The following is a 144,179-nucleotide window of genomic DNA, read 5'->3' on the forward strand; positions in this document are numbered from 1 at the left end:
TCCCTTGACCGAACCCACCACACATCTCCATCTCCTCCTTTCTTTCTTCTTTTACTCGAGGACGAGCAAACATTTTAAGTTTGGTCTGGAAAAAGCCCCGCTTTTTAATTTTCCATAACCATATGGCACCTTCCATGAGAATAGAGAAGATCAAAGAGCTATGAGGAAGGAGCAACAAAGGCAAGGAAGAGACATAGAGGAGCTCAAGAGCACCATTGGTTCTTCAAGAGGAAGAAGATGCCACCCTTACTAAGGTGGACCCGTTCCTTAATCTCCTTGTCTAATTATTTTTTCTGTTTTCGCTCTCTGTGCTTTATGTTTATTTATGTTTGTGTCTTTCTTACATAATCATTAGTGTCTAGTGTCTATGCCTTAAAGATATGAATGTCCTATGAATCCATCACCGTTCTTAAATGAAAAATGTTTTTAATCACAAAAGAACAAGAAGTACATGATTTTGAATTCATCCTTGAAATTAGTTTAATTATTTTGATGTGGTGACAATACTTTTTGTTTTCTGAATGAATGCTTGAATAGTGGATATGTCTTTTGAATTTGTTGTTTATGAATGTTAAAATTGTTGGCTCTTGAAAGAATGAGGAAAAAGGAGAAATGTTATTTGATAATCTGAAAAATCATAAAAATGATTCTTGAAGCAAGAAAAAGCAGTAAAGAACAAAGCTTGCAGAAAAAAATGTGAAAAAAAGAAAAAAAATATAAAGAAAAAGAAAAAGCAAGCAGAAAAAGCCAATAGCCCTTAAAACCAAAAGACAATGGTAATAAAAAGGATCCAAGGCTTTGAGCATCAGTGGATAGGAGGGCCCAAAAAAAATAAAATCCTGGCCTAAGTGGCTAAACCAAGCTGTCCCTAACCATGTGCTTGTGGCGTGAAGGTGTCAAGCCAAAAGCTTGAGACTGAGCAGTTAAAGTCGAGGTCCAAAGCAAAAAAAAGAGTGTGCTTAAGAACCCTGGACACCTCTAATTGGGGACTTTAGCAAAGCTGAGTCACAATCTGAGAAGGTTCACCCAGTTATGTGTCTGGGGCATTTATGTATCCGGTGGTAATACTGGAAAACAAAGTGCTTAGGGCTACGGCCAAGACTCATAAAGTAGCTGTGTTCAAGAATCAACATACTGAACTAGGAGAATCAATAACACTATCTGAATTCTGAGTTCCTATAGATGCCAATCATTTTGAACTTCAATGGATAAAGTGAGATGCCAAAACTATTCAAGAGGCAAAAAGCTACTAGTCCCGCTCATCTGATTGGAGCTAAGTTTCATTGATATTTTGAAATTTATAGTATATTCTCTTCTTTTTATCCTATTTGATTTTTAGTGGCTTGGGGACAAGCAACAATTTAAGTTTGGTGTTGTGATGAGCTTTTTGGCATTGTTTTTACATAGTTTTTAGTATGATTTAGTTAGTTTTTAGTAGATTTTTATTAGTTTTTAATTAAAAATCACATTTCTAGACTTTACTATGAGTTTGTTTGTTTTTCTGTGATTTCAGGTACTTTTTGGCTGAAATTGAGGGACTTGAGCAAAAATCTGAAACAAAGGCTGAAGAAGGACTGCAGATGCTGTTGGATTCTGACCTCCTTTACAACCTGGCGTTTAACTCCAAAAACAGTCTAGGCACGTGTAAAGCTCAAGTCTCAGCCCCATCACACACCAAGTGGGCCCCGGAAGTGGATTTCTGCACTATCTATCATAGTTTACTCATTTTCTGTAAACCTAGGTTACTAGTTTAGTATTTAAATAACTTTTAGAGATTTATTTTGCACCTCATGACATTTTCACGTTATACATTGTATCTCTACGGCATGAGTCTCTAAACTCCATGATTGGGGTTGAGGAGCTCTGCTGTGTTTCGATGAATTAATGCAATTACTTCTGTTTTCTATTCAATCACGCTTGTTGCTGTTCTAAGATACTCGCTTGTGCTTAACCGTGATGAATGTGATGATCCATGACACTCATCATCATTCTCAACCTATGAACGCGTGCCTGACAACCACTTCCATTCTACCTTAGATTGAGTGTGTATCTCTTAGCCTCTTGGTTCATGATCAGAGTCTTCGTGGTATAGGCTAAGATTATTGGCGGCCAATCCTGAGATCCAGAAAGTCTAAACCTTGTCTGTGGTATTTCGAGTAGGATCTGGGATGGGATGACTGTGACGAGCTTCAAACTCACGAGATCTGGGCGTAGTGACAGACGCAAAAGGATTAATGGATCCTATTCTAACATGAGTGAGAACCGACAGATGATTAGCCGTGCGGTGACAGCGCATTTGGACCATTTTCACTGAGAGGATGGATGGTAGCCATTGACAATGGTGATCCACCAACATACAGCTTGCCATGGAAGGAGACCTGCGTGCGTGAAGAAGAAGACAGTAGGAAAGCAGAGATTCAGAAGACAGAGCATCTCCAAAACCTCAATCTGTTCTCTATTACTGCATAACAAGTATTATTTATTTTATGCTATTTACTCTTCATAAATATAATCACTCTTATCATTGATTTCCTGACTAAGAATTACAAAACAGCCATAGCTTGCTTCAAGCCGACAATCTCCGTGGGATCGACCCTTACTCACGTAAGGTATTACTTGGACAACCCAGTGCACTTGCTGGTTAGTGGTACGAGTTGTGAAAAGTGTGATTTACAATTCGTGCACCAGAAACCATGGCGAGAAATACACTGATCCAAAGACCAACAAGGCCTACCGGTTCGATATCGATCAATATGCCCACCACCACCGTTTTCTTGACAAAAGAAAACTCACATCGCATCCATTTGTAAGTTGTGATTTCTAAAAATTCTTTGGTAATTCTCTCGTTTGCTATCATTTCGACTAAAATATTATATGATTTTCTCAAACTTCAGCTGTTTGTACCGATTTACAATGGAGGACACTGGTGGTTGTGGATTGCCGATGTCTAGAAAAAGGCATTCTATGTTCTTGACCCTGTGAACAAGATGAAAAAAAGAAATACCTGACTTGAGAATTAAACTGAACAAATTTGTTGTAAGTTATTTAAATCATACATATTTTGTTGTAAATGATTCAAACATGAGTAGAATTCGGTTCATTAGAGTTGGTGATTTACATTAAGTTCATCCTTAAGTGTTCAGTTGAGTTCTTTTGCATGTAGAAATGTTTTCCTTGTTGATTGAATGTTTATCTTGTTTTATTCAAATCATGATTGTTGGTCGGTTCAGTGGAGTTGCTGATTTTGATTTACCTCATTTTTATGTGTTCACTTGAGTTCTTTTGTATGCACAAAATGTTTCTCTTACTGATTGAATGTTTATCACGTTTTATTCAAAATATGAACAAAGTTCGATTCATTGAAGTTGCTAATTTTTATTCACGTTTTGTATCCCTTTCAGGGATTAATAGTCTCCCAGATGAGGGTTTACACTGGGGCGGAACCCTTAATGGAGGACGGAAAGGGAGAAGAAGCAGAGTATATCATGCTGAATGGTCAACGTACAAGGTAAAAATCTTTCTCGTCTATAGTGTTATTTTTAATGTGTTTTATTTTGTATACTATTAATCGTATTTTATTTAATTCTTACTTAACTATGATTGTACAATATATGTCATGAAATGGCTTGAAACAATTGATCCTCAAAAGATCAAAAGCAGGAAGAGGTATCAATATAAAGCTTGGACACAAGTAAGTAGCTTCTAAATTAATGAAATTCTTTCATTTCTTATTTTAGTAGGGTTCATTTCTTATGTAACTAATTCTTTTCAATTGAATTGTAGGAAGAAATCGATGCCATCAGGTGCGAATACGGTCCAAACATTCTGTTGCACAAAATGAACAAAATCAAAGACCAAGTGATTCAGGCATCAGAAGCAATAAGACTCCTGAAGCCATCTGCTGCCCTCTCCAGCCCTTTTTGTAAATTCACATATGGGGATTTTGATAGTAAATAGGATATACTTTGTTGGACTGGATGTAATTAACAATATTTTGTTTAACTTGTTTAAAAAAGCAAACACTGCTTCTTTGAATGTATATATGTGAATATTAATGTAAATGTTGATGTATATATCTAATGTTAATATTAATGTATATATCTGATTCAAGATGGATTAATCCTTGTTCTGTCAGTCTGAGATGTTAATCTATATACCTGTTGGAACTGTCTGGCTGCTGTTTTGTTCCAGGTTCACAGTGAATGGAATCAGGGTATTTATCAAAACATTAAGAATCCCAAAAATACAATGAACTGAAACTAATACACTGTATGAACCAAAAAAGTGCATATATTGATAGCAGAGAGCTAATTTTTAAAAAATGTTTCTATTAGTATTTAGTTCCAGAAAACACCTGAACTCTTTGACATAACAGAATAAAGTGACAATTCAATAAACAAAAAAGTGACTATTCAATAAAGAATTTCAGAAAGCTAATAATATCAAACACAAAAAAGTGACTATTAAATAAATACCAACACCAGTCAGATATTAATCCTCCTAAAACTTCAGTGAACCGAAATTTGCTCATACATGAATGGAAATTTATGTTAATAAAAACTGAAACTCCTATAATCCTCTTTGGGATAATTCATATCCGGTGCATTGTAAAAGCTAGAGCTTGACTGAATCGTTGATCCGCGATCTAAAAGGTTCAACTGCAAAAGACATAATAAATTGTATATTAGCAAAAATGCAGAAATGAATTTTTCCATAACCGAAAGCAAAACAATTTTACCTCGCTTGGAGCTGTCTTTTTCTTTTTCTTTGTGGCGTTTGAGATCTTTTTTTCCAGGTTTGATCCAAGTCTGTTCTTCGGCCGGCCTCTTGTTCTGACACATGGAGGGCTTTGAAGGTCGTTCATGTCGCTCAACGTCGCTTCTTCGTGGGATAACAAACTTTTTCCTTTGCTTCTCGCTTGATATTCTTGCATCTCGGCCATGACATTGTCAAACGCACGGTGCAGAATTCCGGTCAGCTCCTCGGACTCTGAGGCAAATTCGCAAATATTGTGGGATCGAAACACCAAATCGTTGAATCTCTTGCTTCTCGACTCCAATAGAGGCTCGTCTTGGCCGTTCTTGATGTGTGTGTGCTTTCTCTTTATGTTCTTGCTCCAGCGCTCCAGTATGTATTTTGGTGCCACATTATCTACTCACTCGAAGCTTAGGACGCTCAGGGAATGGTGGCACAGTATGCCCCTTAACTCAAACAGCAGGCACTGGCACTTTACCTCTCGTGATATTGCGTCGTAGGTGACGAAAAACTTGTTGAATATGGAGTTGGAAACCTACTCCATTACTTCGTATATTGTGAAACCTAGGGTGGAATTCTTTGATCTTGTGATGTAATTCACCTTTCCTCTAAATTGTCCTTGAACTTTCCTAAACTTCTCGTGGGTATACACGTGCTGAAACTGTGCCTCCATTGATGATTTTATTGCGCATGATATCACAGTGTGAAAATCTGCAGCGTCGAATTCTCTCTCTCTTTGCTTTCTGCTTGCTAGGCTTGTCGTATTGCTTCACGAATTGACTCAGGGAGCTGTTGCGTGTGATGAACTTGTTGAAAAATGCATACATGCTCTTGCTCCTTTGTGTGCTTCTCATCCCGGCCCAGAAATGGTGATCCAGGTAAACTAGAATCCATATATGGCGATCTCGTACAGCTCTGCAGAATGAACCGAACCAATGAGCTGTGTTAAACTGAAATATGTGCATGTTTTGACCCAAAAGGTAACGGCATAAAAATAATTCAAATTAAAACCTCGGTTACCTGAGAGCCACTTGTTGTCTCCGAGGCCGTACTTTGTGAGGAATCGTTCCAGTTTCTGTCGAATGCGTCTTTTGTGAACGAGTTCCAAATGACGTGGCTCATCTCTTGTTTGATTTCTTCGTGTTGCTTGTAGCCGTTTAGTTTGTTTGGGATCTTCTTCATGATGTGCCAGATGCACCAATGGTGAATTATTGTTGGCATGCATATCTCGATGGCCCTTTGCATCGATGCGCATTGGTCGGTAAGAATGCCTTTTGGTGCCTTCCCTCCTATGTAATGGAGCCAACACTCGAATAGCCATTTGAATGACTGGATATCCTTGTTTTTCGTCAGGGCGCATCCGAGAAGTGTCGACTAACCATGGTGATTCACGCCCATAAAAGAACCAAAAACTAGATTGTACCTGCATAAGACACTCTCACAAAGTGATGAACTGAAATTTGTCGACTTGGTGAACGTAAAGACTTAATTTGGGTGAACCGATTACCTGTTTGTGTTGTACGCGGTGTCGAATGAAACCACGTCTCCGAAATACTCGCATGCCGCCCTGCTTCTTGCATCATCCCAGAATGCATGTTTGATGTTGTGATCGCCTTTGAGGTTGAGCTCGAAAAAGAAATTTTGGTTCTTCTCTTTCATTCTTAATAGGTACTTCCTGAATTCTTTGGCATCATCTTGTTTGGAGACATTCCGTACTTCCCGTGTGATATAATTCCTCACGTCTTTTTCTATAAAACTTAGTTCCCTGTGACTGCTGGATGCTACTACGAATGATTGGTAAGTTTTGCTCGGTTTGATTCCGGCTTCCTCGTTGGTTTCGATGGTACGACTCACGAACATGCTTAGCTCCCTGTGTTGTTTGAGCATCTCTGTCCGGTCTGGACAGCAGAGGTGTGAGTGATTCAGAACGACTTTGGAAACTATCCAGAGACTGACGTCCTTCAATATATGTATGCATATCCTGGCTGGATAGTTTATGCCAGCTGGGGGATTTGTCTTCAGAGTAGGAGATATCTTGGATTTCCACCTCCCCTCTCTGCTGCATATGATTACTTGATTCTTAATCATGTCTCCTTCCGAGTCGTGTTCCTTATTTTGGTAGAAAAATTGGCAAGTTTGGAATAATTTTTGTAGAACTTTTTGGCTTCTTCAAGTGTCTTGAAAATCATCCTGACCTTTAAGACAAATTGTTCATCCACAACACACCTGGTTTGCAGAGTGAGCCGAACATGTTATTATGGTGAAACAATTGTATAGAACTAAATGAATGGAATATTATCCATTATATAAATTCAAATATAAATAGCTTTCTGCATAATAAACTGAACATGTCATTATGGTGAAACAATTGTATAGTGCTAAATGAATGGAACATTATCCATTATATAAAATCAAATTCAAATAGTTTTCTGCATAATGAACCAAACACGTACTCATGGTGAAACAATTTTATAGTACTGAATAAATGCAACATTATCCATTATATAAAATCAAATTCAAACAACTTTTTGTAGAATGAACCGAACACGTATAAATGGTGAAACAATTATATAGTACTGAATGAACGAAACATGATCCATTATATAAAATCAAGTTCAAACAGCTTTCTGCATAATGAACCGAACACGTATTCATGGTGAAACAATTGTATAATATTGAATGAATGAAACATAATCCAATATATAAAATCAAATTCGAAAGAACTGTGTCTACAATTTAGAGATTTTCAATTCAATTCAGAATACATGCATCCATTCAATTCAATTCAATTCAATTCAAATTAGCAATTACATTCCATTCAATTCGATTCAAAATTGACTAATTCGAACCTCGTCCGCTTGATTTGTTTTAGAAGAATAATCCAAATTACTTTCATTCAACTGATTTGAAGTTGAATCATTCATTGTTTCGATTCAGAAGTGCAGATTGAAGAAGAAAATGAAGAAGAATAGAAAGAAGATAAATGCAACGTAAGCAGATTGAAAGAAGAAAACGAAGAAGATGAACGCGACCAGAGGAGAACAATGAAGCTTATTACGTTGAAGGCAATGCAGATCGATAAGGAAAAACGCGAGCGGAGAAAAACTAGGAGAGTAGAAGGTTTAGGTTGCAGTAAAGAAGATTTACGTTATATGTAGCACGTGTATCACAAACGAGTGAGGGGGTGGGGGAGGCGCGTCTGTTAAAAGTTGCTTGGATAACTTGGATGCATTTTTTACATGGATGTAGAGCATTATTGTCTTTTACATGGATACAAAACATTATTATAAATATAAATATAATTTGAAAATTGATCTAACAGTTTGCTCAAATATTTTAAAGTTCTAGAGTCACTACTAGAAAACTAGTTATTACAGATGGATATTTCCAACAAATTTTATCCCACGGAAATACAGATAGAATTTGTGAGGGATTTTTGTTGGAAACCAAAAAAATGAATTAGCATAAATTACAGACGGAAAAGAGAATCCATCGATAATTCTGTCGAAAAAATTAATTTTTTTCCGTGGGAAATAGTTACCGACGAAAAATTCGTCTGTAATTAAATAAACAAAAATGCTGTGTTTTATTAAATTATTACAGACAAAAAATTTATCTGTATTTTAAAATATTCCATCGGAAATACTGAGTTAAACCTAACTCTACCCCTACCCTCTGGAGCTTCACACTCCAAACGAGCTTCACAGTTATCTTCCTCATCATCTAGCTCCATTCTCCTCAGCACCTTCATCGACCGCATTCTTCATCCGAATCATCACTGCCACAATTACCATCATCAACACCTTTGGGACTTCTATCACTCTCGTCGTCGTCAATCATCGCTGTTTCCCGTGCTATCCCTTCTCTTCCCCTCTTTTACGAAGACAAACCCTAATCCTTCTTTAGCGACTTTTTCTTCTCTTCAAACCCAACACCGATGGTGAGTATTTGAATTTTCTATGATATTTTCTTCCAGTTTTTTATTCAATGAAATTCCATTATTACAATGTAATTTTCATGTCGTGTTAGTTTAATTGCTGCTTGATTTTATTTTTGACTTGGGATTAAGCTAGCATTTGCCTTTGTTTTTGTGATTTATTTGGTTGCTGTGATGAATTTTTAATTTAATCAAAGCATTTGGAATGATGCACGTAAGCTGTTTGATGAAAAGTCTCGGAAACAAAATGGGTTATTCCAAGTTCTTTTGGAATTGCTCCCATAAGATATAATGTTCTTTGGGGGATTATTTTTATCTGTGAATGCTAGAATGCAAGCTCACTTTGAGAATATTCAGACGATTTCAGATGTAATGGCACTGCCTCATGCTATGCACAAGCAGAAGAGTTGGATCTTTCTCAGCTTCTTGAGAGACTCTTACAAGGGAAGGGTCAACCAAACACTTTAACATAATCAGAGAAACTAAATTTATGGGAGAGACTCAATAAAGTGTTTTGGAAAACTAATTATTCACAATTTCTTTTTCTCTAGGTTTTACAAGAATGGCGTTGTTAGTATGGGTCACAACAATGCTTAGTTTATATACAAAGGTTCAAGTAAATATTCTAGGAAGGCATCTATATATTAATACTGCCCGAAGATTTGAAAGCTCTAGCACAACGATGAGAACAACCTTTTTTTCCATCATTTTCCCTTTTTTTTAGAGTTTATTTGTTTATAACTCTTATTATGTTGAGTATAATTGGGATGCTTTGGATATATAAGGAGTTTAAAGGAAACCAGATATCACTCTTCATAGGTCCTCTCCTGAATGGAGTGCAGGTGACAGCACAAAATCCTGAGAAAAGTGGAACATTTGTGACTAATAGAGAGCAAGTATGTCATATAAAGGTTATAGTCTATAGTTGAGGCTTTAGAATTTTTCTTGCATTTTGCTTGGTTTCACAGATGCTGTGAAACAGTTAGCTGCTGTTATTTGTTGGTTGTCTTTTTGGTGCTATGGATTTTCTATTTTATCTTGAGATTATGTTTAGGTGATGAACTTAACTCCAGGGAGAGGTGAGAAAGTATTTAAAAAATTGGAATAGTATCTCTAGTTAAAATTTAGGTGTATGCTACTCTGTTGATTGAATCAGTGCACAGGTCAATTCAACTAATTGACTTATTGTTCTTTCTTGCAATTGAACTAATATGTCATGTCAGAGTTGTTTGCGTCAATTGACCTATTTTGTTAGTTACAGATTAGAATGGAACCAAATAAAAATGGCACATTATAAGGGTTTAGGTGGAAGGTCCAAATCAGTGGTGTGTTGCAACATGGGTTAAAGAAATTTATCTGCAATACTGTTGAATTTCCCAGCCGACTTTGCTAAATCACATGTAATTTATTTAGAACTTGTAATTTTTAATTTTTTATCTTAATAGAGTCATTAAATATAAGAAAATCTCTGGTCCTCTGGTCATCAAATTAAGAATCAATATGAAGAGAGATTTGCATTATCCATGCACCTAGAATTTTTTTTATAAGGTTTGAAGCAATTAAACATCATCTGTATCCAAAGGATAACTCCACCTATGTTACACTTGCGGTACATAGCCAGTCCCAAGCCCGGATAAAGGAGGAGGGTTGTGTTAGATCTTCGACAACCAACATAAAAATATAGTCGAATCCCCATGACATGAATCAAAGACATTATTGCGCTAAAGCTAGGTCATTGCCCGGAATCAACACGCTGTATGGCTCGAGTATGGTGTCAAATGAGAAAGAACCGCTGCATCGGTGTCCGGATGTAGTGTTAAATGAGCAAGAGTTCTTGTGTTTTCGTGAACGGATGAGGGTAAATAAGCTAGTTCACAAAGTAAAAGGTAAAGGTCGGAGTGATAGAAGGTTGAGATTTGGGACATGGAATATAGGCACTCTAACAGGAAAGTCCATGGAGGTGGTGAACACTATGACAAGGAGGAAGATTAACATTATGTGCCTACAAGAAACAAATGGGTTGATGCGAAGGCTAGGGAGTTAGATACTTCCGGTTTCAAACTTTGGTATACAGGAAAGGTGAAGAATAGGAATGAGGTTAGAATAATTGTGGATAAGCAGTGGAAGAAGGACGTGGTGGATGTTAAGAGGGTGGGAGATCGGATCATCTCTATCAAACTTGTGGTGGAGGGAGGTGCTTTCCATGTGATTAGCGCCTATGCACCGCAAGTGGGTTCGGACGAACAACACAAGATAAGGTCTTGGGAGGATCTAGAGAGTTTGGTTCAAGACATACCTTTAGGAGACAAGATTTTCTTAGGAGGAGATTTAAATGGCCATGTTGGGAGAGAAGTGACTGGATATGGGAGTATTCACGGAGGTCATGGGTTCGGGGTGATCAATGCCGAGGGTAAAACTATTTTGGACTTTTTCTCAACCTTTGATCTTCTCATCGCAAATACATGTTTTAAAAAGAGAGACGAACATCTTATAACCTATAAGAGTGGCATGACAAGCTCTCAAATTGACTTCTTCTTATTGAGGAGAGTCGACCGAAAATTTTGCATTAATTGTAAAATTATCCTGGGAGAGAGTTTGACAACACAACATAGGGTGCTCGTCATGGATTTTCGCGTTGAGCAAAAGTTGAGGAAAAGTCATCATACGAAGAACCCAAGGACGAAGTGGTGGCGGATGAAAGGTGAGGAACAAAGAAGCTTTCTAAGACGAGTAGGAGAAGAGGCAAAGTGGGATGGGAATGGAAGCGCGAAAGATATGTGGATGGAGATGGCAGAAGTTATTAGAAGAACAGCAAAAGAAAGCTTTGGTGAATCTAAAGGAATAGGACCACGAGACAAGGAGTCCTGGTGGTGGAATGCGAGTGTACAAGATAAGATAAAGATAAAAAGGGAGTGCTTTAAAGAGTGGTCTCTATGCTGCAACGCAGATAACTGGGAAAAATATAAGGCGGCTAAGAAAGAGACAAAAACGGCTGTAAGTGAAGCAAGAAGAAGAGAATATGAAGGTCTCTACCAGTCTTTGGGCACGAAAGAAGGAGAAAAAGGTATATATAGAATCGCAAAGAGCCATGAAAGAAGAATGAGAGATTTGGATCAGGTTAAGTGCATAAAGGATAAGGATGGAGAAGTGTTGGCTCAAGAGGAGAAGATTAATGAAAGGTGGAAGAGCTACTTCTACGAGTTATTTAATGAGGGACAGAAGACTCTTCCAAGCCTTGGTCGGTTATGCACAAGGAAAGAATTTCAAAACTTTGACTACTATCGGAGGATCTGAGACTTCGAGATAAAAAAGGCTCTAAAGCAGATGAAAAATGGCAGGGTAGTAGGACCTGATAATATTCCGATTGAGGTTTGGAAGGGTCTTGGAGAAAAAGGCATCAACTGGTTAACCAAGCTTTTTAATGAGATTTTAAGGTCAAAGAAGATGCCTGATGAGTGGAGAAAGAGCACCTTGGTACCTATCTACAAGAATAAGGGGGATATACAAAGTTGTGGAAACTATAGAGGGATCAAGCTTATGAGTCATACCATGAAGTTATGGGAAAGGGTGATAGAACGGAGGTTAAGAAAAGAGACACAAGTAACAGAAAACCAATTTGAATTTATGCCAGGCAGATCTACCACTGAAGCGATATACCTTTTAAGAAGGATGATGGAGAGGTATCGTAGTAATAAAAAGGATCTACATATGGTGTTTATTGATTTGGAAAAAGCGTATGATAAAGTTCCAAGGGAGGTCTTATGGAAGGTTTTAGAAAAGAGGAGAGTAAGGATCGCATATATTCGTGCAATTAAAGACATGTATGATGGGGCCACAACTAGTGTGAAGACTCAAGGTGGTGTGACAGAAGAATTTCCTATTGGTATAGGATTACACTAAGGATCATCCTTAAGTCCATATCTTTTCACTTTAGTCTTGGAAGTACTTACAGAGCACATCCAAGAGCCTGTGCCATGGTGCATACTTTTTGCCGATGATATCATCTTTATGGGAGAGTCAAGGGAAGACCTAAATAAGAAGTTGGAGTTATGGAGAGAAGCTCTAGAAATGTATGGTCTGCACATAAGCCGTAGCAAGACGGAATATATGGAATGTAAGTTCAGTCTGAGAAGGGAAAACCCTAATAGAAGGGAAAACCCTAAAAGTTAAAAGTTTTAAGTATCTTGGGTGTATCATACAGGATAATGGAGAGATTGAACAGGATGTAAATCATAGGATCCAAGCAGGTTGGTCAAAATGGCGGAGTGCATCTAGTTTTATATGCGACAAAAAAGTGCCTTTAAAATTTAAAGGTAAATTATATCGCACACTATAAGACCGGCTATGCTTTATGGTACGGAGTGTTGGGCGGCTAAAGGGGAGCACGAACATAAGCTGAGTGTGGTAGAGATGAAGATGTTGAGATGGATGAGTGGTCATACGCGATTGGATAAAATAAGGAACGAAGATATAAGGGAGAGAGTTGGAGTAGCACCCATTGTGGAAAAGATGGTTGAATCGCGTCTCAGGTGGTTTGGACATGTGAGAAGAAGACCGATAGAACATCCAGTCAGGAGGGTGGATGAGATGGAAGATGGACAAAGGGCAAAAGGCAGAGGAAGACCTAAGAAGACCATCCATGAAGTGGTCAAACGAGATCTACATGTAAACGGTCTCTCTGTAGACATAATATATGACAGAGCATAATAACATCGTTTGATTCATGTAACCGACCCCACTTAGTGGGATAAGATTTTGTTGTTGTTGTTGTATCCAAAGGACAAAGCTTATCACGTTTGCTTTTCTTTTTTCTTTTATTTTATTATTTAATTATATATATGTTCAATAAACTTATAATTTTTTGTGTTAATAGTCATCAAATATGACTTGTATATAATATTTTTCCATAAGTATTATCCATATTTAAAAGTTGTCTTTTCTCTTTTTACTTTGCAGAGAGAATAATTTAATTTACATATACACAACTATTTGACAAAAACATATTCACAAAGTTATTAATAGTGCCACGAAGTTATCATTTAAAAGAGTTAATTATAATTTTTTTTTGTAGTGTCTTTTTAGAATACTGTATTTTTTTTAGTTGCACTGATTCATTCATATCAAGGTATTTAATGTCCAAAAATTGGAATACAAACCTGAAAACATACGCTGGGTGAGTCACTTCTTCTATATATCATAGTTTCTTATATGTCAAGACTGCTAGTATTTCTTTGCATATAAATTAGTTGTGTTCCCAACATAACATAGAGATTTGGGGTTAATATTCGTAAATTGTGATTGGGAAAAAGAAAAAATTAAGCTAGCTAGTCAATTATGGGTATGTCTAAAATGAGCTCAATATTTATGTGCTTATTGAATGTGTCATATTTATATAGACCATTAGATTTGTTTAGATTAAAATCAAAGGCTAATATAAAAGAAGAGCATTGATGGGCTCTAATAAATACAGAATATCATAGTACATAAATAAATATTTTAAATGACAATACTTTAATACACAATACTTTAAATGACAACATAATTTTTTATTCTTAAATAATTAAATATAAAATATATAAATACAAAATATTTAAATATTTTTATTTATTAAAATTAATTATTATGCAAAATTTTTTATAATATTAAAAAATTATATTAAAATAATATTTTAAACTGTAACATAAAAATATAAAATTATTAAAATTTTATTTTATATTACTTGATAAATAATTCAATTATTATATTCAAAATTTATTAACTAACTACTTTTATTAAAGTATATAATATAATTTTTCATAAAAATATTTTTAAAATATAATTTATTTAAAATATTATATATAATACATGATATATATACGTTGATTATACAATCTTATATATACGTAAATTATATTTTTAATGACATAATAATACACGTAAATGTATATATATAAAAAAATTTACTCTTATCAGTATATAGGAATTAAATTCGTACCTAATGAATAAATTATTATAGAAAAAAAATAAATTTGATAAAATAATTCTATAAGAATTTTTTTTATTTCATTTTTTTTCAGCACACTACCCAAATCAAACTCTCACAGTGAAGTGAAGTATGCTAAAAACTAAACAGGACTTAAGGATCAATTAAACTGGCATTATTCGATATAGAAATATCTGAAATGTGTTAAATAAAATTAATAGTCTAATAAGTAATAACTAACTAATTACTATTAACCTATATATAATAAAATATAATTTATTTAAAATATTATATATAATACATTATATATATATATATATATATATATATATACACACACACGTAGATTATACAATTCTATATATAAGTAAATTATATTTTAAAAATATTTTTATGGAAAATTATATTATATACTTTAATAAAAGTAGTTAGTTAATAAATTTTGAATATAATAATCGAATTATTTATCAAGTAATATAAAATAAAATTTTAATAATTTTATATTTTTATGTTACAGTTTAAAATATTATTTTAATATAATTTTTTAATATTATAAAAAAATTTTACATAATAATTAATTTTAATAAATAAAAATATTTAGATATTTTGTATTTATATATTTTATATTTAATTATTTAAGAATAAAAGATTATGTTGCTATTTAAAGTATTGTGTATTAAAGTATTGTTATTTAAAGCATTTATTTATGTATTATGATATTCTGTATTTATTAGAGCTCATCAATACTCTTCTTTTATATTAGGCTTTGATTTTAATCTAAACAAATCTAATGGTCTATATAAATATGGCACATTCAATAAACACATAAGTGTTGAGCTCATTTTAGACATACCCGTCATGTGGGTAAGGCGGTGGTTGATTGAAATTTATTAAGTTGAAATTGCCAACAAATAATTAAACCCCGGATAGTTGAACTAAATTAAACCTCATGCATACAGTAGTTAGTAGTTTCATGTGGGAAATTATTAAAATATTGGCAACTATGTACTAAGCTAGTTTAACCGAACCATATGAGTTGTAAACTTGTAATTTTAAATTTAATTGTAGCAGTTTGAGTTTGTACCTTTGCAGCAAAATTTAAAGTCCTGTTTCGTTTTCGATTCTCTTCTTCTAATGAGTTCTTATCAGCATCGAACATGTGTTTCCATATTTACGGCAATTATATTCCTATTTCCATTGGATCTTAGTGCATACTGCATATATATATATATATATATATATATAGCTTGACCCTTTCGGTATATAAAACAAAGAAGCATGTCATGGTACGGTTCTGATTTCTGAATCGAAAAAATATGGAACAAAAATATGAACTTTTTCAATATTAAAATTTAAGAAAGCATGGTATCAATTTTTAAATCACTTCACGGATAGTTTTGAAAATACAGTATTACTTTACTGATTATCACTTCATCTGCATTATTATTTTCCTCTCATAATCTGTTTTCCACTGACACCGTCCAAATTTAGATGCAAGCCCTGGGCTCTTGCTAGAAGTATTTTTTATAAAAATAATACTCTAACTCTTTCTCTCTCATTATACAGTAGTTGATTGTTAGAAGATTAATTTGTGTGTTCGTTTAGAAATTTTTGGTGTAATTCCTTTAACTTTTTGTTTGGAGTTCAGGTTAGTGCAATTCTTGTGTTGTAAATTTCATTGATTTCTAAAATATTGTATGATAAATGAAATATTGTTTGTATTGTGTTATTGCTTGTATTGCATTAAAAATATAGAAAATTATATGGTACAGATCTAAATCTGTACAGATTTAAAGATTTGTTTACTTAAACCACATTTTTTAAAGCCACACTTTTCACTTAAAACCGTAGCTCTTCACAAAGAAAAACGTCACCTAATAGAAAAAAGTAAATTAGAAGATTTAAGAGAAGAAATAATTAAGTTATCAAAATTAATAGATCAAAAATTAATGATTTTAACTAATGTTAACTGTAATGACACCGAATTCTTAAAATCAATACAAAATGATTTTTCTCAAAATCTTTATTTTACTATAAGTTTTATTGAAGGACTTCAAAAACCTGAAAAAACTTATTTTTCACACGGAATTTCTAAGAAATGTTACCATGGAAATGATTCCCCGCATCTTTATCATACTTTTAACCCACAATTAAATTCTATAGTAGATATGCTTGAAGAAATATTAGTATCTATAAAATTTCAAAGAAATAAGGAAAAAGAAAATCCCAAAGAAGAAAAATTTCAAAATATAATCAACACATCCTAGATTATTCAAGTGACGAAGAACCAGCAATTCCAATACAAGTAAAAAATGAAGCTGGATCATCTAGGGATAATCAATCTCAATTTAAATGGGAAACAGGTTTTGATAATTATGCTTTTAAAAAAGGATTTATAAATAAAGACTCAAAATATACAAAAACACCATCAAAATACGTTCCTAAAATCCAGGAAATGGAAGGAGAAAGAATGCTCGATTTAGACTGTAAAAAGAATGAAAAAGAAATTTTCGAAAACTGGTTGAATTCCTTCTTATTAGAAGCCTTTACTAATCCAAAACTTAATGAATTATCTGGAAGAGATATTTGGAATTACATAGGGTTTCATACTAAAGGAGCTATAAGAGATTATATGACATCAATAGAAAACCAAATAATAGAAGAATTAGCAACAAAAACAACAGCTTATGATAAGATATTATATATAATGATGATTCTATATAAAGAATTTTTTGGAAAAAATATTATAGATCATAAACAAGAAGTCTATAATAAAGAATATCAAGAAGCAAAAAATCATTTAGCTAACATTCAGATATATGATCTATGTAATGTGGAGTCTTATATATGTGAATATAGAATACATTATTACAAATTAAAAGAAGAAGATAAAAATCATTATCTTAGTATGTATATAACAAAACTTCCATATCCTGCTAATGAATTTATTATGGGAAGATTTATAAGAGAAATAAATAGAGGAACAATTGAAAATAATTTTGGTGGAGCAACCTCTGCAATAAGAGAGGAAATAAAAGAACGTTGTATGCAAGAAGCAACTCAAAAAAGATTTGCAAATATAATTAGAATTTGCTGTCAGGATAATGAAGAGATACCTCAAAAATATGGTCTTAATAAAAATTTTCAAAGAAAAAGAAAATATCAATTTAGAAAAAGAAAATACTATCCAAACTGGAGAAAAAAGAGGTATTTTAGAAAAAGAAATAACAATAAAAACAAAAGACAAAAAAGTGATTATTGCCCGAATAAAAAAGAAAATTGTAAGTGTTGGTATTGCCAAGAAGAAGGACACTATGCAAATGAATGTCCGAAAAAGAAGGATAAAAAGGATCTTACTAAACAAATAGAAATTGCTAAGTCCTGTTTCATGGAACCATTAGAAGAATCTGATGATAACTTAGACTATATTTTTGAATATGTCTCGGAAACAGACTCAGAGACTGAGTAATAATGCTACATTTATTACTATAAAAATAACAGAAAAGTTTATAAATGCTTTCATAGATTCTGGAGCAACGCAATACTTTGCTAGTTCAAACATAAAACTTGATTGGAAAAAATTAAAGAAACCATTAAGAGTTAGAATAGCTGACAAATCAATACATAAAATTAACCAAAAAGCAGAGATGGTTGAAATTTTTATTCAAAATTATAGGTTCATTGTTCCATCTATATATATGTTAGACTCTGGAATGGATTTTATCATAGGAAATAATTTTTTAAAGCTATATCATCCATTCATTCAAGAATTAACATATATAGTTTTAAAAGCACCACACGATTCTTCAATAAATCAAAAATCAAAACGTATAAAAATACCAACTACCACTATAGATAAGATCTTAAAATTTAAAATATTTTCTATATTAGAGACATGTTATTTAAATTTATACTTTCAGATAAATATCCCAAAAAATAGTCTTGAAATAAAGATAGAAGAACTTTTGGATGAAATTTGTGCTGAAAATCCTTTAGATGTTAAAAATACAAATAACGAATTAGTAAGTATTAAATTAAAAGATCTTACAAAAGAGATAAATGTTCCAAATAAAATTCCTTATTCCGCAAGAGATAGAGAAGAGTTTTCATTAGAATGTAGAGATCTTTTGGAAAAAGGAATTATAAGATTAAGTAAAAGTCCTCATGCGGCTCCAGCCTTTTATGTCGAAAACAATAATGAAATTAAAAGGGGAAAATGAAGAATGGTTATTAACTATAAGAAGATGAATGAAGCAACTATTGGTGATGCTCATAAACTTCCAAGAAAAGATTCTATTTTAGAAAAAATCAAAGGAGCAACTTGGTTTTCATCTCTTGATGCAAAATCAGGATATTGGCAGCTTCGTTTAGACGAAGAAACAAAGAAATTAACTGCTTTTACTTGCCCAACAAAAGAATCAACAAGTGTGTTACTCTATGAATGGAATGTATTACCATTCGGATTAAAACAAGCCCCAGGTATTTACCAAAGATTTATGAAAGAAAATCTAAAAGAGTTAAATGAATTTGTTTTAGTGTATATTGATGATATACTAATTTTTACAAAACAGGATAGAGAAGATCATCTTCAAAAATTATTAATAGTTTTAAAAAGATGTAAAGAAAAAGGATTAGTTCTTAGAAAAAAGAAAGCAAGAATAGCAAAACAAGAAATAGAATTTCTTGGATTAATTCTATCTACTCAAGGAAAACTAAAACTTCAACCAAATGTCCTAGAAAAGGTAAATTTATTTCCTAATAAAATAGAAGATAGAAAACAATTACAAAGATTTTTAGGATGTATAAATTATATTTCTGATCAAGGATTTTTAAAGAATATAACAGAATACACTAAAAGCTTATTTCCAAAAATAAGTACTAAAAAAGAATGGAAATGGGATGAAAAAGATAGTATGCAAATTCAAAGGATTAAAGAATTATGTGAAAAACTTCCAGAACTTTATATTCCAGAAGAAAATGACTACTTAATAGTAGAAACAGATGCTTCAGACATAACCTGGTCAGGATGTCTAAAAGCTAAGAAAGCTATAAAAAGTTTGGAACAAGGAAAAGAATCACTAGATTCTAAAGATTCCCTAAAGGAATTACTTTGCAGGTATATTTCAGGAACTTTTACTCCAACAGAACAGAGATATACCACTCATGAAAAGGAAACTCTAGCAGCAATTAAATCTCTTAAGAAATGGAAAATTGATTTACTACCAAGAGAATTTACATTAAGGACAGATTCAAGCTACCTAACAGGTTTCATACGATATAATTTAAAAGTTAATTATAATCATGGACGATTGGTAAGATGGCAATTATTTTTGTTACAATATCCAATAAAAATTGAATATATTAAGGGTGACAAAAATGTTATTGCAGATACATTAACAAGAGAATGGAGTTTGTCTACAACGCATTAGATCAAGAAATTCAAAAATATGAGCAAGAGCTCGAAAAATGCAAGCATTGTCAGCAAATAAGGACACAGATCCAATCCCTCAAGAAGGCCATCGAAGCAATGAAATTAACACAACAAGCAGAAACATCAGAGTTCAGCCAGCTAAGCATGGTGGACAAATCAGGTGAAGAAAAAATTTCAAAAAATAAAACAATTGCTGAAATCATTAAAAAATCCACCCAAGATAAAAAATATTATGTAATTTATAATGGCCCCATGAAAGGAGTATATGATGCCTGGGAAAAAGCAGCACCATTCACACACCAGTCAAAGATAATTCATAAAGGAGGGTTCCTAACACTGGAAGAGGCAAAGAAATCCTTCAAGGAATATGAAGCTCTCCATCCAGAGCAAACCCTAAAAAGAGCAGATAAAGCTCCAATTCAAACCCAGAGAACAGGGATAATAAGAAACATTCCTACAAGGGCTGAAATCAAGGAAAAGAAAAGGGTCTGTAGATCTAATCTCAAAGAAACCCTTAACATAGTCGTGAATTGGACTGAAGAAAAAAGGGCAATTTTGGGATATTATCCTGTTGCCAAAGAACAGCTAACAAAGCTGGTTATATTTCCAGATGCTTCCCCATCTGACACCTATCAGTTTTTCCAGTATGGATTAATTGATACAATCTTAATTTTTAATGATCTAAAAATTATTAATGAGTTTCCTGCAGGATTCGTTGATGCAGTAAAGAGATTTAAAAATATGATTGACAATGTAAATCCAAGGGATATATCCCTAAAATTTACAAACAGTCAACCTATTTTTAATGAAGAAGAAGAATGCTTGGTTCCAGCACACCAAGTAATATTCATGTCCGTCTTCCCAGGAAATTTTCAACCAATTGATCAAATTCAAGATTTAACAATTTACAGTCATGAAGAAAGGCTAGCCAGCACATTAGCAAGGGTCTTTGAAAGAACTCAAAAAATAACGAAGGAATCTCACACAAGGATTAATTATAAAAGTAGAAATAATCTGCTTGTGTCCAGTAAAAAAAATGAAATTGAAGAAAGAGAGATGAGACTCTTGGTAGAATTTGAATCAGCATTCTACAACTTATCTGGACTTTTAGAAAAGCTCCCTGAAGGGATAAAGAGGAATCTCTGCTATTTGATAAAAGACAGAGAAGACCACAAGTGCCAACTATGTGCCTCAGAGTTATCTGAAGAAAGCAATAATGAAACGGAATCAACTCACATGATGAAGGAAGAAGACAAAACATCTGACGATCACATGATAAAAGAAGAGGACAGCACATCTGAAGCATCTCTCAACATTATTGCATAGTGACGTAAGCACTTAGGTCATAGAGCACCAACAATGTAGCTGGTGAAAGAGAACAAACAATGACGTAAGAAATGACGTCATAAGAAGGGTAAGGATGGGAATTGTCCATCAAACCCAACTATTATAAATAGGCTGCTTAGGCAAATGTAAAGCATCAGACAATAGGAAGCAGGAGGCTAAGAGTACTCATATGCTAGGAGAGCAAGGAGGAAGCTGCCGAGGCGATTCTATAGTCTGAGGAAGAATCCCCTTAGGGAAAAATAGTTCTAAACTCCCCTCTGGAGTTAGTATCTACAATCTCCCCTCTGGAGATAAAAACCCCTTATGTAAAATATACTGAATAAAGGAAGTTTTTCTCCAGAAAGGTACATCTTCATTCTAGTCTTTCAATTATGAATTATTTAGAAAGTTTAGAATTAACAGAAGAATCTGATTATTATAGATTAACTGCTTTATTAGATAATGAAAAGCAGGCTATTCTAAAAACAGAATTAAATCTCAAATCAAATGAAAATTTTAATAAACAAAATCTTTTAAAAGAAGTTTTTAACAGAAAAAATATAATATACTATGGAAAAATTCAACTTGAAGCTCCTATAAAAATAAAATCTGCCAATAGAGAACTTGAAATAGCTTTGATAAATAATGAAGAATTGAGTAAACAGATTGAGAAAATTAAGGATCAACAAAAAAGATCTAAAATTGGATGGATTCATATTAGTACTATACAAGTCTTAATTAAATCTACATATATGAAAGGAATTAATTCACCAATAAGTTTAGCAATCTGTGACAAAAGAATTACTGATGACCCAATAGATCAAATAATTGGAATTGTTCATGGAAATTTGGCAAACGTAAATGTTAAATTTAATGCCCATCTTGGATATGCTATACCTTTATCAACTGAAAATCTTGGAAGATCTGTAAGTTTGGCTTATAAATTTCATAGAAAGAATCTAATGGAACAAGATGATGAACCATTTTCAATTACATATGCAATAAATTATGCTTTAACAAATAGCCATCATAGTATAATATTTAAAAACAGAGAAAGAATTTATGTCGATGAATTATTTCAAAAAATTGTAAAAACAGAAATACCAAAATATAAAGCTATTGAAAACTCAGTTCTATTACTAAAAGAACCATCAGGAAAATTGGTTTCATCAAATTTTCAAATAAGAGAATCTAAAATTAATAGTCACTTAAGTTTATCTAAGTTAAAGATTAAAGAAGAAGATTCTGAAATAAAAGAATTAACAAAAAAGGTCGAAAAATTAAATGAAACCCTAAATACTAAATTATGACAATAAATAAAGAAGAGATATATGTAACTTATCAAGATAAGAAACAAGAGCTCTTTGAAAGAGAAAATCGTTTGAATTATTTACAGTTCTCTGAAATAAATCAAAGAGCATTTAAAGCTCTAAAAATAATCTATGACAAGTTAAAAAGAGAAGTTGAAGAATTAGAAAAATTAATAGAATCTCTAGAAAAAAGTGATGAAGCAATGATAGAATTTGCAGAAATTCTAAAATAAATAATGAAGCATACAAAGATCGAAAGACCAGAAAATAAAATAAAAGAAAAAGAGCGAAAAAATTAAAAAGTAAAATAAAGGAGTATAAAAAGGAATTAAATAATCTTCAGATCGAAATTGATGACCTTATAATAAAAAGGATAGAAATAAGAATAAATATAAACAAGTTGGAATTAAACTTAAAAAATTTATAAATGCCTGAAAAACTATATTATGACTTAAAAGAATTAAAGCTGTTAAAAGAAAAAATGGAGAATGAGGTTGAAAAATTAAAAAGATATTTAGAAACAACGGAAAGTGTAGAAATAAAAGAAGTTTTTGAAGATTTGAAAAAATATATTAAAGAAAAAGACAAACAGATAAAAGATTTTATAAATAATAATCCATGCAAAAAAGAATATTATAAATTAAAACAAGATTAAAAAAAAAACTATAAAAATGAAATCAGAATTATAAATACTAGAAATAATAGAAATTTTCAACATCTTCAAATCTATACACATTATAAACACAAAAGAATTAAAAATTGGTATCAGAGCCAAGTTAACGATTAAGGGTAACACTTTCTCTTTAAGCAACACTTTTAGTGATACACTTTTAAACCAAATAAAAACAAAAATCTGTAAATCTGTACCAATATGCATCTGTACACTAGATGGACCCTAAAAATATTGATATGGTTAAATATTAGGAGAATGCTAGGGTGAGGAACATCATTTTTTCTACACATGAGGAACTTAGTTGGCATTATCTATTAAGTGCCATCTGTCCAACCGAAGGAGAGCAGCTTTTAGCCGTTTACAGACCACAATACAAAATCTGAAAGCATTTAATGTGGTGTCAGTACAATACACGTTAATTAGAAAATGTGATTAAGTCTTTTTTAACTCTCTAATACTTTAAATTATTATTTAAGTTGTGGGCCTTTTTTTAACCGGTTTATGTTTAGACTTTGGAGGAATAATTAATTGCACTCACTTTTTTTTCTATGATATAAGATTGATATTAGGCACAAACATAAAGTCCTATTAATTAGAATTTTTTTTCAGAAATAAAATAAAAAAAATTCATATTTTTTTAAATACCATTTTTAAATTTTAATTCTCTAAAAACAGTTTTCTTTTTTAGAGTAAGTTTGCCCCACCCGGTGAACTCTATAAAAATTATAGAGTTCGCCTTATCCTCGTATACTCCCTTTAACTTTTTTGAATTCCGCGTTTTTAATCAATTTTAATCCATTATCATCATCTCCAAATAGTATATAGATCTACAAATAAGATATAGGAGTATACAAAAATACACAGACAAGCATGACTTTTTCAAGGATTTTTTAATTATAAATTAAAAAAATAAGCCATATTTAACAATGGCAACCATTATCATCGTCTCTAGAAATACACCGGTACACCGAATAAGCCATATTTAACAAGAATTTTTTTAATTATAAGTCGTATTTTATTTTGAAAAAATTTATTTAAATTTTAAAAAAAATTCAAAATAAAATACGACTTATAATTAAAAAAATTCTTGTTAAATATGGCTTATTCCGGTGTACCTGTGTATTTCTGGAGATGATGATAATGGTTGTCATTGTTAAATATGGCTTTTTTTTTAACTTATAATTAGAAAAATCTTTGAAAAAGTCATGCTTGTTGTCTGTGTATTTTTGTGTACTTCTATATACACTATTTGTAGATCTATATACTATTTGGAGATGATGCTAATAGATTAAAATGAATTAAAAACGTGGGATTCAAAAAAGTTAAAGAAAATTCATCGGGAGTAAAGCGATCTCTATAATTTTTAGAGTTTGCCGAGGTTGCGGTAAACTTGCTCTAAAAAAAATCGTATTTAGGGAATTAAAATTCAAAAATGGTGTTATATTCAATGTGAAATGATTTAAGGTCTAAAGATTTTTTTTTCAAGAGTTAAAATTTGATCTGATGCTATAGATAAGTTTGGTATAAAAAATGTTAAAATATTTTATTATTAGTAAAACTTAGTGTGTTCTGCATAATAAATACACAATTGATAAAAGACAATTTTTTTATTAACAAATAATCTCTATATATTTATTGTCATCTATTGTATTCTAAGAAAAAAATAAATTTTATATATTAAAAATGACATATAATAACAATAGTGAGTGTTAATAATGTAAGCAAAAATAAATAATTAATATAAAATTAGTCAAATTATCAAATATTTAAATTTTTTTATTAAAGATTATAAATTTACGCTGAAAAGATTTTAAAAATATATATTTAATGAGAAAAAATTAATCTTTTATAAAATTTTCAAATGATATATAAATATACTTGTTATGTACAAATTCAATTTTATTATTATTGTCAAATGATCAACTGAACTATATATCTTATATCTTTTGACATAAGTTAGTTTACTTCCCAAAAGATATATAGTTCAGTTGATCATTTGACAATAGCAATAAAATTGAATTTGTACATAATAAACATATTTATATATAATTTAAAATTTTATAGAAGATTAATTTTTCTCATTAAATATATATTTTTAAAATCTTTTCAGCTTAAATTTATAATCTTTAAGAAAAAATCTAAATATTTGATAATTTAACTAATTTTACATTGATTATTTATTTTTACTTACATTATTAATACTCATTATTGTTATTATTATATGTCATTTTTAATATATAAAAATTATCTTTTTGTCGAAATACAATAGATGACAATAAATATATTGAGATTTATTAGTAAAAAAAAAGGTCTTTCATTAACTCTATATTTATTATGCAGAACACACTAAGTGTTACCAATAATAAAATATTTTAACAATTTTTATACTAAACTTATCTTTAGCATCAGATCAAATTTTAACTCTCAAAAAAAAATCTTTAGACTTTAAATCATTTCACATTGAATATAATCACATTTAATATTAATAAGCCAATACAAAATTATTTATTTTAATATTCAAAATAAAAAACAAGTAAAAATTACAAATCATTTAGATAAAAAAAAATAACAAAAGGTGAATATATGTAAAAAAGACAAATTATCAAATATTATCTCAAATGGACATATTAATTAATAAGACTTTTTGTTTGTGCCTAATATCAATCATATATCATAAAAAAAATTAGTGCAATTAATTATTCTTCCGAAGTCCAAACATAAGCCGATCAAAAAAGAGACCCACAACTTAGATAATAATTCAAAGTATTAGAGACTTAAAAAAGGTTTAATTATATTTTTTAATTAACTACAATTTAAAATGTATTGACACCACATTAAATGCTTTCAGATTTTATATTGTGGTATGTAAATGGCTAAAAGTTGCTCTCCTACTTAATAGATAATGCCAACTAAGTTCCTCATATGTAGAAAAAAATGATGTTCCTCACCGTAGCATTCTTCTAAATATTAATAGGTGTTGTATGATAGATAAAATGTTGCCTGTGTTGGATGAAATCCACACACTTAAAAGTGACAAGTCTAAATGGGTGGACAAATGTTCTCAAGACACTCATGTAAGATATAGCATAAATGTTAAATACTTGATTTGGGAATGGAGCTACCACTAATTGACGAAGACATGATCTGGGAGGAAGTGTGTGGTGGGCAAAAGAAGAATCGAGTTTACGGAAAAAGGGACATTCTTTTCTAGCTCTATCAAGTCTGGAACCACTTCTGCCAATTCTGTATCTGGAAGAGTATCTAGAAATCAAAATTCAATTCCTGATTTGCGAGAACAGATTCATAATCTCAATGAAGAGTTTTTTCAGCGTGTTACTCAACAAACAGATGAGCGTATTACTAAGTTGTTAGATACACGCTTGGCTCCTTTGGAAAAGACTCAAAAGAAGTTAGAAAAGTTAGAACGGACAATTGGAAAGGCCAAGAAGGAAAAGCTGAAACAAAAGAGATGGAATAAGGCTTATGTTAGCTATTACAAAAAAGTTATAGCGTAAAGTAGTTCCAGTGCTATTCCACTACCACCGCCATCGCCGCCACCGCCACCCTTAATCTCTTCGTATGAGAACTATGATGATGATGAGGATGAAGATGACACTGAAGACTATAGTTGATAGTTTTAGTATGGTTGAACAATATACTGAGAATTATAGTTAATGTATCAATACACTTTGTTTATGTTTTGAATTATATTGACTTGCTTGTTTATAGTACTTTTAGTTTGATAATTCAATTAATTTATTTATCTTTTGAAATATTATAAATATTTGAATACAAATTAGATAAAAATTTGTATTTATTAAATTTATATTTATTTTGTATGAAAATAGGTTTATTTTGTAATGAAAAAAAAATTTAAAAAAATATTTTATTTGAATGACGGATTTACAGACGAATTTTCTATCTGTATTCAGAGTTTGGAATGGTTTTCCAAGGTTTCAATTACTGACGGAAAATCTGTCGAAAAATCTGTTGCCAATTATCGACGAAAAATTCGTCGGAAAATCTGTCTCTAATTACTGATAGAAAATCTGTCAGAAAATTTGTCTCTAATTACCGACAGAAAATTCGTCGGAAAATCTGTCTCTAATTACTGATGAAAAATTCGTCAGAAAATCTGTCTCTAGTTACAGACGAAAAATCCGTCGGAAAGGTTGACGCTCCAGTGAATTGGAGGAAAAATTTACAGAGGAAAAATTTGTCGGTAACTAGTAAAAATCTATCTGTAATTTATCGACGAAAAAATTCGTCGGTAAATAATTTTTTACGAGACTTTTACAGAAGAACAAAATCCATTGGTAATTTTATTGGTGACCAAAAATCCGTCTGTAATATAGACCAAATCTATCTATAATTTTATCTGTATTAAACAATTTTTTTATTGTGAATTTTTTCTCTAAGTCATAAGTGCAAATTAGAAAGATATACAAGACATAAGAAGGGCATTAATCATGAGAACACCTCATAATGTGTTTCTAAACTCTCAAGTCTCAACCCACCTCAGAATTTGTGAAGCCTTTATTCCAATAATTCATAAGCAAGTCACACATCATTAATTAAAGACATTAGAAAGGCATTCAAACTAATGGGTACTTTTTGTCTTCGAAAAGAGAACGTGTTGATCAAACCAAACTATGGTTCTGAAAATCGGACCGGACCGACCGATTCAACCGGAAAAACTGAAAACCGAAAACCGGTTACCTAGTCAGTCTGGGTAATGTTAAAAACCGTCTGACAAAAAACCGGTAAAAAACCGGTCGAACCGGCGATTAACCGGTGAACCGGAAGAACCGTCCGGTTTTTTGGCGGTTCAGTGGTTTGCAACTTCAGACGCCAAACGACGTCGTTTTGGCATTTTAAAAAAAAAAAAAGGAGAAAGGCGTTCGCGAAAGTCTCCTAAGCCACTAACCCTAATCTGAGTTATCCCCCCCTCCCTTTCCTTCCCCTTTCTTCCCCTTTCCCCTAACCTAATTGAGCATTCGGCGGTAGCCTCCGTTCACCCACCAACCATCGACAGCAACAGCGACCACCACCGGCCGAGCCCGCCTCCTTCTGAATTCGGTAAGACTCTGTTCTTTCACCTATGCTTCTTGATTTTGATTTTTCGAGGTTCTGATCTTGTTCTGTGAGCTCGCCACTGTCACCTCCAACAAACGCCTGATCGAAGCTTCACCGTCGCAGACGAGGGATCTTCTGGTCGTCGTCGGCCGTCTAGTCATCGTCGGGCATCTGGTCGTCGGCTTGTCATCCTTGTCATCGGCATCGTCTGGTCGTCGTCAGGCATCTGGTCGTCGTCATCTGGCTGTGCTCTTCCGCGGTGAGTATTCTAAGTCTCTAACATAACATCTTTTTTTTTCAATGAATTTTGTTTATTTGGTTTGGGTTGCTGACTTGTTGACTTACTGAATTTTGTTTCTCTGTATGAACTGGGTTGTTGACTTGCTGATGTTATTGAGTTCATGGATTTTTTGGTTTTTATTTTCAATTGATTTTTTTATTCAGTGAGAAATTTAGGGCAGATTTTAGTTTAGAGCTTCAGATGGCAGATGCAGAGTTTTTCAGTTTTTCTTTTGAGTTCTTGTTCTGCTTTTCAATTTTTTTTGTTAATTATATGGATTAAAGGTTCTGTAATTTTGAATAAATTTGATGTAAATTCAATTTTGAAATTTTGAACTTTGCTATATAAGTTCAATTCTGTTGTATTGAATTCTGCTATATTGAGTTTGGTGAATTAACTGATGAATTGATGAATTTAATTATGTTGAATACTGTATGAATTGTATGAATTGATGTATTTGTCTGCACCAGCCCTTTTAGTTCTTCTTCCAAGAGCATGGGTTAGCCGGATAATCGTTCTTATTTCATAGGAGGAGTTCTTTTAACTTTCACAAGAGCGTATTCTAGGGACCTTGCTTTCACCTCTGTGTAACGCTTGAGCAGTCGAGTTTCTTCCCTTTGTTCTCCAGGTTCTCTCTTTCTCTGCTAAGTTTCTTGATGAGGCTGTGGGCATCTTCAAAGCTATAAATTATGGAATTAGCCCTCTCTTTCCCTTTGTTAATTGTTGATTTAATTGTCTAATTGTTTGGATTATGACTTCTGAATTTATTTTCTGAACTTTTGATGTCGAATGTAATTGATAATTTTCTGTTTTGAACTTTTGGTGCTGCATGTATTGTTTGCTTTTTGATGTGATTAGAAATTCTGTAAATCTATTTAACTATCAATATTTAGTCATTGGCTGTAACTGAATTTAATTTGTGTAAATTTGTGTTTGTAACTTGTAGTTATTACTAATTAGAAATTTTTATTTTTGAAGATAGAACAACTAGATAGTGATCAAGCATTACATACATTAATTTTTATTTAATGTTTAATTAAACCGGTTGAACTCCGGTTTAACCTCGGTCGGACTATTGAACCAGTGAACCAGTTGCCTTACCGATTCATTGACCGGTCCGGTTCTCGCAACCTTGAACCAAACCATTTGAAAAAGAAGTTTTTTTTTCTCCTCTACTATAACTACGGTATGAAGTTACCAAATCTGCACAAAGCTTTGTACATAGCAAACAAAATGTGTATATTATGCTCTTTTAAGAATCAAGCAAACAATAAAAAAAAGGTATTTTTGACGTTCATATGACCCTCTCTCACTATATATATATATATAAAATAAAGGAAATCCTAGAAGAACCCGAAGGACAAAATGTTGCTCAAAATTTTCTAAATGTTAATCATTCTCTAGTTTTTAGAATTATTTCTTTCACTTAGTACTTTCTTAAAGAATAGTCTTAATTATCTTATTTTTTAACTAAATAAATAAGTTACCTAATACTACTATTTAATAAATTAAATTTTACAGATCACATATGTTGGTCCTGTACTCTAATCAATCTACAATATTAATCTATCATACAAATGTACAAATTACATACATACATTTATATATCGAAGAAACTCCATTGTATGCATAGCATCCAAGTCCAACGAGTGGATGAAAGTAGGCTCCTCAAACGGATGCTGGTTTGCTAGTACATTTGCCATATCCGCCACATCTGTCTCCATAGTATCGTTAACTTGATTTTCGTCTACACCCGAATCAACGACCTCATAGTTACTTTCAAACTCCTCCTCGCTTTTACTATTATAATCTTCCAATTCAATATCCCAGTCCGCTTTAGATTTCTTGAACTCAATATACAGCTCCATGAATGATACTCGGTACCGAGTTTCAATATACACTGAAAATATTTCTTGCATGCTCACTTCATCGGTTACATATTTGGTTTGAAATTGAACGAACCCGCCAAACACAGATATAGAATATCTGTACAAAATACATGACACTCTCCTAGATATTTGAGGATCCATTTTCTCACAATCACACCCTTTAGTTCTTTAAATGACAATGTGAATGAAATAACAATATTTAATAGATTCTCACATACAAATTTCACTCATTCAGATGTTTCTAACAAAATCTGTCTATGATAATATATTTTAACATAACTCTATTACGCATGATAATATACTCACATTGAACAATCTCAACCTTGGTATTATTTTTTTTGAAACAATGGAGAGGAAGACAGAGGAAACGAGTTTCAGAAGTTGAAAATTTAGAGATGAAGAAGAAGAAATGGAGACTTTGGCTAAGTTGGTGTATATAACCAAACAAATCGGACGGTTCGACTGCCTTTTTACCGTTTGAATTTCTTAAAGAACTAAAATCAGACCGTCCGATTAGTGTTCTACGGAAATTAAAAAAAATTCATATGCATGAAATTGGTGGGTCCGATTTTTACATGCAAAAATGTTGATCGTTGCCTGCTGCTCACAAATCGGACCGTCCGATTTGTGTTGCACTCTCTCCCCTCAAAGAAATTGGACCGTCCGATTTCTTCACCGTTAGTTAAAAACAAGCGCCGTTACAATCGTGTATTACCCCCTAACCTCCATAACCGAGCGTAACACACACATCACTTTCATATAAAAAAATTAGCCCTATTTATACATTTGATCTAAAATTTTATAAAAATATTCAGATAACTATTTAAAAAGTATATATAAAAGGTCAGATCAAAATTTAATTTTTAAATTTTTTATAAATATTCTTAGTCATTGACAAAAAATCGTAAGAAAAAATTTAATTAGCATAAAATCACCAAACTTAAAGAATAAAATGTCTCTTTTTTTAATATATTTGAAACACAAATCAAAATTTAATTTTGAAATCACTTTTTGATAATATATATTTAATGTTAGTTATTTTTATTACATTTTAAAATATTTTAAAGATATTTTTATTGTGGAGAAAAGTAGGGATATTTTTATTTGCATATTCAAAAAGTTTAATTATTCCACTAATCTTTATAGTTTTATCAAATTTTTAATTAGGTTTTTATATATTTTTTCTTTTGAATTGAGTGCTTATACTATATCAAATTTTATAATTATGTCTTTATTGTGACAAAATTATTAAAATTAACAAAATATTATGTTAAATAAAATGAAATATTCAATTAAATGTTTGGTATATTCGTTTTGTTTAACAAAATATATAATATTTTTGTTATAATAAAAATTTGGGATAAGTACTGTTTTGGTCTCTAACGTTTACGGTCAAAATCAAATTCGTCCATAACTTTATTTTGAATTTAAAATTATCCTCAATGTTTTATTTGGTATTAAAATCGTCATTTTCACATTTTTAGACGAAATACCCTTATATTTTTTTCTTTCTCTAACCCCCACCATTCACCGCAACTATTGCCACCACCCTTATTCCCATCAACTACCAACTACTTTGCATCCCGCATCTACCCATTTCAATTCATCAACAACAACACAACATAACATAACATTCAAATTCAAAAAATTCATCATCAATAACATAACATTTGAATTCAAAAATAGTATCAACATCCCTCATTGTAATTCAATTCTTCAAACTCATCAACAACATCATAGCGATTTATATTTTTTTTTTTAAAGTGAAAAAGAAAAAATTAAAACAAAGAGACAAGAGAGATGTGATAACTCCATCAACAACAACACAACACAACATAACATTCAGATTCAAAAAATTCATCATCAATAACATACATTTAAATTCTAGAATAGTACGAACAACATCATTCACTGTAATCCAATTCTTCAAATTCAACAACATCATAATGGTTCATATTTTTTTTTGAAAGAAAGAAAAAAAATAAAACAGAAGAGAGATACAGTGAACTTAGTGAGAGAAGAGAAAAAGAAGAAGGGAGAGTTGGTCATGACAGCGAGGGAATCTGCCGCTACTGCCATTGATTGGGTCACCAGAAAAAGAGTTTAAGAAGAGAGTGAGAATGCGGGGAAGAGAGGGTGAGAGAGAAGAAGTGAGGAGAGAGCTCAAAACCGTGGCCACCACCACCGAAACTACTATTGCTGCTCTTGGAAATTGCCGCATGAAAAGGGAGGAAAAGAAAATCTGGAACCACCACCATTGTTAGTTGCTTCTACTCCCTCTCTTTGTTTGTTGCGACAAAGTTAACATAGCCATAACCAAGGAAACTGCCGGTAGAGGAGTCCTTGTAAACGCGAATAGAGGCCAGACTCTTAACTTCGAGAGCTATCCATCAGAAATGTCGAGGTGAAGGTCAACAACGTAAAGCGAAGCGGCCATCATAGAAGAAACTCCATTGATCAGAGAAGAAGAAAGTGTGTGAACGAGAATGAGAAGAAGAGTATGACAGTGGAGATGAAGAAGAAAGGATTGGGTCAGAGAGGCGAGTAAGTAGGGTCAGTGAGAAGGGTAAAATGGTCAAAAGGACGATTTCAATACCAACTAAAATGTTCAGGACGATTTTAAATTCAAAATAAAGTTAAGGACGAATTTGATTTTGACCGTAAATGTTAGGGACCAAAACAGTAGTTATCACCTAAAAATTTAATTACAAATCTTATATAATATAAAGACTCAATTAAAAAAATATATAAAACCTAATTAAAAATTCTAACTACCAACAAAGTAATTAGACTTGAATGGGGCAATTTTGGTCATTTATTTATTTATTTTAGTATTATCTTCCACGTCGGTTAGTCCAAAAACCATCAATATTAAGGGTTAAGTATGATTTTGGTCTCTAAGGTAGGGGCTGAAAAATTTTTTCGTCCTCGACCTTTTTTTTGCTACAAAATGGTCCTGAAGGTTTAACTTAGTTTTAAAATTGTCTTTCGGACAAAAATACCCTTCCCCTTCTTTCCCAAAATTAATCAGAAAGCAGAGGCAGAAGTAGAGGCAGAAGGAGAAACAGAAACAGAAGCAGAAAGCAGAAGTAGAATCATCAACAACAACAACAATGAATAATGGAATCACAGCAGCAACAAAAGCAGAAGCAAAAACAAAAGCAAAATAACAACGAAACAACAACAATGGATAATGGAATCACAGCAACAACAAAAACAGAAGCAGAAGCAGAAGCAAAAATAGAAGCAAAAGCAGAAGTAGAAGACAGAAGCAGAAGCAACAACAATGAAATACCAATGGATTTGCTGGCGTCCAGCGAGGAGCATCGACGATCGTCCAACCTCGCGGATCTGTAAGCGTCGACGTGAACTCACTCCAGTGGCAGCGATGGGACATGGTTCGATGGCGACCGACGACGGCAGTTCGCAATTAGGACGACGGCAGGGCGTGGCTGGACGTGGTCTTCTTCAGCGCCTCCTTCCTCTCTTCTCTTCCTCTCCGCTTCTCTTTCTCTCTCCCTCTGCTTTATCTTCTCTTGCCGTTAGTTGAGTGAGATCTGGAACCCTCCCCTCTGCCGTTGGTGTGACCGAACGACGAGGAGCGGCAGCGACGGGGAGGAGCAGTGGTGCTTCCCCTCCCCTTCCCCACCTTCTTCCTTGAACCCCCCACGAAGTGTGAATCTCTTTACCCCTTTAACTTGTCTCCTTTTTTTTCTTTTTATTTTTTATTTTTTTAATTAGGATATTTTCGGAATAAAAATAAAAAATTTGGTAAAAAGGACAATTTTAAAACTAAGTTAAATTTTTGGAACTATTTTGTAGCAAAAAAAAAAAGTCGAAAACGAAAAAAATTTTCTAACCCTGCCTTAAAGACCAAAATCGTACTTAACTCCAATATTAATTAAGGTAGAAAATTAATTAAAAACAAAAGTCAACTGCAGAAACAAGACACCGCTTACAACTTGATGCTTCTTTATTCAGTCTTCAATCCGTGAAACTGCGAACTGAAAGGGACTTCAACTTCAACGCCAGTGGTTGGGCAATTTCTTTCCCCCATTTTCTATTTTTTATTTTATTTTTTAATAGACAGGTCTGAATCCAATATTAAAACATTGAGGGTAGAGTTGACTTAAAAACAGCAGTTGAAGACAAGAAAGGTTGAATTTGAATTATATATATATATATATATTGAAAAAAAAAACGAAAATGTGACAAAAGAATGAGAGTGATTTGGCTCTCTAAATCTAGCACTGTGATAAGTAGAATTTGGCAAAAAGCCTGTTTCCCTTGAATCAATACAATATCTTATGCCACCAAGTCAAAATACTGCGAAGGCTTGCGGATTTGAATGTATATATAAGTTGAATTGTAAGAGGAGTTTCAAGTTTCAACTGGTTTATGGTGAGATGAAGAAGGGTGTTCTATTTTCCACCACCTTCTTATTTTGTTGCTTGTTGCTGCTTTTGGATTGTGCAGTTTCACTTCCTCTATGCGTTGATTCCAGTAAGTCTAGTTATCTTTCCATTTTTTTCTTTCTTTTCTTTTTTGGTCCATTTTTTAGTTTTATAGATTCCATAGCCTTACTTCCCTGTTTGTATTATTTATTATTGATTTCTTGTTGCTCCTGTAGGGGCACCCTTTACCCTGAATAAAACCCTTGGATTTTGTCCTTACAATGGAAGCACATGTTGCAACTCCACACAAGATGCACAAATACAAAAGCAGTTTCAAGCCATGAAAGTCTCTGATCCCGCCTGTGCCTCAGTTTTGAAATCAATACTTTGTGCGGTAAGTGATATTTGTTTTTTGTTTTGTTTTTATTTATTTATTTATTACCTGAAAGCATATTTTCAAAGTTACCTTGGTTCTCTCGTTTACCTGTTTACTGTGTACTGAATTTCCCTTTCACCGTGCAACCATTAGAAGTAGGAATTGTATACTGAAATAAACCATTTAACTTCTTCATGTTTGAGTTGTGGCATCAGTGAGCAACTAGTGAGTAATGATTTCAGGTTTATCTTTTCTTCACGACATTAACATCTGGTCCATATATTGAGATTTGAGCTTCAAGAGCTTTCTCAATTTGTCATAGATGATTTTCCCTGAAGTCTAGACTAATTCTTTTGTCAAATTTTCATGCCTGTAAAGTCATGGCTGTAATTTTGCTTGTAGCAATCCATGGTGAAATATTGAATGGGTAGAGGAATTTTATTGGTTCTTAACTCAGAAGAAAGGAGTGGAAGTTGAGTACATTTTCCCAAAGAAGTCAGAACTGATCTGCACATTGCTGATATAAATATTTGCATATTTCAAATGTTCTGTTTATGTATGTTGTTTTCTAAATTATTACCAAGAATGTTAGATGTGCAACCATTAAAAGTTGTCTACACTAGACAACATTGAATTGGTAACTCGTGCAAATTCATTCTAACTTCAGTTTAATTGGTCACTAACACCTGAAACAATTTGTAACTTCTAAAAACATGTTGAATCATTAGTCACGTTTACTTCAAATTTAATAATTACAAGCTTCAAAATATCTCTACTTTATTAAGGAATGAGATAGTTAGCAACTTATATAGTTAGTTAGCTTAGTTGGTAACTTGCATAGTGAGTAACTTCCAGTTTCTAGTTTTAGAGAATCTGTTAATGCTGTTATTCAACAGATTCTTGGAGAAGCTTTCTTTAGCATCTTGTAGTGATTTCTTGATTTAGCTCTCTCCCTTTTAGACTTGTTATGTATTATGTATATAAGCTGCCGTATTGCCAAATTACAGTGTAATGTCATTTCTCAATTTTCCATTCAATACTACACAAAAACCTTTCTCTCTTATTCTGTTTTGCTGCATAATCAAGTTCTAGTTAAAGAACTTTTCATACTTAGACACTGTTAGACAAGACTCAACACACATTAGTATTATTAATTACATGATGTACTGTTCTGGCCAACAAAAAAAAAACAAGAAAATAAAATAAAATAAAATAAAATATACTGACAAAATGTCACAGCAAAAGTGTCACATGCTTCAACAAATTTTCTTGTCATGTAAAGTGACCAACTGCATTGAGATCTCAACATGTTGACATCTCTACTAGTGGACCATACTTAACACTTTTCAGACAATTCAAAAATTCATACCTCCATTCATTTCTTTGCATACTTTCTTTGTTGTAGAGGTGCGACCCATTTTCAGCAGAGCTATATACAGTTCAATCCTCTCCGAGATCAGTGCCAGTGCTTTGCAACTCCACCGTACCAGCAAATTCGTCACAGTCAAAGGCAGCAGCAGTGGAGGATTTCTGCTCTCAAGTATGGGATACATGCCAAACTGTGTACATAACAAATTCACCTTTTGCCCCTTCATTGCAAGGACAAGCAGGAGGACCACAAATTAAGGCCAATGCAACAAAATTGACTAACTTGTGGCAGTCCAAAACTGACTTTTGTAGCGCTTTTGGTGGAACATCGACTAATACTTCAGTGTGTTTTGAAGGCGAACCTGTTGCACTAAACAAAACCGCAACACCTATCAACCCTCCTCTTGGCTTGTGCCTTGAGAAAATTGGCAATGGATCTTACCTTAGCATGGCAGCTCATCCTGATGGCTCTAACCGAGCATTCTTCTCTAATCAGATGGGCAAGGTTTGGCTGGCAACACTTCCAGACAAGGAATCGGGTGGAACGTTAAAGCTTGACGAATCAAGTCCCTTTGTTGATCTAACTGACCAAGTTTATTTTAATACTCTATTTGGAATGATGGGAATGGCGTTTCATCCGAATTTCGCGCAAAATGGTCGATTCTTTGCTTCATTTAACTGTGATAAGTCCAAGTGGTCGGGATGCAATGGAAGATGTGCATGTAATTCAGATGTTAATTGTGATCCATCAAAAATAGGTACTGATCATGGTTCCCCACCATGCCAGTATCAAACTGTTATCGCAGAATACACCACTAATGGTACCGGATCTCAGCCTTCCTCGGTAAATGCTGATCCTCACATACAAAAAAAAAGTAGTTTCTACTTTCTAGAAGAGTATATTAAATGAGTTGAACTGAATTCTAATTTTTTTTGCAGGCTGAAAGTGCAAAACCAACAGAAGTGAGGAGAATATTTACCATGGGCCTCCCTTATACATCTCATCATGGAGGTCAGATACTCTTTGGTCCAGAAGATGGATATCTATACTTCATGATGGGTGATGGAGGAGGCTCAGGTGATCCAAACAATTTTTCCCAAAACAAGAAATCTTTACTCGGAAAGATTATGAGGATTGACGTAGACAATATCCCAAGTAGGTATTACTAAGCATAGTTCCCCTGGTTCTCTCATTTACCTACGTATGCATACTGAGTTCTCTGTAAAGGAATACTTCTAATTTAATCACAAAAACATACTGAAATAAACTGCATACCCATTCCTTGATTCATATGTCAGCTTAGAATTACTACCTCCGGTTCACAATGACTGTTGTTTGACTTATTTTTCCATACATTCATAAATTAACTAGATACTATGTAGACACCAAAATACTATGTAGACACTAAAAAAATATGTACAAAAAGAGGTAAAATTATTATGAACCACAGTTAGTACTTGTGTAGGGAATACATTGCTCCTCAACCGTATGCTATGATTTTATTCAGTTTCTTACTTTCAAAAAGGTGTACTCACATGCTTTTGGAAATGACATTTATTCTTGAATTTTTCAGGTGCAGCTGAAATTAGCAAACTTGGGCTATGGGGTAACTATTCCATTCCAAAGGATAATCCATTTAGTGAAGACAAAGATCTGCAGCCTGAAATATGGGCCTTAGGACTAAGAAATCCATGGCGATGCAGTTTTGATTCAGAAAGACCTTCCTACTTTGTGTGTGCAGATGTTGGACAGGTTTGTGGATGCTTTTACCGACACATTTTTGAACTATAATTACATCACTGTTGACTCACTTCAAAGTTCAAGCTCTACATGTTATTCCTACAAAGTGGGAAATCGATCATCTCATCTAGACGTTATCTGTGTTGATTTTTACCATCAATCAAGGTTAAGCTAAATACTGAATCATTAAAGAAAATAATCTAATCAATAGTAAAAACCAACATGTAAAATTTCACATGTGAGGATACATTTCCTACAAAGTGTAATGCTAAATTTGTGAGTTAGTACTTAGTAGAACATTCTCAATTATTAACAACTGATTTTTATGCAGGATCTATACGAGGAGGTAGATCTCATCACAAAGGGCGGAAACTATGGATGGAGTGTTTACGAGGGCCCTTATCTCTTCAACCCCACTCAATCAGCGGAAGGCAATACCTCTGTAAAATCTATTAATCCAATTTTCCCAATACTTGGATACAACCATTCAGTTGTCAACAAGAATGAAGGATCAGCATCAATAACTGGGGGATATATCTATCGTTCTACCACTGATCCTTGCACATATGGAAGGTAATAAGTTTTCTTCAGTAAGCACATAAAGCATGTCTAACTGAGGAATGCATCAAATTATTTTTGTGGTTTAATTACTCTGGAACTTGCTATAGTTTTGAAAATTTGTGATTAAGTCCCTTTGCTGTTCACTAATTTCAATGAGATCCCTGTATCGGGAAGAAATGAAGTTGAGCATTTTTAATTAAATTACTATATAGGGGTGGCAATATGTATCTTACCCGCGGGTATCCAAACCGATCCCACCCGATCGGGTAGGGTTACCAACCCAATCCACAGCGGTAGGATAGAGTGCGGGTAGGGTTCTCGTGCAGGTCGAGTAGGGTGTGGGTTGAGCCTCAACCCTACCCGACCAACCCGCACTCTATATATGTTTATGTTATATACTTATATAAAAATATGTTGTAAGTGGATGTTGAATCAAAGACCTCTCACTAAATGCAAAAGATCCTTAACCACTAAAAGAAAATCATTAATTGATAATTTAATATTTTTTTTTACATAAAAATCAGTTCTATTTTAAATTATCATCAAGTTATATATATTATTTTTTGTAACTCGCGGGTAGGGTCGGGTACTCGCGGGTTAAGAGCGGGTAGGGTTAGGGTTGGGAAATTCTCAACCCGTGGATAGGATAGGGTTTAATTTATATAAAAATTTCAACCCGCGGGTAGGGTTAGGGTTGGATCCAAACCCTACCCTACTCTACCCATTGCCATCCCTATTACTATATGACACAAACGTTTTTCAATCCACTTTTTATTTTGTGTTGGGCTTAAAATGGTAATTTCAAACAATGTGGACACTTGATGTGGTTTTTTTTTTCATGTGGAGAGCACAAATCTGATTTGTGACCTTTAATTTTTTCTTTTAACATGCAAATATGAGGGTTAGATATGTTTTTTCTTATTTTAATTTTTTTTAAATATACAAATCTGACCATCAAATTTGTATTTTAGCATTAAAAAATTTTTTACGGTGATAAAAAAATATTTTAACACAAATCGGAGACCCTCCGATTTGTGAATTTAGGAAATCTGACCCTCAAATCTTTCTACAAATTTCATTATTCTTCAAATATGAGGGTCTTAATTGTTATTTAAAAATAAAAATAAAAATCCATATCAAAGAAAAACACACCAATTAACCATTAACATAAATTATACACAATCTTGTTCTATATCTAAAAAAAATTAGCCTTCATAATTTAATATAGGGCTACTTAGTTGAAAATCTTTAAATAGTATAAGTACTTGATTATATATTTTTATACTATAGGACTTGGATTGAAATTTTTTTTTGTACAATATAAAAAATTAATTAATTATAAACTTTTAAGTTATAAAAACAAATTATGTGAAAACTATAGATTTCTAAAGTAATTTAACCTAATTTTAACAACAAAATTTTCCTTTCTCTTTTCAGTGTAGCATCCTCATTCCTCATGCCTTGATTTGGATATATAAATTCTTGGATTAGAACAAATAACACCTATAGCACCTATATATGCAATATGCTTAAATTGATCTCCAAAAATATGATAATTATTCATATTTATATAAAATTAATTCTTAACAATTCGCTCCTTTATTGCATAAGATAACTATCAATCTACTGCAGAACGATTGTTGTCTACGTATACAATATACAATAAAAGACTAATTGATGTTATAAATATTATGCAACCAAATAGATGTACAAAACTACAAATAGTTGGTTGGTAATAATGTCCGAATACGAATTAGAAACCAAATTTAAGTACTTTGTTTCCTTATACATTATATTATAACCAGGTATTTGATTAAAATAAATGAATATTATAGCTGCTATGTTTCCTTATACATTATATCATTGAAATTGATTTCAGGTATTTGTATGGAGATTTGTATGCTGGAGCAATATGGGCAGCCACAGAAGACCCAGAAAACAGTGGAAATTTCAGCACTAACAAAACCCCTTTCAAGTGTGCACATGATTCTGCTCTCAAATGTGACTCGGCACCTGGGAGCTCCCTTCCAGCATTAGGTTATATCTTTTCATTTGGTGAAGACAACAACAAAGATGTCTATATCCTTGCCAGCGCTGGCGTTTACCGAGTTGTGCGGCCGAGTCGCTGCAGCTATGCTTGCTCTCTGGAAAAGACAACTGCAACTAATCCTACAAGCCAACCTCCTGGTCCTTCTCCATCTCTTGCTATCCGTTGGAGTAACGTGTCTGGATATCTTATGCTGCTGCAATTTTCATCCATCTTGATGATCTTATTGACTTTATTGTAGTATGTTATGATCTTTCGTATTTATTAATTTCATTTCTAACTTTTGTTTCCCTATATGCATAATTTACAACAGCTAATAAGTGAACTCAGAATCTAAAATCCGATTTTTTATTTCAGACATTTAAGTGCATTTGCGATGTGTTAGAATCATAGTTATAAGAATTGAACGACGATCGATTTGACAAAGTTGTTGGATTACTACTAGGTCAATAGTTCAATTGGTAGGGCACTAATCGAACCATTTGACCCGTAATAATTAAATAAAAATATATAAAATAATAATAAAATAAAAATTTAAATAATAAGAATAAATAATACTTTTATAATTTCATATAATACAATATTATAAAATTATAATACAATAATATTATTGAATGATAATCAAATTATAATTTAAACAACAAATTTGTACTAGAAGTCTCTGGTACGTGTTGTGTGATGGATCGAGGAGTTGCGAGTTGAGGTGGTCGCTAGATTATCTGACTGGAGCAATGGGGATGGTACCTGCAAAGACACCTCGATGCTAAGTAAGAATGGATATGAGAGGTGTAAGGTGTGTGGAATGAGTAACGTACTTGAGGGGGCCTCTGGCTCTCCTTTATATAGCTAGTGGTAGTTATCTCATCTTATTTTGTCTGGTTAAGATAATGGAGGTATTCGAATTTGAATGTTGGTTAGAGATTGGAGGACCGTTTTAGGCTGCTAATAGAAGGCTTGAACCCGAGTAGTCGGTTCGGAGGCCGTTCATTGTGGGACCCGGGAACCGGGTTTGTAACAGCTACCCCCGGAGCGAGAGAGCGAGTGTGCTCGATGTCGTCGCTGAAAGGACTTTTTTGTTGTTGTGACTTGATGAGGGGCTCGTGGTCCGGTTTCCCCTGTCGAGGTCAGAAGCCCTGGGAGTTTCATGGTCGTGCCGTATGGGTACGGTGTGGGGGATTGCTTGAACCTTGGTCGGTTCGGGCATCTTTATCATGTGCCTGTTGCTCTTTCCGAAGGGAGGTCTATTATTTGTATTTTTCAAGGTGTCATAATGGTATTTAATGTGAGGGGACATTTTGGTCTTTTTCTTAATTTTTTCCTTTTGTCTTTTCATTTTTCGAAAGCGCTTGGCAACCATTTCTGATTTTCTATTTCCCTTGCATTTAGTTTTTCTTCTTCTTCCTCTCTGCGCTATTCTTGTTGCTTCGAATTTTCCTAAATCGTTTGTGCGTTCTGTGCGTCTGTCCTGTGCTATGGATTACTCCTTGATCTTCGCTTCAGTCTTTATTAGGTTGGTGTTTCTCTCCTCTTTTTATGTTTTGATTGTTTTGCTCATCTCTTTCGTTTAGTTTGTATCCTGTATTTTCTTCATGATGGAGCTGTGTTTTGAGTAGGAGTAGTGGGTTATTAGAAGGGGTGAGCACCACTGTTCTGGGTGTATTTTTGGTTTGTGCTAGATAGATTTGGTGTTTGCATGATTTTCTTCCGCCTGGTTCCGGTGGGTTGATGGTGGTGCCCCTCTCCCTTTTTTAGGTATGGTCCGGCAGAGGAGTGAAAGTGTTGGAGCCCCCGTGGTTCCGACTGGTGGCGTTCTCTCGACGTACTATTGCGTGACCTCTGATGTTTGGAGAACGCCGTCTTGGGTGACGGAGGCAGATCTCCAGCGGCTTCGTGATCAGCGTCAGTATGAGCTAGAACTCCCTGAATCTGATGAGAGGGTTTGCTACCTAAATCCCGTCTCGCCCTGAGTACCCGACTGGATGTGGGTATACGAGTTGATATTTACCCGGCTGGGGGTACGCCTCCCTTTTTCGGAGTTCGTTTAGGCATTGATGAATCGTTGCTCCGTGGCGCCGTCTCAATTGCATCCTAATAGCTGGGCAGCCATTCGGGCTTTCAAATTAGTTTGCGAGTACCTGGAGCTCCCGGTTCCAGTTGATATATTTTTATTCTATTTTTTGTGCAACAACCGGAAATCGACCTTACGTTTCTAGAACCTCAGAATCTCTAACAAATATCATAGAATACTGAATTTCAAAGATTTTCGAAATGAAAATGCTTACAATAACTAAGGAGTAACAACCGGACCAAGTAGCGGTAGCCTCGATGGTGGTTCCGGCGGCTACAGAGCTGCTCCCAGCAGCCAGAATCATAGCGACACAATCTTCTCCTGCTCCGACAGTGATTCCCGCATCAACACCACAAGCTCGACAAACAGGGAGTACCAGAGCTCAGCCACTGTGAAATAGAGCAGCTCAACGGCGACTCCAACGGCACCGTGCAACTCACGGGCGACTACAGTAGCGGCACAGTCGCCCCCTTCCTCTCTTGCGTTCTAGTTTACTTGACGGTGACACGACAGTGCGGCTTCGACGGCGATGCTCTTTGCAGCTCCACGAACGGCTGACAGGAGGCGCCGCAGTGCAGGCAAAGCTGGAGGACGCTGATGATCGTGGCACGAGCTCCTTGCGTACGACAGTTCGATGATCACGTCGGCAGCGAGGCAGCAGATCTTCCATCTCTCTTTTCTTTGCTCTCCGTGCTCTTTCTCTCTCCTTCTTCATGGGTGTGTGTGTTTGTGTTTTTGGAAGAAAGGGGAGGGGTGTGGCGGCTGAAGGGAAGGAAAATTAGGGTGAGAGTTGTGTGTGTGGAGTTTTATGGTTAGGGTTTGTGAATTAAAAAGGGGTGGGGTAGTTTTAGTTATTCTTAATAAAATTAAGGGTAATGGAGTAATTGAAAACTAATTTTAATCCAATAATAAAATCTATAAAAAAATACTATTTAATTATCAATTTACAGTTTATTTTTAAATAAATACTCTACTTCAATAATTAGAGATAATCAAATTAATTTTTTTAATTATAAAATAAAGTTAAAAATCTAATTATTCAAATTAAAGCATATAAAATTTTAATTATTCTTCAATTACTAAAGTTTTAAATCAATAACAAAAAATATCCAATGAATATAAAAATCTTTGAAAATAATATCTTGAATGAATAAAATAAATCATAAATTATTTATTATTTAATTTCAAAAAAATCTAAGGTCTTATTACACCCATGTTCACACGCCTGGCGTATAATTAGGAAAGCTCCCCGGGGAGCATGCATGCAAGGACGTCCGGCGTCCTTAATTGACGCCGAGCATTTTCAAATCAAATACACCTCATTCAAAATTACGTTGATTAGGATTTTATCTTATCCTTTTTCTTTTCATGCACGTATGCTTTTGTCAATAATTTATACTCATTATTCTGTTAATCTTTAAGTTTAATGTAAATCTCGAAGTTTAGTGTAAACCCCTAAGTTTGGTGTTGATAACACCATAGATCATAAAGAACCTGCACACGAAGCAGTGGTGATAAACTTGGGTAAGATCAAAATAAGATGAATCCTCTTTAATGGTGGTTAGTTATTTCTTTCTCGTTTGTTCATTGTTTTTTCTTCTACTTTTTCTTTATCTTTGTTTTGTATTTTGTTTCCTTTTTGTTTTCTTGTTCGCATGCACTGCATATTCTATCTTTTTTTTTTTACCTTAAACTTAAAATTTGAATGCTTGTTCTTCTAATAACTATTTTTATAGAAGATATCTTGATGAAAGGATTGAATTAAATAATTTAAAAACAAACAGTAGAGGTGTTTAAGTATATGCGGTTACATTTGAAGAAATATGAAATACTTAAATCTTGAGAAAATAGAAAAAGGAATCTTCAAGAACAGAAATTTAAAAAAGTATTATGAGGATTCGACTATCAATCTTTTGAAGCAATTGACAAAATAAAAATAAAAAATAAAAAATGATGGAAAGATCAAAAGAAATCAAAAGTTCCAAGGCTTTGAGTACCAATGATTAGGGCCCAGTTATGTGCTTGTAATGTTTCTGTTTGAAGGATAAACTTGGGCTAGTAAATTCGAGAGGTACTTTATCACCTAATAACTTGGGCCAACTAGACCGGGATTATCGATTGAAAGCATGTTTAAAGAGTTACCTTAAGACAAAATATTAAGAAGTCCAAAGAAGCTCTGGGTCGATGCTTGGGTCAAAATCCTAGTTATATGCTTGTGTTGTGACTGTGTTAAGGAGAGGCTTGGATAATTAGATCTGAGGGATGCTTTATCACCGGATAACTTGGGCCAACTGGCCCGGGATTATCGATTAAAAGTCCGTTAAGAGCTGCCTTGTCACAAAGCACTAAAAGTCAAAAGCCCATAAAATATATTTCTCCTAATCTAAATAAGAAGTAAACTGCCTTCAAGTCATTCAAATTTAAAAGAATTCTCATAATACGATTTAAAATTCAGTTTTGAAAATGTCTAAATTCTAAGTATGTATGATTCATGAAAGATAAGAGAGCTAAACATAGCCACAAGGATTATCATAAATCTCACTTTTTGTTTTCAATCTTAAAGCTTTTCAAATATTTTTCATTAACCTAAACTCCGTTTATCCTTTTTTTTTACTTAAGGACAAGTAAAGTTTTAAGTTGGTGTTGTGATGACACATCATCTTAAGTGATTTTTAAAGTCTTTTTTCATTTATTTTCTTTGGTTTTAATCAAATTACTTATGTTTTCTAATGAAATTTAATAAATAATCAAATATATGAAGTTGTGTTAGTGTTTTTATGATTTCAGAATTTTTTCACTAAAAAATAATCAAAAATCAAAGGAAAAATTCAAAAACAACAAAAACATGGCCTAAGAAAACAAAAGCGTGCCCTAAAGGAATTGAAGCTCCCATGCTTGACGGATGGAATCCACGCCTGGCGGACCATCCAAGGAGTGAAGCACGCTCGGCAGCCATCTCCTGTGCCCGGCGGATGAACTCCAAGCCCAGCTGCCTCCCTTAACTCCTCATCTCCGCCGAGCATCCCTCCATGCAATAATGCACACGCCTGGTGTGTGTATGTCTCTAGAAGTGTGTCTTATGGACCTTGTGCACAATTTTCTCTAATACAAGCCCATATTAAATATAATTACAACTCTCAAGAAGCACAATTAAGGCCCAAGTTTAATTATCCACATCATTAGAGGCCTTAATCACATTCAAAATGTTGAAGACTCTAGAAGATTAGTTATTAATTCTTTCTAGAAACATAAGGGATTCAGTTGTTAGATTTGATTTGAATTATTGTTTTGAATATTTGAATTTACAAGTCAGTAATTAGTTAGCTTATCTTTTTATCCAAAAGATAAGATTAGTTTAGTTTGAATTTGTATTCTAGAATTAGAATATAAATAAGTGAACCTAGTTCACAGGGAGGGGGATCTTCAGATCCAAAACCAGACATTCAGGTCCTCCGTAATCTCTTTTTATTGTTTGCTTTCCTTTTCGATGGGTAACTAATTTTTTGTCAAAGGGTTATGAGCTCTGTTTATGTTTTCTATGGGTTATTAATCTACGTTTATTTTATTTTAAAGTTTTGCATTGATCTATTTCATGATTGAGTTATCCATTCTTCATTCGGATTAGTGGTATCGAAAGGTATGCTAATCTCTTTTGAATTCTTTTATTATAATTGGAAAATTTGATATTTGAGTTAAAACTTGAAAACTCTTTCACATGACTCTTTGAATTCGGCTATGAATAGTGGTTAAATTAGTGTGTAACACGTGCATGATTTTCAATCACTCTAATTTTGAATAAGTGACATATAATTCGGATTAGAACAACTTTTGAAAATTGTGTTTTTCTTCTAAAGATTTTATTAGACAGGACTAACTTGAATATGTGACATGTAATTGGACCTAAGGACTACTTTTAAATCTTATTTGAAAACTAAATCAGTTTTTATGCTTAATCTCTTGATTAATTAACTGACGACTAATTAATGCTTGAGAAATTGAGGAACCAAGGAATTGAAAATCGGTTACTAAAGATTTGTCGGGAAAGATCTTTGCAAACTTCAAGATAAGTAAACAAGGTTTGATTTCTCTAAAAGTATAAACATCTTTGAAACCCTTGACTCTAACCATCACTGCCTTCTCGCAAATCAACATTCAAGCTTTCTATCTGTAAGGATTCAAGCATTCAAGAACTCAAGGTTTTCAAGCTCTCAGCAAGACACAATCTTGCCCCCTTAAAATCAGGTTTTATTAATTTAATTAGGAATTTAATTTGACAATTGCTTGCTCAATCCTTTAATCCTCGTGGAAACGATATCCACTCACCATGGTATTACCTGGGCGATCCGATGCACTTTCTGATATCCGTGAACTTCAATTTTTGCTTATCAACTGTGCCTCTCTTATTTTTGTGTCTCACAAGCCAAACAAAGAACATGTACCACCGTGTTCATGTCTTTGGCGGCTAACAGAGACAAAAAACAAATAGAGTCTAAACAACGCTATCTTACTGTGCAGACAACTATTTGGACTCCACAAAGATGTTAAAATCAATTTAGTTTCTTAATAGACCTAATTTAACTTTTTAATGAACCAAATTTTATAGATGTAGACGGCTCAATTTAGTCGATTGAGGAATTATTGAATTAAGAAATTAACTAAATTAAATTGATGATGACAAACATTATTTTTAGTGGGCTAATCACTAAATTAGTTTTGATTATTTCTGATTAAGTGATGCAGGCCATAATTAGCAAACATAGCAGCAGCCCAATATGGAACAAAATGAATCTACTAGTGGGCCGTCTAAACAAAGGAAGCCCAAAGAAATCAAAGCAAGAAATTCAGCTGGGTCAATTGGATCAAATCCAACCTAAGCCCAATGTAATTCTCTCAAGCTAATCTCTCCAAGTGCTTGCCTCCAAAGCAACGTTCCTTTTTCAATTTGGACAGAACTCAGAGAAGAGAGAGAGTGCTTCATTCCTAAGTCAATCATTGAAGAAGAAAGAAAGAGAAGAGCTAAGCAAAGAGGTTAAGGTCTAATCACCCAAATCAAACCATATCAAGCTAAGACAGAGGCTAAAGGTGATTCATTTCCTTTTACATGCATCTTACTTTCTTCCCTCATTCTCTAAATCTCTGCTACTTCATTTTGAGATATATGGAAAAAGTGATTTCTGAGGTACACTGCTGTGAATCAAAGGCCAAGATCATTTCTTGGGGACCAAGTAGTATCTCAAGGGTTCATATGTGAGATTGCCATTGAAAACTTTTCTTCTTTGCTGTTCTGAGTCTTTCAGTCAAGAAAAATGGATCTGTTCCAAAATTCCAATTTGGGATTAACAGAAGAAAGTGGATGGCTAAGTTAGTGAAGCACAAAGCTCGAGGGTTGACCTGGAAGAGAGCATCTCAGCAACATGCAAGGAGATACAAAAAGAAAAAAATTTTATTTCTATTGAAGCAAGGAGAGAGAACCAAGGTTTAAATTTCATGTTTTGAGAAGTCTTCTCTGAGAAAGTTCATCAACTTGGATACTGCTTTCTATCAAAGGAGCATTCCACCAGAATGAGGAACGAAATCAGAGTTAAGCAAATCTGGTTCATCGCATAGTAATAGAGGCTGTTGAAGCAATCAATCTCCTTCATGTTTTACAAATTGTAGTTTTCATTTTTAATGTATATCTTTCTGTAATTTCTTGAGAGTGAAAAGGCATAAAGAGGGAGATCAAGTAAAAGCCAAAGAGTGATAAAAAGGTTGAGTGACACACTTGAGAGAAAAGCCTAGAGTGATTTTAGATTTCTTTAGGTTGGTTTTGTGTCTTGTATGTTGTACCAGTGAGGTACCCGTTTCTTAGTTGGATAAGCACTAAGAGTGAAGAGTTAGGTATTAGCATAACCAAGTTAAGTTAGGTTAGAACTTGAAAGGGAAAGGATATTGTGTCAATCCTGTGGAATTGGTATATGTAATACTTTAACTATAGTGAAAATTTCACCACTGTTGTGGTGGAGACTGGATGTAGGTTGCATTGCACAAGGCAACTGAAACAGGATACATGATGGTGTCAGCTTCTCACTTCCCTTCTCTGTTCTGTTTTCTTATATTCATGAGATAAAATGAAATTGTCTCATAAATTTTTCGCTGCTGAGTTCAAACAGATTTAGATTGAAAGTTTGTAATTAAAGGGTTATTTGATTAAAGTAAAAGAAGGCCATAGATTCACTCCCCATTCTCTAAGCCTTCTACAACCTTCAATTGGTATCAAGAGCCTTGGTCTCAAGAATCAAGCTTCACCGCTAGAAGCAATGGTCCAATGGCGAACAACTTGGGCACAACCACAGTTGCCTACACTCTAACTGAAGGCCAGTCAAACAATAGGCCTCCATTCTTCAACGGAAAGAACTATGTCTACTGGAAAGAGAGGATGAGGATCTTCATCCAATCCATTGACTATAACATATGGAAGATCATTGTAAGCGGCCCCAAGATTCCAACAAAAACAAGTGCTGATAGAGTGGTGACTCCAAAAGAAGAAACTGAATGGAATGACGACGACAAGAAGAAAATAGAACTGAATGCCAAGGCCATCAACCTTCTTCACTGTGCTATCAGCTTACTAAAAAATGTCTAGATGCAAGACAGTCAAAGAAATCTGGGAGAAACTCCAGGTTACACACGAAGGCACTAAACAGGTCAAAGAAACGAGGATTGATATACTACGAAAAAGAATACGAGATGTTCAACATGAAGGATGGAGAAAGTATTGATGAAGTGTTTGAGAGATTCTTAATCATAATCAACAACCTCGATGCTATGGGTACAACCTACTCAGAACAAACCTTAGTGAGAAAACTACTTAGAAGCCTCACAAAGGAATGGGAAACAACAGCCACCGTCCTAGCCGAGAGTAACAACCTAAGTCCCATAACCTATAATGAGATGAGAGAAAAACTCCTTGCCTATGAAGCCACACACACAAGCCCGGACTCAGAGAAAAAGGGAATAGCCCTTAAGTCAAAAATAGAATCAAAAGAGAGTGAGTCTAGTGATGGTTTTTTAGATGATGAACTTGTATTTTTTGCTAGGAGACTTAGAAGGCTAATGTGGAACAAAGGCAAGTCCAAGGGTTCAAGCTCAAAAGAATACAAGAAGGACTTGAGTAAGGTGAGTTGTCATCATTGCAAGGAGGCTGGACATTTTAAGTTCAACTGTCCGAAGCTCAAGAAGGAAGAAAAAGGAAAGAAAGAAAAGAAAAGAGTGATCATGGCATCTTGGGAAGATCTTGAGAATGAGTCGGATGAAGAAGAAGACTCAGAATGCGAAGCACAAATCTGCTTCATGGCTGGTGTTGATCAACTTGATGAGGTAAATTACTATGACTTGTCCATAGATGATTTACATGTTATAATTGATGATCTCACACAAAATTCTTCAAAACTGCTGGAAAAATACACTAAATGTAAATCTGAAAAAGAAATGTTGAAAGCTAAAAATGAGTTTTTGAAAGAAAAGGTGAAGGAAATTGAATGTGCTTTAGATATTATTAAAGAAAACAGATTTTTAAAATCTAAACTTGAAAAACTAAAAGGAAAGCACATTGTGGATCCTTCTCAAGAGCTTATTCCTGAAAATGAAAGACTAAATGAAATGATTAAAAGATTAATGCTGACTTAGCAAAATTTGCTTTCTAGCAACTTGGACAAATTACTTGCAAGTCAAAGACCATTGTTTGAAAAATCTAGTTAAGGATATGTGACAAATGATGATGCTGTTTTTTGATAGATCTCCTACAATATTTCTGGCCTCTTCATCGAAAACTAAGTCCAACATGGACAAATCTGTTTTAGGACATGTTCCCATATATGAAGAAAATTTTGGAAGTTCCTTTTCAAATGAAAATACTTTGTCTTCAAGAACCGAAACTGTTTCTAACAAGTCGAGTCTTGGCTATGTTCCAACCAATGAGATTACATTCAAAAAACCAACATTTAACAATAGAACCTCATCTTCAAAAAGCCAAAACACATTCAAAAATTTTTGTTGGAATGCTTTTGCAAAAAGAAAAAATCATAACAAAAATCATTTTATCAAAAGAAATGCACCTCTTCCAAAAACCAGAAAATTTCAGTCCTTTAATCATTTCCAGCATCATAACTCATCTCCATTTTAGCAACATGCATCAGAAAATTATTATTTTAATTATAAGAAATTTGGTCACTCATACTCACAATGCTTCATTGAAAAAAGAATAGTAGGAAACCAAATTTACAATGTTGTCTGTGATTTCAATGCACTTGGGCAATCAAGGTAGATTAACTTCAAAGGATCCAAATTAATTTGGATACCTAAGGTTACTTGAAGTTTTAACGCGGATTTGTCTAGCATCCAAGAACAAAAGGGAGATGTAGTACTTGGACAGTGGATGCTCAAGGCACATGATTAGAAGGTCAACTTTTTTCATCAAACTAAACAAGTATGATGGAGGCTTTGTGACCTTTGGAGATGATGGAAAAGGTAAAATTGTGGCTGTTGGAAAAGTAGGTAACAATCAATCTACTTTCATTGATGATGTCTTCTTAGTAAATGGCTTAAGGCATAATTTTTTTTAGTATAATTCAATTGTGTGACTTAGGTTATTTGGTGATTTTTAAAAGATTGGAATGCTGTGTTGTAAATGAAAAGACCAATGAAGTATTGTTTATTGCTAAGCGTTGTGATAATGTGTATGGACTTACCCTTGATGAACTAAAGGATCAAAATGTAGCTTGTTTTCATTCTAAAGAGTCTGAAAAGTGGCTATGGCATAAGAGATTAGGCCATGCAAGTATGTTTCAAATAAACAAACTTGTCAAGAAGGGATTAGTAAGAGGTCTTCCTTTGATAAGGTTTGACAAAGGCAGCGCTTAATTAGGTGGTAAACATTATGGTTTAGTAATTGTGGATGACTACTCTAGATTTGGATGGGTTTTATTTCTTGCACACAAAAATGAAGCCTTTTTGGCCTTTGAAATTTTTAGCAAGAAAGTTCAAAATGAAAAGGATTTAAAGATTTCTTCTATAAGAAGTGATCATGGAACTGAATTTGAAAACCATTAATTTGAATCCTTTTGTGAGAAATTTGGAATATCACACAACTTCTCTTGTCCAAGAATACTACAACAAAATGGTGTTGTGAAAAGAAAAAACAGGAGTATTCAAGAAATGACAAGAGCTATACTTTGTGAGAGTAATGTTCCAAAATTCCTTTGGGCTGAGGCGGTTAACACTGCTTGCCACATTTTAAATAGAACTATCATAAGGAAACTTTTGAAGAAAACACCTTATGAACTTTGGAAAGGTCACCCACCAAATTTAAATTACTTACATATCTTTGGATGCAAATGCTTTGTTCTTAATAATAAAGATAATTTGGAAAAATTTGATCCAAAGGCATATGAGTGTTTATTTGTAGGATACTCCACAAATAGTAAAGCATATAGAGTTTATCATTAAGATTCTAGAATAATTGAGGAGTCTATACATGTTACATTTTGTGATACTAACTTGGTTCAAAGTGTTTTGGAAGACTGTGATATAGGAAATCAGGTTCAAAAGGATGTTGAAAAGGCACAAAATCATGAAAATGAGAATTCTGAGCAAGTTGAATCAGAAACTGCAGCTGCTAAAAATTCTGCAAGAGATAATTCTGTTTTGTCTCATGAATCTGGAGAACATCCTGAAACTACCAGTTCCTTGAATCCCTTATTGACTGAATCTGCCTCCAAGTCCACTAGACCTCGTGAATAGAGATTCTTAAAGAATTATCCCAAGGAATTTGTCATCGGGTACGTTTCACATGGTGTCAAAACTCGTTCTTCTACTAGGAAGGCAAATGAAGAAACTAACATTGCTTTTCTGTCTCAAAGGGAGCCTCAAAACGTCAAGGAAGCTCTTGACGACCCCTCTTGGGTAAAGGCAATGAAGGATGAGCTTCATGAGTTTGAGAAGAACCAATTTTGGACATTGGTTCCAAAGCCAAGTGGAAAGAAAGTAATAGGCACCAAATGGATATTTCAGAACAAGCTTGGTGAAGATGGAAGCATTGCTAGAAATAAAGCAAGATTGGTGGTACAAGGATATGACCAAGAAGAGGGAATAGATTTTGATGAATCCTTTGCCCCTGTTGCCCGAATAGAAGCCATAAGATTTCTTCTAGCTTATGCTGCTTTTTGTGGTTTTAAATTATATCAAATGGATGTGAAATGTGCATTCTTGAATGATGTGATAGATAGAGAAGTGTATGTGGCTCAGCCACCTGGTTTTGAAAATAAAGAATTTTCTAACCATATTTTCAAACTATCAAAAGCTCTCTATGGTTTAAGACAAGCTCCTAGAGCTTGGTATGAGAGACTTAGCTCTTTTCTGTTGAAAAATGATTTTCAAAGAGGCACCACAGACACTACTCTGTTTATCAAGAATTCTAATGTTTCTTTCATTCTAGTCCAAATTTATGTTGATGACATTATTTTTAGATCAGCCAATGAATCCCTTTGTACTGAATTTGGAAAACTCATGACAAGTGAATTTGACATGAGTATAATGGGTGAACTTAATTTTTTTCTTGGACTTCAAATTAAGCAAACTAAACTTGGTATTTTTATTCATCAAGAGAAGTATGCCAAGGAACTAGTTAAAAATTTGGTATGAAATATACCAAACCCATGGGAACTCCAATGCACCCTAATTCAAAATTAGAAAAAGGAGAAACTAAGAAAGATGTAGATGAGACTAGATATAGAGGAATGATTGGCTCTCTTATGTACTTAACTTCCTCTAGACCTAATATTGTGCAAAGTGTTGGAATGTGTTCAAGATTCCAATCAAAACCAAAAGAGTCACATCTTTCAGCAGTTAAAAGGATCATTAGATATGTTCATGACACATCCAATTTTGGTTTATGGTATCCTAAGACTGATAATTTTTCTGCAGTTGGTTATTGTGATACAGATTTTGCTTGTGATAGAGTTGATAGAAGGAGCACATCAGGCACATGTTATTTCATTGGAAAGTCTATAAATGTCTGGTCAAGTAAGAAGCAGTCCACAGTGGCTTTATCTACTGTAGAGGCTGAGTATATAGCTGCTTCTTCTTGTTATTCTCAGCTTATGTGGTTAAAAACACAGCTTGCTGATTATAAATTAAATGTTGAAGATATTCTCTTGTGTGTGACAATATGAGGGCCATTAATATTTCAAAGAATCTAGTTTTGCACTCTAGAACTAAACATATTGAAGTGAGATTTCACTTGATAAGAGAACATGTTCAAAAAGGGGATATTGGCATTCAATTTGTTAAATCAGAAGAGTAATGAGCTGATATTTTTACTAAATCACTCGCTGAAGACAGATTCTGCATGCTTAAGACTAGTCTAGGGATTTTATGTCATGATTCATTGTTTGAAAATTATTGATGTGTTTGTTGAAGTTTTTGTCTCATAGGTTGGGATGAGACAATTCTGGGCATATGAAGAACCATCTCTCTGAACTTCGCTCTCTGGGCCTTATTGCATATGCTGAATCATCTGGGCCGACCTTAAAAATTCAGATTCTCAGTGGTCCTATGTGTTTCCTTAAACCCAACCACCTATGGGCCCTAAATGAGTGTTACATTATCCATGTGTTTTTATTTTATTTTATTCCTTTTGTCCTTTAGTAAAAAAATTTCAAATTTAAATTACTTTCTATTTTAATTTTTAATAAAATCAAATCACTTTTTCTTTCTTATATCAATTCCTTTCAAGGTCAAATCATAGATGATGTAATTTCATGTTTTAAAAAAAATCCTTTTTCATGGTGCGGTTACTGGTGCGGAATTTGTAACCCACTAACTTATCGGCAAGTGCACCGGGTCGTACCAAGTAATACCTTACGTGAGTAAGGGTCGATCCCACGAGGATTGATGGATTAAGCAACAATAGTATTTGATAGGCTTAGTTAGAGAAACAGAAAATAGTGTTTAGAAGTTCAAAAGCATTAAACAATAAAGAAGAGTTTGAAGACAGGCAGGTGAATAGGTGAGGAATAAAATATTGAGAAAGCAGTTAAGGTTTCAGAGTTATCTATTTTTCCGGATTAATTTTTCTTACTAACTATTTTAATCATGTAGGATTTAATTTATGGCAAACTATCTGTGACTAGACCCTAATTCCTTAGACCTTTCTAGTCTCCTCTAAAATTCATTAACTGCCAATTCCTTGGTCAATTAATTCCAATTAGAAGCTACATGATCAAATTCCAGTTTATATGCCACAAAAACTCTAATTACCCAAAAATAAAAGGATTATATGTCACGTATCCCGTTAAATCCAAATAATTAAAATTTAGGAGAATATGTTTTCAAGCTGTTGTTCAAGTAAAGAGCTTTTCCAAGTTATATAAGAACTCAAATAGAAAGAGGGTCATACTTCCGTTCCACCCAAATTCATAAGATAAAGAGCGAAAACAATTCTTAAATTATAAATCCATGCATAAATTAAAATAGAAAAAGCAATAAAATTAATCCATAGAATAGACAGAGCTCATAACCTTTACAATGGAGAATTAGTTGCTCATGGTTCAGAGTAGAAAATAAGGATTCTAATAAAATGCATTTTGGTAGTCTGGGATCTAATAATGTTGAGGTGGTATCCCCCTATTTATATCTAATCCTAATTAATTTAAAATCTATCTTTTAAACTAACATAATATCTTTTCCTATTTTTTAAAATTTGAATTTAAATTAGAATTAATTATAACAATCAGCAAATCTTCAATTGATGGATGGGGACCACTTGGCTTCACTATGATCCACGCCTAACTTGGGCTTGGCAGCATGAATTGGAGTTTAGTTGAGTGAAGCTGCGCCTAACTTGGGCTTTAGTGCGCCTAACTTGGGCTTTAATGCGCCTAACTTGAAGTGGGCAGGACCAATCTCGCGTATTGTTGTTGTGTCTTGCGCCTAACTTGAGAAATCTCAAGTTATGCGCAGCCTTGGCAGCGAGTTTGGAGAAGAAGTATGGACTATTATATATCATTGGAAAGCTCTGGAAGTTAGCTTTCCAACGTCAATGGAATCATGTCCATTGAACCTTTGTAACTCGAGTTATTCAGGTTTGAGTACAGAGAGGTCAGGGTTGACAGCATCATTCGCCTTCATCTCTTCTTTTGCAGAAACTCTATCAAATCCAGCTGAATGCTACCTAAAATAAACAGAATTGCACAAGATTCAAAGTAGCATCCATATTGGCTAAAAGATAATTAATTCTTTATTAAACTCAATAATTTAGATGCAAATTCACTAGGAAAAGATAGGAAAGATGCTCACGCATCACAACACCAAACTTGAACTGTTGCTTGTCCTCAAGCAACCAGAACTAATATAAGCTTAGGATGTGAATTTGCATGAGAATGAGAGTTCGATTAAGCTCATGTCTCTTCTTATAGTGGGGTTTACAACTGCAATCCTGAATTGTTTTGGCATCTCACTTTATCCTTTGAAGTTCAGAATGATTGGCATCCATAGGAACTCAGAATTCAGATAGTGTTATTGATTCTCCTAGTTCAGTATGTTGATTCTTGAACACAGCTACTTTATGAGTCTTGGCCGTGACCCTAAGCATTTTATTTTCCAGTATTACCACTGGATACATAAATGCCACAGACACATAGCTGGGTGAATTTTTTCAGATTGTGACTCAGCTTTGCTAGAGTCCCCAGTTAGAGGTGCCCAGAGCTCTTAAGCACACTCTTTTTGCTTTGGACCACGACTTTAACCGTTCAGTCTCAAGCTTTTCACTTGATACCTTCACGCCACAAGCATATGGTTAGGGACAGCTTGATTTTAGCCGCTTAGGCCAGGATTTTATTCCTTTGGGTCCTCCTATCCATTAATGCTCAAAGCCTTGGATCCTTTTTACTCTTTGCCTTTTAGTTTGAAGGGTTATTGGCTTTTTCTGCTTGCTTTTCTTTTTTTTTTCTTTATCTTATATAAATTTTTTTCGCAAGCTTTGTGTTTTTCACTACTTTTTCTTGCTTCAAGAATCAATTTTATGATTTTTCAGATTATCAATAACATTTCTCTTTTTTCATCATTCTTTCAAGAGCCAACAATTTTAACATTCATAAACTTCACTATCAAAAATATGCACTGTTCAAGTCATGCATTTAGAATCACAAAAAGTACCACCACATCTAAGTAAATAAGACTATTCTTCAATATAAACTCACTTTCTCATGCAATACATCACTTCTGTATTTTTTTTATTTGAATTTCAAGCTCAGTGAGTAATACATTAGACATATTTTCAGAATTAAAGCACTTAACAGAAAATTAAACTAGAACCTATGAATCTACTAATAAAAGATCATGCAATAAACAAAACAAAGTAGCAGGAAACCAGAACATAACATAATAAAAGCGGGAAAGAAAAAATGAAAGGAACTCAACCACCTTAGTTATCCGAGCGGTCGTTTTATTCTTCAGGTTGTGCTCCTTTGTGAAGATGATTCACCTCCCTTAATAAAAATAAACAGAAAACTCTTAAGCGAAGCGTCAACACCAAACTTAAAGGTTTGCTTGTCCTCAAGCAAAGAATAACTGAAAATAAAAACAAATAGTAAGAGGAATCTTCGGTTCCTGTTCTAAAATAGCTGCATGATCAGAAAAATAATAAAAACTCAATAAAAATCAAATAAGTAAGAAAGCTACTACTACGAAGAATAACTAAGGATACGAAATTATCGGGTTGCCTCCCGACAAGCGCTTCTTTAACGTCACTAGCTTGACGGTCAGCTCCTCTAAGGAGGAGGATCATAGGGGTTCAGCTCTTCACCCCTTACTTTGAATTTCTTTCCTGTGTCTCCATAAATTAGCTCAATATGCTCCAGAGAGAGAATTCTGTTTACTGTATAAATCCACACTGGATGCTTAGTTAACACCACCTTCATTCCTGGGGAGAAACCTTCAGTGGGGATCTTTTTGTTTCTCCATCCCCTGGGTATTTTCTTCTTTTTGGAAACCTCCTCCTTGGTGGATGATGCATTTCCAACACCAAACTTAGGTTTGATGTCAGGAGAAATTTTACTGATTGTTACCAAAAGAGGTTTGAGTTACAGACTCTGCTGTGCATCATCAGGGGGTTCTTGAAGGATTGGATCAATAAGCTCAGCCTGCATGCACCTCTCTTCTTCATCTGTTGAATGTATATCTTTAAAGACATGAAAGACCAGTTGCTCATTATGCACTCTAAGCACTAATTCACCCACTTCTATATCAATCAAAGCTCTTCCAGTGGCTAGGAATGGTCTTCCTAGAATTATAGAGGCATTCTCATCCTCCCCTGTATCAAGAATTATAAAATCTGCTAGGAGGAAGAACTTACCCACTTTGACCAAGATATTCTCCACTAATCCGTATGTAGGCTTCATAGATTTATCTGCCATCTGTAATGCTATCTTTGTGGGTTGTGCCTCTTGGATCTGCAGCTTCTTCATCACATACAAGGGCATTAAATTGATGCTTGCTCCCAGATCACATAACGCTTTCTCAAAGGTTGTGCTCCCAAAGGTGCATGAAATTTGAAAGCTCCCTGGATCTGGCATCTTCTTTGGTAAGTTATTCTGAATGATGGCACTGCATTCTTTAGTCAGGACCACTGTCTCATCTCCTTTTAAAGGCTTCTTCTTTGACAACAGCTCCTTCATGAACTTGGCATAGAGAGGCATTTGTTCCAAAACCTCAGCAAAAAGAATATTGATTTGTAACTTTCTGAAGATTTCCAAGAACTTTGAAAACTGCTTGTCCTTGGTCTCCTTCTGAAGTCTCTGAGGATATGGCATTTTAGGCTTGTACTCGGGAGCCTTTGGCAAAGTAGGATAAGTGTCAAGAGAGTCTGGGAATGGGTTGTCTGCACGCTTTTGAGGGGTGTGCTCCACTTCTCCCTTCTTCTCCTCTAGAGCTTCCTTTTCAACTAGCTCTTCATTGGCCTTGGTCTCAGAGCTAGATACTTTACCACTTCTCAATTGAATAACCTTGCAATCTTCTCCTGGGTTCACCATTGTATCCTCTTGAAATGTACTTGCAGACCTCTCAAGTATTTGCTTGCTCAGTTGGCCCACTAGCACCTCTAAGTTTCTAATGGAGGCTCTGGTTTCCTACATAACTTGTACTTCTGTACTTGCCACTTGTCCACTTATCAAGGTGATAGCCTTACATTCATCTCTTGGATTTGGAATTGTGTTATCAGGAAGGCTATTAGTGGTCCTCTGATCAATTTCAGTGACTTTTGTGGCTAATTTACCCATTTGAATCTCCAGGTTCTTGATGGATGCTCTGGTTTCCTGTCTAAAACCTGTCAATATTGCTTCCAAATCATTGTTCTGCTGGAAACCACCCTGAGAACTATTGTTGAAGTTCTGAGGTCTCTGAGGTTGGTCCCTCCATCCAAAATTTGGTGATTTCTCCATCTCTGGTTGTATGTCTTAGAATATGGATCATTGTTGGGATTCCTAGGATCACTCCCCATGTAATTCACCTGTTCAGAAGAAGGTTGAGCATAATCATAATTATCATTTTGCACAAAATTACCTGTCATGTCATAGGAGATTTCTTGTGGTGAATTTTGTGTGTTGATAGTTGAGACTTGCATGCCACCCATCTGTTGAGTAAGTAGATTTATTTGCTGAGACATAAACTTGTTCTAAGCAAGAAGAGCATTAACAACTTTCACTTCCAACACGCCTCTCTTCTGAGAGGTTTCAGAGTTCACAGGGTTCCTGTTAGATGAGTATAGATATTGGTTGCTTGCAACCAATTCAATCAGCTCAATAGTCTCCTCTGGTATCTTTTTCTTATGCAGTGAACCGCCTGCAGAAGTGTTTAGGCTCATCTTGGACATCTCACCCAAACCTTCATAAAAGATATCTAGTTGGGTCCATTTGGAGAACATGTCCGGAGGGCATTGCCTAGTCAGTAGCTTGTATCTCTCCCAAGCTTCATAAAGAGTTTCACCCTCCTTCTGTCTGAAAGTCTGAACCTCCAACCTGAGCTTAGTCAGCTTCTTTGGTGGGAAAAATTTAGTGAGAAATTCTGTAACAACCTTTTCCTAAGTATTCAGACTCTCCTTTGGTTGGGAATCTAACCAAAGCTTTGCTTTATCTTTCAGAGCAAATGGGAAGAGCATGAGTTTGTACACCTCTGGGTTCACTCTATTTGTCTTCACAATATCACAAATCTACAGAAAATCAGATATAAACTGATTTGGATCTTCATGAGGAAGTCCATGATATTGGCAGTTTTGTTGCACCAGGGTGATCAATTGTGGCTTCAACTCAAAGTTGTTTGCAGCTATAGGAGGTACCACAATGCTTTTTCCATAAAGATCCGCAGTAGAGACAGAATAAGAGCCAAGCACTCTCCTTTGTTGCTCATCCCTATTCGGATTTGCCACATTGACATTAGCATTATTGTTAGGATCCATAGTGGACTCTGTAGCCTTGTAAAGTCTTGCTTGTTGCAAACGCCGCCTGAAAGTTCTTTCAGGTTCAGGATCAAAGTCTAAGAGATATTCTTTGTCTCTGTTCCTGCGCATACACAAACAGAAAACAAGAAAAGATGGGACTCTCTACGTCAGAGTGTAGAGAAGTCCCTGTGAGGGAACCTGTGTAAAGAAATAAAATAAAAATACAAATAAATAAAAAAAATTGAAAATTGCAATTAAAATTAAGACAAAAATTTTGAAATTATTAAGCCAAAATAATAAAAATAAAAATAAAATTAATTAGAAAACACCAAACTTAATTTCAGAAATTAAAAAAATATTGGTGCTATTTATTTATTTATTTAAATTTTTATTTTTATTTTTTTTAATAATAAAAGTAAAATAAAATAAAAAAAAGGATACGGTATAAAGGGAAGGGGGGAAGTAAATGAAAAGGAAAAAGAAAAAAAATAACGTAAAGGAAAAAAAAGAAAAAATTAACGTAAAGGAAAAAAGAAAAAATAACGTAAAAAAAAAGAAATGCAAAATAAAAATTATATATATATATATATATATATATATATATATATAATCTAAGCAATCAAACAACGAATAATTGTTAATTACTATCAATTTCCGGTAACGGCGCCAAAAACTTGGTGTGAAATTTGTAACCCACTAACTTACCGGTAAGTGCACCGGGTCGTACCAAGTAATACCTTACGTGAGTAAGGGTTGATCCCACGAGAATTGATGGATTAAGCAACAATAGTGTTTGATAGGCTTAGTTAGACAAAAAGAAAATAGTGTTTGGAAGTTCAAAAGCATTAAACAATAAAGAAGAGTTTGAAGACAAGCAGGTGAATAGGTGAGGAATAAAATATTGAGAAAGCAGTTAAGGTTTTAGAGTTATCTATTTTTACGGATTAATTTTTCTTACTAACTATTTTAATCATGTAGGATTTAATTTATGGCAAACTATATGTGACTAGACCCTAATTCCTTAGACCTTTCTAGTCTCCTCTAAAATTCATTAACTGCCAATTCCTTGGTCAATTAATTCCAATTAGAAGCTACATGATCAAATTCCAGTTTATATGCCACAAAAACTCTAATTACCCAAAAATAAAAGGATTATCTGTCACGTATCCCGTTAAATCCAGATAATTAAAATTTAGGAGAATATGTTTTCAAGCTGTTGTTCAAGTAAAGAGCTTTTCCAAGTTATACAAGAACTCAAATAGAAAGAGGGTCATACTTCCGTTCCACCCAAATTCATAAGATAAAGAGCGAAAACAATTCTTAAATTATAAATCCATGCATAAATTAAAATAGAAAAAGCAATAAAATTAATCCATAGAAATAGACAGAGCTCCTAACCTTAACAATGGAGGATTAGTTGCTCATGGTTCAGAGTAGAAAATAAGGATTCTAATAAAATGTATTTTGGTAGTCTGGAATCTAATAATGTTGAGGTGGTATCCCCCTATTTATATCTAATCCTAATTAATTTAAAATATATCTTTAAAATTAACATAATATCTTTTCCTATTTGTTAAAATTTGAATTTAAATTAGAATTAATTATAGCAATCAGCAAATCTTCAATTGATGGATGGAGACCACTTGGCTTCACTATGATCCACGCCTAACTTGGGCTTGGCAGCATGAATTGGAGTTTAGTTGAGTGAAGCTGCGCCTAACTTGGGCTTTAGTGCGCCTAACTTGAAGTGGGCAGGACCAATCTCGCGTATTGTTGTTGTGTCTTGCGCCTAACTTGAGAAATCTCAAGTTATGCGCAGCCTTAGCAGCGAGTTCGGAGAAGAAGTATGAACTATTATATATCGTTGGAAAGCTCTGAAAGTTAGCTTTCCAACGCCACTGAAATTACGTCCATTGGACCTTTGTAGCTCGAGTTATTAAGGTTTGAGTACAGAGAGGTTAGGGTTGACAGCATCATTCGCCTTCATCTCTTCTTCTGCAGAAACTCCATCAAATCCAGCTGAATGCTACCTAAAATAAACAGAATTACACAAGATTCAAAGTAGCATCCATATTGGCTAAAAGATAATTAATTCTTTATTAAACTCAACAATTTAGATACAAATTCACTAAAAAAAGATAGGAAAGATGCTCACGCATCAGTTACCAACACTCCATCTTCTCCCTTCATAACTCCTTCCTTCAACCCTTCGGTTTTTCCCCGTTACCTTTACTTCGTCTCTTTGTTCCAAAATAAAAAACCAACCAAATGAGGAAGAAAATTGTTCTTCAAAATCCTCCTTGTGAAAAGGTTCTCAAGCTTCTAGCAAAATCAAAACCCTCCACTCGTTCACAAGACCGAACCTTTACACCTTCTCCTTCTCTTCCTACATCTCCTCCTCGCACAGATTCCATGGCTCGCACCAAGAATCCCTCAAGGATTCCATCTTCCTCCAAGCCAACCTCAACTCCTAGCGCTCCTCACAGCGCTCCATTGAATCCAAGCACCTTGAAAGGGAAACGCCCTGCTGTAGTTGAACCAGCCACTGAGCCAACTCAACCTAAGACAAGGTCTGTTTCCAATCGTCCTTAGAGAGGTAAATTACGTATCCCTCTTAAATCTGTTAGGAAATTAGACATTGATCTCTTTGCATACAAATCACACTTTATGACCTCCCACTCAAACTATAACCCTCATAGGTTTAGGTCTGCCATGAATAATAATTTTTTTGACGGAGTCATTCAGTACCGTACCCTATGTCCCATTTTTCTTACTGATTTACCCTCTCTGAAAAGTAAAGGTTTTTCTTTTGTTGAAAATTTGGAATTTCTGGACTGGCATCATCTTTTTAAAATTAAAAAGCCTGTTTACCCACTATTAGTCAGGGAGTTTTATGCAAATATGACATACCATGAGGGAAGTATTCATTCTTATGTCAAGGGCCGAGACATTGTGCTAAATAATGAAACTATCAGTGATTCCTTAAAATACACTAATGTTAGAGCATGTGCCTATGCTTCGGGTAAGTGAGATGAAGGAGTTGATATCTATTTCAATGATGCTCTGGCTTATATATGTGAACACGTTTCTCTGATTGATGGCATCACACCCTCACAAGGCCCTGGGTTATAATCGTGCTCAGCTGCACCATATAGTAAATCATATTATCCTTCCTCAGAGTGGTTCATACCAAAGGGTATCGTACACTAACACCCTTGTTTTATATGCTATTCTCACAAAAATAGAAATCTCTTTTGCTTATTTAATGGTAAGATATATGTTTGATTCTGTTAGAACTGAGAAAGATAAAGTCCTTCCTTATGCCATGTTCTTAACTTGTATTTTTTAGCATTTTGGTGTTGACTTGTCAAATGAGGATTATGAAAATAGACACTCATATCTAAAAGGAGGTGGTTCAGTGAAACAACAAAAAAAAAGACCCACTCGTTCTGAAAGGGTAGTGCTTGATGATGATGATGATGAATCTGTTCCTGAGGATTATCCTCCTCCTTCTACAGAGGGTACCTCAGTCTCAACTGGACAAAAATATGCTTTATTTGGGATTGTTAAGGACATGATACAAGAATTTATCTCCCAGTCAAACCATATGATTGCTATGAGCAAAGAACATAGGAAGCTAAGAAGCAAGCATGAGAACTTCTTCAGGAAATCAAGAGATAGAGTGGCTGTTTTCATGAAGTTCATTGATAACCTCCAACAGGATGAAGATGCTGCCACTGATGCTGAAGAAGAAGCTGATTCTGAGGAGGATGGTTCGGATGCCTGAAATTGTTTCATGATTGCTGCTGCCTTGTGTTCACTTTTGTCTCATGAAAACTGTTGTCATTTATTTTTGAACTACTCTACGTTTTATTCTGGATGATTGTAATACTTTTAACTACTGTTGTACTTAGTTAATTACCTACTTGTTTTGGACTTTGCACTAACACTTTGTTGCAGGTTTTAGTTCACTTTTGTTCCACCCTTGATGACAAAAAGGGGAGTAGTTGCATGTGAATATTTGCTGCTATGACATTTTTTCTGAATTGAACTTGAAAGCTTGATGCTGCTATGATCAGGCTGTGATAATTATATTTGACCTCACCTCACAAGATTTATTGCTTGGTCATGTCTTTGTTAGTCTTGATGCTCTGTTTTGTTCAATTTTGAGCAATTTTTTTGAAATGGATATTTGTTAAAATTAATGATGTTATCTGTCAAAGTTTGGGTTGGATTTTTGTTGATGGTTGTGTAAAATCCCTTAGTCAAGTTAAATTGTGTGTTGTACTTTATTGTGTTCTCTATAAGAATAATAAACAGGAAGGAAGAGAAGAGCACTAATCTAGGGGGAGCAACCCTTTTAAAGGAAAGGGGGAACAACACAAAATCAAAGGGAAGTTCCTTAACTATATTCAAATTCAATTCTTTTTTATTAATATTTTAATTATGTTTGTCATCAAGAGAGATATTGTTGAGTTAAGAAATCAAAGCAAGAAATTCAGCTAGGTCAATTGGATCAAAGCCAACCTAAGTCCAATGTAATTCTCTCAAGCTAATTTCTCCAAGTGTTTGCCACCAAAGCAACATTCCTTTTTCAATTCAAACAGAACTCAGAGAAGAGAGAGAGTGCTTCGTTCCTAAGTCAATCATCGAAGAAGAAAGAAAGAGAAGAATTAAGCAAAAAGATTGAGGTCTAATCACCCAAATCAAACCATATCAAGCTAAGATAGAGGCTAAAGGTGATTCATATTCTTTTACATGCATCTTAATTTCTTCTCTCCTTTTCTAACTCTCTGCTACTTCATTTTGAGATATATGGAAAAAGTGATTTCTGAGACACACTACTGTGAATCAAAGGCCAAGATCATTTCTTGGGGACCAAGTAGTATCTCAAGGGTTCAGATGTGGGATTACCATTGAAAACTTTTCTTCTTTGATGTTCTGAGTCTTTCGGTCAAGAAAAAGGGATCTGTTCCAAAATTCCAATTTGGGATTAATAGAAGAAAGTGAACGGCTAAGTTGGTGAAGTACAAAACTCGAGGTTTGACTTAGAAGAGAGCATCTCAACAACATGCAAGGAGATACAAAAAGAAAAAAAATTTGTTTCTGTTGAAGCAAGGAGAGTGAACTAAGGTTTGAAGTTCATGTTCTGAGAAGTCTTCTCTGAGAGATTTCATCAACTTGGACAGTGCTTTCTATCAAAGGAGCATTCCGCCAGAATGAGGAACGAAATCAGAGTTAAGCAAATCTGGTTCATCGCATAGCAATAGAGGCTATTGAAGCAATCAATCTGCTTCATGTTTTACAGATTGTAGTTTTCATTTTTAATGTATATCTTTCTGTAATTTCTTGAGAGTGAAAAGGCATAAAGAGAGAGATCAAGTAAAAGCCAAAGAGTGATAAAAAGGCTGAGTGATACACTTGAGAGAAAAGCCTAGAGTAATTTCAGATTTCTTTAGCTTGGTTTTGTGTCTTGTATCTTGTACCAGTGAGGTACCCCTTTCTTAGTTGGGTAAGCACTAAGAGTGAAGAGTTAGGTATTAGCATAACCAAGTCAAGTTAGGTTAGAACTTGAGAGGGAAAAGATTGTGTCAATCCTGTGGAATTGGTGTATGTAATACTTTAACTATAGTGAAAATTTCACCACTGTTGTGGTGGAGATTGGATGTAGGTTGCATTACACAAGGCAACCAAACCAGGATACATGATGGTGTCAGCTTCTCTCTTCCCTTCTCTATTCTATTTTCTGATATTCATGAGACAAAATGAAATTGTCTCATAAATTTTTCGCTGCTGAGTTCAAACAAATTCAAATTGAAAGTTTGTAATTAAAGGGTTATTTCATTAAAGTAAAAGAAGGCCATAGATTCAACCCCCCATTCTCTAAGCCTTCTACAACCTTCAAGAACCCAATTGAGTTTTTGCACCTTTAGTGTAATATTTGTTAGTTAAACCATGCATTAGTTAGGCTGCCATTAGTGGTATGTAAGATCCAATCCGACTCAAAACCAGACCAGACCCGAAGCATATTTTATTGAGACCGAATTTATTATTTTTACTCAATATCATTTTTGTGTCGAGTTTGAATTATGCTTTGAGTCGACACAACCCGTCTTAAAGTCATATTATATAACTAAAATACATATTTTATAATAAAATTATTAATAAATCTTATGCTTTATACTTCAATAAATATTTTTATATTATATAATACCATTTACCTATAAATTGATTTATTTTTTTTATATAAATACGTATAATATTTATTAAATTTAACTTTTAAAAATCAAATTTTATTAATTTGTTGTATAAAATATATAAAATTATATATGCTAATTATATGTTGGGTCGATCAGGTTTTACCCAATTTATTTAGGTTAATTTAAAGTTGAGTTTGAGTTTTTAAAATAAATCTATGAAATATCAGAATCAAATTTGGACATAAATAAATTTAGTTTGTGTTGGCTTATGCACAAGGCACACCCCAAAGTATTACAATTAGAGATGGCAATGGGTATTCATGGGATAGGTATCTCTTTTTTGCTTTTATCCCTGTTTATCAAAATGTCTTTCGTACTCGTTTTATTCTCGTGATGGGTCCTCGTTTAATTGTATTTATGGAGATGATGAATGTCTATAGGTATCCATAGGTGTTTTTTTTTTTTTTAAATTTAACACGCTTAAAAATTTATCAATATTTAATATAAGGTAACACAATCTAAAATTTCAAACACAATTTAACATAATCAAACCCAAACATTAAATATTCAACATGACAACTTATAATTTTTGTATATAAAAATGAGAATATTTTAGTAAATTTCTCTTGTAGATTTCTATGGATACGAGTACCTCTACATTCCGTTTTCATGGAGAATTTACAGGTCCATATCTAATTTCATTGTGGATAATTTCTTCGAGTGCTTTCTTCTACATATATTTTTGCCATATCTAATTATAATGACAATTAACTACACATATAAGTATTTTGTTCTAGAAAAGAATACTTGATTTATCACGTGAAATTGATGGACCAAAGTAAACAGGTTAAAAACTCAATGATCAAACTAATTATGGTTTAGAGGTAAATGAACTACTTGACTTGAGCTTTGTAGGACATAATTTTACTTGATTCAATAACCATAATGGAAATTAGAATGTGCAAGAAAGACTCGATAGAGCTATTAGTAACATAGACTGGAGGGAGGCTTTCCTAAGAGCGGTGGTCCAGCATCTTCAAAGATATAGATTGGACCACTCTCCAATACTTGTAAATATACTGGGAGAATCATAATAGAAGATAAAGAGAACACATATTTTTGGATTTGAGCAAGTATGGCTGGAAAATGAAGAGTGTGAAGAGGTAGTAAGGAGAACATGGATACCGGAAACACCTAATCTACAAGAAAAATTAGGAAACTGTAGCAAATCTTTAGAGGAGTGGGGAAAAAAAAACTTCGGACAGATCCCAAAGGCTATTAGAGAAAAGCAAAGAAAGCTACAAGAAGTGTAAGTTGGAGATCAAACACAAGCAACAATGACACAATCAAAGAAAATCCAAGAAGAATTGGATGTGCTCCTAAAGCAAGAAGAAATCTGGTGGTCGCAAAGGTCAAGAGAAAATTGGCTAAAGGCAGGGGATAGGAATACAAGTTTCTTTCATAAAAAAGCATCTCAAAGGAAGAGAAGAAATATAGTGCAAAAATTATCGGATGATGCAGGAGTAATCTATGAAGAAGAAGATAAAATTGAAGAGGTGATGGCAACCTATTTTAAGAGGTTGTTTGCTACTGAAAATACAGAGAAAATTGAAGAAACAGTTGAGGTTGTTAGGGGAAGGATAACACAAGAGAGATTAGATATAATTCAAAGCAATTTTATCAAAGAAAAAGTCAAGATAGCCTTGAGCCAAATGCACCCAACAAAGACACCAGGGCCTTATGGATTACCGGCTCTTTTCTACCAAAAGATGTGGAACACAATGGGAGAAGATGTGACAAAGTGAACACTCAACGTTCTTAATAATGGAGGAGATCTCTTAGAGGTGAACAAAACTTTTATCTGCCTCATCCTTAAAATCAAACACCCGAGCCACACAGAATTATAGGCCAATCTCTCTATGCAATGTTATTTTCAAACTCATGACAAAGACAATTGCAAATAGGCTAAAGCTGATCCTGCCAGACATTATAGGAGAATTCTAAAGTGCCTTTACACCAGGAAAACTTATAATAGATACGATCTAGCAGCATTTGAGAAATTTTATTTCATAAAGAAAAAGAAGGAGGGCAATAAGGGATATATAGGAGTGAAGTTAGATATGGAGAAGGCCTATTACCAGATTGAGTGGGCTTTTCTCATTGAAGTGCTCAAATTTCTGGGCTTCCCACAAAAATGGATTGATTTAATTTGGGTATGCATAAGCACAGTATCCTTTTTTATTTTGATAAATAGCTGTCCAACTAAAGAGTTTAATCCTGGGAGAGGAATCAGGCAGGGAGACCCGTTATCCCCTTATCTCTTTATCTTGTGCGCTGAAGTGTTCTTCGATCTTCTGAGGAGAGCACAAGAAAGGAAAGTTATACAGGGGATCAAGGTTGTAAGACAGGCACTAGAAATTACCCATCTCTTTTTTGCGGATGATAGTATTCTTTTTTTGAGAACAACAGATCAGAGTATTCAAGTACTGATAGAGATTCTTAAACACTACGAATTAGCTTCGAGACAGAGAATTAACTTGGACAAGTCGGATTTTGTTTAACCGAAATGTACCTCCTACCAGATAGATGTTTATCTAAGATTGGTTGAATGTAAAGGCAGTAAAAAGTCACTCAAAATACTTGGAAATACCAACTATGGTCGGTAGATCCAAGAAGCATATTTTTGAGTTTGTTCAAGAGAAAACCTGGAAGAAGCTAAAAGGATGAAAATAGAAAACTCTATCTAAAGTGGAAAAAAAAATCTCATCAAGTCTGTTGTTCAATCTATCCTTCTTACATCATGGGATGCTTCCAATTACCTAAGAGCCTTTGCAACTAATTGAAGAGAATGATTGGCAATTTCTATTGGGGCAGTAAGGAGGGAGAAAGGAAAATACATTGGATAGGATAGAACAAGCTTAGCAATATAAAAGAGGATGGAGGATTGGGCTTTAGAAGTTTTAAAGCATTTAACCAGACCATGCTAGTCAAGCAAGGTTGGAGATTAATGAAGAGACCTGATTCACTGACAGCAAGAATACTAAAAGCCAAATACTTTGCAAGAAAAAGTTTTCTTCATGCAAACAAAGGACACAATCCCAGTTATACTTGGAGGAGCATCTGGGGCACAAAATGGGTGCTGGAATTAGGTGGACTTTAGAGGATAGGGACAGGGAGGAGCACCAGAATTTGGGAAGACACGTGGCTTCCTAATCAAAACGGGTACAAAATCTAGAGTCCCAAAGCAAGTTTTGATCAGGAAGCCACAGTGGACAACCTTATCAACCAGAAAAATAAAACTTGGAACCAAGAAATAATCAAAAATAATTTCCTACCATTTGAAGTAGATCAAATCCTAGCACTACCATTACATTTTCAAGAACAATAAGATATTTTTTATTGAAAATTTAACAGAACTGGGGTATATGAAGTAAATAAAGCTTATCACTTGATAAGGAAGCATAGTCGGGAACAAGGGAAAGGTAGCGTACCAACCCTCGAAGAGAAGCAGCAATGGAAGCAGCTTTGGAAGATGAGAATACCACCCAAAACTTTGAACTTCATGTGGAGGCTCATGCATAGATCACTACCTACAAAATTAAATCTACAGAAAAGGGAAGTGAGATGCATTTCAATTTGTCCCAGATGTTTTGAGAAAGAAGAAACTGAATCTCACATTTTCAAGGATTGCAACTGGATAAGGAGGTTTTGGTTCATCTCTTTCTTCACTTTGAGAATAAAATCAGCGGAAGAAACCCTCTCTTGGATTGGATTGACATAACCTTGAAGAAAATTGGGGAAGAGGAAAAAGGGCTTTTCTTATGCACCCTCCATAACCTCTGGCATGGGAAAAATAAATTAGTTTTCGAGAACGATCAATTCCTACCAAAAGTGTTGTTAGAGAGAGCCCAAAAAAGTTTCACAGAAGCAAATTTCATTGTAGAAAGACCACTATTGCCTTAGGAACCTTCACCGGGTAGTTAAAGTGTTAATTCTTAGAGTGCTCTTCTGTCAAACACATTTAAATTAAATGTTGATGCAGCTACTAATAATGGAGGAAGAGGAGGAGTTGGTGTAGTTATTAGAGATAGTGAAGGGGTAGTTGCAGCTACTGCCACGCTGGAGATTGCCTCATCTCTTTTAGTTAGAGAAACTGAGGTTATGACTTTTTACTTGGGCTTGGAATTTGCAACCCAATGCTGTTTTTTAATATTGAGTTGGAAGGAGACAATATATAAACGGTTAGAACCCTTAACTTTGAATATCCGTTTAGTAGTTCCTTTGGAGTGATTATTTTTAATTGTAAAATTCTTTTGAATAAGTTCAAATTTTATAAAGTTTTACATGTAAAAAGATAAGAGAATTTAATAACTCATTATCTAACAAAATTAATTCTTATCAAGCCAAATTTAATGTGGCTGAAAAAAATACCCTTAAAAATATGTAATTGAGTCTGCCTTAATAATTTGAGAATTAAAGTTTAATACAAATATATTTTCCTTAAAAAAAAAAACTAATTATGGAGGCAAACATTTAGAGACTAAATTTAGCTTTATCTCCAGAAACATAACAAGGCATTGCATATGTGTTTTCTTTGCTGCTCCCCTTGAAATAGCTATGAAAATTTTTTAAAATTCAAAATAAACTATCCTATTCAATTATTTATCAAAGTACCCAGAAAATAATAAGAAATTAGCTAACATAGTTAATGATTATAGATGAAAATCCATAGAAAGCGTATTTATTTTTCTTCAATATATAATTTAGAGTTAAAAGATTCAAAATCGAATATGAATTTAACCCGTAAACAACGCCTACCAAGTACCAACCAACCTTTTCAAGAGAGATTTTTTTTTTAAAAATAAATTTAAAATATAAATCAATTTTACCAAAGAACACAAAGTAAAAGTCTAACTCTATCCTCTTTCACCCAAATTACAAGGTATTTTTGTCTCCTCTTCGACTCTAATCTATGGTACCGGATCTCTTTCTCTCCCAACACTATCTCCAAGTGTTTCTGCATGGGCAGTAACTCCATTAGGATATAGGCACATAGCAGTTTATATTAGAGGGCTTGTACCCCCTAAAAAACAGAGTGCATTGTTTTTCTTAATTATTTTTTTTAAACAATTAATTTGCATTTTATTGTTTATCTCTCTCTAATTAAAAAAAAAAAAATGACAAGGCCCTTTCTTCCCCCCTCTCCTTCTCTTGCCACAATCCCTTCACTTTGATTTTCTTCTCTTCAATGCTAACATATCATATGATCCTCTACATGTAATCCCACGATACAAACCCTAAAACCCTTTTTGATCTCTTTCTTTCTCTCACAAACCATGTCTCAGGGATCTCCTCTTCCCGCCAACGAACCCTCCAACCCTCACTCGCCGGAACCGGATTCTCAGAAGGACACGGAAACCACCACCACCGGTACAACCACCGCCGCTGACGAACCTCCTCCTCCGGCTCTGGCTCCGGTCATTAATCGTAGCAACCGGCCGTCTCGCGCCTGCACCATTCGCGCCGCTGCACGCATCCAAGCGGCGTCGCAGCCGGCAATAGAACGGCGGAAAAAGGCCGCGAAGAAGGAGCAGAGCCGGCGGGAGGAGTTGCCGTCGCCGTCGTCGCCTCCGCAGTCGCAGCAGCAGCAATGCAGCAAGATCGTGACGCCGCTGGTGGAACCGCCCACGTCGTCGCAGTTGCCCCGCTTTCATCTCCGGTCGATGTGGGAGTTAGCTTCCGCCCTCAATTTTTTGAATGTGAGCTTTGAAAAGATTTCAGCTTTGTTGTTAGATTTGGTTTAATAATGGGCTCGGCTTTCAAAGGTTTTTCATTTTATATGATAGTTTTCAAAAAAAGCTATTGGAGGTTAATGTGGCGTGGTTTTGGTGTTGCAGCTGTTTAGGCCTCTTTTGAATATACAAGTAGAATTCTCAGCTGAAGAGTTTGAGACAGCACTTCTTACCCCAAATGACACATTAGCTTATATACACATGCCTTTGCTAAAGGTTGGGGCCTTTTTTTTTCTTTTCCTGTTTCTCTTAGAATGTGGGTTAACACATTTTATTCCTGTGTATTGCATTGCGCTTTTCTTCTGTTAATTTAGGTCATATCCTTTCTTTCCTGTGTTTGTTAGGTATGTGGAGCATTTCGTTGATGTGTTTGTCTTCTGCTATATGTTTGTTTATCATTTGTTGAAGTTAATTATTTATGCAATGCTTATAGCTATGAGTTTGCAGCGTGTAAGTTGGACTGAGAATCATTGTTATATGCTAGTTTTGTTGAGAAATATTTTGGTATATGGTTGTAGGATGAGTGACGTAGGAATGGAAACAGAGTGAACTGATAGAAATTTGTTGTTTAGTATAAGCATAATTTTAGTCATATGTTTTGAAAGTGTGTTGACTACAAAGACGGAGCTTATCTAAGTTTTTCCAAATGAATGGGTCATGTTCATATGATAAACTTGAGGACTGAGTCACTACCCAACCCTTGGGATTGGTCATCATTCAACCGGCTAGGTGTGGCCTCAAATAAATTACTATAGGTAAAAACTAACGTTCAAGAAATCTCAAATAAGGTCATTGTACCGAATTCTGCTTAGAGATTTCTAACTTGAAGTACAGGTTCCTGCCAGATTCAAATATTGTAGGAAAACTATTCGACAAATGTGAGGATTTAGCTCTTTTATGAAATTCCGGTGCTTCAGGAGAATAGAGGCAGGATATTAATTGAGTCCTTGATCTAACATTAGATGACTTAATTAAAACAGTGATTGTACTTGAGAACAAGAACAACCACCGCCATTCAGTAACTTGTGTAGATTCTCCAAATGGCAGCATTGCATTCTTTCATAAACCATGTCATAGACCAAGTCCCTCAACTGGTGATACTGGTGATAGTGTTCGAAGTTGTCTAAGTAAGATTCTAAATTTAGCATTTTGATTGAGCAATGCAATAATGTCAATTTCCATTCATCTCGTACTTGTTGGGTAGGTATATATGGTAGATAGAGAGTGGACAGTGAGAGAAAATTAAGGCTGTTTAATGTTAGCTTCCTTACATTCTCAGATGTTGTAATGGTATTTGAAGTTTTGTACTTTAACTCTACTGTTGTGCAATGAACCTCGGGCTCTGTCAACATCTATGCCAGTGTAAAATCTAAACTTTTCACGGGTCTGTGATCTATTGTGTCATGTTCAGAGAGGAGCCAATCAAAATTATGGTAATAATTGAACTTGTTAATGTTTTTCATTGGGTTAACTATAAAATAACATCAGCCACACATTACTTTTTATGATTGAGACTGTTACAGAAAGTCATAGTAGTTTAATGTAAGGTATCTTCCAGTCGAAGGTCCTGTAACTGGTATTTGACATTGTCTTTTTTGGCCAGACAGTAATAGGCACTCATCTGTCAGTGTCTTTTATTGAGGAAATGAAAAGTTTCCTTTCTTATATAACATACTTGTGAAACTGCTACCTGTCTAATAATCACTTGACTGAATCTTTTGATAGGCAATCCCTCCCATTACACGAATGGCGCTCACACGTGATACTTGGATAACTGTATTGTGCAGAAAATTGAGAGATTGGTGGCATTGGGTAATGGGGAACTTTAAGCTGATATTTGAGAATAATGTATATTTTGTTGTTTCTCTAGCTAATATGAGGATGAAAATCAAATGCAGGTTGCTGATGGGGATCTTCCAATTGTTGCTTCACATGGGTAAACATTCATCTTGCCGTTCAATTACCAAAATGCCATGTTGTTACTTGTTAAGCTTTGTGCACTTGCAAAGTCTCAGCTTATGTTAAGTTGTTAACATGACAGGGCGGAGGTTGAAGCATACAGATCACTCGATCCAGGGGTCCGTGTAGTCATCTTAAAGGCATTATGTGATATCCGCGTTGAGGTATAATTACTAATTAGAGCTTTACGTGTTTATACTTGTTATACCTTTTTCACTTAAATGGGTGAATTTCAGAATAGTAGGATGTGATCACTCTGCTTGATGTTAGCTTGGCTCTTGTTGGAAAATTATGCTAAGTCCATTCACGCTGTTCATTGAATTAACGCTGTATAATCTATGTCTGAAAATTTACCCTTTTATAATCATTGTTGCTTTGTTTTGATGCAACCTACCTCCCCCTTTTGTTTTATTTGTCCTGCTCCTACTATCTTTCATATGAATTGCTACTTTCTGCTTTTGCGTGTAACTAATAAGGGTGTGATAATCAGCCTTTATAATCATATGTAATACAATTCACATAGATGCATGGTCATGCTATCATCAGGCTAATGGCTTTTGTATTGACTTGGGACTTTTTACTCTCTAATAACACACTTTGGGGAGTTTGAGGAGGCTGGGGATAGGGGGAAGCAGATATACTACTGGGCTTACAATGATAGGTTTTGCTAATATTTTGCAGCAAGAAGATATCCGAAATTACATTGACAATTCACTCAAACATGGAGTTCAACTTTCCACATTCCGAAAGGAGCGTATCGGTGGTGATTCGCATGGAATTTCTTATTGGTGATGAATAGTTTCTTTCAATTAGAACTTTTCAAAATTTGAATGTTATTAGGACTGTTGTTGCACATTCATGTCTCTTCATGCTTTTATTCATTTGCAATTTAATTAGTGTAGGTATGAAGATGACCCAATTATTGGACATAGGTTATATAGGGAAATAAGGAAAACTGAAGTGGTTCAAGAGAGGAAAGGGAAACCAAGAGGTTCCCGGGTTCTTTCTAACACATCATACCAGTGGGAAGCAATTGCTACCAATTTTGATGAGTTTCAAGATGTTTCTGTAAGTTACTGAGGCTTGTCTAACTATATTCTGTTTGAATGTTTTAAATTTTTAAACAATTCTTGAGTGTTTTGCTTGAATTGGACTTCAGTGTTAGGTTCATGGGCTAGGTCATGGTTAGCTTGATACATAAATTAGTACATTAATAATGGTGCTTTTGTACTGGAATCACAAATTTATCCTGATTTGTTGACTTATTATATGCACTTAGAAACATGACTTGATTTATAATGTACGGGTAAACTTCTGATTGACTGTAATTTAATAGCAAATCCAGATGAAGTATGGTTATGAAAACAGAAACTTCTTTTTTAAAAAAAAAATAAAAGAAGAATCTTATTCAGTAGAAGATAGAAATTTACAAGATGGGAGTACAAGAGATCCTCAACATATCTGATGGAGTAACCTCAGTAGCTTAAAGTTTTGCTTATCAGATTACAATTATAACAAAGATTAAAAAGGAGAAAAAAAAAAAACTACAATAGTTTAAATCACCTGATGTGATTACAAATGTTATATATATTTGTAATGTTTCATTCCATTATCACCGTTTCAGATGGGTAAAGCAAATTGAAACATCCAACTGTTGAGTAAAACTTGAGTTAACTAGTGATAGAATACTGCGGTAAGAAATCTTTATCACTGTATGCTATCCGTTGAAACCATTATGTATCCACTAGGTGTGGTTTGTTGCATTGTTGAACTTCAATCATCATGGTGTTTCTCATAAATCATCTCTATAAACAAACCATTAAGAGCTAAAGAGAAGTTTATTGAAGTGGATGGAAGTAAACTTCAAGGATGTTGAAACATTGTGTAGAAGAGATATAGACAAGTAATAGGAAAAAAAAAGAAAAAAAGGGGGGGGGGGTGGGTGGGTGGAATGGGATACTGAAAAATTTATGCTGTTCAATACTTGTGTGCGAGAGAAATGAGTTAGAAAATAGAACCAGAGATGCTATGTGGACAATTTTCTCTTAAAATGAAGAGATGATACAGCATTTTGTGAATTTTTGGCTTTTCTTGCTTCATGGTAGACCAAGTGAAAGTGACTTGTACATTACTGAAAAAGATTTTATCTTCTTTTCTATTATTAGAACAATTGATTACAAATTAATGGAATTTGTATAACCCAAAAACCGTATCTCTGACTTAGTGATGTGTATTAAGCCCTTTTCTTAATTTATTGTATTTTATTTTTCTTTTTCAAAGGCCAATGATTAGTTTAGTATTAGCCAGACTCCAGTCTTCGCTAATGACTTGCACCTATAAAACTGGTCAAAATTAGCTGTAACAATTATTTTTTGATCAGATGTTTAATGTGGTTAAATGTTCATGTTCATTGATACTCAAAAATCTAATTTCTGGGTCAATGTGTTTTTTGTTGATTTCTCATAATGTGGGCATTTGTTTATTTTCTGATGATATGAATCACCCTTATTTTTCTTTTCCATTTTCAAGGGAAACAATGAAACAGAGTTTTGTTTTCCATGTGTTGCAACTACTTTATTTTTTCATTTGAGCAATAGCTTATTTGAATTTATGCATCTGGTTGCATAGGAGAAACTTTTCTCCAGTAAAAACAGAACGGAGGCTTCTGTAGGGAAAAAGCTGAAGATAGATATGCTTCCTGAAATTGAGAAAGTTCACAAGGTACTTTATTTTCATGTGTACCTTTGTTTTCGGTGGTGAGGGTTAATAAAATTGAGAAGATAGGATTCTCAACTGAACTTGAAACCATGTTCTTTCCCTTTTTTTTTTATAAAAAAATCTTGATTTGTGAAGAATCTTGTGTTATTCTTAGTTGACACTATATTTGTGCAGAAAAAGGAAAGATTGATGAAAAAGCAACACAGAGAAGCCCTTCTGCTTGATAATTTCTTGGGTGTTGATGGGCTTGCCACGGGGCGTTCACTTCGTGATAGGAAACCTGTTACTTACACTTTTGGTAAGGGCAAGTTCAAGGAACTTTTAACCATGGAGCCATCTTTTTTCATTCTGTTTGTAGTTGTTGCCCGCAATACATGATTTGCATTTGATTTAACTAGTTGTCCTTGTCACCCTCCTGTTATTTTTGGCATGCACTGCAACTGTCTGGTTTTGGAGATAGAACTCATGTGGAAAATAATGTCTATATTCTTCGTGAGAAATGTCTGGTTTTAGTAGTAAATAATAAGCTTTTTCCTTGGTAACTACTATGCATCCTTGAAATTTTTTTTTTAATTTTTTTATTTTGCTCTTGTGAGAAGGATCTTTTGTCCTCACAGCTTCTTGTGTCACTGTCTCTTTTTATGGGGAAAAATTATGTGACTCCTATTTAAAGGAATTTTTTTTTGTAGTTTTTTTCCCTCAATCATGTTGAGAGATTGGAAGGATATACTTCATTGATCCTTTTCTCTTTTGTTAGTTTTTTCTTTTGTAAGGAGGTCTCCCAATTTCTTGTATCATTGTTTTCATATTTATATTTCTTTAATCCCAAAAAACTAATACTAGACTCCTAATCTTAGTTAGAGTCGCAAATCAAGAAGTAAAAAAGAAATACAAGTTATTCTTAGATTTCTTCTAGATATCTAGTCTAGATACTCTATGATGCTAATATATGATTGGGATAATGTGCAATATCTTGGTATATTAAACTGGTGCTTTCTGTTGCTTGGTGGTTTTAGGATCATTGAATGATTAATAAATCAATCTGGTAAATGTGTTGAATATTTCTTATATACTTCTGTTAGCCTTGTTAGTTTACACATGACCACACTTTCTTACGAAAGTTGTATTACCAAGCTCTTCTTTATAGAAGCACCCTGCCTTGATTATGTTGTTCACAATTTTGTTATGCTTGGAAAAGCAATTTTATATACCCTGGGATTTTGTATAAGTAGTATGATCTAGTTTCTCACTTGAACTGGATCAAGATCCTCTAAAGTGAGGAAGTTAGTAAAGTGTTAAAGTGAAGAGTTAATCACTCTTAATTAAGATAGTGGGGTACACATCTCATGGAAGTTACAAATTCAATAGTGATTAATCCCTCACTTTGTCACTTTATCAACTTCTTCACTTTAAAGGATCTAAATTCACCTGCACTACCTAATTTTATGTTTCCTGGGTATCACTATGCACTGACTTTACACTAATCTAACTTTGATTCATTGTTATTGCAGATGATTATGATCGGTCTATCAATGAGGCAATCAAGATAACCAAGTATGTTATTCATCTTTCTGTCTTCCTAACCCTCTATAAAAATCTGTTTTTGATATTTTTCTATACTTTCTGGCTGGTTTGGAGTTAAAATTACACTTAGTTTTTACCCTTGCAAACGTACAATTTTGATCGGTTTTGTTGGATACATGAGTTAGCTTCCTTATTTTGTGCAATATATTTACTTTGTTAAGCTAAGTTAATATATTTACCATTAATTAGTTATATTTTGTCAAGGAAGAATAATATATCGATAGATTAAAGTACGGTCTAACACAATTGATTCATATATCTCGAGTTATAACAATCTTTCTTTCGCTTATTTTCTTATAAAATTATAATTTCAATATTAATCATAAAATTGGTATTTAGTTATGTCTAATGTCTCATTTTTAAAATGAAATTTTTGAAATATGTAAACTTGTATGATTTTTACAATGTGAGTTATTTTAAGACCCAATGACGTTACCTAAGCTATCAAGCTTGATACTTGCTCATTTATTCGTCCTGTGTACTTATACAACACATCTATTTCTTCCTTTGTCAGGAAAAAGCAACCATCTCCGGAACCTATACCCAGGAGAGAAGCAGGAGTAAAACCTGATGCTCTTACTAATGGAAAATTAAGTGGTCCTTCATATGCCTCTCAACATCAGTTCAGTATGGCATCTCCAAAATCACCTGACTTTGATGATGAAGAAGAGCATGAAAGGGATATGTTGGACAGAAGGTTTGTAGTTCTTCCCCTCCATCTCCCCTTTTATCTGCTAAGAAAAAAGAAAAGAAAACACTTTCCCCTCAAATTAATCTATGTATTATCCGATTTTCATTGTTCATCTTGATTCTGCATCAGCAACCGACAAAGGCAGAGGCCCAGGCGTTACTCTGAGAATGAGTTTATCGAGGTGGTATCAGATAATGATGTAGACTTTGACAGCGATGATGATATTGTTGGAGAAGCCGTATATGATGAAGAGTATCTCCGGAAACGTAAGCAGCGAAGGAAGTTCTCTAGTAGCTCTGCATCTGAAGGGGATGAAGAATATCATTGGGATGAAGACAATGTTGAAGAGGAAGAGGAAGAAGATTCCATGAGTATCAGTGAGGATAGTGACAAACCCCAGCCTCGTAAAGTCAAGCAATTGCCAGGCCGTACTAGGAGGGAAACTAAACTGAGGTCTATGGGTGAGATTCATTCAGGTCTTAGGCGCAGTAAGAGGGCAACTAGGAACCGTATAAATTATCGGCAATATGAGATGTCTGAGTCAGACACAGAGTTTATCAAACCTGACAAGTCTAATGCATCGGATAAATGCTCAGATCATAGTGAGAATGGGGAGTTCATGGTGGAAAGTGAAGAATCAGATGGTAATGATGATGATCGGGAATTCAAAGTCGATGAGCCTGCCACTAACCCTGCAGCAGCAGAAAACGAATATCCTGCAGCAGGAGAAAATGAAGATCCTGGAGCAGCAGAAAACGAAGATCATGCCGCAGGAGAAAATGAATATCCTGTAGCAGCAAAAACCGAAGAGCCTGCAACAGGAGAAAATGAAGAGCCTGCAGGAGAAAATCCGCGAAATCAATACCAAGACCAGAACCAGCATCCTGAAAACTCAAGTAGTCCGCCAGGCCAAGAGGAAGTTGAGGGCATGTCGAAGAGACGTTTCCTTGATCTGAATGAGCTTGCTCCCAGTTCAGGTTTTGATGACGGTCCAACTTCACATACATCTAAACATGAAGGCAATGGTGATTAGTGAAGCCTCTCCATCTGCCTTTTGTAAGCATGGTAGTTTTTCTATCAAGGAAGCCACATATGTATGATAGATAATAGGACTATAAATTTTGTTATGTGCCTCAGAGGAAGTTACCACCTGGTCCTCTTCCTTAGGCAATCTGAACCCATAAGCAGCATGATACTGAGTTGTGTAGATTAGGTAGTCATTTTTTAGTATTTAAGTAGTTCTACATTCAAAAGTGTCTAGCAGAATGGATGAGAATTTGTGGGGCGTTATTTAGCCCTTTCAATCGATCATGTACAATAACTCTTAACAAGTACTGTAACTTTTAACACAAGATATTGCCTTTAGATTATCAAGCCCTTTAGTCTTTTACTCTTTTTTTCTTATTATTTTTGCCTCCTTTTTCCTTTCAGATGGTTAGATGGACGGGTTAGTGGTTAGCTTTGGTTAATTAGCTTTCTTAAATTATGTTAAACGAGGGCCCTAGGTCCCCTTCACAAAAAAAAAAAAAAAAAAAAAAAAAATTAAACGAGTAACAGGACGGATAAGTTTTTGAAACATTTCATGAAGGACTAATTAGGGGTGGCAATGGGTAGAGTAGGGTAGGGTAGGATTTGGAGCCAACCTTAACCCTACCCGCGGGTTGAGAATATCTCAATCCTAACCCTACCCGCTCTTAACCCGTGGGTATCCAACCCTACCCGCTTTTAATCCGCGGGTACCCGACCCTACCCGCGGGTTACAAAAAAAGATGTAACATTATTATATAACTTGATGATAATTTAAAATAGAAGTGACTTTTATGTAAAAAAAAGTTTATTAAGTTATTAATTAATGATCTTCTTTTAATGACTAAGGGTCTTTTGCATTTAGTGAGAGGTATTTGGTTCAACATCTACTTAAAACATATTTTTATATAAGTATATAACATATACATATATAAGATGCGGGTTGATCGGGTAGGGTTGAGGCTCAACCCGCACCCTACCCGACCCGCACGAAAACCCTACCCACACTACCCTATCCGCTGCGGATCGGATTGGCAACTCTACCCAACCGGGTGGGGTCGGATCGGGTTGGATACCCGCGGATAGAGTACATATTGCCACCCCTAAGACTAATAGTAATAGGTTTTTCAAGAAAATTATCATACATAAAATCTTTGAAAAAAACTGGCGTCAGATACTGTTCGACCTTTTGTTATCCTGGTTGCCTTCAAGATATTGCTCAAGTGGTTTTTTTTTTTTTTTTTTTGGTCAAGTGCTCAAGTGGTTTTTATAGTCAGTGATGTGGTGGTTCTGCTCCATGCTTTTATCTTAACGGCCCAAAAATATGATATTTGCACTAACAATAAGATAACTACATATTTGTAGTCAAATTAGTTCATGAAAGATAGGTCATTTTTCGAATTCATTATTAAAAAAATTTATCAATTAAATTGGTCTTATAAAGATTATGAATTAATTATTTTTGTCTTTCCATCACTTTATTAACAGTTTTTGTCAAAAACTGATGATATAAAATGTTAACTAACAACATACATGACACCTAGCATGTTCAATTACACATTAAATAAATATATTTATGAAAATCTATCAATTTAGTCGCTAAGTTATATTGGGATTAGAGTTTATGGGATTTTTTATTTAAATAAATTAAATAAATATTTTATTTATTGAAATAAATAATTATAAAGATTATTACAAAAATACGTTTCCCAGTCTTATCTCATTTACAGTGTAAACGAGATAAGTTTGCACGTATCTCGTTTATATTGTAAACGAGATAAGACTAGTGTGCGTGACACGTGTATATCTCGTTTACAGTGTAAACGAGATACGTGCAAGCTTATCTCATTTACACTGTAAACGAGATAATGCTGGGGGACGCATATATATAGATGTCATTTACAGCGAGGATCTGGCCCCCATTTCGAACCTTTCCACCACTTTCTCTTCTCTTCTACCCCTTTCTGACCATATTATCGAGTTAGACGAAGATGGCGCGCGCAAATACACGTGATCGGGACATCAACAGGCTGAACGTGACATGGCACTACGCCAGGACAGCTGACTTTGCGGTTGGTTTTATTATCTTGACGTTTATGTAATCCCATATATGTATAGCCAAGGTTAGAGTACTTCTCAAGAACTAGAATACAATTTATATCATTAGGAACATGTCACTGATAGTAACTAATAATTCTAGGAATGCGGTTATGATTTTTTGTAATTAAGTTGTTAACTACATAATTACTAATTTAGAGTTTAAATGTTAGGATAGATGTTTTTCAACCGTTAAGGTTAGTTTATTGGTCACATGTTTCTTAATTTATTAATTTAGTTATTAACTATCCAAGTTTGATAATTAGATTATGAAGTTAAAGTTTGATAATTAAATTATTAATTACATTATTAAATATTTTAATTTCACGTAACGTATTGAGGAAATGTGTATTAGTTAAGTAAGTACATATTAACGGAAAATGTCGTGTCGACATAAAGTAAATGAGTACATACGACTAAAATCCTATTAAGCAAATGTATAGAATAGTTAAGCCAGTTTGATATGTTGATAGACCTATACAAATTTTTTATAAATAATAATTGTGAAATTTTTTTTTTGTCAGAGGTCTCGCTTACTTCTGCCTCGGCGAGTGAGCCACACGCTTCCACCACCTGACGCCATCGTCCCGTATCTGAGGGAGGCTAGATTTGGCGACATGGTGCTGCTAAGAAATTTCGTATTCGACAATTCTCTGATCACGACATTCGTAGAGCGATGGCGTTCGGAGACCTACATGTTTCATCTGCCATGGGGTAAGGCCACTATCACTCTGTAGGATGTGACGTACCACCTTGGGCTACGCGCACACGGGGAGCCAGTTGGGGGGGTGCTTTCGTGATTTCTACAGGTGGTATGGCACAGAGACATGGGAGTTGGTGGAGCGGCTGCTCGGTGCTATGCCTCCGGTGGTTCCACAGTAGGGTGTGCAGAGGGAGGAGTCGTTCTTGCTGAAACTTACATGTCTGCGGGACCGTGTCCGCCATATGCCATAGACGGACGACCCGAAGACACTCCGAAAGTATGTGAGGTGTTACTGATCGAGGGTATCTGATGACGGACAATTCGAACAACTTGGTCCATCTGCGGTGGCTGCCACTGCTTCAGGACTTTGAGCGGTGTTGATAAACCACTATTTTATGATTTATATTGTGTTTAATTGAGTGGTTTTATCAAGTCTTTACCCACTTATTCATATGATTAGCATGATATTACAATTCCTTCCCAAAATTGTTCCATAGTTGAAAACTTGCTTCCTAGAAATCTTTTAATTATGTATTTAAATTCTCCTTTATACCATTCGATGCCGTGATCCGTGTGTTAAGTGTTTCAGGCTTCATAGGGCAGGAATGACTTAGAGAATGGAGAGGAAGCTTGCAAAAATGAAAGGAACACAAGAAACTAAGGAGATGACCAGCAAACACTGATGCGAGCGCATGGCTCACGCGAGCGCGCGAAATGAAGAAATAACAGCGACGCGAACGCGTGCCTGACGTAAACGCGTGGATTGAAGTCTGCACGAATGACGCGAACGCGTGGATGACGCGAACGCGTGACAAGGAAAATCGCTGAATGACGTGAACGCATGGATGACGCGTACGCATGACCTGCGCGATCTGCAAAAATAACAGAATACGCTGGGGGCGATTTCGGGCTGCATTTTGACCCAAATTTCGGCCCAGAAACACAGACTAAAGCTAGGAAACGTACAGAGACTCAACACGCATCTACACACATTCAGATACATCGATATTAGGATTACTTTTAGTTTGAGATCTGAATCGAGATTAGTTTTACATTAGTAGTTTATGCTTTTGCTTTGGATTTTGGATGCTGAAGAGTCATTACCTCCGTTGAAGACACTACTTTTAGTTTGTTTCCTTATTCCTTTACTCTTTTCAGTTGATCATTGACCCTATTCAAATAAGTATGTTGCATTTTGGATTTATTAATACATAGAATTGCTTTTACTTTTAATTAATTTTAAATCTCTATTTTATTTTATTCAAATATGTCCTCTTATATTTTTATGAATATTAATTCCATGTCAATGGAGTATATTTTCTACTTGACATGGGGTTGATTAAGACGAGACACTTGAGTTGGAATGCTCAAGTACTTAGTTAAATTGAGCATTGTTGGCTAATTCTTTATCTACTAACGCTAGACCTTCCCAAGGGAAAGGATTAGGATCAGCGGATAAGAATCAGCCTAATCACTTGACTTTTCTTTACTCAGTAAGGGTTAACTAAGTGAAAACAACAACCTCTTTACATTACACTTGAGAAGATTCCAACAAGGATAGAACTTCCAATTAATCAATTTCCCAGTCAAGGCTTTTTATATTAATAATAATTCTTAGTTTTATTACTTTAATTTACAATTATTTTAATTACTCATTATCCAACTCAAACCTTCTGAAAAATTTCTAATTAATAAATTAGCACTCTTTCTTGCAACTCGTTGGGAGACGACCTGGGACTCATACTCCCAGTAATTTTAATTCTAAATTTTTTGTGACAACCCCTTTTAAATTGAGAAGGCGGATCTTAGCTGGTTAAGAACTATACTTGCAACGCATTTCGTTTATTAATTTCTTAACTGGTCAATTTCTGCCACCATCAGGTGTCATGGGTTGTCTTGGAGTTTGGCGGTGCTTGCATGGACATACCATTCTCTGTGCTCTATAGCACACCGATGGGTTGGACTGTATCAATGGCAGAATGACCTTGCAGATGAGGCTATTGTCCAACTGTCGATGGTCTTGGGACATGGTGGGTGCTAAACAAGTATGCACTCCACCAACTCTCTGGACCTCCCTAACGAAATAAAACATTCATGGTTGGAAACTACTCCATATATAGCAATAAAAAATGAGTAAGTACGCCACAATTAAACTTGAACTCACTAGTATCCGAGGTTCTGTCGGAGGGCAACATGGAGACTCCAGGAGTATTGATAAACCACTATTTTATGGTTTATCTTGTGCTAATTTGAGTGGTTTTTATGAATTCTTTGCTCACTTATTCATATAATCCACATGTTTTACATTTTCCTTCCAAATTTTGTGCTATGATTGAAAACATGCTTCTTTGGCCTTAAAGTTGCTATGTTTAATCCTCTCTTATTACCATTCGATGCTTGATATGTGTGTTAAGTGATTTCAGGGTTTATAGGGCAGGAATGACTTAGAGGATGGAAAGGAAGCATGCAAAAGTGGAAGGAATACAAGAAGTTGAAGGAATTGCTAAGTTGTCCAGCCTGACCTCTTTGCACTTAACTGACCATAACTTGAGCTACAGAGGTCCAAATGAGGCGGTTCCAGTTGTGTTGGAAAGCTAACATCCGGGGCATCAAAATGATATGTAATTTGCTATAGTTGCCATGCTGTTAGGCGATGCACACGCGTGGATGACGCGTACGCGTGACCTGGCGAAAGTTCAATCCACGCGTACGCGTGGATGACGCGTACGCATGATAGAGCCATGTGCTGGACGTATCAGAAATCGCTAGGGGCAATTTTTGGACTATTTTGACCTAGTTTTTGGCCCAAAAATACAGACTAAAACCAGGGGACAAGTAGAGACTCAACACACTTCTCACTATTCACAACAATTTAGGTTTTAGATGTAGTTTCTAGAGAGAGAGGCTCTCTCATCTCTCTAGGTTTTAGGATTTAAGATTTCTCTTAGTTTTAGGTTTATTTCTTCTCAATTCCAGGTTCAATGTTCCTTTAATTTAGTTTTTTTTCTACTTTTATTTCTTCTAGCATCCTAGTTTATCTATGTTCTCTTGTTGATTTGTTTATTTCCCCAATTCGATTTATAAACCCTATGTTAGATTTGATTTTTTTATTTAATGCAATTTGAGGTATTTTATATTTATGATTTTAATTAGATTTTTACATTCTTAGCTTGAATTGATTAATTGGAGACGCTTGAGTTATCAAACTCCTTTGTTGATTGATAACTGAGAGTTGCTAATTGACTTGAATTCTACTAACTCTAGTTTTTCCTTGGGTGTTGACTGGGTCTTGAGGATTCATATTGATTTATCCACTTGACCTTCCTTTATAGTTAGAGGATAACCAAGTGGGAGCAATGAACAATTCTCATCACAACTGATAAGGGTAACTAGGATAGGACGTCCAATTTTCATATACCTTGCCAAGAGTTTTCTCAGTTATTGATTTAATTTCTTGCCATTTTATTTCCTTGTTCAACCTTTCAAAAAACCCAAAAAGATACTTTTTCCATAACCAATAATAAATTACACCTCCCTGCAACTTGAGAGACGACCCGATGTTTAAATACTTCGGTTATCAATTTTATTAAGGGTTTGTTACTTGTGACAACCAAATTTTTGTACGAAAGGATTTTTGTTGGTTTAGAAACTATACTAGCAATGAGACTTTATTTGTGAATTCTTTACTAGCAAGAAATTCGTTCGTCAAAATGGCGCCGTTGCCGGGGAATTACAAACATGTGCCTTATTATTGGTTATTGTAAATATTTGCTTTTGCTTGTTTATTTGTTTTTGTTTTTAATTTTTATTAGCCACTATGAATTCTCACCCCTGTCGCTATGAGCTTGGTTCCAATGTTGTTGTAGGGAATGGAAGCTATAATGAGAACAGGCATCAAGGTTAGAATAATCAAAGATGGGAGGAGCCACAAGGATTTGATCAACCCTCTTGGCAACAACTCCCTCCAATGCGCTATCACCAACAACCATTCCATGATGCATACCAAGACAATAGTTATGGTGGACCTCTTCGTAACAACCATCCTCTACCAAATTACTATGGTCAAGAGCCATTCCAGGGTGCGTACCAAGATGATAAATATGGTGGACCCCCTTGTAGTTACCAACAAGCCCCACCATATGCCCATGAGCCCCCTCCTCAACATAACTTTGAACCACCACACTCACAAGCCCCTTTCTACCATTCACCTCCATATGACCCTAATCCTTATCCACCACACCGACCACCATATGAACCACACCCAGAACCACCACCTCAATATTCACCATATCTATATCCTTATCAAGAAGAACCACCTCCGTATTATGAGCCTTTTCTCCCAACAAATGAACTCTCCTATCCACCCCAACCTCCATTGGATAGCAACACACTCATCTCTAATATCATTGGTCTCACCTCTACACTCCAAAATATTATATCCTGCATGAACCAACCCTCTACCTTCTATATTCAACCCTCAAGATTTAGCACACCACCACCTTCCGTGCAAGAATGGCCATATCCATCAATCCAAGAGTAAGATGATCCCAGTTATGCTGTTGACATGGAACAAGAGAGAAAGAATCATCTTCGCGAATCCATACTTCATAAGAAGCTAGAGGAGGCCCTAAAGGTAGCGGTAGGAGAGACCCTTGAAGATGAAAGAATAGTTGAAAGGAGTTGTCATAGAAAGGAAATCATCAAGGATGAGTCTGATTTTGTACTAGAGCAAGTGGAGAAAGCCGAAATTATCACAGAAGAGGACGTGGTTAAAGACTTAGGAGATGCGGAACCTCCATGGGAAAGTCAAGTCATAGAACCTCCTTCCAAGACGTTTGAATTTGATGTTGAGGAGGGTGTACAACCTCCAAGGCATATCATGGTTGAAGACTTTGAAGAGGTTGATCAAGAGATGGATTCAATCATTGATGAATCCTTATCTTAAATTAAATCCTCTCCCATTGGACTTGACATGGAGATTGAAGAAGAAGAAGCACAACCTCCCATGCCCTTGGTGAGCAATGAAGAAGAGATTGAATTGGAAGAAAGCTACCAAGAGGAAGCGGTTGAAATCAAAGAAGCTTGCAAAGAGGTGGAAGTTGTCAAGGAAGAGTACAAGGGAATGGAGCTTGAAATCACCTTGCCAAAGTTGTTGGAAACCTCTCCCCCAAAGCCATTACCATCCAATACAACATTCAAGTGGGTAAAATACTCATCCTTAACCTTTACCTTCCGGCTTGAATATGGGTTACTTGAGACAGATGGTCAGCTTAGAGCTCTTTGTGGCTTTAAGAGTAAGAGGGAGATGGTTAGTGTTTGGCAACACAATCCTAGGCTCATTGTGGTTAGGAGCTCAAAATTTAAATGCAAGGGTTGGTGTAGAGCTCGAATGAATGTGTCTAGGAAGCTGTTTGGACGCCTTAGTGAGAATTTAGATTGCTTAACACTCGGATGGAATCATGATGATCAACTTGAAGACGGGTGTAGAATCAAGATTTGGGATCCAGGAATATATGAAGATCAATTTTGGGAGCTCAAAGCTTGTAAAGAACTCCGTCAAAGCTTGAGAAATTTACCTGGTATTGATAGAGCTTATTGGAAGTCCAAGCATTGGTGAAAGTTTCAAGACGAGTTCAAGCACAAGCCACCATGACAAGGAGCTCACCAAATGTCCAACTTAAGGACTCTAACTAAAAGTGCTAGATGGGAGACAACCCACCATGGTAAGATTGTTCCTTTTTATTTCTAGTGTTATTTTATTTTCCACAAGTTTTTTGTTCCCAATTTATGCATATTCATCTGCATCCTGCATTTTGCATTCTGCATAAAAAGAGAGAGAGAGAGAGAGAAAGAGAAGAAGAGAAGAGAGGGATCGACGCGCGCGCATCGTTTGCGTATGCGCACCTTAACAGAGAGTTGCGCGAGAGACGCGCGGGAAGGGTGCGTGGCGCACAAGCCACGCCATGCGTACGCGTACCTCACGCATACGCATCCCCTGCAAAAAGTTCAACCCACGCGTAAGCGTCAGCGACGCGTACGCGTGGGTATGAAAATCGGCGTCAATAGCGTGCTGAACAGAAATTTGTCCTGCCCCCATGCTGGACTTGTGCTACAGGCATAAAATGACCCACGTGTACGCGTCCCTGACGCGTGCGCGTCCTTTTGCTTTCAGACCACCCACGCGTACGCATGGGCGACGCTTACGCGTCGAATGGCCAACTCAGTTGTCACGCGTACGCGTGATGACCGCGCATGCGTCACATCCCGTTTTTCATTCCCTTCTCCTTTCTTCTCTCTTTCCTCCTTTTTTCTTTCTCCTTTCTTACTTTCTACTTCTTCATCTCTTTAACTTCTCATCCTTCTTCACTTTCATTCTATTTTACTTAATTTATTGCATACTTTCATTCATTGCATTTTAATTTTGTGCATATTTTTTATTTTCTTTTTCTTTTCTAAGTTTATTACTTTAGCATTGGTGTTAAATATTCTTATTCAACTATTGTCTCTTTTCTGGTATTATTTTGGTGCTTAGTGACTTGTTCACACTGTTAGATGATATTATTTATCTGTCAATGCCAATCTTTTATGATACCTGTGTTTCTTTTGCATTGACATGAATTTATATTGTTTTTCATCACCTTCTATTTCTTCCCCATTGTTGCAATTTTTGTACTGTTGATATGCCATTTGCTTCTACTGTTTTCTCCCTTGCATGTTGTAGCTACCATGTAATTGAGACCCTCATTATTTGGCATCAACCCAACCATATTTTATTTTCTATCTCTGTTTTTGGGTTACTTTTCTCTCTTTTTTTCTTCTTTCAGGATGGCCACCGAAGAAGAAAAAAGGAAAAACTTCTATCTGGGGCAACGGACAAGTCCATCTGCACAATCTATGGAGAAAAGCATCAGTTGGAGCAACCCGTCCACTTGCACATCTTAGCATGCACCAAGGACAGTGCAATCTTTAAGTGTGGGGAGGTCGATACCGACTTCCGTGGGTTAGCTATTTCCTTCTCAACACCAATGTTTAATTTTCTTTTTTAAATTAGTTGTTGCATTTGCATGTTTGATTGCATGTTTGTTTGATTTTGTGCATTTAACTACTACTTGGTTGAAGTAATATTTTCTTTTTCAAGACCCTTTTTATAACATTCCACTAATTTAAATTGAAAATTTGTGTTAAACTTGTTTGAAGACTATAAATTGGGACATGAATTATAGCTAAGAACATACAAACCAGTGAGATTTTTTGAGCCTAATTGTATGATTACATTATCTAACCATGATATTTTATTCTTGTGTGTTTTCTTCTCTATAATTGTAATCTTTATTTTGTTCCACTCTATATGTCCAATGTTTAGTGTATTTGCATGCATACATATGATTGAGGCCATCATTTATTACTAGCTCACTTATCCCAAATAGCCTACCATTTCAATCAACTTTGTTAGCCACCTTGAGCCTTTTAATCCCCATTTGTTCTGTATTTTACCACATCACTAGCCTTAAGCGAAAAAACAAATTAATTACCCCAAATCGAATCTCTGATTAGCTTAAGATAGAGATTGTGTATCAATTAAGTGTGGAAAACCGTGGGAACTTGGGTTGATGAAAGTGTGTTGAATTTTATTGAAAAGATATTGGGAATTTGGGTACCTACTCATGTGAGACCAGAAAAAAAAATTTAAAAAAACCAAAAATATTCAAATAAATAAGTAAATAAATAAGAGGACAAAATTATTCCAATGCTAAGTTGAATAAAAGATCAATGCATAGGTGATAAAATTGAAAAAAAAATTTGGATACACGAGTATATGAAATATGCAAAAGTGGAAATTATGGGTAGCTAGGCATGAATTGGAATTACATATAGAGTGTGTGTATAGGTGAGAGCTTAGGTTAGTCAAAGATTCAATTTATAGCTCACTTAGCCATACATATATCCTCACCTTTACCTTAGCCCCATTACAACCCTGAAAAGACCTCATGATGTTTGCATTCGTATACTAAATATTTGTTGATTGGTTAGATGAAGAACAAAGTTTAGAAAGCATGACTAGAGAAGAGTAGAGTGATTAACCCTAGACACTTGACAGATTAGAGTGATATACACTACCAATGAGGGTTCAATGCTTGATTCTATGTTCCTTGCTTTCATGAGCTGTCTTCTTACAAGTTTACTTGTCTTTTATTATGTGATTTGAATTAGTGGAATCTGATTTATGTTTGTCTTGGAGAACTTGTTTACTTTTAACCAAGTAGACAGAATCATCTTAGCATATAGTTGCATTCATAGTTGCATCTCATGAGTCTTACTTTCCCCCATTCATTCTTTATATCTCCTGAGCTTAGCATGAGGGCATGCTGATGTTTAAGTGTGGGGAGATTGATAAACCACTATTTTATGGTTTATCTTGTGCTAATTTGAGTGGTTTTTATCAATTCTTTGCTCACTTATTCATATAATCTGCATGTTTTACATTTTCCTTCCAAATTTTGTGCTATGACTGAAAACATGCTTCTTTGGCCTTAAAGTTGCTATGTTTAATCCCCTCTTATTACCATTCGATGCCTTGATATGTGTGTTAAGTGATTTCAGGGTTTATAGGACAGGAATGGTTTAGAGGATGGAAAGGAAGCATGCAAAAGTGGAAGAAATACAAGAAGTTGAAGGAATTGCTAAGCTGTCCAACTTGACCTCTTCGCACTTAACTAACCATAACTTGAGCTACAGAGGTCCAAATGAGGCGGCTTCAGTTGCGTTGGAAAGCTAACATCCGGGGCTTCGAAATGATATATAATTTACTATAGTTCCCAGGCTTTTAGGCGATGCGCACACGTGGATGACGCGTACACATGACAGAGCCATGTGCTGGACGTATTAGAAATCGCTGGGGACGATTTCTGGGCTGTTTTTGACCCAGTTTTCGGCCTATAAATGCAAACTAAAGCCAAGGGAAAAATAGAGACTCAACACACTTCTCCCTATTCACAACAATTTAGGCTTTAGATGTAGTTTCTAGAGAGAGAGGCTCTCTCCTCTCTCTAGGTTTTAGGATTTAGGATTTCTCTTAGTTTTAGGTTTATTTCTTCTCAATTCCAGGTTCAATGTTCCTTTAATTTAGTTTCTTTTCTACTTTTATTTCTTCTAGCATCCTAGTTTATCTATGTTCTCTTGTTGATTTGTTTATTTCCCCAATTTGATTTATAAACCCTATGTTAGATTTGATTTCTTTATTTAATGCAATTTGAGATATTTTATATTTATGATTTTAATTTAGCTTTTTACATTCTTAGCTTGAATTGATTAATTGGAGACGCTTGAGTTATCAAACTCCTTTGTTGATTAATAACTGAGAGTTGCTAATTGACTTGAATTCCACTAACTCTAGTCTTTCCTTGGGAGTTGACTAGGACTTGAGGATTCATATTGATTTATCCACTTGACCTTCCTTCATAGTTAAAGGATAACCCCAAGTGGGAGCAATGAACAATTCTCATCACAACTGATAAGGGTAACTAGGATAGGACGTCCAATTTTCATATACCTTGCCAAGAGTTTTCTCAGTTATTGATTTAATTTCTTGCCATTTTATTTCCTTGTTCAACCTTTCAAAAAACCCAAAAAGATACTTTTCCATAACCAATAATAAATTACACCTCCCTGCAACTTGAGAGACGACGCGATATTTAAATACTTCGGTTATCAATTTTATTAAGGGTTTGTTACTTGTGACAACCAAATTTTTGTACGAAAGGATTTTTGTTGGTTTAGAAACTATACTAGCAACGAGACTTTATTTGTGAATTCTTTACTAGCAAGAAATCCGTTCGTCAGGCATCCATTTGCCGCTTGACGACAATGCACATGGTACTTTAATCGGTCCGATTCGACCACTCGGTACTCAACACTTCTGCGAATACTGTAGTTCTTCACCCCTTGCATTACTGCATCTCTGCATTTGAATCTGTGACCGACCCGAAACTCTACCCCACCATCTAGGTTGTAATCCTCTTTCTCGGTGTTGGAAAATGGAGATTTCCATGCATGGTGTCCAGATCCAATGTATGATAGTGACTTGGTATATCCGATAACATTAGAATTGGGTAGGGGGAGGCAAAACATAGCGCATTATTGTCCCGGCCGGCGTCTCCGGTACAAACTCCTCCTCATCATCATCCTCAGAGGAATCACTATTATTGCTATCTGTAATGTACTCTTCGTCAGAGTTTTCCTCACCCACCTCCATGTCTTCCACTAGACTGGCAACATGAATTGGTGGTGGTGCGAAAGGTGGGCTATCCTGCACAAAGGTCGAGTGTACAGAACCACTACCACCAACATCACCAACCTCGGCGGAAAGCTCCATCACTTGTTCCGCCATGATTCTCCCGTGGATGTCAAACATGAGTCGCACATGCTCGTCGCCCTAGAGCCAAAACAGTCGAAACCTAAAAACTCCATTATCCAACCGTGCTAGCAACCTATACCCCTTCCGATCTCTCTTCTTCCTATGCCACCAAGGTTGCTCAATATCAAACTCTTCAACTCAGACAATGAACTTACGCACCGACTGCGCAATAGTAACTGATTCTCACACTAAATATCACCCAATTATTGCTGTTTCTCATACGACAATTGGGGTATACACTGACAACCACATATCCGCTACGACTAAACATTTTTGCCTATATTTGGAAGAAAAGCGGAGGAAAAGAAGATATAAAATGTATGTGCAGAATGATAAGGGTTTCACATCCTTTTATAGCTGTTGAAAATTTGTCTTAATATATCTTGTTTACACTGTAAACACATTAACTAAACACGTATCTCATTTACACTGTAAACAAGATATACACATGTCACGCGCACCAGTCTTATCTCGTTTACACTGTAAACGTGTAAACGAGATAAGATTGGAGAATGTATTTTCGTAATAATTTTTATAATTATTTATTTCAGTAAATAAAACATTTATTTAACTTATTTAAATAAAAAAAAATTCAAGTTTATGTAATTGGAAAAATGGACTAAACAGATAAAATTTTATAAACATTTGATCAATGTTTAATTGGACATGCTAGGGATCATGTATGTTGTCAATTAACATCCCGCATCATCAATCGTTGACGGAAATTGTTAATGGAGCGACGAAATGACAAAAATGATTAGTTTGAAAAAGAAATCATCTTTCATTGATGAATTTGACCATAAAAAGAGTTTAATTTTAATGCATTGACAATGTAAAATATTTTATATAGTCGTTCAATCACAACCATTCTCTTAGATAACCATTCATGCGGTCAATGTAAAAGGTAGTTATTTTTACTAATATGACGTTATGTGATTGGATGTATTTGTAAAACGGTTTTACACTTACATCAAAATTAAAATCTTAAAAAAAAAAGAATTTTTTCTGAGTGTGATTAAACTTTAAATCTATAATTATTTTATTTATTTATAATATAATTCCCCATGAATCAGTCATTCTAAAGCTCATGCCCTACTCATCTCCACCTCATTCCTTGCAAAAGCTTTATTGAGAATACTCCCTCCTAACTCCCAGAAATGAGGATCATTTTGAGGCAATAAGATTAAGTATGAAGGAGGAATGAGGTGCTCTTCCTTTTGTTGTTAGGGAAGAACTCGATTAACTAGTTGTTAAGGGGTGAGTAATTTGTTGTAATATTGCATTTAAACCTTTTCTTTAGCCAAAGGTAGGTATTTTTTATTTCATTGGAAATAAAGGTTTGGTATACACTCTGATAACACAGACATCGAGTTAAGCCTCAAAGTGGTCCCTGAAGTTGTGATGTGCGGAAAACGATCCGACACAAAACTCACCGGCAAGTGCACCGGGTTGCATCAAGTAATAATAACTCACGTGAGTGAGGTCGATCCCACAGGGATTGAAGGATTGAGCAATTTTAGTTTAGTGGTTGATTTAGTCAAGCGAATCAAGTGTTGGTTGAGTGATTTGTGATTAACAGAAATTAAATTGCGTGAAAAGTAAAGGGAATGGGTAATTTGCATGAAATTAAAGAGAATAGGAATTAAAGTGCTGAATCTTAAAGAACAAGAAATTAAATGGCAGAAACTTAGAACGCAAGGAATGTAAATTGCAAAATCTTAAAGTGCAAGAAATGTAAATGACTTGAATTGTAAAGGGAACGGGGAGTTGGATTTGCAGAAATTAAACACGGAAATGTAAAATTGCAACAAGCAGAGGAATAGAAGAACACTTGGATTGAATCAGATCTAGAAACAGAATTGTAAATGAGCAAAATAGGGAATGGGAAATGGGAAATTCGGATCTCAGGACCCAAGAGACTAGAAAACCAAGTCTAGATCTCAATGCCTTCCTAGATCCAACAAGAACAATTGCAAAGGAAATTGTAAATTGCAAAGAAAGTAGATGAAAAGCAATGAACCGAAACTGAAATTTACTTAAGCAGAAAATTAAACAAGATCCCAAGGTGAGATTGAAACAGAATTTCTTCAATTCTCCACCCAAAATCCAAGACAAGAAAAGTAAAGAGTGCTGGGCAAGAACAAGGAAGAAGAGAGATCAATTCTCCTCCCAAATTCTCTTGAATTAAACAACAATGCTAAGAAAAATAAAGTGAACTCTGAGCAAAACTGAAAAGAAAGCTATTCTCAAAAAACGAAAAGGGAAGCTCTTAAAGAAAACTCTAAAATGAAAAAAACTCTCCTAAAACTTCAAATCCTAAGCTATTTATACACTTCCTTCAAATGATCATTAAGCCTTGAATTGGGCCTTTAGCCTTGATGGAATTGGGTTGCTAGTAGCCTCTGTTGATTGCTCTTGGTGTTGGGAGGAAATCCATTAGTGAACCAGGCCATGAACCATTCACGTTTGAGCCAACGTTTGAGGCAAACGTTGACTCAAACGTTACTTGAGTGAGGCATTATGCAGCTAGGCCATGTGCTGTCTTCCACGTTTGGCTCAACGTTTGAGGTCAAACGTGAGCTCAAACGTGGACCTCCCTTCTTGTATGCTTCTTGGGGGCTACTTTGTCCTCTTGTCGCGTTGCCAATTTTGTGCCCAATAGAGACTATTATATATGGTTGGAAAGCTCTGAATGTCAGCTTTCTAACCCACTTAGAATCACCTCAATTGGACATCTATAACTCAAGTTATTCTTGTTTGAAGTATGCCCCTTCATGCTGTTTGGTGCCAACGTTTGACCTCACGTTTGAGTCAAACGTTGGCTCAAACGTTGCTGTGCCCAGGAGCTCCAACTTTCTTCTTTTTGGAGCCAACGTTTGACCTCACGTTTGAGGCAAACGTTGGCTCAAACGTTGCTGCCTCCAGGGATGCCATTTCTCTTCTCTTTGGCGCCAACGTTTGACCTCACGTTTGAGGCAAACGTTGCCTTCCCAGGAGCTTCAATTCTCTTCTCTTTTGGAGCCAACGTTTGACCTCACGTTTGAGGCAAACGTTGGCTCAAACGTTGCTTTCCAGGAGCTTCATTCTTCAGCCAACGTTTGACCTTAACGTTTGAGGCAAACGTTGGCGCAAACGTTGGCTTTTCCCAGGGTGTTCTTCAACTGCTACTCACGTTTGAGTTGACGTTTGAGGCAAACGTTAGCTCAAACGTGAATTCCATTTTCTCAAACCCATTCTTGCAACCTTCTTCCATAATGTTGGCACTCCTTTTGTTTCCTTTCTTCACCTACAAGTAATCAAAACAACCGATCAAAGTATCACAAAATTCACAAGGTTTATAAATCAATTAATTATCAACTAAAGTTAGCTTGAACCTCATGATTTTGTATCAATTAAAAGATGGTTGATTGATTTAAGGAAACCAAGCAATTCCAATTCAAATGGCTAATTTATAATGCAAGAAAGTGCATAAAACTAAATGAAAACAAAAGAAAAAGGCTAGTGAAACTAGGCTAAGATGACTTGTCATCACAACACCAAACTTAAAACTTGCTTGTCCCCAAGCAAGAAAAGAATTATTAAGAAGAAAGAATGAAAACGAAAGAGAATGCTCATGTTAGCAGAATATTACTGGTAGTTCATGGGGTTTTATGAAGATATGTAACTTATCCACTTTTTATTGACAATTAGGCCTAGAAAGTTTCCTTTAAGCATCAAGCAATACACTGCTATGACCTCTCATTATTTCTTTGTCCTTGGTTACTATTTTTCTATAAGCTTTAGTTCAGTGTCATGTGTAGCAAGCTCTTTTCTTTACTTATGCTTGACACATTATTCACTATAAACACTTGGCTCACATTCCTTCTTAGAACATTGATGCCCAGTACCTCTTTGGGTTACTAAATGCCTTGTAGTTAGGTTGCTCTTGATAGTGGACTTTCAGTTGATGATCCCGGGTTAGTTAACCCAAGTCACCAAGTGTTGATGCACTCCAAAGAACTTAATAATCCAAGCAGATCCCAATACAAAGACACCACAGACATATATTCTAAGGTTCAAGCTATTGGTGTCTAGCTCTGTTTCTTTTTATTTTTCTTTTGTTCTATTGCCATTTTTGGCTTTTTCTTTTCTTTTTTTTTCTTTTCACACAAGGACTTTTATTTGATTGAGATTCATAGACAGTGAGCTGCTTTCTTCTTAAAGAGAGAACAATCTATTCCTTTTATTCACTGATAGTGAGTTGCCACACCATCACACATATATGCCACCACTTACTATTATTTGACTTCTAGCTAACAATGAACCATCTTACTTCATGTTTCAAACATTTCTTTCATTGAATTGAAAATATGCAGGTGACAAGGCATGCATTAGTTAAGTGAAAGTAACCACCCAAGCACACACTTAGACTAGCTTAAAATTTTTTTTTTTTTTTTACTCGTACTAACTGAATACTTTAGCAAGATATAAATCATAGCATTTCTCAACAGCAGAAGTTAAGTATAGATACAACCTCTTGGTTTGCAGTTCTTTTGTCTTCCTTTCTGTTGTTCCCTTTTTGCGTCATGGTGCGTAATGTCTTCAATTTGTGGTTAGTTCCCTGCACAATTCTCAAAAGTTGCTTGTTTTCCAAGCCCTTTGGGTGACTGATTAGTATGCATAAATTGAGTGCGGCTTTTGGATTTAATTTGGTGTGGGAACACCAAATTTAGTTCCTTGCCACTTCCTCTGATGCAACAAGTTACTATGTGTAAAATCTTGTGCTCTTGCTAAAGCTTATGTGGTTAAACTAGAGAGCAATTAAGTAGTTGAATGATCTGTTTGATTGCCTGGAGCTAGTATTACGCAAGAAGTGAGAATGTGCTTTTAAATGATGTTTTGGTGGAACACCAAACTTAGAATCCTTCATTCTCCCTTAAATTGTTTTGGTGTGCAACACCAAACTTAGCTTCTTGCAATGCATACCAATCATTCGACATTTTTATTGAAAAGGCTATGAAAAGAAAACTACCTCAGATTGGGTTGCCTCCCAACAAGCGCTCTTTTATTGTCACTAGCTTGACATTGGGGCTTTCTTTTATGGTGGTTGATGGTTGTAGTGCCTCAATTTGTCCCCTCTGACTGTGAGCTTCTTCTTTGTTGCTTGATGTTCTATCTCAGCATGTTCTAGTGAGATTATTTTGCTCACAGTATAGTAATCATCAGTCTGTTGGCTTGCTCCCAGTTGTTGATAGACTAACTGCACTTTGTCACCTTTGGAGAGCCCTTCTGTTGGGATTTTTTTATTCTTCCACCCTTTGTGAGCCTTCTTCTTATTTTTCTTCCTTTTTCTGGTTAACCTTTCCTCCTTGACAGTAGCTTTAGTTGTGGCACTTTCCTTCTTGGTTATCTTCCAAATTTCTTTTTGAGTGCCTTCTTTTCCTTGCATCTGTTCATTCTTCTGCTTTACTGAAGTGTTGATTACTTGCCTTGAGAAACAGTCATTGATGACTTGGTTTCTTCCTTCAGAATTTTGTCGTTCTGGGAACACTTTCAGAGTAATGCTTTCCTCATGCATCCTAAGAGTTAGTTCTCCTTGCTCTACATCTATGATGGCTCTGGCGGTAGCTAAAAATGGCCTTCCTAAGATAATCGAATTGTTTCCTTCTTCTTCTGTTTCCAAGATTACAAAATCCGCAGGATAAATGAACTTGTCAACCTTAACTAAAAGGTTTTCGATCACTCCTTTGGGATGTACTACTGACTGGTCCACCAATTCCAATGACATCTGTATTGGTTTCACCTTCTCTATGCCAAGCTTTTTCACTAAAGAGGATGGGATCAGATTTATGCTTGCTCCTAAATCGCACATCCCCTTGTTGATAAATAGACTTCCAATGGTACAAGGTAGGAAGAAACTTCCTGGATCTTCCAACTTGGGAGGGAGTCCTTTTCTGATGAGTGCACTGCATTCTTCAGAGAGAAGTACAGTCTCCTTCTCCAGCCAGCTTCTTTTCTTGTTAATGAGTTCCTTCAAGAACTTGGCATATAAGGGCATCTGTTCCAATGCTTCAGCCAAGGGAATATTGATTTCTAGCTTCTTGAAAGTCTCAAGGAACTTATGAAAGTGTTGGTCCTTAGTCTCTTTGTTGAACCTCTGAGGGTGTGGTAGTGAAGGTGTAATGCTCTTCTCCACTTGCTGCTGTCCCTGAATCACTTCCTTTGAACTATGTGGCTGGTTGTCTTTCTCTTTGAGCTTCTCTGGGGCACTTCTTCTTGTTGTCATGTCTTCATTGCTAGCTTCCCCTTTCTCTGATGATTCTTTGTTGCTATCCAAAGGCTTCTTGGTTACCTCCTTGTTGTTGTCTATCAATGTTTTTCCACTCCGTAATTGTATAGCTTTGCACTCTTCTTTTGGATTAGGAATGGTGTCACTCGGAAGTGAGCTTGAAGGTTTCTCAACAGAAATCTGTTTGGAGATTTGCCCAATCTGCCTCTCTAAGCTCTTCATGGAAGCTTCATGGTTCTTGGTTGTTATTTCTTGGTGTTTCCACATCTTGTCCATCAAGGTTTCCAAGTTAATGATTCTTTGAGATTCTGGTGACACTTGTGGTGGGTTGTGAGGTGTGGATGGTAGATGGTAGGCATTTTGGTTGGTGGGTTGGTTATTGGATTGATAATGGTTGGGGTTGGAGTAGTTGTTTTGAGGTTTTCTGTAAGGGTTTTGGTTAGTTTGCTCCTGGTTGTGGTTTTGGTTGTTTCTTGAAGTGTTTTGGTTTGAGTTCCTCTGCCATGGTTGTTGGTTCTGGTTGTGATTGTCTCCCCATCTGAGGTTCGGGTGGTTCTTCCAGGATGGATTGTATGCGTCTCCATACACTTCATTCTGTCCAGAGTTTTGGTTGTGCATGTACTGAACTTGTTCTTGCTGCTGCTCCTCTTGAGTCTCTTCATTTTGCACCCATGTGGATGATGGTTGGCTTGTGTTAACTGCTGCAACTTGGAGGCTATCAATCCTCTTGGCCATTTGCTCAAATTGTTGTTGAATTTGCTGCTGCATCATCTTGTTTTGAGCCAAGATTGAGTCTACTCCTTCTAGCTCCATTACTCCTCTCCTTTGTGATGGTTGGCGGTTTCTTTGATGAGCAAAGAAATATTGATTGTTGGCCACCATGTCCACAAGATTCTGGGCTTCCTCAACAGTTTTCATCAGTTGTAGTGAACCTCCAGCAGAATGATCTAATGCCTCCTGAGATTTCAATGTCAGGCCTTCATAGAAATTTTGCAGCACGTCCCATTCATTGAACATCTCTGGGGGATACTTTCTGATTAAGGCTTTGTACTTCTCCCATGCTTCATACAAGGATTCGGCATCTAATTGTGTGAATGTCTGCACCTCGATTTTCAGTCTGATGACTCTTTGGGGTGGATAGAATTTGGCTAGAAATTTAGTCACCAAGTCATCCCAACTAGTGATGCTTCCTTGGGGAAAAGTTTCAAGCCATTGTGTGGCCTTGTCCCTTAATGAGAACGGGAACAACAGGAGCTTGTAAGTTTCAGGATTCACACCATTGGATTTGACAGTGTCACATATCCTTAAGAAGGTAGATAGATGTTGATTTGGGTCCTCCAATGATCCTCCCCCAAACGAGCAGTTGTTTTGGACCAATGTGATGAGTTGTGGCTTCAGTTCAAAGTTATTTGCATTGACATTAGGGGTGAGAATGCTGCTTCCACAATGTCTAGCATTTGCAAAGGTGTAGGAGGCCAATACTCTCCTCTGTTGTGGGTGATTGTTAACTCCTTCTCCTGGATTAGATGTATCTCCTTCCATCTCGTGATATTCTTCCTCAGATTCTTCTTCTCCAACAATATTTTTCCCTCTTTCAGCTCTTCTTAACCTTCTAAGAGTTCTCTGGTCAGCTTCAGATAAAACAGGAATGGATCTCCCTGTACCTGACATACAAACAAAACAAAAGAAACACCAACAATAACACTTCAATCTATTGCTAGAATGAAGTTTAGTTTAAGCAAAAATTCAAACAGTTAGTGGGTTAGTCCAAGATTAAAGAATCAGAAAAGAAAAAGTGCTTGATCTAAACTACCACCTCACTTAATCATTGTCAATCTATTCAATCCCCGGCAACGGCGCCAAAAACTTGGTGTGCGGAAAACGATCCGACACAAAACTCACCGGCAAGTGCACCGGGTCGCATCAAGTAATAATAACTCACGTGAGTGAGGTCGATCCCACAGGGATTGAAGGATTGAGCAATTTTAGTTTAGTGGTTGATTTAGTCAAGCGAATCAAGTGTTGGTTGAGTGATTTGTGATTAACAGAAATTAAATTGCATGAAAAGTAAAGGGAATGGGTAATTGGCATGAAATTAAAGAGAATAGGAATTAAAGTGCTGAATCTTAAAGAACAAGAAATTAAATGGCAGAAACTTAGAACGCAAGGAATGTAAATTGCAAAATCTTAAAGTGCAAGAAATGTAAATGACTTGAATTGTAAAGGGAATGGGGAGTTGGATTTGCAGAAATTAAACACAGAAATGTAAAATTGCAACAAGCAGAGGAATAGAAGAACACTTGGATTGAATCAGATCTAGAAACAGAATTGTAAATGAGCAAAACAGGGAATGGGAAATGGGAAATTCGGATCTCAGGATCCAAGAGACTAGAAAACCAAGTCTAGATCTCAATACCTTCCTAGATCCAACAAGAACAATTGCAAAGGAAATTGTAAATTGCAAAGAAAGTAGATGAAAAGCAATGAACCGAAACTGAAATTTACTTAAGCAGAAAATTAAACAAGATCCCAAGGTGAGATTGAAACAGAATTTCTTCAATTCTCCACCCAAAATCCAAGACAAGAAAAGTAAAGAGTGCTGGGCAAGAACAAGGAAGAAGAGAGATCAATTCTCCTCCCAAATTCTCTTGAATTAAACAACAATGCTAAGAAAAATAAAGTGAACTCTGAGCAAAACTGAAAAGAAAGCTATTCTCAAAAAACGAAAAGGGAAGCTCTTAAAGAAAACTCTAAAATGAAAAAAACTCTCCTAAAACTTCAAATCCTAAGCTATTTATACACTTCCTTCAAATGATCATTAAGCCTTGAATTGGGCCTTTAGCCTTGATGGAATTGGGTTGCTAGTAGCCTCTGTTGATTGCTCTTGGTGTTGGGAGGAAATCCATTAGTGAACCAGGCCATGAACCATTCACGTTTGAGCCAACGTTTGAGGCAAACGTTGACTCAAACGTTACTTGAGTGAGGCATTATGCAGCTAGGCCATGTGCTGTCTTCCACGTTTGGCTCAACGTTTGAGGTCAAACGTGAGCTCAAACGTGGACCTCCCTTCTTGTATGCTTCTTGGGGGCTACTTTGTCCTCTTGTCGCGTTGCCAATTTTGTGCCCAATAGAGACTATTATATATGGTTGGAAAGCTCTGAATGTCAGCTTTCTAACCCACTTGGAATCACCTCAATTGGACATCTATAACTCAAGTTATTCTTGTTTGAAGTATGCCCCTTCATGCTGTTTGGTGCCAACGTTTGACCTCACGTTTGAGTCAAACGTTGGCTAAAACGTTGCTGTGCCCAGGAGCTCCAACTTTCTTCTTTTTGGAGCCAACGTTTGACCTCACGTTTGAGGCAAATGTTGGCTCAAACGTTGCTGCCTCCAGGGATGCCATTTCTCTTCTCTTTGGCGCCAACGTTTGACCTCACGTTTGAGGCAAACGTTGGCGCAAACGTTGCCTTCCCAGGAGCTTCAATTCTCTTCTCTTTTGGAGCCAACGTTTGACCTCACGTTTGAGGCAAACGTTGGCTCAAACATTGCTTTCCAGGAGCTTCATTCTTCAGCCAACGTTTGACCTCAACGTTTGAGGCAAACGTTGGCGCAAACGTTGGCTTTTCCCAGGGTGTTCTTCAACTGCTACTCACGTTTGAGTTGACGTTTGAGGCAAACGTTAGCTCAAACGTGAATTCCATTTTCTCAAACCCATTCTTGCAACCTTCTTCCATAATGTTGGCACTCCTTTTGTTTCCTTTCTTCACCTACAAGTAATCAAAACAACCGATCAAAGTATCACAAAATTCACAAGGTTTATAAATTAATTAATTATCAACTAAAGTTAGCTTGAACCTCATGATTTTGTATCAATTAAAGATGGTTGATTGATTTAAGGAAACCAAGCAATTCCAATTCAAATGGCTAATTTATAATGCAAGAAAGTGCATAAAACTAAATGAAAACAAAAGAAAAAGGCTAGTGAAACTAGGCTAAGATGACTTGTCATCAAGTTGCACTCGAATCTCAAAGTGGTCCTTAAAGTTAATAGTTACCCAATTTCGTCCTCGAACTTGCACTCAGGGACTCATAGTAGTCCCAAAGACACTTTCCGTCCATTGGAAAGATGAAACGACGTTGTTTTGCATTAATTAAAAAAAAAAGAGAAAAACCCAAGCCCCGTTTTCAACCTGAGCCCTTCCTTAACTCGAGCCCCTTCCCTTTCCCTTTCCCCTCTGTTGCTGCCTCTTGTCGGCTTCATCACAGTGTCGCACCGCTCGCCCCCTTCCCAACCTAGTCTCTCTATCACATCCATTCTCCTCTTTGACGCTACTCTGTTCTCTCCTCTTCACTCGCATTTGCTGCGCCATCTCCCATCTCGTCCAACATTCAAGCATGGAGTTCCAACGCCTGAGAGAGTATAATGTTAGGGAGGTTTCTTTTCCTTCAAAGACATTCAAGTTTCTTCCTCTCCAAATAGCCCAGAGGATGTTAGCTACCATGGCCAAGTCATTCTTTGCCAGGTTTGATTTGCATCTATGCAGTGAACCAGACAATGGATGATTGATTCCCCTTCTTCTCTGCATCGAGGGCATCTATCTTTAATGTTCAGAAATCTATCGTGGAACCACTGCCGAACTTGAGAACCATTGTAGAGGAGCTTCCAAACAAAATTCTTAATCGTTGGAGAGCATCTCAAGTCCCAAATTGTATTCCACAACGCCTTTTGTCTACAAACCTCAAGGAGTTGATCAATTAGGTGATAGAAGAAAACAAATGCATCTTGGTATCCGGACGCCATAGAGTATTGACCAGACTTCTCTTTTGCCCAGGTAATACAATCTTTACTTTCTCTGATAATTGTCTGAAAAAGCTGTTGGTAATCTCTATGTTGAAATTTGTGTGAATTAAGCTAGCATCCCATGTTCTGTCATATTTGATTAACTGGTTGACCCATGTTAAATTTGGGTTTTCTTTCTATTTCTGATAGACTGAGATCGGTCAAAAATCCCAGGGCAAAAATTTTCAAAAATTTTAACCTTACTGACTCTTCCAACTTGCAGAGGAAGACTGAGAGGAGACAAGAGAAAAGGGAGGCAGAGGGACACAAAGAGGAGACAAGAGTATGAGAGACTAGGTTGGGAAGCGGGTGAGCGGTGCGGTGCCGTGACTGAGGCCGGCGAGAGGCAGCAATAGAGAGAAAGAGGAAGGGGATCGGGTTGGGAAAGGGGAAGAAGAAGGGCTCGGGTTGAATAAGGGGCTTGGGATTTTTTTATTATTACAACACGATGTCGTTTCAGCTTTCTGATGGATGAAAAGTGCCTTAGGGAGTACTGAGTCCCGAAGTGCAAGTTTAAGGACGAAATTGGGTAACTATTAACTTCAAGGATTACTTTGAGGTTTAACTCCACAGACATCAGATGGGGTCTCCCAAACAATAAAAAAGCAAAATCATTCAAAAAATGTCTAAGAAAAAAAAGTAAAAAAGACAAAAACTCTCAAGATGGATGATGTAACACTCTACCACATAGAGCTTTACGCTTAAGTCATAAAACAGAGGTGGTGTGGTATTACGACCTCTAAAATAAAATAAATATATATAATAATAATAGAAAGAACGTAGTATTCGAGGAGCCTTAAAGAATAGGTAAAGCGAAAATTGCAAAATTAAAAGTGCAACACTCAGATAAAAGGATTACTTGCATACGAAGAAAGCTAAGGTTCACTAACATATCTATATAGAAAACAAGAGTAGAGGGTCAATAGTACAGAATATCAAGCTCCTAACTCAGCTTGCGAAGCTAAGGCTAGCCAGAAAATATTTACATACATATATACAAAACCTATAGCCCAAAATACATATATAAAACCCTAGTTCTTCACACACCTCTAAGAGGAATAAAAGTAAAACAAGTTGTCAGGAGAGTTCTATACATATGATCATATATAAACTATACAAAATAAAGTCCCAAAAGATCCACTTCACTGCAGAGCTCCAGACGTCTAGCGAGGTGCCTCTCGACCTGCATCTGAAAACACAAAATATTCGTATGGAATGAGAACCAGGGGTTCTCAGCATGGTAAAAGTGCCACACACATAAGATATAAGGTCTTGGAAAAGCCAAAGGCAATCCTAGAATGCCGACACTTAGATTATAAAGCTTAAGAACTAAAACAGAAACCATAACTCAAGGTGGTTTTCTAAGGATTCCTAACTTAACCAAATCTTAAACCTATCTAAAATCCTTAACTCCTCCGCCTTTCCTCCGATCCTCCAACACCGGTGAAACGGCACAAACAAACAAGCAGACAATGGCAAACACAGGTAGAATACAAGTACTGCGAATAGCAAATATAACAATTAACATAGTAAATTCACTTAGGAATTCCCAATTAAGGCAGAAACAAGCAATTCAAACAATATGCATATGATGTATGCATGTCCTATGGCTGATGAGTCTCATCTGTTGGTTATAAAGCCAACCCGACAAGTCTGGCTGCTAAACCCTGGACTGTCCCTTGACGCGCATCCCCAAGGGTCTATGCATAGCTTTTTCTCATTCATATATATAAATTTTGCTCATTGGGGGATATCCTTCTCAAGAATTTATACGTGGCCAATAACCCTTACGTCGTAGGGTCAACAGAGTATCGAGTCTCAACCTGGAACACGTGGTAGCAAGCCACGGTACTTTACCCAGGGACACTTGTATCTCAGAAAACATAAGTACATAAGCCTCATTTCATTCATATTCATTCATAATCATTTCATAATAATTTATTATAGCCATAACATTACTTATATATCATATATTTGCATTTTTATACATAGTTTATCATAACCCAGAGCAAGTGGGGGCGAACCACACCCTTGCATCTACTCGGGGAGCCTCTATACTAAGCATCCTGGAGAAAGTGAGGCGAAACCACAACCCTTGCGTCTACCCAGGAGGTACGTTCTCATATGCCCAGGAGGAATAAAGGAGGGGATCCTAACCTCCCACCATCTCGTTGGGGGCGATTTTACAATACCAGGAGGAACAAGGAAGGGGATACCCACCTCCCACCATCTCCTGGGGTCGCACTTTCAAGAAAGAGTGCTCAGAAGAAATATTCATTCCTTTCTTTTATCAGTTTTATAATTTAAGAAGTATATATACATATTTATGCCACCTATCTTCTCATACCTAATTCTAGGGGTGTGCATGGCCCGGCCTGGTCCGAAGACCCGGCCCGGCCCCGAACACTTTAGGGGCTATTTTGGTGTGATTTCACTGGGTCTAGGGCCGGGTAAAGGTCTCAAAAATAGACCCGGTCATTATTTCGGGTCGGGTCCGAGCCATGGCTTGGGTCACCCGAAGCCGGCCCGGTGGCCCGGTCATCATACACAATTAATATTTTGTGTTATTAGTGATGGATGATGGCTATTCTTATATGGAATTTAAGTATTGTAAACTTAATATTTTGTGTTATTAGTTATTATAAGACTATAAGTTAATGTTTTATGTTTAAAATGCATAAGATTTTAGACTAATGCATAATATTGTGTTATTTATATTGATTTAAATATTTGGTGTTATTAGACAATATTAGTATTGATTATGGTTATGCCTTAATTTTAGAGAAGAGTTGGTTCTTGTTATATTTTTCTAAGTGAATTTTACAATGCAAATAATGGTTGGAGTCTTGGAAATTTGGATATTTTCATATGTTAGCTTATAAGAAGGTATCAAGGTAATGTAATGTTAACGGCCTGGTTTTCACCCGATGTTTACCCGGTATAATCATGGCCCGAAAGTGTATAGGTTTCATCAGGTCTAGGGCCGGGTTAGGGTCTAATAAATAGGCCCGGCGGCTAATTCATCACTTTTCCAACCTTACTTCATCCCCAAGATACCTCCTTTCCCCTAGCTTCATATCATTACTAGACCTATTACTAAGATCTAGGGCTAAAAGAATGGAAATAGAGGTTTAGAGGTTTAAAATCATGTTTAAAACACTAAAATCCCATTTGCTGAAAATAGGGGTCACACGTACGTGTGGGCCACGCGTACACGTGGGCGTGCATTATTGAAAGGTCAGGTGTATGCGAGATGCCCGACCCAAATAGGTTGGTCGCGTCGCATACGTTGGTCACCTACGCAAGCTATGCAGAATAGCAAAAGTGCTGAATGCTGTAGAATTTTCAATTTTTGCACTCCAATCTTCCGACGCGCATGACTTTTTTGTTTTAAAACATTTTTTATCCGTTCTTCGAACGGCGTAAACTTCATGAACCCAATTTTCATATGAAATAAGTTTGAAATAATTTGGGGGTCCGGAAGCCGTGTTATGGCTCGCCGAAGTTCAGCCAAAAACTAGTTTTTCACAAATAGTTCATAAACCTCTATTTTCACCAAAATCAAACTCAATATCAACATTCTATACATACAAACAGCACCACATCTTACCATTTATAGCACCAAAATCTCCACATCCTACTACGCTCAACCATTCCTCAATTTTACATAATCTCAGACATAATTCCTCAATTGACCAACAAAATAATCAATAACTCATCACAAATACATATCAACCCTCAATACTTTGTCAAACCTCATCAAATCATCATTTAGCACTCTATCCCCAATATCAACAACAAGCTAAAACTCAACCTTGTTCAACAATAAACATCAAGGCACTAAGCAATTAACATACTCATGCAATCATTCCTATCCTATAGTCGTCTAGCCTAAGTTTTCACAAGACATTATATATTAAAAATGAGAAACCAAAACCATACCTTAGCCGATTTCCTCGTATGACCCAAGACAATACACTTAGGCTAGAAGCAAGCCCTCAACACTAAATTTCAGCAACTATCACCAATTCCAAGCTTCCAATTAAGCTTCCAACATTTCCAATTGCTTCATATCATATATATATATATATACACCTATCACATTTATCACATACACATACCCCAAAATTTAATACCCAACACAGTTAATCAATGAATTAGCTAGGGTTCTAGGATTGTCACCTTGTTCGAGCACCAATGAAGCAAGATTGAATATTTTTCTCAAGCTAATCGGATCCTATAATATAAAAGGACCAAAATCTCAACACCCACTATATCCAATTTTCAAAATATTGGGGAAGGAAGAACTAAAATTGAAATTGAAACTTCCTTACCAAATTAATCACCAGGCTTTGTAGAGCTTGACGCCGCAGACCTGTGGCCATAAACAGTGCGGCGATCGGAGCTCGAAGCGGGAAGATATAGTGGTTTGAATGGAAGACAAGGGTTTGAGAACCATCCTTCTCTTCCCTTAAGCTTGCTTCAGCATTTTTTGGCTGAATAGAAGAAGAAGAAGAACTCTTCTTTAAGTTATTGGGCTGATGGGTCGGGCCTTGGGCCCAGTATGGGCCCGGTTTGGCCCAATCTTAGGCCAAATTCTTTGAAATTAGTGTCAAAATTCTTGTTTTTATTAGCTCTATCTTATTAAACCATAAAATTCACATTTCTAATTTATTTTATTAAAAATTAATTTATTAATTAATTATTCGCTAATTTCACGGAGTTTACAGATGATGAGGGCGATTAAACATTTACCCGCCTGAGTAAGAACTTTCTTAGGGGTTAAACACTTACCCTCAAACAATTGCAAATTTCGCGCTAGCCAAATTCCCTATAGCGTGAAGGCAAACTGGGTCAGCAGTCGATTTACAATATATTGCAACATTAATATTGCATTTACACCTGATTTGATAAAATTTTTGACTTTTTTTATAAATATCTTATTCAAGCTAATATTTTAAAGATGACTTTTTAAATGTTATAACAATTTTATTTGGTAAATTAAAATAAAAATAACTTATAATAAATACAAGTTACAAACAATATATTTGGTAAAACTACTTTTGATATTTAAAATAATTTTAGTAGACAAATATAATAAAGAGTTAGAATAAATATAAATATATATTAAGAGTAATTACTCAAATAAGTACATCAGGTTTTTAAAATCGAACACTTTAGCTTCTTAGGTTTTAAAATACATAAAACAGTTCCAAACATTTACCTCTGTTAGATAATGTAATCCCATTTGTTAGTCCCTAACGGTGATTGCTGATGTGGAATATTAACTCGCACAGGTGGCCGTTAAGTGTCTATGTGCGCGACCTGGACAAATCAATCCTAGGGTGAAGTACAAAACAGTCATCAAAAAATTTAAAAAATCTCAAAATAATCCCCGAAAAGTTTTAAAAATTCCAAAATAATCCCGTCGAATATTTTTATTCTTTTTCAAAAGTCAATGTCTTATAATATTTTTATTAATCAGATTAATAAAATATTCAAAAATATATAATACATAAAAATACAAAAAATAACAAAATATATACTAAAATATCGTAAAAAAATATATTATTTAATTATTAACCCATGATACCTACATTTAGGTGATGTAGAGACTATAATAATAACAACTAAGGTTGCGAGAACTGGACCGGTCAGTAAACCGTTGACTGATTGGTACTATGGTCTAATCGAAATTGAATTGTAGTTGAACTGATTTAATTAAAATAAAATAAAATAATTAAATTTTAATATAAAATTTCAAAATTTTAAATATTTTACAATTTTAGGTAATAATTTGCCTATAATTTATTATTAAAATTTCATAAATAAATTCCAGTATATATTCATAGTATGAAAGGTTAGTAACTTGATTTTTAACTTTGCAAATTAGTGAAATATTGTTTCTTCAGACTATGAATCTAAATTTGTATATAATTATGTATAAACAGACTTTTAATTGATAAAAGAATAGTTCTGCAATCACAATTTCAAATCACATCAGCAACAAGCTAACAATACATACATCATCAGAACATAAAATTAACAATACATAATCAGAATACAAATTCAGAAGTCAGAATCTATTCTATTAAATAAAAAATAAACAAAATTAACAAGATATCATCAGCAATCAACAAAATAATTTCACACAAATTAACTTAGAAAAAACAGTTAATAAGAATCAGAAAAATTAACTCAGAACTCAAAAGTCAGAATAAAAAAAAACTTAACTTGAGAAAAAAAAAGTACTGAGTACTTATGGGAGAAAAGAAGACGGCTGAGCAGCAGAGGCCTTTGCCAGGAGGTGATGGCTGAGCAATGACACGAAGTTGACGGTGAGGAGAAGAGCAGAGACATTCGCAGTAAGAAAGAGTGAGCTCGAAGAGAGAGCTTGAAGACAGAGATGCCAAGTAGAGATGTTCACAACGGTGAGAATTGTAAGGGCCCAAATTTTTGAAAATTAAATAATAAATTATTTATGATTTATTTTACTTATTCGAGAATATATTTTTAGAGATTTTTATATTAATTGAGTACTTTCTTATTATTGATTTAAAGCTTTAGTGATTGAAAAATAATGAGAATTTTATATTCTTTGACTTGAATAATTAGATTTTAAACATTATTTTATAATTTAAAGGAAATTAATTTAATTATCTCTAATTATTGAATTAGAGTATTTATTTGAAAAAAATTATAAGCTGATAATTGAATAGTATTTTTATAATATTAGTGTTAAATTAAAATTAGTTTTCAATTACTCTATCACCTCTAATTTTATTAAAATTACTAAACTACCCAAAATCTTAATTTACCAACAAACAACTCAAACCCTAACCCAAAGCCCACTGGCCGCCACCCCCTTTCCCTATCTTCCAAGAATGCGCAACACACACGCACAACCTCACCCACACGGAAGAGAAGGAGAGCTCGAGGAAGGAGACGCCGTCTTGATGGCAGCTACGTCGCACCCAGCTCGTTGCCACCGCATACTGCTACTGCTGCCGTCATCACGCAAACGAGAGAGAGAGAGAGAGAGAGAGAGAGAGAGAGAGAGAGAGGAAGTAGTGCTGCCGCCGTTGGAAGGGAAGGCCTTCATCGTCACCGTTGGAGCCTGATGAGTCCATATTTAATGATATATTTTGCGTCAATTTGGATGAATTCTAGCACATGAACTCACACTTAAGCACCAAAATAGCATACTTTTGTATTTTGTCCCTAATTTGACCCTAAATATGAAAACATGCAATTTCGTGATTGAAATGAGCAATTTAATTCCACTTTTATTCCATTTGATGCCATGACATATTTGTTGAGTGCTTTCAGACCTTAGAGGAGAGAATGAATAGCCAAAAGTGGAAGAAAGCATGTACGAGAGAGAAAACATGAAGAAAACAAGGAAAAGCACACACAGCAAAGTGTGCGTGCGCACAAGCACCTGTGCGTACGCACAGGTCAACTTTCAGCCCAGTGTGCGGACGCACACATCTGTGCGTCCGCACAGGTTCTTGCACGTTATTTCATTAATGAAGCACGTGTTTCTCGAATTCTGAGGCCTCTTGGCCCATTTTGGAAGGCTTGAAGGCTGAATTAAAGTGCTATATGAGGGAAAAATCAACACATATGAAGGAGGAGCTTACATTAGGACTTAGACATAATTTTCATAGTTTTAGGAGTAGGAGTAGGAGTAGTGTAGCATTGCTCTCCTAGGGTTTCATTTCCATTTCCATTGTAGCATTTTATAGAAGTTTTGATCTTTGATTTTGCTCAACTCTAATTGTAAGTACTCTTTAATTTCTCTTTAATTACATTGTCTTTATCTTCAATTTCCTTTGGTTCAAGTTACTTTGTCATATTTGCAATTTTGTGTTTCTTGAAGTTTTGATCAATGAATTTTATATCTTATGCTTTCTTTACGCTTGATTGCTTGTCTTTTGTTGATATCGTTGATAGTTGGTTATAGTTGTTATCTTTCCTTGCAAATTTTCCATGTTTTACTTTTATGCATACAAGGTGTTTGTGAAAATGCCAACTTTAGATTTTGAGTAGATTTTCCCAACTTGGCTTGAGATTTGAGTTCCTAGGATACTAGAGTCATAATGTCCGACATTTAGTGGTAATTCTTGGGGAGTTAGTTGACTCTTGTTTCCATTGAAGCTAGCCTTTTATTAACTAGTTGGTAAGTTGGTTAGGACTTATGGATTAAGGTCAATTATGCTTGCTTGACTTACTCCTCGATGTTTGGGGTTAACTAAGCAAGACTAACTCATGATAATCACCATAGTTGTGGTTATGGCGATGATAGGATTCCTTGGACCCTCATTCCCAAGTCAAGGCTCTTTCTTGCAATTATAGCATTTTCACTAGTTTTGATCTCATCTTTTCTTTACTTGCATGAATTACAATTTTGATCATTCCTTAGTTCTTTGATTTCTTAGTTCCTTTAATCTTTTGTTCTTTGATTCAAAACCCCTTTTTGCCTCCACAACCGAAAGAGCAACACTTCCAATTGCATCCTAGGGAGAACGACCCGAGGTTGAAAGACTTTGGATTATTTTGTATTGGATTCAATATTTGATCTTGAGAATTCATTGTTGGTTTGGACTATGCTACCAACGAATTGATTCTTGTTTTGATCAATTCCGAACCGACATAAAACTCTCTTATCAAAATTTGGCACCGTTGCCGGGGATGCAAACGGTGTTATATCTTTTGGTTGTTGTAGATATGTTAATAGTGTAAATAGCACTTTTTGGTTGTTTGTTTGATTTTGTTAGTAAGTTTTTGTTTATATTCCCTTTATGACTTTTTCACACCATCACCAAAATGCACACTATTGGAACCCAAACACTTAGCTTTCTAGTCACCAATTCTATACACCATCACCCCACTACATACAAAACCAAAACCCTTACCTTCATGAGTTTGATTGTCAACCTTCATCACCACAATCTTCATCTTCACATATGGATCAAGCCACACAAGAAGTACTTTTCATGCTCATTTAAGAACAACAAGAGTTCTGGAAGAAGCAAGAGCAAGTAATGTCCACAGTAGCGGAAACTCTTGACCGGTTAGCCTCAATGCATTCATGCCATGGCCAAGAAATTCTAGTGGATGAATGTGTAGAATCAACTGAAAAGTGTAGAGTGAGCAAAGAATTGCAAAATCAAGTAGAAGATATCAAGTCACAACATGAAGCACAAGAGGAGACAAATGAAGAATTGTGGGAAAGTGATCAAGAGGATTCCATCATTCAAGATTTTTTGTCCAACTTGGTCAACCCCGCCAAAGCCTTCATGAGCCTCCCTTATTGGATTTGGAAGGAGATGTTGATGTGGCCTTCACACAACCTCCGATTTTTAACTTGAGTGATGATGAGGAAGGTTTAGAGGAGGTTGAGGAAGATTCTATTCACCAAGAAGTAAAGATAGTTATGAAAGAACGAATTGAGCGGGTAAAGATTTCTTCAACAAGCTTTCTAGGCCCGCATCAAAATGCCGTCTTGGAGACGGATTGTCAACTTCAAACCCTTCTTGGAGTAGTGGATGGTGAAGAGAAGAATGTTATTTGGCAAAGAAATGAAAAGTTCATCAAAGGAACCAACTTAACATTTAGAGTTCAATTTTGGCGCAATAGTCAATTTAGTGGATTCCGGAGAGTGCACAAGCATGTCAATGGTGATAGAGGAACTCAAGTATGGGATTCGGGCATCAACTTCAAGAATAAACACTTATGGATCCTAGTTGCTAGCTTGAAGTCTCTTAAGAGTTTGATGCAATTCATTTGGGACCCCGGAGGTCGTATCACGAGCAAACTTGGTTGGAGATTCAAGGAGGAGTGGAAACATAAGCCGCCCTAACAAGGATCTCCTCACCAATCTAACTTCAGGACTTTAAACCAAAGTGCTATGTGGGAGACACCCCACCATGGTAATATCCTTCCAACTTCCTCTCTTTTAGCTTTTATTTCATGAATAATTGATTGTTTAGATTAGTTGGTTAGTTGAATTTTGATGTTTGTTAGGTGATTCTAGTGAAATAATGTGTTTTTAGGAGTTTTATGATGTTTTGGGACTTGAAAACCTGCTTTGGATATCAAGTTTGATGCCTTAGAGGCAAAATTTTTGTTGCAGGAACAGAGTCCTGTGCGTCTGCACAGACCCGTGCGCGTGCACAGTTCCCCTGTTTTCCCGTCCCTGTGCGTACGCACAGCAATGTGCGCACGCACACTCCCAAACACCCCCTCTGTTCACAGCACGCGCATGGCCTGTGCGTGTGTACACTGCATTCTTTTCCCCATGTGCGTCCGCGCATCTTGCGTGCGAATGCACACTTCATCCTTTTTCCTTCAAAAAAAAAAAAAAACTGCCTGTGCATGCGCATAGCACTGAGCACCCGTACAGACCTCGGCAACCCCTCTGGTTGCAGCACGAGCACCCCTTGTACGCGTGAACGCAACCCCTTCATTCCTACTGTGCGCCCGCACACGACGTCGTGCGTTCACACAGGTCGCGGTACATCTTCTGCTCGCAGCGCCCGCACCCCTCTCTGCGCGCGCATGCCCTTCCATTTCTCTCGAATATGCGACCGCACACGACCTCGTGCGTCCGCACTGGTCACTTTTCGAACGTTAATTCGAAAAGAGAGAGAGAGTCGCTCTTCAGTTCCCATAAACCCCCCCAACCCTCTCCTTTCTCTTCTTCTCTGAGAAGCAACACCACCACCCAACCCCCTTATTCCAAACCACCACCAACCATCACTTCCGTCCGACCGCTCACCACCGGCGACCACCATCGCTTTCTCTCTTCCTTCCTTCTCCTCTCTCTTCTACATTTCTCCCTTTTCTCTTCTCTGTACCGAGCTGCACCCCTGTCTCTGCATCAGCAAACCCTAGTCCGCGCTTCCAGTCCGGCAACCAGCCACCAGTGGCAGCGAGTTTCTGTGCCGCCGCGACCGTGCAACCACCTCCCTCCTTCTCTGTCCGTTTCTTCTTCTCTTTCCTTCTGCATTACAGGTTCTATTTTCTTCCCTGTAATCTGCTCTTCACTGTTTTGTTTTATTTTCTTTCTTTAGCTTCTTTTAATTTCTATTTTAGTAACTAGGTGGCATTAGGTTAGATGACTTCTGTTTTTCTGGATTGAATGTGGATGCTGGCTGATTATTTCTAATTTTTCTGGGCTGGATAACTGCTACATTAAATTTTGAATGCTGCTTTGATTAAACTGAGAATGCTGCTTTTAATTCCTGCACATAACATGCCTGATTAAATGCCTGAACGGGATTTTTGATTCAATTTCTATGTCTGATCAGCATAGGCCTTGAATTTTGCTTTCCTTTGGCATTTTATTTTATACTTATGAAATTTTATGTTGATTTTGATTCTACCTGAGCTTTAATTTTGGTTATGCACCTTGTGTTATTTTTGCTGAGACATCAACCTGAACTTGACTTCACCTCTGAAATTACTCTGTTTGATGACAACCTTCGCTGTGCATATCATTCTTGAATAGGTAATTTGCCAGGTTATGTACTTATTGATCATTCTTGCCTAAACACCAATTGGATTTGAAAGCCCAGCCTCAATCACTTGACTGGTGTATTATAAGTACATAACTGGTTTTGCTGAGTGAATTGTGGTTATAGATTATTCATGTTGCTTTGACATAAATGATCACATATGTAGCTACTTGTTCCTCTGAAATTTTTGAGCAATCTGAATTGAGCTTCTTCAACTGATTGCTTTGTCGAACAAGGGCTGTATGGTGTTTCATTGTTTTCCACCTCTCAACATGAATAATAACATGCTTTCACTGTGGTTTTAATTATTGCTTTTTGTGCCAATTTTTGCAAATTCCTCCGATTTCTAAGGCACAATTGCAACACTCAATTTGTTTCAAGTGAATTCACTTGCATTGCACAGCTAAGTCATATGTATGCTTTAATTGTTGTTCATTCCTTCATTTGTCACTTAGGTTGCTTGATTTTGGGAAAATACATTTTCTTTTGAGTGTTCAACCGCTGTATACATGTTTTCCCTTAATTGAGTGTTTGTTTATCTTATTGGCTCTTACTTTAATTGTTTGATTATAACCTTCTTCTTTCTGTGATTTTTTTCTATTTCTCCTGAGTTGTACTCTATTTTTGTTTTTTTCAGGATGGCCCGCAAAGGGAAGGAAAAAGCCAATCCTTTGCCTCGTCCTCCTCCCGTGCCTTCGAGTAACCAACCGGACACATTCATTAATGCTGAAGCCCATGAACAATATAAGAAACTGAAAAAGCGAGCCTTTCACTACGAGATAAAGCTAAACTTGTCCGAGAAATATGCGGATCAAATTCTTAATAGATTAAACTTTTACCATTGGAAATTTGTAGAATTCGATCTGGTGGAAGTCAATGACCACCAGGTCAAGGAGTTCTACGGGAATTTCCTAAAGAGGGATGCCCCAATTGTTTTTCTCAGAGGTATCACCCTGGATACCTCTGATACTGCTTTAGAGGCTCTCTTGGATATTTTGCATATTCCTCCGACTAGGGATGCTTTCACTCAAATAGTCAAGGACGTGACAATGGGCAAGCTTTCTTTGGATGTGGTTCTGAAAAAGATTGGCCTGCCTAAGGCCACATAGGAGTACAACAAAGGGGATAAAGCAGTTCCATTGAGCATTGCGTGCACTGACCTAAATTCTGAGGCAAGGATCTGGCAACAAATCATTGCCGACTATATTCTACCGAGCACGCATGCCACACACATTAGAGTCCGTGTGGCGGTTTTTCTTTGGGCTATTCTGGAAGGGAAGAGGATCTCTGTTCTTCCCTTTATTAGAGAATCGATGTGGAAAGTGAACCAACAACATAAATACAACATTCTCTCCCCATCGATGATCACCAGATTAGCCGCTTTATCTGGAGTGGAGAGACGCCCAACAGACCGAACGTCTGTCTTCATCAGCAAGCAGCCATTCTTATCATACGGCGACTATGATGGACCGCCACAGAAGAAGAGGAAGAGGACTGAGCCATCATCAGCAACAGAGCCCTCAGCACCTCCTACAGCTCCCGCACCCACACTCCGACCTTAGACACCTTATGAGCTCGGTCGGGAGATCATTCAGCTCCTTTACCGTTTCGAGCGCCGCAACGCTCGCCGCTTCCAGTGGATAGTGGTGAAGTTTGAGGGTAAAGACCCTGGGCCACCTCCTCTGGATACACCAGAGCCTGAGGCCGAGATCGAGGAGCCGGCACCGGAGGAGCCGACAGTTGAAGCTGGCCAGGCCGTCGATCCCTCTGAGCAGAGACCGGCAGAGCCCACGGTTGAGGAGGCAGTAGTTTAGAGAGTTGAGAAGCCGGTAGCTAAAGCTGAGCAGATAGTAGAGATGGCAGCAGAGCCAGTTGACCAGGCAGTTGAGGAGCTGGCAGCTGAGACCACCCCAGAGACATCCCGAGCCATCATTGTTTATCAGTGTCATCACCACCCACCACCATGTGACGGTGGAGCTTCTCATGGTTGATCAACCCGGTCCCATTTTTTGGGCACTGAGGACAGTGCATGATTAAGTGTGGGGGAGGATCTACGATTTTTGGGTGTAAATATTCTCTCCTGAACACTTGTCATTTAGTTTACTTTCAGTTTTTATGATGCCTTTTGTGGATATTTCTGATACTTTGTCTTTTGCACTACATTTTAGTATTTTGGCTTGTATATATATTAGTGTTTTTATCTTTAGTATTGCACTTTCGTTTTGATATATATATATATATATATATATATATATATATATATATATATATATATATATATATATATGTCTTGCATCTTTATTTTGCTTAGTATATAGTATAGATATGGATTGTGATTGGATGATGTGAATAGCATGCCTAGTTTATCTTGATCCTAATTGTTCATGTTACTTTTTGCTTGTTGAAAATTAGGAAAAGAACTAGGAAATTTTGAAATTTTTTTTTGCATCCATCCCAACATACATACATATAGGAAATAATTTTGGTGAAAACCAACAAAGATTTTCAAGAATTTTGTTTCAAGAGCATTCTATTGAATTGATTTAAAAATTATTTTCAAATTTGCTTGAATGATTATTTTGGAACATAGAAGAGTAAAGAACAAATACCTTGTGAGATTTGAGCCTTAATGAGTGGTTACACATTTTAACCACTAATTTTGTTCATTGTGTGTTATATCTCTTCTATGATTGTAATCTTGGTTTTGCTTGATTCTTTATTTCCAATGATTGATGTTTTGAATTGTATTTAGCATGATTGAGGCCATCTTTGCATAACTCACTCACCCATATGGCTTACCCTCTACATCTACCATTGTTAACCCCTTTGAGCTTTATTTGCCCCATTGTTCTTGATATTATCACATCACAACCTTAAGCGAAAAACCATAAATTTACCTTGGATTGCATCCTTGATTAGCTTAGGTTGAGGAGTGTGCATGATTTAAGTGTGGGGGAATTTTGGGAAACATGGGTAGAAAAAATTTTGTTTTGGGTATTCTTTGAAAAATTTGGAAAAATGGATGCACATTCATGTATCAATTTGCTTTAACCATATGCATTTGTCCTAGAAAAAAGAAGAAGAAATGAATGTATAAGAAATGCATGTGTTTTGAATAGAAACCAAGGCATGAATGTGTGTGAAAAGAAGTAATGAGTGGTTAGAATGCATTTTTGTGATTTGATTGATATAGGTTGAGTGGGAGACTTAATCTAATCAAGGATTCAATTCAATTTAGTCCACTTAGCCATATCTATCCCACCTTGACCCTAACCCCATTACAACCCTAATAAGTCCTCATGATAATTGCATTCATGCATCACTTGTTTGTTGATTGTTAGATGAAAAGCAAATCCTTGAAAGCATGATTAGGAGGAGATTTGAGTGAATTGACGCTAAACACTGAGTGACTGGAGTGTATACACACCAAGTGAGGGTTCAATTGCTCAATTCTATGTTTCCATGCCTCTTATCATGAATTGTTGCTAGTTGCTTCACTTTAATGAGTTGAATCAATTCTTTAGATTTTTGTTTGTATTGGATTATTTCCTTGCTTGGCTCTGTTTGTCCATACTTGCTTGAGAATTTGATTATTTGTTTCACCAAATTTATATAGATACTAATAGATAGATATATAGGTATGGATGGTATATACATACTTGCATGGATATAGGTAGTTGCATTTAATAAGTTGACTTCCCCTTTTTATCATTTTCCTTGTTGGTTTAGCATGAGGACATGCTATTATTTAAGTGTGGGGGAATTGATGAGTCCATATTTGATGATATATTTTTCCTTAATTTGGATGGATTCTAGCACATGAACTCACACTTAAGCACCAAAATAGCATACTTTTGTGTTTTGTCCCCAATTTGACCCTAAATATGAAAACATGCAATTTCATGCTTGAAATGAGAAATTTAATTCCATTTTTATTCCATTTGATGCCATGACATGTTTGCTGAGTGCTTTCAGACCTTAGAGGCAAGAATGGATAGCCAAAAGTGAAAGAAAGCATGTACGAGGGAGAAAATATGAAGAAAACAAGGAAAAGCACACACAGCGAAGTGTGCGTGTGCACAAGTAAGCGTGCATGTGCACAAGCACCTGTGTGTACGCACAGGTCAACTTTCAGCCCAGTGTGCGGACGCACACATCTGTGCATCCGCACAGGTCCGTGCACGTGATTTCATTAATGAAGCACGTGTTTCTCAAATTCTGAGGCCTCTTGGCCCATTTTGGAAGGCTTGAAGGCTGAATTGAAGTGCTATTTGAGGGAAGAATCAACACATATGAAGGAGGAGCTTACATTAGGACTTAGACACAATTTTCATAGTTTTAGGAGTAGGAATAGGAGTAGTGTAGCATTGCTCTCCTAGGGTTTCATTTCCATTTCCATTGTAGCATTTTATAGAAGTTTTGATCTTTGATTTTGCTCAACTCTAATTGTAAGTACTCTTTAATTTCTCTTTAATTACATTGTCTTTATCTTCAATTTCCTTTGGTTCAAGTTACTTTGTTCATATTTGCAATTTTGTGTTTCTTGAAGTTTTGATCAATGAATTTTATATTTTATGCTTTCTTTATGCTTGATTGCTTGTCTTTTGTTGATATCGTTGATAGTTGGTTATAGTTGTTACCTTTCCTTGCAAATTTTCCATGTTTTACTTTTATGCATACAAGGTGTTTGTGAAAATGCCAACTCTAGATTTTGAGTAGATTTTCCCACCTTGGCTTGAGATTTGAGTTCCTAGGATACTAGAGTCATAATGTCCGACATTTTGTGGTAATTCTTGGGGAGTTAGTTGACTCTTGTTTCCATTGAAGCTAGCCTTTTATCAACTAGTTGGTAAGTTGGTTAGGACTTATGGATTAAGATCAATTATGCTTATTTGACTTACTCCTCGATGTTTGGGGTTAACTAAGCAAGACTAACTGTTCCGAGGGTTACCTGAAACTAAAGGTCAATCTCAGACGAGATCTTCTGTGCTGGTCGGTGCTGACACGTCCGACTTGTTGATCCTTGAGATGTTGCTGATCCTTGATCACTGGAGGGGGTGGTACCTGCAAGAGACTCCGATGCTTAAGTTAGCATGGGCTTTGAGCAGGTTTTTATATAGAATCAGAGTATGAGTTATACCTGGATGCTCCAGTGTATTTATAGTAGTGTGGAGTGACCCCCCTTTGAGATAAGTTAGTTATCTTATCTTTATCTTTTGTGAGTGGGTCCCCTTATCTTTTAGCCAGCCGCATTTAAGTGGGCTGCGATCTTCTGCTTTGGGTCTGCTTTGGCCTTAATAGCATTTCGGCCGAGCTCTTTGGGAAGAGGTCAGTGTCGACCAACCTTTGTAAGAGGTTGGTCATTTTTTCTTAATCCGACCCGGCTCGCCTAGCTCGACTCATGGTATGAACTGTGCCCCTGCTCGAGTTTGATCTTTCCCTTGATGCCGTATCTTTAGTCTTTGACCCCTTTGAGGAAGTCGTGCTCGAGCACTTATTTTTGGTTGACCTCCCGTATAACTCCTGTTAGGATTGCTTCTGCTTGAATGCGAAGCGTTTCTTTCTTTCTTTAATTATAGCGCGTGTTGCACTTTCTTGGGAATGTGCGAAGGCTTTTAAAGGCTCATTTAATTACCTATTGCCGTTTCTTCTTTTCCCTCTTTTACATTTCATTTTGAAATTAAAGAAGAGGTTCTGCTCTCTCTTTCAGTTTCTTCTTCTCTTTCACTTATTCGTTTACCATTTGCGAGATATCTTGTCCGTTTGGCTCCTCTGATTTCTTGCCCTCACACTTCCTTCTTTCCCTTTCAACAAGCGCTCGTTAGTGCGTGTTCGTAGTTTGCTTCTGTTTGGGCAATTATCGCTCCTGTTCCCTCTTCTCTGCAGGTTAGTATTTTCTTTTTCTTATGCGTTGATAGTCACTTTTATGTATACTTTTACTGTTGTATACTTGTAAAGTTTTCATTTTTATTGAGTTTGCCTTGAAAAGCTTGATTCTTGATCGACGTTGTAATTTTCTCTGCTGCTCCTATGTGTGCCTTGTTGCTATCGGTAGTTTTGTCTTTTGTTGCTGAATGTATGAGGGAATGCTGGTACTTAGGTTGAGCTTCTTGCATGTTTGAAAGGGTTAAGGCTGGTTAGGGTTTTTTTTGTCATCCCCTTTCCTGGGTTCTTGTTCTGTTTTTGCCTTCAAAGGGTGCCCTTGGGATTTTGACATTACTGTTGGTGAGCCCTGGGAAGCCCTTTGTTTGTCTTACATGTTGTGTGTCAGTTATTTTTGCCCCTTTTTGCTTTTGTCCGAGCTGTTTTGGTAGTGACCCTTTTGCTGTCTTCCTTTGCTGTAGGTGTAGTTTGCTGTATGTCTTCCCAAAAAAATATTGTTGAGATGTCCGCCAAGATCCCTGCTGGCATGGCCGACTGGCTGGACTCTATAGTCCTAATGTGTGTTACCGTGGCCGATTCAGAGTATTGTGAAAGGCTTAGGAGGTTCCATAGGATCTGTAGCAATAGGGATGATGAAAAGAACTATGAGCTATTATCGCCTGATCTTGAAGAGAGGGTTAGTTTCCCTCCTTTGACTCAGGGAGAATGACCCTTCTTTTATGCTTACGACTATTTCTTTAGTAAGCTGAAAATCACTATCCCTTTTACTGCTTTCAAGACTGACCTCTTATTGACCTGCAATGTGGCCCCTTCTCAGCTTCATCCGAACTCTTGGGGTTTTATAAAGATCTTTCAGTTGTTGTGTCAAGAGTTGGGTATTCAACCTACCCTAGCTCTCTTCCTTTATTTTTTTTTTGTTTTGACCAAGCCTGGGGTAGCCAAGAAGAAGGCCTCTTGGATTTCCTTCCGAGCTACTCAGGGGAAAAAGGTGTTTTCAATGTTTGACGAGTCTTTTCGTGATTTCAAGAACCACTACTTCAAGATCCAAGCTATTGGAGATGCTCGACCCTTCTTTTTAGATGAAAATAATGAGCCCACATTTCCTTTGTGGTGGCAAAAGGATACGGTGGTGGTTAAGTATCCCTAGGAGAGTTTGAGCGAGGTGGAACAAGCTTTTGTGGGTGTTTTGGAGGAGCACTGGGGGGAACCTCCTCACTTGAATACCAAGAGGTTTCTGGGAGATCCCTCCCTCCTCCGTGCTGAACTTAGTAGTGTCCGACTTCTTTTCTTGATAGCATTCCTCTGTTTTTTGCCGACTTATCCCTTCCTTTATTTTTAACTTATTTTCCTGGTGTCTATTTCAGAGATGGTGAAATCTAGCGATTCCATGAAGGCCTTCCGTAGGGCTAAGAAGGCATCGGCTGCACAAAACTTGACTGCGAAGACCCGGGGAGAAGGGTCTTCTCAGGTTCCTCCGAAGAAGCCGACTTCTGACACTTTAGGCCCGAGGAAGATCATTCCGACACCACAAGTTCGGACAATTCCTTCCGACCCTGTTCAACCGACCTCTGGTGCTGCTTCCTCTCCTACTGCTGCTAGTCCTCCTCCGAAGCGGCAAAAAACTATTGGTGTTTATGATCTAAATAGCAAGGATTTTGACGGTGTGGGTTTTACCACCGAACTAATTGCTCCTCATGGTAAGATTCCTCTGGATGATGTGTCGATCCTTCATCACCTTGACTTTATTGCTAGCAATAGTGTTCGAATGGCCAACATGAGTGTGGCCTTATTTCGTGCGGTTCAAGATTTTCCCGTTCACGTGATTAAGGCCTTTATGGAGGACGCCAAGTCTGAATTTGAAAGAATTAAGGGTTTGAAGGATGAGATTTATGCTAGGGTGATTAAATTGGAGTTGGATGTGGAGAGGGAAAAGTCCCGAGCTACTACTTCTGAGGTAGCTACAAATCTGGCTGAGGAGACGGCAAAAAAGTTCAAGGAGAGCTACACCTGTACCTATGGCGAGCTGCTGGAAACTAGGGAGAGACTTCAGTCCGCCCATGCTGACTATGCCAAGCTCCAAGGTCACCTGGTGGGCAGCGTAACTGACGCGTATGAAAATTTGAAGGCCCAGGTCCGGGTTCTTGCCCCTGAACTCGACCTCACTTTATTCAGTCTGGACAATGTAGTGGAGGATGGCAAGATCATGCCTGCCCCGGATGACGAGGATGAGGGTCCTCCTCTTGTGCCGCCAGGGAAAGCCTCGGCAACTTCAGCCTCTTCCGTCCCTTCAGAGGTCAACCAGCCAGAGTCCGAGCCCGACGTGCAGATTCTAAGCCGACCAGATGGAAGTGTTGATGCTGTCCCGATCGCGACCATTCCTCCTCTCCCAGCCAAGGATGCTACTACTTGGGGAAATTTGGATCCTTTATGATCTTCTATGTTTGTATTATAGTCCGACTTGTGGACTTTTGAACTTGTGTTGTCTTTCTGTGGTTGACTTTTGTGACTTTTAGTTGCTTCTCAACAACTTTTGTTTTTGAAAAAATGAACACTTTAAACTCCTGGGCTGCCTCTTAGGTGGCCTTTGAGTATTTAATGTTTTATTCTGATGGATATGCTTTTTCTGATATGTTAATCATACCTTTGCACTTTTGCGAATTTTCCCAGAGAGTTGGTATTTTTCTTGTTCGACCTCTTTTGCAATGTGGGTTTTTTGCCTTTTGGATCATGCCTTGCTTTATCTATTCTCTGCTTTGGGCGAGGTGATCCTTTGGTGTCTGGGCTAACTTGTCTGACAACTTTTCAGTGTTCTTATAGAACCTTTTTAGTTTGTTCAAACGACTTCTTTATGGCCTTGTTTCGAGATTGTTCCTTTGTTTGAGCGGAGCTGTTCCCCTTTTAGCTAAGCATGTTTGAGCTTTAAGTTATTTCTAACATTTTTTGGCTTGTGCTTGATTTGCTAGGTCGCGCCTTTGACGTGAGCTTTTTAGTCATGTTCCAACAACTTTTTAGGTAGTGTTCCAAGGGGAACCTTTTCTTTATAGTTTGTTTAGACGAATTTTTAGTTCTGTTTGTGCTTTTGCTTTTTTAAGTAGTGTCTTTTTTGCAAGACTTGTACGTTTATAGCTAGGCACTTCTATCTTGGCTTGTTAGCCTTTCTTTGGCCCTTGTGAGATGTCTTCGTCCCTTTTTACTGATCCTTTCGTCAGTCCGACTTCTCTGTCGGGCCTTATTAAGTTATTTTTATTAATCCATTTTTAGTCAGACCTCGTCAGGTCACTTTTTATGGGTTACTTTTTATAACTTCTTGCATTAATCTGCTTTTATCGCTTTCCCCTTGCCGACTTCTTTGTAATCAGTCGATGAATTTGATTTTTACCTTGCCGACCTCTTTGTAATCGGACGATGAATTTTTGCTTTTTATGAACTTAGATTAATGCGTCTTGGTAGGAAACTTTTTAGGGAATTGGTGACTTTTATTTCAATAATAAATGAAATAAAAACATAGATATGAGTATGTACATATGAGTGCTTACCCTTAGGGGTCGGGCATTTTCTTATATCTCGGCCTGGTGCCTCATTAAAAAACCTTTTCAAGAAAAAGAGTGCCCCTTGACCTAAGATCTTTACTTTTCTCTAGCTATAGTACCTTCTTAGGTTACAGGCATGCCATGACCTTGGTATCTCTCGTCCCCCGAGGTCAGACATATTGTAGTAACCTTTTCCCAGTACTTCTGCTACTCGGTATGGTCCTTGCCAGTTAGCTGCTAGCTTCCCTTCTCCAGACCGACCTGCTCCGATATCATTTCGGATTAAAATGAGGTCATTAGTGGTGAAGCTTCGCTGGACTACCTTCCGATTATACCTCAGAGCCATTCGACACTTTAGGGCTTCCTCTCTAATCCGAACTCTTTCTCAAACTTCTGGAAGTAGGTCGAGCTCTTCTCTTTGAGCTTGGGGGTTTGTATTTTCATTGTAGAGAATCGTCCTAGGAGTTCCTTCTTCTAACTCCACGGGAATCATTGCCTCCATTCCGTAAGCAAGTCGAAATGGTGATTCTCCCGTGGTTGAATGTGGTGTTGTCCGATATGCCCATAGGACTTGTGGGAGCTCTTCTGCCCAAGCTCCCTTGGCGTTCTGTAATCTCCATTTTAACCTGGCAAGTATGACTTTGTTGGCGGCTTCCGCCTGTCCATTGGCTTGTGGGTGCTCTACAGAGGTAAACTTGTGCTTGATTTTTAGATCGGCTACCAGATTTCTAAAGCCTGCGTCGGTGAATTGAGTACCATTATCTGTAGTGATGGAGCACGGGACCCCAAACCTTGTGATAATATTTCTGTATAGAAATTTCTGACTTCTTTGGGTGGTGGCTTTAGCTAACAACTCTGCCTCAATCCACTTTGTGAAGTAGTCTATGCCCACAATGAGAAATTTGAATTGTCCGGACCCCTGGGGGAAGGGTGCAAGGAGGTCGAGTCCCCACTTTGCGAATGGCCAGGGTGAAGTAACGCAGATGAGTTCCTCAGGTGGAGCTATGTGGAAATTGGCATGCTTCTAGCATGGTGGGCATGTCTTGACAAACTCTGTTGCTTTCCTTTGCAAGGTCGGCCAGTAGAAACCGACTCAGAGCACCTTTTTGGCAAGGGCTCGTGCCCCAAGGTGATTGCCACACATGCCACTGTGGACTTCTTCGAGAACTTCTTAATGTGAGGTTTTTGCGGCGATATTGCTATAGGGTTGAGTTTCAGTTATTACATGTTATGATTAGAGTTGCTGTGATAGCTACGAAAGTGGTTTGGAGCTGTGATTACGGTTGCTACTGTTGCGGGCCGGTAGAAAGAGAGTTTAACGCATTTTATAGCTTTTGGGTTTCGACTATTCGAGGTAGGGGTGCTTTAATTTTCTTAAACTCATTTTATTTTCAAGAATTGTTATAAATCAATATTGATGCAAAAATATATTCTTTTGGTGATTATGTGAGTCTTATGGATTGACTAAGTTATTTTAAAAGAATGTGATTGTTTACTTGATTGAATTCTTGATTGATTGAATTGGTGTTGTGATAGTTAATAAAATCTTGATTTGGAAATCCGATTGGTATACGTATATTGAGAAATGAGTTGCATTGGAAATCTGATTGGTTGTCTGAGATTTGGACTTTGTTGATTTTCTTGAGTTGAGTTGGTATTGTTATGATATTGGTAAATTAGAAATGATTTGAATGGTTAAGAGATATTTGGTTTAGTTTGGTTGGGACTCTTGAAGGGTGACAAAGTCCAAATTTTAGAGGATGCTGCCGAAATTTTTATAAAAATTGGAGACTTCATTTGAAGTGATTATTTAAAAAGATTTAGGTTTAAGAATTATACTATTTGATTTTGATTGATTAAGAAAAGAATTACGTTTTGAGTTTGATTTATTAAAAAGAGAATGAATTATGTTTTGAGTCTGAGTTATTGAGAAAAGAATTGTGTTTGGATTTTTTTTATTTAAGAAAGAAATTGTACTATTTTGAGTTTGATTTATTAAGAAAAGAATCATGTTTTGAGTTTGATTTATTTAAGAAAGAAACTATTTTTTGAGTTTGATTTGATAAGAAAAGACTTATGTTTGACTTTGAATAAAGAATTATCTTTTGAGGAATTTTGGTGAATTTACAGTATTTGAATTTGTTTGGTGAAGAAAGATAATGTTTAGTGGAAATGAGTTTTATGAAAGAGAAATGGATTTAACTTGTTTTTTTAAAAGAGATCTTAATATTTGAGCTTCTAAGGTAGATGCAAGGATTGTGGTTTTATCCTGCTTGCTCCTAGTCAGTATTTGAGCTTCTGGGGTAGATGCAAGGATTGTGAGTTTGTCAAGCTTGCTCCCAGTCGATATTTGAGCTTCTGGGGTAGATGCAAGGATTGTGGTTTTGTCCTGGTTGCTCCCAATCAGTATTTGAGTTTCCGGAGTAATATGCAAGGATAGTGGTTTTGTCCCGCTTGCTCCCGATCGGAATTAAGACTTTGTTGACCCTCCGTCACAAGATGTGGCCGGGAACTTATACCTTCCCGGATGTTTCTCCCATCGACATTGATCAATGAATATGAGTTTGAGCTTAGGGATGCGCTTAATGAGGGAGTGTCCAGGGTTAGCTACCGGACATGTTGGGTTTCGCTGTATAACTGACAGATGCGTTCATTGGCCATGGAACAGGCGTGCATCATTTGTATTTGTGTGTATTGTTTGCGTATGCATCTTATATTTGGCTTGCCTATTTGTATAATTGTACTTATATGCTAATTAAACTAATTGCCTTAATTGTCCTCTCTGTTTGTGTATTCTTTTTATTGTTTTGTTTGTGTTTTGAACAACTGAGAGATCCCTTATGCTGGCGATGGTGATGCTGAGGGTTGTTCCTGATGTGGTACTGACTACAATTATTCTCTGATTGTATTTACTTTGTACTGTTTGATGCTGGTAATTGATTCTATTTTGAGACTGAGTTTTGATAGTGTTTTGAATTGATTTGGGCCAGAAGCTGAGTTAATTTGATTTGGGCTGGAGGCCGTATCGAGATTTGATTATATGTTGGGCTAGAGGCTGAAATTGATTATGTTATGAGATATTAATTGATTTATGAAATTCTTTTCACTAAAGAAGTGAACTTTGAATTTTTGGATAATTAATTATTAATGTATTGAATAGATTCATAAGACGAGAGATAATCACTGTAGTTGAAATCAATTCTTTTCTTATACGTATCTTCTTATGAAAATTCTTAAAACCCTCTACTGAGAACCTGCGAGGATGATGTTCTCACCCCTTATAGATTTTTCTTTTCAAAATGGACGAAGAGTTTAAGGAATTCTTTCTGTGCATCTGATTGTGTTGTATATTATTTTTTATATATTATAGATTTTCTTGCTTTATTATTATATTTTTGTAAGAGAGATATGAGTTGTAATGATATGTATGCTTATACTATTTATAAGTTACTTGTATACAAAGTCTAGTATGTTTATATGTAAGTATATGTATATGAGGATTGTGATTGAATTTGGTTATATATGCATGTTTGATTAAGAACAACGAGTAGAGCCCAGTAGACGTGATTGAATTTGGTTATATATGCATGTTTGAATTTTATTATTCTGATAGGAAGGGTGTTACAAGAATAGAGCCCAGTAGACGATCGCCTCGACGAGGAGAAGAGTAGACCTTTGTGATAACGAGGAGAAGAGAGCCGAGCAGCAGGAATTTTTGGCTGACGATGATGAGGTAGGATAGGTTCAAGCTTGATGACGACCTTCTGGTGACAGGGGGAGAAGAAGCGACCTTTGAGAGTGAGGATGGCAACCGCTGGTTGCCACCGCCGCCAACGATAGTGGTGGGGGATGGTGGTTGCTTTGCTTTGATAGGGTTAGGGTTTCTTAGCTTGGGGATTTTATGACTTGTGAGAGAGAATGAGCAGGCCAAGGGGGAAATAAGGTGTTATGCTGAGTTTTTTTTTTTTTTTTTTATCAAACTAGGCCATTTTGAGGGGTGAAGTAGCGAATTGGCAGTTTCAAAAATTGGGCCGGTTTTTTTGGTTCACCAGTTAACCACTGATTCGGACGGTTATTTAACCGATTTTTTGTAAGATGGTTTTGAGCCTCAATCGGACCGATCAGAGAACCGGTTCCTGGTTAACCCGGTCGAATTGGTCGGTCCGGTCCAATTTTTAGAACATTGATAACAACTAAATCTAAGAGGTTATTGCATTGTGAAGACTATTATTTATATATCTAAACTCTTAAGATATTGATACCAAATAAAATTAAAAAAAAATCTTATGTGAAAAAAAGTTAGTTTTTCTTAGCATAATTGTTAATTGTGCTAGCACAAAATATGAACAAAACACTTGGATTTGTCAAGACATTTCTTCTTCAACTGTTGTAAAATATTAGGAGCTTCACATTGAAATTTCATAAATCATCCACATTGACTTTGTTGTTGACCAAAATATACAAATTTGACTTCATAGATGATTTGGTTGGCATTACATGCAAGTTCCAAAGTCTTGCCTTTATAAGCATTTGCACAAATATTTCGAACTTCTTATGTGAAAAATTCTATGTTAAATGAGAGTTCTTCTATCTCTTCAAACAACATTAGCTCGTTCTCTTCTTTATCATTAAAGAATGATCATAAAATATGGTAGCTACAAATTAAATTAAATTAATATCTTGCATTGTCAAAAATAAATATGGGTTCATTTATTTTATTTTTTTTAAAATTAGTGTCTTTTCAAAATTAATTTATAATTTATTTTGGAAATATATGGAAAATTTTTGTATATATATAAATAATCAAATTTGAGATAAATAGATGGAAAATTTTAGAAGTTAAAATTTATTAATTAAAAAATAACTATATATAAAAAATTTCAAGAACTGTTTTGAGATTTTTTAAAATCTTCGGTGACTATTTTATATTTCATCCTAGGGACTAATCTGTCCAAATCGAACACGTAGACATTTAACGACCACATGTACGAATTAACATTCCACGTCAGTAGTTACCATTAGTGATAATGGAGGGGAATGTATTGTCTAATGGAAGTAATGTTTGGTTCTGAGAATAGGACAAGACAAGACACTTAGAATAAGAGACAAAGGACAGAGATATAAAATTTAGTGTTTTGTATTTTGTTTGGTGATAAACTAGAACAAATTATAAAAATTCAATTTATTCTCATTTCTTTTCATTCAAAATATTTGGGAAGAAAAATATAATAATAAAAAATATAATTATGAAAAATTAACAAGAATAATGAAAGAAAAAATGAAAAATAAGTTGTGTCCTATTTCTGTATCCTTTCTGTCAGGATGGACACAAATACACTAATTCAGTGTCTTTGCACAAAATGTCTCTGTCTATGTCGTATCTGTCAAACACAATTTTGTGTCTTTGTGTCCCTGTCTCAGTGTCTCATGCCTGTAAACAAACGCAGCCTAATCATTGGGGACTGTTCTATGTATTTTGAAAACTGAAAGACTAAAGTGCCCGGTTATAAAAATTTTAGGAACTGATTTGGATAATTACTCATATATTAATATATAAAATTATGTTAGATATTTGAACTTTAAAAAATAACAACTAGAGTTGAAAAGTATATTTAGATGTTTTTTAATAGCATTCTTAATAGGTTAAAATAAAAACATATAATTCTTTTATTTATGATGAGCAGATATTTTATACGTTTTTTGACATCATTTTCATATTGTTTTAGTTATGTTTTGTTTAAGTTTCATTATATTTTTATAGGTTTTAGTGCAAAATTCACATTTTTGGATTCTACTTTGAGTTGTGTTTTTTGATGATTTCAGGTAAATTCTGGCTGAAATTGAGGAGTTTTGGCAAAGTTTGATTCAGAGGCAAGGAAAGCGTAGCAGATACTGTTAGATTTTGACATCCATGCACTCAAACGAGCATTTCTGAAGCTACAGAGGTCCTAATGATGCGTTCTTAATAGCATTGGAAAGATATCTTCTAGAGCTTTCCAGCAATATATAATGGTTTATACTTTTCTTCGAAGGAGCCTGCCTGTTCTGAGGGTTACCTGAAACTGAAGGTCGATCTCGGATGAGATCTGTTATTATGGCCAGAGCTGTTGTGTCCAAATTATTGGATATGGTGGTGCTGCTGATCCTTGATCACCGGAGGGTGGGGGTACCTGCAAGAGACTCCGATGCTTAAGTTAGCACGGGCTTTAAGCAGGTTTTTTGTGTAGAATCAGAGTATGAGTCATACCTGGTGTAACGACCCAACTCCCAGTATGCCATGGTCATACAAGAAGCTAAGTGTTACTAACTTATCCCTCCTATTTATTAACTATTATTTAATATATGAGCCTATTCCTTGTTAGAGCGATGCCAGCTTTACGAGTAACTTTTTTTTTATTATATCGTTGCGGATAACAAGGTAAAATAAACAGGCATACATTGAGAGAAATAGAAAGGAAGCATAAATAAACATAGAAACACAGCTGATAATATACATCATGTACACTATAACAAAACATGTAGCGTTTACACAAGATCAAGTCAGTTTATATCCTCGTCATTCTATGTAGCTAATATTTACACGACACTCCCAGGGCCTGGCCTATACAAAAAGCTGCTAAACTGGCGCCCAGGCTAGCCTAACCACTATGTAGCTCCTAGCTCTCGGGTGTACTAGCATAAGTGAGAGACTAACTATCAGATAATGTCAGTCTAGAGTGTCATCAAAAGAATGCCCCTACGGCTGTCAAGCTATATCTACACGTGGCCGTTTGGAGAATCACCGTGAGGCCGTCCATCTCCTCATCCTGCTCTATCTCTATCTCATGATCCTCCTCCTCCTCATCGTCCGCAGCTACAACTATATCCTCAGATCCACCAGAAGCACTGCTGTCACTATGTACAAAACCATTTGCGAGCACAGGTCTGTTCGCGTATATAGGAGCTATCCCACCGTCTGGTAGTACCGGCTCATCAGGCTGTGGAAGGTCAGGGAGCGGCTCAGGGGGAAAGTCCCACTCTGGTGGTATCACAGGTACGTAGTCACCAGCTAACTCGGGGTCATCAGGAATGATAGGCTCAGGTTCCACATCATTCAAAGGTTGAGCTGGTATAGGGTGCTCAGGATCATCAGGAAAAGGGTGTACAGGTGCGTCAGGATGTAACCAGGATAAGGGAAAGTCGTAAGGAGCATCGGGGTCAAAATGTGGGCTAGACAGAGGATGTTGAAAAGCTCAATTAGGTAATGCATATCGTCTAATACGAGGGTCCAAACCCATAATGAAGTAACTGTGATGTACCGGGTCCTCGTAGACGTAAGGGTCCTCGAACTTATAGAAGATCACGCCCGTCTCCATCTGAGGGGGACGAAGGGAGAGAAGGGGTAAGAACTGGGGAGTTCTTAGTAGGGTCAGGGTTGTTAGTTACATTTATTTATTCATTTTTGATTAGCAAATGGATAATAGAATACAGTAAAGTAGTAAATAGAAGTTAAAAATAGATAGAAGAACAAAGAACAGAATACTAGCAGAAGAATACAAGAAGATAAAGCACAGACATAGCACTCAAGCAAACAAACATAAAGACATAGATCACACACAAGTAGGAATGCAACAGAGAATAATGCGTAGACAAGAAAGATGCATGTCTAGTCCTAGTACAGGCCATGAGCTCATGTGTCGGTTAGCACCTGCATTCCCGACATTTATCCGGTCACGAGTTCAGGATTTCCCGGATACGATCTTCCGTTCAAATAAATGCGCATATAATTATTAGCAGCTCTATTGACATAGCCTCTGCTTTCTAATCGCAGGAAATATACTCTTGGGAGCGAAAAATTTCTGTAGGTATCCTAGTTTCCCTACAGAAGCTCTTGTGAACGGGAAATTGCTGTAGGTATCCTAGTTTCCCTACAAAAGCTCTTGGGTTGCTTTAAGCAACAGATAATAAACATTATCTCTTGGGTTGCATTAAGCAACGAATAAGCAAACAATATCTCTTTATTGTATTACTCATCTCTTTTATCTCTTTGCTCTGTTCTGGTTTTTCTTTTCTCTGTATCCCTTTACTCTACTCTAGTTATTCTGTTCTCCGTAACTCTTTGCTTTTCTCTGATTACTCTTTTCTCTGTATCTATAGTACTCTTTTTCTCTTTATCTCTTTACTTTACTATGTTCTCTGTGTTTCTTTATTCTGTTATGATTTTTCTGCTTAACGTATGTATGTAAAGCTTATGTAAAATTCGGTATGAATAGTTAGCCTGTCCCAAGTATAGGTTCATTAAGTCTATACTGAAACAGTTTAACTTTTCATATAATACCTAACCTTAGTCGCAACTCAAGTACTAACTAAGTTGCCCTAGTTCGTTCACTAGTCTCTGTCTGTTTTTCTGTCATTAAAAGTTTACAGACTTTTTCTTTGATTTTCATATTTTCTTTATCTTTTTATCTTTCTTTTATCTTTGCCTCACTAATATGTTCTTACCACTCCCTAAGTGTTTTATGAAGGTAATTATGAGATTCTGCACTTAAAGTTGTCTTTCTAAAGCTTTTACAGAAAACTGCCTTTTTCGTATTATTTTATTATTTTTATTAAAATATTATTTTTAATTAAATATTATTATTTAATATTTTATTATTATTTATTATTTTATCATTAATTTTCGAAAATTAACTTACCTTTTACTTTTAAACTTTAAAATTTACTTTTTACCACCTGTAACTTTTAATATTTCTACTTTAACCACCCTAACTCTCAAAAATTACTAAATAACCCCTTAAACACCAAAATTTTTACTTCCTTGCCCTTTTAAGGATCTAAAGCCTGTTCTTCATTGTTCTTCATCACACTCAAAGTGTTCTTTATGTGCTTCATAAATTCTTCAGATTCTTTCTCTTTTTTTACACGTTTTTCAGTCTTTTCAGCAACCGATTTTTATTATAATTCATAATAAATTAGCAGCCACTAAAATCCCATCTTTTCTACATGATTTCAACACAAATTGAACCTAAATTTAAGCCTAGGGTTTCGTTTTTCCAGCTGCCCCAAGAACATGAACTTTAAAGGTTGAATTTCATCAAATTTCATCAAAATTTCACCAAATTTTCACCAAGAATCAATCATATATGCAACCAATTTTTAGCACAGACAAATAATACAACATTCACACAACTCAAACACAAATAATCAATATTAATTTCGTGACACCCTACCTGGTTTTGCAGCTCCTAATTCAGTTAGACTTTCAGGTGGTCCTTAAGCACTTTTTCCTCCTAAATCACATCAAGAACAACTTTAAATCCAAAAATCCTCAACTAACCAAACCTCCCTCAGCACATTAGGAGGTGATTTCTAACCTTAGACTTGCTGAAAGTTCACGTTTCTTGGCCCTCAAGTCAAGTTAAGCATGATTCCTAAGGAAGAACATCAAGAAAACACATGTTTAAGCATGTTTCCTTGAAACCAAATCAGAAGAGAGATGGTGCAGCCAACTCACCTTGATTCCAGCCTTGGTAAGTCATATGATCATGTAGAGAAAGAAGAGAGGATCATTTTGGTCGGATTGGAATTTTGATTTGAGTTTTAGTTCAGCAGAAATCAAGCTTTGAAGATTTGGAACTAAGAACTTTTCTCTCTTTTTCTCTCTTTCTATTTTCGGCCACAAAGTGAAAATGAGCCAGCCTTGGGGGTTTTTGGGGTGTAGGGTGAGTTGTGATTGGTTGGCTTGGAGGTGGATTAAAATAATATTAAAATATCTCAGGTGTATAACTACTAAAACTAGATGTATCGGAACACTTGTAAAAACATCTCTAAAAATTATTTTCTGAGCTACTAGCATAAATGACTCTAGTAACATATTTATTATGAGAATAAAATATGTATAATGAGCACTTAGCATTGCTAAAGTCATCAGAGAGTGCTGGTGCTAAGCTGCACCAGTAAACTGTAAACCCGGTTAAACCGATTTTCTGTTTTTAACTAAAACTGACCAGGTAACCTTATAATATCATTCAAGAAGCTTCTAATACTAATATAATGATAATATCATCCTATTATCTCTCTTCTCTCATAAATCGAGTCCGGTTCGTCAAACTGAGACTATTTACAAAAAACCTAATCAAAACTCCTATCCGATACGGTTCAAAAACTAGGTTCTTCGTGACCGCGTTATCGAGCTTGCCTCGGAAAAGGTTCTAGCTTAAAGATGTCATAATGACAATGAGGATTGAGATACTTGATGATATATCAAAGGTTTTCCCTTACTGATCTTTCGGAGAAATCCGTACTTTCAGAAAAGATTTCACGTTCTCGAAAACCAGGGTTGTTACATTCTACCCTCCTAAAAGAAAATTTTGCCTTCAAAATTTCAGTTACCTGAGAATAGATGCGGGTAATCAGCTTTCATCTTATTTTCCAGTTCCCAAGTGTGCTCTTCTTCTTCTCTTTGTCCCGAAACTACTTTGATTAAGCGAATAGTTTTGCCTCTTAGCTGCTTATCACTTCTTTCTACGATCCGAACTGGTGATGCTTGATATGTCAAATCATTTTGTAACTGTACTGTCTCTGGTTGTAAAATGTGACTCTCGTCGGAAATATATTTCTTAAGTTGTGAGACATGAAAAACATCATGAAGGTTTGATAGATATGGAGGAAGGGCTACTTGATAAGCTACTAGACCGACTCTTTTAAGTATTTGAAAAGGTCCTATGTATCGAGGGTTAAGCTTTTTAGTCTTAAGGGCTCTACCTATTCCAGTAATCGGGGTTACTTTAAGAAAGACATGGTCTCCCTCACTAAACTCTAAGGGTCTACGTCTATTATCGGCATAGCTCTTTTGACGGCTCTGTGCTGTCTGGATCTTCTGGCGAATCCCCTTTATCTTTTCAGTAGTTTCTTGCACTAAGTCTGGACCTAAGACACTAGCTTCTCCGTCATCATTCCAACACAATGGTATCTGACATCTCCTTCCGTAGAGAGCTTCATATGGTGCCATCCCGATACTTTGTTGGTAACTGTTGTTGTAGACGAACTCGATCAACAGAAAATATTTATCCCAACCGCCTTGGTTATCCATCACACAAGATCTTAGCATGTCTTCTAATGTTTGGATTGTTCGCTCTGATTGTCCGTCTGTCTGAGGATGATATGCTGTACTCATGTGCAATTCTGTTCCCAACGCTTTCTGAAAAGCTCCCCAGAATCTGGAAGTAAACCTCGGATCTCGATCTGAAACAATTGACGAAGGTATCTCGTGCAATCGTATGATTTCTTGAATATATATCCGTGCCAGTCTTTCTAAAGTATAATCAACTCGAATCGGAAGGAAGTGCGCTGACTTTGTCAACCTGTCCACAATCACCCAAATGGCATCGTGTTCTGTTGAGGTCCTTGGCAATCCCGTGACAAAATCCATAGTGATCTGCTCCCATTTCCATTGTGGTATTTCTAAGGGTTGCAAGGTACCTGACGGTTTCTGGTGTTCCACCTTCACCTTCTGGCAGGTTAAATATTTTGAGACATAATCAGCTACCTCTTTCTTTAAGCCCGGCCACCAGAACATTTGTTTCAAATCCTGATACATCTTTGTTACTCCAGGATGCATAGAAAATCTACTTTGATGAGCTTCTGCAAGAATCCTTTGCCGCAGATCTCCAGAACTAGGCACACAAATTATGTTCTTGTATCTCCAGAGACTGCTACGATCTAGTCTTACAGCTTCTGGTTCCTTTACTTTCATCCGTCTCAGCATTGTCATCATTTATGACTCCTGTGCTTGTGCTTGCTGAATCCTAATCTTAAAATCTGGTGTTATATGCAACCACGCCAAACGGACTCAACTTGACATCTCAGTCATAGCCAACCTAAGGTCCTCAAATTCCACAAGTAGCTTCTCTTCCTTTATCATCATCCAAGAGATACTCAAATTCTTCCTGCTCAAGGCGTCTGCCACCAAGTTCGCTTTTCCTGGGTGGTAACTTAACTTAAAATCATAGTCCTTCAGGAACTCCATCCACTTTCGCTGTCGCATATTAAGATCATTCTGGTCAAAGATATACTTTAAACTTTTGTGGTCAGAGAAAACTTCTAGTTGAGTGCCATACAAATAGTGCCTCCAGATCTTCAGAGCAAACACTACTGCAACCAATTCCAAGTCATGCGTCGGATAATTTTGTTCATGAGGTCTCAACTGCTGGGAAGTATAAGCCACCACATTTTTGTCTTGCATCAGCACACATCCAAGTCTTTTATGAGAGGCGTCACAGTATACTTCAAAAGGTTTCTGCGGATCGGGTAGTACTAGTACAGGTGCAGTTGTTAGCTTTTCCTTAAGCATCTGGAAGCTTTTATCACACTCAGCCGTCCAGATAAATGGAACTTCCTTTCGTGTAAGGTAAGTCAAAGGTAAGGCTATCTGTGAAAATCCTTTGATGAACCTCTGGTAATAGCCAGCAAGTCCGAGGAAACTCCGAACTTCTGTAACGGTCGTAGGTGGTTCCCACTATACTACTTCTTCAATTTTTAAAGGATCCACTGCAATTTCTCCCTGTGATATAACATGTCGTAAAAATGCCACCTTCTCTATCCAGAATTCGGACTTTTATAGTTTAGCATATAACTTCTGAGTCCTGATGCACTGAAAACTTGTCTCTCAACAAATCTCCCTTCGGCAAGTGTACCGAATTTGTCGTCAAGTAAAAACTCACAATAGAGTGAGGTCGAATCCCACAGAGATTAACGGATTAAGTAATCAATGGTTAATTGATTATCCTAGTTAGACAAATCATTAAAGAGTGATAAGCAACAAGGAATTGTAAATTGACAGAAAAGTAAAGAAAGCAATAAAGTGCAGAAAAGTAAAATGGCAGGAAAAGTAAATGTAAGAACTAAAAATAAAATGAACATTGGGATCAAGAGATATTGCAATCCTCCGGATCAATTTCATTCTCATCTCTTCCTCAATCAATGCACTCATTGATCTCCTTGGCAATCTTAAGTGATCGAATTACAATTTCTTGTAATTCAATCTCTCAAATCTTGATCAATAGCCAATTCCTTGGTCAATTGCTCATGAGAAGAGATGAAGTATGGTCACTGATTATACCACATGCATTTCCCAAATCAAGTGTTGAGAGGATTATAGTCATATATCCATCCAAACCCAATTTGGTCCAGCATGAGAAAGCATTTCTAGCTTGATCTCTTCATTCCTCTTTCAAGGTTCAGAAGAGATCCAAGTATGAATAGCTTCTTTTCCAAGATAACTACCCAATTGGATGAAGATCGAAAGCTCTCTAGTAAAATCAAGAGGAAAGAAAGAAGAAGAAGAATAAGAACTACACTTAATCCCTTGAATCACAATAGAGCTCTCTAACCCAATGTAAAGAGTTAGTTGATCATTGCTCTACAAAAATAGAAAAGAAAGAAAGTGCAGAAAAATAAAGATGAAGATTCAAACTGAAATTGAAAAATCAACATTCATAAATGAAAATTACAACTAAAAGAAAGAGAAGGAAAAGTGTGTGAGGGGAGGGAGTCCGAAGACCCCTCTTCAATCCCCATTCCAGAATTTCAGTCCCCCCTCTCCAAGATATTTTCAATGTAAAGACTAAGGCCTTTATATAGGCTCTCCTAAATTACAAAATGAAATTAAAAGCAAATTACAATTAAATGAAAATTCCTATTCTAGATGCTTCTTGTGGTCTTGATTGGTTGACAATTGTGGGCTTGCTTGCTTGAGCTTTGAAGTGGACTTGAGAGAGAAGTGGGTCAAGTTGAGGTCCAGGTGCTAAAGTTAGTGCTAAAGTTAGCCACACTAACGCTACAAGTGTGGCATTAGTGCTAAAGTTATTGTGGCTAACGTTGCACTTGCTGCCCAGTTGGTGTTTTTGGGACTTAAAAGATGCCTCTTGTTTGTGCTCCAATTTCATGTCCACTATAGAGTATTATATATCGTTGGAAAGCTCTGAATGTCAGCTTTCTAACTCAACTAGAATCACCTCAATTGGACCTCTGTAGCTCAAGTTATGCTCCTTTGAAGTGGATATGGTTGCTGGCATAGTTGCCAGCGTTAATGAAAAACTTGAGTGCCAATAACGCTAGCGATCAGGGATTCATTATTGCCAGTTTCTGAAGCTCAAACTTAGTGTCCACCATATACTATTATATATTGTTGGAAAGCCCTGGGTGTCTACTTTCCAATGCTTTTGGAAGCGCATCATTTGAAGCTCTACAACTCGGGTTATACTTCTTGGAAGGTGAAGAGGTCAGTTGGCCTTAATACAGGTTGATACCATGTTCATCATTGCACTTTCGGGTCAGGTTTTCTCCCTCAAATTTAGTGTCAACCATGTAGTGCCATATATGCTTGGAAAGCTCTGGAATCCTACTTTCCAATGCCACTGGAATCACCTCATTTGGAGCTTTGTGGCTCAAGTTATGCATGTTTGAAGAAGGCATGGTCAGGCTGCCAGGTGCCACGTTAACTTCCACGTTAACTAAGTTAACGTGGGAGTTAACGTGGCTCATAGTGGCTTGTGTGGCTCATTCCAATGTTAGTGACAATGTTGGGTGTCACTAACATTGGCGATCACCTCCCTTCTTCACGTTAGCTTCCACGTTAACTAGGTTAACGTGGGAGTTAACGTGGCTTATTGGGGGCTTGTGTTCTTCCAACGTTAGTGACAATGTTGGGTGTCACTAACGTTGTCGACCACTTTGTTCCTTCACGTTAGCTTCCACGTTAACTAGGTTAACGTGGGAGTTAACGTGGCTTAATGTGCTTTGGCCAACGTTAGTGACAATGTTGAGTGTCACTAACGTTGGCTTCCCCTTTACTTCTTAACGTTAGAAGCTAGTTAACGTGGCAACTAATGTGGCCACTTATGAGCTTGGTCCAACGTTAGTGATAATGTTAAGTGTCACTAACATTGGCTCCATTTCCTTTCTTCAAAGTTAATGCCACTAACTTTTCTCACTAACGTTGTGGCTTTCCTTCCTTCCACGTTAGTGCCCACGTTAGTGTAACTAACGTAGCCACTAACGTGGCTCTTCTCTTCTTCTTTTGGCCTGAAATCAATCAAACAAAGTGCATCAAAGTCTTGCTCTTAATCATGGGATCATGCATCATCCAATTTATCATATAATTCATGCAAAATTCTCATGAAATCATGTAAAGTTCATAATGTATGCTTGAATCAAGATGTAAGTGAATATCTACCCAAAACTAGCTTATTTCCTAAGAAAATGCATGAAACTACCTTTAAAACAGTAAAGAAAAGGTCAGTGAAACTGGCCAAAATGCCTTGGCATCAAGTCCTCAGTATCTGCAATACAGTTCTTAGATGCTTTTCATGCTCTCTTTCTGTCTTCGAATAGATGAGAATATCGTCTATGAAAATTACTACGAATTGATCAAGGTATGGACGGAAAATACGATTAATGTAATCCATGAAAATCGCAGGAGCATTAGTTAGTCCAAACGACATAACCGTATACTCATAGTGACCATATCGAGTTCTAAATACAGTCTTAGGTATATCTGACTCTTTCACTCGAATCTGGTGATAGTCCGATCGCAAATCAATCTTCGAGAACACAGTTGCACCTTTTAACTGATCCATCAAATCATCTATTCGTGGAAGTGGATACTTGTTCTTGATGGTGACTTTATTTAGCTATCGGTAATCTACGCAAAGTCTCATTCCACCATCCTTCTTCTTTACTAGCAACACTGGAGCTCCCCAAGGTGATGCATTGGGATGAATAAATTTCTTTCCAAGTAGCTCATCCAACTGCTTCTTCAACTCTGCAAGTTCTAGTGGTGACATCCGGTACGGTGCTATGGAAATCGGTCCGGTTTCATGTACTAGTTCAATGCTGAATTCTATCTCTCGCTGAGGAGGAAACTCATGTATGTCGTCCGGAAAAACATCAGGAAATTCCTTCACCACTCGGATTCGTTCTAAGCTTAGTTCACTGTCATTCGAGCTAGCCGCTAACAGAACGTACCCCTCACAATCACTCCCGTCTATTGTAACTCTTACAGAATTCAGATATAAAGTATGGGACAGAAATGGTTTGATATCTAAACTATCAGACGGAATAACAGCAGTTCTTTCATAGCAATCAAGGAAAACATGATACTTGGACAACCAATCTAATCCTAGAATAACTTCTAAACCACATAGAGGCAAACAGATTAGATCATGTATAAAAGTTCTGTTCCTAATAGTGAATGGTACTTGCAGGCACACTAAACTAGTCAAAGCATTTTGGGATGCAGGTGTATGGACAATTAGATCAAAGTTCAACTCAGAGAAATCTAGTCCCAACTCACGAGCAACAGTTAAAGAAATAAAGGAATGCGATGCACCCGAATCATACAGTACAGTTAGAAATCGATTCTTGACGTAACACTGACCTTGGATCAGGGCGTCTGGTTGCATAGCATCATCAGCAGTCATGGCAAACACTCGACCTTGTTGTTGGGTTCGTACCGGATTCCGAACAAACTTTTTTGGGTAGATCCTAGCTGTGTGTCCAGATTCCTCACAAGTAAAACAAGCGTTCGTTCTTTACAGCATCCAAATCTAACATAGCCATAGCCATGGAGATCATAACAGCTATGAGGATAGCTGTGCCTCGCATCGATTCGTCGTTCGGAGCTCAATTAAACTATGCCTATTCACAGTCATTAAGGTCCTATCCGCACCAAACAATCAATATTAAGGTGATCAGTCTTAATATCTCAAGTTAGGCAAGAACATTTCCAAAATGAGCACTCATAGACATTCATGCCAAATGTATCTTGAAGATACCCTAACAGCATGAGACACACAAGCAGAGTATGCAATGAAGCATAGTCAGTCCACTCCCCAGGCTCTATTGGGAACGAACTGCTCTGATACCAAATTGTAACGACCCAACTCCCAGTATGCCATGGTCATACAAGAAGCTAAGTGTTACTAACTTATCCCTCCTATTTATTAACTATTATTTAATATATGAGCCTGTTCCTTGTTAGAGCGATGCCAGCTTTACGAGTAACTTTTTTTTTATTATATCGTTGCGGATAACAAGGTAAAATAAACAGGCATACATTGAGAGAAATAGAGAGGAAGCATAAAGAAACATAGAAACACAGCTAATAATATACATCATGCACACTATAACAAAACATGTAGTGTTTACACAAGATCAAGTCAGTTTATACCCTCGTCATCCTACGTAGCTAATATTTACATGACACTCCCAGGGCCTGGCCTATACAAAAAGCTGCTAAACTGGCGCCCAGGCTAGCCTAACCACTATGTAGCTCCTAGCTCTCAGGTGTACTAACACAAGTGAGAGACTAACTATTAGATTATGTCAGTCTAGAGTGTCATCAAAAGAATGCCCCTACGGCTGTCAAGCTATATCTACACGTGGCCGTTTGGAGAATCATCGTGAGGCCGTCCATCTCCTCATCCTGCTCTATCTCTATCTCAGGATCCTCCTCCTCCTCATCGTCCGCAGCTACAACTATAACCTCAGATCCACCAGAAGCACTGCTGTCACTATGTGCAAAACCATTCGCGAGCACAGGTCCGTTCGCGTATATAGGAGCTATCCCACCGTCCGGTAGTGCCGGCTCATCAGGCTGTGGAAAGTCAGGGAGTGGCTCAGGGGGAAAGTCCCACTCTGGTGGTATCACAGGTACGTAGTCACCAGCTAACTCGGGGTCATCAGGAATGATAGGCTCAGGTTCCACCTCATTCAAAGGTTGAGCTGGTATAGGGTGCTCAGGATCATTAGGAAAAGGGTGTACAGGTGCGTCAGGATGTAACTAGGATAAGGGAAAGTCGTAAGGAGCATCGGGGTCAAAATGTGGGCTAGACAGAAGATGTTGAAAAGCTCGATTAGGTAACGCATTTCGTCTAATACGAGGCTCCAAACCCATAATGAAGTAACTGTGATGTACCAGATCCTCGTAGATGTAAGGGTCCTCGAACTCATAGAAGATCGCGCCCGTCTCCATCTGAGAGGGAGGAAGGGAGAGAAGGGGTAAGAACTGGGGAGTTCTTAGTAGGGTCGGGGTTGTTAGTTACATTCATTTATTCATTTTTGATTAGTAGATGGATAATAGAATACAGTAAAGTAGTAAATAGAAGTTAAAAATAGATAGAAGAACAAAGAACAGAACACAAGCAGAAGAATACAAGAAGATAAAGCACAGACATAGCACTCAAGCAAACAAACATAAAGACATAGATCACACACAAGTAGGAATGCAACAGAGAATAATGCGCAGAC

The 144,179-nt window shown here is 36.1% G+C and overlaps 2 protein-coding genes, 1 long non-coding RNA gene and 1 other non-coding gene across 4 annotated transcripts; all 4 read left to right on the forward strand.

Moving 5' to 3' along the window:
* The first annotated feature begins 28,550 nt into the window (after positions 1–28,550).
* LOC112747148 (uncharacterized) lies at positions 28,551–29,661 on the forward strand. Its single transcript, XR_003174805.3, has 2 exons — positions 28,551–28,729; positions 29,379–29,661. It is a non-coding gene; the product is annotated as an uncharacterized lncRNA (long non-coding RNA).
* A 4,979-nt stretch (positions 29,662–34,640) lies between these two features.
* Positions 34,641–41,486, forward strand: LOC112750642 (HIPL1 protein). The gene is made up of 7 exons (XM_025799447.3): positions 34,641–35,142; positions 35,270–35,427; positions 36,815–37,621; positions 37,717–37,933; positions 38,352–38,530; positions 38,850–39,091; positions 40,959–41,486. Exons 1-7 carry the CDS (start codon positions 34,947–34,949, stop codon positions 41,365–41,367), a joined length of 2,208 nt encoding a protein of 735 aa, XP_025655232.1. The 5' UTR covers positions 34,641–34,946; the 3' UTR covers positions 41,368–41,486.
* Positions 41,487–60,144: 18,658 nt separating this feature from the next.
* Positions 60,145–60,253, forward strand: LOC112752832 (small nucleolar RNA R71). The gene has a single exon (XR_003177245.1). It is a non-coding gene; the product is annotated as a small nucleolar RNA R71 (small nucleolar RNA).
* An 11,543-nt stretch (positions 60,254–71,796) lies between these two features.
* Positions 71,797–80,982, forward strand: LOC112750643 (DDT domain-containing protein DDR4). The gene is made up of 12 exons (XM_025799448.3): positions 71,797–72,623; positions 72,762–72,872; positions 74,382–74,468; positions 74,555–74,592; positions 74,698–74,779; positions 75,297–75,403; positions 75,518–75,683; positions 77,244–77,336; positions 77,508–77,631; positions 78,845–78,887; positions 79,432–79,614; positions 79,738–80,982. Exons 1-12 carry the CDS (start codon positions 72,201–72,203, stop codon positions 80,639–80,641), a joined length of 2,361 nt encoding a protein of 786 aa, XP_025655233.1. The 5' UTR covers positions 71,797–72,200; the 3' UTR covers positions 80,642–80,982.
* Positions 80,983–144,179: the final 63,197 nt, after the last annotated feature.

The sequence above is a fragment of the Arachis hypogaea genome, chromosome 15 (genome assembly GCF_003086295.3).
Source record: "Arachis hypogaea cultivar Tifrunner chromosome 15, arahy.Tifrunner.gnm2.J5K5, whole genome shotgun sequence".
Taxonomy (NCBI): domain Eukaryota; kingdom Viridiplantae; phylum Streptophyta; class Magnoliopsida; order Fabales; family Fabaceae; genus Arachis; species Arachis hypogaea.

Bases quoted from the DNA above. Each gene is read 5' to 3' on its own strand.
- LOC112750642 (XM_025799447.3), top strand. From the start codon at position 34,947: ATGCCACCAAGTCAAAATACTGCGAAGGCTTGCGGATTTGAATGTATA. The intron at 35,143-35,269 runs GTAAGTCTAGTT...TTGCTCCTGTAG, and splicing joins TCCTCTATGCGTTGATTCCA to GGGCACCCTTTACCCTGAAT. The intron at 37,622-37,716 runs GTAAATGCTGAT...TTTTTTTTGCAG, and splicing joins CCGGATCTCAGCCTTCCTCG to GCTGAAAGTGCAAAACCAAC.
- LOC112750643 (XM_025799448.3), top strand. From the start codon at position 72,201: ATGTCTCAGGGATCTCCTCTTCCCGCCAACGAACCCTCCAACCCTCAC. The intron at 74,593-74,697 runs GTAAACATTCAT...TTAACATGACAG, and splicing joins CCAATTGTTGCTTCACATGG to GGCGGAGGTTGAAGCATACA. The intron at 75,404-75,517 runs GTGATGAATAGT...TAATTAGTGTAG, and splicing joins TCGCATGGAATTTCTTATTG to GTATGAAGATGACCCAATTA.